Source organism: Euleptes europaea, chromosome 2, assembly GCF_029931775.1.
Source record: "Euleptes europaea isolate rEulEur1 chromosome 2, rEulEur1.hap1, whole genome shotgun sequence".
Lineage (NCBI taxonomy): Eukaryota > Metazoa > Chordata > Lepidosauria > Squamata > Sphaerodactylidae > Euleptes > Euleptes europaea.
This window is the reverse complement of record NC_079313.1, coordinates 141088485-141228582: the sequence shown is the minus strand read 5'-3', so window position 1 is coordinate 141228582 and position 140098 is coordinate 141088485. Positions and strand designations below refer to the sequence as shown.

At 55.6% G+C, this 140098-nt stretch overlaps 1 protein-coding gene across 1 annotated transcript; it reads left to right on the top strand.

The window, feature by feature from the left end:
* Positions 1-39278: 39278 nt before the first annotated feature.
* On the top strand, positions 39279-110956 carry CDH22 (cadherin 22). Its single transcript, XM_056845557.1, has 10 exons — positions 39279-39377; positions 57980-58274; positions 84179-84346; positions 84706-84893; positions 86315-86568; positions 91286-91422; positions 105681-105802; positions 106522-106639; positions 109699-109950; positions 110442-110956. Exons 1-10 carry the CDS (start codon positions 39324-39326, stop codon positions 110954-110956), a joined length of 2103 nt encoding a protein of 700 aa, XP_056701535.1. The 5' UTR covers positions 39279-39323.
* The last annotated feature ends 29142 nt before the right edge of the window (positions 110957-140098 follow it).

Sequence of the window (140098 nt, the reverse complement as noted above, 5' to 3'; positions counted from 1 at the left end):
TGGGAAGATCCAGCCGCTGCGCCAGGCCTTGTCCTTATAAGCTTGGCCTCACAAATCAGGTTCCAGCGCTGCCACCCTACAGACCCCAACAACTGGAGACCCGGACAATGCCTCTGGCCATGTGGAGTTAAGAAACGGGGTTGTCTGGCCCCCTCTTGCCCTGGGGTGTCTCTGGTGAAGGTCCCTCCCAGCTCTGTGGGTGTGGGGGATGGGCTCCGGCCCGCTGCGACTGACCGAATGCCCCCCCCCGCTCCACCCTGTCATAGTTCTGGGGCTCAGCATCAGCCCAGATCAGGGAGGGAGGGAGGGCAGCTCTGATCTGCATCAGCTTGATTCACAGCAGCCCTGGTCACTGGAGCCCAAGGAGAAGAGCTATGCTGGCTCCTACCTGTGGCCCGCCTGGTCCAGCATCCTGTCTCACGCAGCAGCCAGCCAGCTGCGCTGGAGGGGCACCGCGGCCGAGGCCCCCTCCCCTCAGGTGTCCTCCTAGAAGTGGGATTCGTTTCCTCCCATCCCGGATTTCCTCTGTCAAAATTCTCAGTGCCTCCAGTGTTGCAGGGAAGAAGCTTTAGTTCCTTGGTGGTTCTGCTTGCTTGTTTCTGTATTTTGCAAGGAATTTTGGTTTTCTGCATGGGCTTTCATTTTCAAAGAGCTGGGACAGATGTGGACAATCACAGAAGCTGCTTTGTACTGAATCAGACCCCCCCCCGTGGCCCCTCAAGGTCAGCACTGCCTACTCAGACTGCCAGGGGTGCTCCCTTGGCAGGCTTTCACTCTTCCAAAGGGTTGTCCTTTGGGGTCCGGCACACAGCCAATGTGGCAGCTAGCGCTTGCAGGACAGAGAGGTACAGACGGTTGGCTGCCTTCACAGTCTGCTGGTGCTGCCGAGGCAGGTCTGTGGTCTTCCGGGTCAGACGCAAGGCCCTGCTGGTCAGATCAAGGTGGATCCATCCAGACCAGCATCTGTCCCCCCCACACACACACACACTGGCCAGCAGGTGCCCACAAGGAGTCTGTAGGTCAGGCATGGGGAAGCCAGGCCAGGGGGCACCTGCTGGAGGGACTTGAGCTGGGGGCTGATCCCAGGGGAGCTTGACAGATGATCCTGGAGGAGCTGTGCTCACTCAAGTGGCAGCACTCAGTCATAGGATCATAGAGTTGGAAGGGACCACCAGGGTCATCTAGTCCAGCCCCCTGCACAATGCAGGAAACTCATAACAACCTCCCCCCACACCCCCAGTGACCCCCTGCTCCATGCCCAGAAGATGCCCAAGATGCCCTCCCTCTCATGAACTACCTAAGGTCATGGAATCAGCATTGCTGACAGATGGCCATCTCGCCTCTGTTTAAAAACCTCCAGGGAAGGAGAGCTCACCACCTCCTGAGTGCTTGGTGCTGAAGGAAAGTAACTCTGCCTATGCCCAGATGCACTCCTGATTTCAGAACTTCCCAGACTGGCATTGCAAATGCTTCAGAGTCAGGGCCCCCAGGAATGGCACACCTGTGGCACCAAAAAGGAGCCAGGCTTCTGGAGCCCCCTGGCCTGCTCCGATGCTCAGGCACCCCTCGCTTTTGGAGGGGGTCCAGTCAGCTGCCGGACAGTGAGTGGGCAGGATCTGGGGGCAGAATGCCTGTTCTGATCGACTCCCCTCTCTGGTTTCTAATTCTTATTTAATGAATTCCCCTGAAAATAAGAAAATCATTGGAACAATTTTCTTAAGTGTGAAAGATTAGGCTGCAATTGGCATTCCAGGGGCTAATTGCCTTCATTCTTCCGCTTCCCTGACAGTCGCCGGCTTTCCCCGCAACTGCCCACCTGGCTGATGCTTCTGGGCTGCGGCTTTTGGGACTGCAAAAGCTCCCCGCCCACCCGCTCCCTCCACAGGCACAGGCCAAGGGAACAGCGAGGGTCCCTTTGACCCATCCAGAGGCTTCACCACCTACCTAGGCAGCCGATTCCACAACTCTTACTATAATTCCCCCCCAATATTCAGCCAACACCTGTCCTCCTGCAATTGAAACCCATTATTGCAAGTCCTATCCTGTGCTGCCAACAGGAACAGCTCCCTGCCCTCCTCTAAATGACAGCCCTTCAAATACTTAAAGCAATCCTGTCCCCCCTCAACCTCCTCTTCTCCAGACTGAACATTCCCAGCTCCCTCCCTCAGCCTTTCCTCGCGGGGCTGGGTCTACAGGCCCCTGATCATCCTCATGGCTCTCCTCTGCACCCACTCCATTCTGTCCACATCCTTTTCGAAGTGAGGCCTCCAGAACTGCACACAGTACTCCAGGTGCGGCCTGACCAATGCAGTGTACAGCGGGACGATGACATCTTGTGATTTGGATGTTATGCCTCTGTTGATATGCTCCAATACTGCATTAGCCTTTTTTGTCACTGCATCACACTGGCTGCTCATATTTAGCATGTAGTCCACCTGTACCCCAAGATCTTGTTCACACCAACTGCTGCCCAGAAGTGTATCCCCAATCCAGTATGCCTGTCCCTTGTTTTGTTACCCAGATGTAGAACTCGGCACTTATCCTCGTTTAATTGCATCTTGTTCACATCCACCCACTTTTCCAGTGTGCTCAGATCTCGTTTAATTCTATCTCTGTCTTCCAGTGTGTTCGCTGCTCCTCCCAATGTGGTGTCATCTGCAGATTTAATGAGTAGCCGCTCCACCCCCTCAACCAGATCATTTATAAAAATATTGAAAAGTACCGGGCCCAGAACCAAGCCCTGTTGGCAGCACCCCACTGGACACACCTCCCTCCATTTCAGATGAAATGCCATTGACAACTACTCTTTGAGTGCAGTTCTCCAACCAGTTCCCTGTCCACCTAACTATCCTAGGGTCCATTCCACAGTCCTCTAGTTTACCCATCAGAACATCATGGGGAGCCCTGTCAAAAGCCTTACTGAAATCTAGGTAAAAAACATCAACCACGTTCCCTCGATCCAGTAAGTTCATCACTCAATCAAAGAAGGAAACATGTTTAGACTGGCAGGACCTGTTGGGGACAAATGCATGCTGACTTCCCCGGATCACCAAGTTGTCCTTCAGATGATCTCTTCAATATCTGCTCCAGTATCTTCCCTGGGACAGAGGTCAAACTGACTGGCCTGCAGTTTCCTGGGTCATCCCTGCTCCCTTTATTGAAACTTGGGATAACATTCGCTCTCCAATCTTGTGGCCCATCTCCCATCCTCCAAAAGCTCTGGAAGATAATGGACAAAGGCTCTGCAAGTTCAGTGCAGAGTTCTTTGAGCACTCTCAGGTGCATACAGTCTGGCCCGGGGGTGGGGGTTGTACTCGTCCAATGCAACCAGGTGCTTCTCAACTACCTCTCTGTCCATTTCAACCAGCAGCCTGAGTGCTGTGGCCTGCCTACAACCATCTCTAGATGAGCCCGTTCTCTTCTTCACGGAGGCAAAACAGGCCCAGAGCCTTTCTGCTTTCTCTCTGTCCTCTGTCAGAGTTCCTCCATTTTCACCCAACAGTGGGCCTGTGGCCTCTTTTCCCTTGCGTTTGCTTCTCACATATCTAAAGAAACTTTTCTTGTTGTAGCGAGCCTCCCTGGCCAACATCAGCTCCCTGTGAGCTTTTGCCTCTCTGATGGCTGACCTACAGTGCCTGGCAACCCGCAGATACTCTTCTTTAGAGGTATGTCCTTGCTGCCATTTCTTGAACATTTCCTTTTTCTCCCTTAGCTCATCAAGGAGTTCTCCGTTCATCCACACTGGCTTCTTGGATCCTCGACCATGTTTCCTTCTTGTTGGAGTAGTGGGGGCTTGAGCTTGCAGAAGCTCTTGTTTTAGGAGCGGGCTGGGATTTGTTGGCTGCCTCATCCCTTGACCGATGGGTCTATCTTGTGGCCTGCATGTCTCTTATCCCAGGGAGGGGGTGTTCCTTCTGTCTAGGGGATGTTTTCTACCCCCCTCCCATTACTACTTGAAACCCTTGTTTTGACCACCCTGCCCCCAAAATTTGGGTTGCCTGTCATCTTTCTAGAGCAAAGTACCTGTCAGGATCAGGCATCTGTCCCTAGCATCCCATAAGCAAACTCATCCAGGCAGGTAGCTCTGAAGCAGTAATACTTTACTAGGAGCAAAAAGACAGATTAAAGGACTGACTGCCTATAGGCAGGTGAGGCTGGTAATGGTGAAAACAGGCAGGTTACATGTTTAAAAGCACTACAGGCTGTGAAGGTAGACATGGCTAAGCAATCCCAAGATAAGCGATTCCCAGGAAAGGAAGACTAAACATCAGAGCACAGCTGTGGACAACAGGACGAGCGAAACTGTACACAGAGTTTACAGGCATGAGAACCAAGGACTTGACGTGTGGCCAGAAACTGGCCTACTCATGTCAAGAGCCTTTACTCCTGCTACCAGCAAAGGCCTGACATTCTGCTCCCCCCAAAGGCCCCCCTCCCTCCCAGCAACTGGGCGAGGTTTCTGGGGGTAAGCATCGTGAAATTGGTGAACCAGACGGGGGGCAGTTACATGGTGTTCAGCCACCCACTCATCATGACCCAAACTCAAGTGTTTCCAGCGAACCAGATAGTAGAGCACCTTGCTGCGGAACCGAGAATCTAGGATCTTGGAAACTTCGAAATGTTCCTCCCCCCCACACCAACACCGGGGGCTCGGGAGCAGGACCGGGGTGCCATTCTGGTGCGGGCACGTATTTCTTTAGCAAACTGACATGAAACACTGGATGGATGCCCCTCAAGGACTTCGGAAGGCTGAGTTCCACTGTGACTTCATTAATGAGCCGTGAGACCGGGAAAGGCCCCACATATGTCTCACTGAGTTTCTTTACACGGGTGTAGGGAGTGGAGGTTTTTTGTGGACAGATATACCTGGTCCCCGACCTTGATGTTCCACCCCAGAGAGCGGTGTTTGTCCGCTTGTGCTTTGTCTTTGTGCTTGGCCCGCTCTAAATTCTTTTGTCACCAGGACCAAGTGTTTTGTACTACGTTCACCCAGTAGGCCACCTCAGTGTCAGCCCCCTCCCCTGAAAGATCCACATTGCCAAAGGGTCTGAAGTCTTTACCATATACCACCTGCAATGGGCTGAACCTGTGGACTGATGGGAGGCATTATTATAGGCATACTCTGCAAAAGGCAAAAGATCCACCCAATCATCCTGGTGGTAATTTACACAGCAACGCAAACAACATTCTAGTACAGAGTTGACACGTTCAGTTTGACCATCGGTCTGGAGATGATAGGCACTGGACAACCCTTGTTCCACCCCCACCAACTCAAGAAAAGCTTTCCAAAACTTTGCTATGAATTGTGGGCCCCGATCCGAAATTACCTTGCGCAGAAAACTGTGATATTTGAAGACGTGATACAAACATTCGAGCGAGTTTTTGAGCCGTGGGAAGTCCCGTGAAAGGAACCAAATGAACCTGTTTGGAAAAAAGGTCTGTGACCACCCATAGTACCGTCTTCCCCCTGCTGGGAGGAAGATCCGTGACAAAGTCCATGGCAATAACTTCCCAAGGAGCCAAAGGTGTTTCCAAAGGTTTCAAAAGTCCGGCTTCCCCACCACCCTTTTGGCTGTAGCGCAAGTGGGGCAAGTGCGAATAAAAGAATCCAAGTCCGTACTCATCCCTGGCTACCAGAACTGTCTATGTAAAAGATGCAGGGTTTTAACAAAACCAAAATGCCCTGCCACCTTGGAACCATGGCCCCGATCCATCACCTCCCGCCGAAGAGAAACAGGAACATACAGTTTATTTTCTTTAAACCGGAACTCCCCCCGCTGCGTCATTTGTCAGGCAGGCTATTTGCGGCTCCCTCTGCCTGGCAGGCTTGAGTCAAGGCAGTTTTGAATGAGTCCGGCAGCCCTTCCAAGGGAGGGGACTCTCGTGCTTGGGAGCGAGTAAGAACGGCCCGGCTAGGCAAAGTGCCCCGCTGCTCGAGATTAAATAGCGAGTCTGTGGGACAATCCACCTTGCTCTGATACCGGGGGAGTCGAGAAAGTGCATCTGCCAACTGATTCTGCTTGCCGGGCACATGCTTTAGCACAAAATGGAACTTAGAGAAGAATTCGGCCCAACGCACCTGCTTTGCCGTGAGTTTGCGCGCTCCTTTTAAAGCCTCTAAATTTTTATGATCCGTCCACACTTCAAACGGGATGTCAACCCCCTATAGGAAATGTCTCCACAGCGTGAGAGCACATTTGACGGCGGCCACCTCTTTTCCCCAAATGGGCCAGTTCAATTCAGACTACGAAAACCTTTTAGAAAAGTACGCACAGGGTTGAAGCTTCCCCGCTTCCCCCACTTGCGGTAATGCTCCCCCCATCGCTATATCGGAAGCATCCACTTGAACAATGAAAGGATTCTCACAGTCAGGGTGCTTGAGTATAGGCTCTGAAGTGAACAGGTTTTTCAGAGTGTCAAAGGCCCGCTGACACTCTGTCGTCCAATTCAACCGGGAGGAAGGCAGAGTGGCCGAACCCCCCTTCCCCCTCGTCTTTAACAAATCCGTTATGGGTAACGCCATCTGCGTAAAATTGTTGAGAAACCCTCTGTAAAAATTAGCAAACCTGAGGAACTGCTGCAGTTGTTTGTGTGTAGCCAGCGGCTCCCACTCCAACACCGCCCTCACTTTCTCAGGATCCCTGGCCAGACCCTTGTGCGAAATAAGGTACCCCAAAAAGGTCTGGGAAAGAGGAATTTGTGATGAGAGCCAGTGTGGTCTAATGGGTGGAGTAGGCTCTGGGAGACCCAGGTTCGATTCCCCTGCCTGCCATGGAAGCCTGCTGGGTGACCTTGGGCCAGCCATGTTCTCTGCCGAACCTACCTCACAGGGTTGTTGTGAGGATAAAAGGGAGGAGTGGCAAATGGTATAAGTCACTTTTGAGTCTCCACTGGGGAGAAGGATAGGGTATAAATTAAAGAAATAAATAAGTGACGGCTGTATGGCTGCCTGACACTCATGGTCAAGAGAAGACAGTATTTCCTCCTGAGCCAAGAACTGCGGGGCCCAGCAGAGCCTCCGCTCATCCTTCCAGGAGCTCCTTTTTTCTCCCCCTCCCCAGAGTTTGGGGACGTGTAAGGCGGGAAGCTGCGGATGAGGCAGTGGTGAACGTGGTCAATTTTCCATTTAACCAGGCCATATTGAACGATAAATAATTCATCCTTCTGCCAAACATTTGATTAAAAGAAGCCAATTCCCTTTGCATTTGTCAAGGGGCAAGAAATCCATTTCATGTTTTTCTTTTAATCTCTCCTTTTCACTGGGTGAATATTTTAGCTTCCGAGCATCCCGGCTTTGTTCGCTCTGCCCTGGTGCTGCTCCTACAAGAGCTGCCTCCACCGCCGCCGGGGCCTTGGCAGAGTGGGGCTGGATTGAGTTGGGCCGAAGGCCCCGGAGGGCAAGGGGCTTTTACTGTCTGCCCCCCCACCCTCCCACGGGTCACGGTGGCCCACGTGGAGGGGTGGCTATGCTTGGCGGAGGGCGGCAGGAGGAGTCCAGGGGACGGACCTCTCCCTCCAGCTTTGTCTTCGTCACACCGTAGACCAGCAGGGTGATGTTTACCCCCAAGAAGCAATGCTGTGTGGGGCTGGCACGAGTGGGGGAAGCAGCAGTGAGCCCGGGTGGGGGCAGGGCAGGCCTCCATGGGGTGGGCCCCCCAGGTGGTCCTCCGTTTGGCCTGCCCTCTGATTCACTACCGGGAAGCATCCAGGGTGAAGGGGAGGTGCCAGCGAGCAAATGGGCTCCTTGCTTCCTGTGGGGTGTGTATGTGTGTGTGTGGGTTTTGCATTCCTTTGGCTTCTCCCTCTTTGTCTGCCACGGTCACCCCCAGGGCCCTTGCCCAGAGCCCACCTAGGCCCGTTGGGTGAACACAAGCGAGTGAATGGTGTGGGAAGGTTGGGAATGCTCAGGGAGGCCAGGCCTGGGGTGGGGGGCCCTTTGGAGAGAAGGCCAGATTCAGGGGGAGGGGGAGGGGGGAGCACCAGAGTCCCAGCAGCTGCCTCTGGACCCTGTCAGGCCCAGCCCAGGCAGAAGCCACCCCAGCCCCGCCCCAGGGAGCGCGGCCTCCGAGGACCGGAGATGCAGAGTGACTCTCTGCCCTGAGCAGAGCCCCAGGAACCCCCCACATCTTTAGGTTTCAGGCGGCGGATGACCAGTCACCTGGGCAGCGGTCTAGCCCTCAGTCTGCCCTTGGTGGTTGTTTAGTGTGTGTTCTGGCACGCCCACCGGCCGCCTCTGCCCTTCCGAGCACAGTTCAAGGGGCTTGGTGGCTGTGCATGCGCTTGCTAAGGTGCGTACCTGTTGGCACAACAAAGGGACATCAAAGGTACGCAGACCTGATCCCTGTTCTGGGGGCGGGGGGAGGCATCTGCTTGCTATCAGGAGTGGCTTGGAGTCTGATGCTCCTCCTGCGCGGGTGTCCTGGGCCAGCTCTGCATGCCGAAGGGACTGCTCAGAGGGCCAGGCGAGGAGGGACAGACCTCACAGTGGCTCCAGCCCTCAGAAGCTGTACAGTGCTTCTTCCCTCCTGCACCACCGTTTCTGCACTTCGCTTTCCCAGGTTCTGAGTTCAGACAGCAAAAGCCCCACATGAGGAGGCCTGGGCTGTGGAGTGGGTTGGGTGGGCTCCCCGGGCCGGTTCGCTGTGGCGTGGAGGCCGGCCTCCTGCCTGGCCCTCCTTCCTCCCCAGCCGGCCCTGAGCACAGCCGTCATCCTCCTGCCCGTCTGAGCCGTGGCTATGACAAACCCCCCTCCTTCCCTGAAAGTTGCTCACAGGCTCGGTTGGAAGGGGCAGGTGCCAGGAGAGGCCTGCCCTCCGCCCCCTCCTGTCCTGGCGCACGTCGCGAAAGGCCGACGAACACTTTGTGTCTGTGTCGCTGAAGCATGAAAATTCCCTATTTGGAGAGGAATTACTGCGGAGCGAGACCGTTCTGGCTGCAAAAGCACTTTCCCCCGAGGGAGATACTGAGATTTTCTTGGCAATTAAAATTTCCTTGGAACTTGGACCAAAGAAGATTTGAAGAAGAAATATTTTGAGTTTGAAATACTTTCCCCAAACAGCAGTTGAGTGCGAGTTTTAACAAACACCTTTTCCTGCCAATGTGATTGGAAAGTAAAAACCTGACTCCAGAGGAGACCCGGCCGCCCCATCAAGCATCAGGGCAGAGACTCTTGGGGCTCTGCGGGCAGGAAGGGCTGGGGAGAAGAGGGCTCTTTCATCTGGCCTCGGTGGATTCCAGCCCAGCCGCTAAGAAAAGCTGTGGAGAAGGGGACTCCTGCCAGGAGACAGAAAAGAGGAAGCCAGAGATTTACTTCAAGGATGGGGGAGATTGCAGAGCCGGGTTTCGGTCCCTTTGTGATGAAAGCTGGAGGATGGAGGCGATTAGTGTGGGCGAGGGGTGGGGGGCTTTGTTCTTCTCCCTGCCCTGGCCTGTGGAGAAAGGAGGGGGCGACGCTTGGCTCCCGGTGGTGGCCGTGTGGGCACAAAGGGCCGTGCATGGGGCCAGGTGAGAGGCTGGCCCAGGAGCCTCCTTGGGATCAGGCTACGGTTGCCAACTCCAGGTTACAAAAGTCCCAGAGATTTGGGGATGGAGCCGGGGGAGAGAAGAGTTTGGGGAGGGACCTCACAGGGTATGAAGCCATAGAGTCCACCCTCCAAAGCAGCCATTTTCTCCGGGGGGGGGAACTGATCTGTAGAGTCTGGAGCTGGGAGCTCTCCAGGCCCCACCCTGGAGGCTGGTAACCCTAGACAGGGCCCTGGGCTGCGTTTGGGGATGAATGTGGCTGTGCAAAACTCCTGCCGTGTGTCTTGCGTGTGCTACCTTGAGCCCCAGCGAATGGCGGGTTAGAAATGTTTTAATAAATAAAATTAATATTGGGCCTTCCTGTGGGGGAGCAAAATGAAATGCTGGTTTTAAATTCTCTAAGGCCCCTAACTTGTTTCTTTAATTTTATGTTATTTATTTATAGCCCCCCTTTCTCACTGAGGCTCAAGGCAGATCACTTGGTGTAAATGAGCGTAATCAACTAGTTTGCCTCCTCCAATGAACAATCCAATATGACTGGGAGAGCAAGAATTAAAAACACCGCAAGAAGGTATCGGGCGCGAGAGGTACCGTGAACAATGCAGAGAGTGAATTGCAGAATTTGAACACAATGCAGTAGCAGCAGGACGGGATGTGCAATAAACAGATAACGCGTAGTGTACCTCGTGGCTTCGACTGCAGCCCCCAAGCGCCTTTCAGCGCTGCCCCCTTTTCTAACCCCCCCTCTTTTTCACAGTTTGCAGAATGAGAGAGGCGTGGGAGTCCTCCTGAGCTCCTCAGGCAGGCAGTTCCCCAGGGTGGGGGCCACACCAGAGGAGGATGGGCGGCCTGCTGATGGGGGGTGGTGAGGGTGGGTTGGGGGGAAGATGGGATCCAGGATGGGATTGTGCCATTTAAAACCATCTCTGGGAAACTGGGAGGCCCCACAGTCTGTGCCCCCCTTGCCATCCCAGGAATCTGCCTCTTTGGCATGGGGGAGGGATGAAGAGCCCCCTGCCTGCCCCGCGCTGGCCTTGGCCCACCCTTCAGGGCTCTTTGTTATCTGTTTTAAAAAGTCCTGGTGGTGTCCTGTGGGGGCAGGACCCCGTGCCAGTCCCTTTTTGGCCAGGGGGAGGAGGCAGTGCTCAGCTGGTGGGAACAGTAGCCCATCCCCACCCCCCACTGTTATGGGACTTGCTTCCTGTCAGCCCACGAGCCAGATCTGGTCCAAAATGGCCTCTGTCTCTTGCCCCCCCCCATGCCCTTTGACCAGGCAGCAGGCTGAAACCGTGGGGCTTCTGTTTTGCCCACCCCCTTCTGCTTAGCTGGTCCTTGAGGGCTGGAATTGATGCACCAGAAGGGTGTGTGTGAAGCTGATCCCCTCGCCCCCCCCGACCACGACCCACCCCCCGCTCCTCTTGACTTGGAGGGGAACTTCGGTGTCCGTGGCTCCGGCTTTTCTGACAGACAGGAGATAAATTCCGTGAAATAATTTTAATTAGTTAATTAATTTGAATAAAATCAATTAAGTTACTCATCTGCTCTAGAGCCTTTTCAGCCTAGTTCCAGGCCGGCCCACAGGGTGGAGACGGCACTGGGGGCTTGAGGTGATGCCTTCCGTCTGAATGTGGACCAAGCGCCTGCCTCTCGGGGGCTCCGACTGGATGACTGGAGAGCCAGCGTGATGTAGTGGTTAAGATCAGTGGTTTGGAGCAGTGGATTCTGATCTGGAGAACCGGGTTTGATTCCCCTCTCCTCCCCATGAGCGGCAGGCGCTAATCTGGTGAACCAGGTTGGTTTCCCCCCCCCACTCCTCCACATGAAGCCAGCTGGGTGACCTTAAGCTAGTCACAGTTCTCTTAAAGCTCTCTCAGCCCCACCTACCTCACAGGGTGTCTGTTGTGGGGAGGGGGAGGGAAGGTGATTGTAAGCCTGTTTGATTCTTCCTTAAGTAGTGGAGAAAGTTGGCATATAAAAACCATTCTTCTCCTCCTCCTCCTCTTCCTCAGCAGAAGAAGGCAGAAGTGAGTATCAGGGTATTTGCTCTGGATTGAATCATTCCTTACAGACCATTCTCAAAGGGTTGTCATCTATGTGGGGTTTGTCCTGTGGGGTTCCCCAGCGTGCAGTCCTTTCCCCCATGCTAGTCAAGCTCTGGATAAAGGTTTTTGGAGAAACCCTTCCTAGTTTTGAAATTGTCACCAGTAAGCCGAGGGCCCCCATGTGTTTATCCAAATCTCCTGGTGGTGCGGCAGAGGTCCTGAGCCGCTGCCTCTGACTGCTGGGGTTCAATGGCTAAGAATGAACCAACTGAAACTGAGTCCTGACAGCTAATGCTGGCTGGGGAAACTGCGGTCTTGCCGGACACTGTGCTTCCATCTCTCGATGGAGCGCACCGGGTCCTTCCTGAGTTGGTTATGAACCTAGGAGTTATTCTGGACCCAGCGTTACTCTTAGAGAAGCAAGCTAAAGCGGTGGCAAAAAACACTTTCTTCCATCTTCCTTGAGCCTAGAAGGCGGTTCCCTGCCTTGACTTAGCTGATCTTGCAATGTGGATCCGTGTGATGCTTGCCTTGAGGCTAGACTATTGTTCTGCGCTGTAGATGGGTCTGCCCTTGAAGTCCACTCAGAAAGTGCGGTTGGTACAGACGACCTCAGCTCAGTTACTCTTGGGAGCTGGGCAGAGGGAGCGCGCAACACCCGTTTTGCAGTCATTGTGCTGGTTACTTCTCACACGCTGGGCTCAGTTGACTGTACTGGATTAGCACCTAGGAAGCCTTTTGGAGCCTTGAACCCACACATTTGCAGGACCACTTTGCCTGCTATGTTCTACCACGACAGCTTTGCTCATCTGAGCAAAGCCTCCTGAAGGTCCCCTCCCCTTCGTAGCTGCCCATCCGTGCGCATCCTCTGTAGCAGAACGGCCTGTCTGAGGAAACCAGGAAGGCTCCCCCACACGTCTGTCGTTCTGCAGAAGATGCAAAATGGAATTACTGTAGTCGGGGATGTGGTAGAAGGCAGCAGTCCAGGAGGAGGCTTGGAAATGGAACAGGGTTGTCATCTGCTGCGACAATGATTTTCGGTATCGCATCGGCTTTACTGCGTCGTCCTCTGCTTTTGTAACCCACGTTTCGCACCGGTTGTCGTCTGCCCCGCCACTGCCCCTTGGCTGTTTGCCCGGTTTTCTAATTTGCTGATCTGAGTCCTGTTGCATTGTTCGCTGGTTGTGTTGATTGTTTGCGCTGTTTTAATTGTGCTGTCTCCTCCTCCTCTTCCTCAGCAGAAGAAGGCAGAAGTGAGTGTCAGGGTACTGGCATTCCTTAATCCGCCTTGCATCTTTCTGGAGAAAGATGGGCTACAAATAAAGAACATAAAATAAAATGAATTCCCGGCCAGTTAAAGAGACCGACTCCCAGCCCTTTCAGTTGCTTGGGGGCAGCAAAAGATAACACGGCCGTCCCCCCCGTCCCCCCCGCCTTGGTCGGTGCCTTGGTCGCACTCCAGTCTCCTGCACAGCAGATCCCAGGAAATGAATTCCGGCTCCTCCGCTGTCCTCCTCCCACAGGACGGGGAGAGTTAAGTGGGGAGAATTAAGTGGAATTGAATCTTGTTTAAGGAGAGGAGGCCCAGTTACATGGCACTGTAATTTACTGCACTGTTGACAATCTGAAAGAGGAATTTGCTGGAGGAATAAGCACAGGCTTTTTGGCCTATCGCAGGAAGATCGGGCTGTGGCCGCCCCCACCCCCCCCCCCCGCTGTGCTGCCTGGCTGAGATGAGGCACCAGGCAGGTGGTTCTCACCGCGGCATTAAGAGGGACGGAGTGCTCTGATCCCACACTAATGCGCTAGTCCAGAACACGGCCCAGGCAAAGCCACGCTTCCCTGGGAGCTTTCGAGATGCGACGGCTGGCTTGGCCTCGGCGGTGGGGGCCGGGAAGCGGGATGCGCTCCCCCTTGCACACAGCTGCAGCACAAAGGAAGGCATCCTGCCTGGATTTCATGGCTGGGGGGAGGGGGAGGGATGGCTACTGTGGGTGATGCTCGCCCCTCTCCTCTGGCGCCCATGGGGCGGCTTCCCCCTTAAGGCTCACCTGGGGCCTGCCGGACTTTCCTCTAGACGAGTAAAGGCCAAGGCCTTCCCTTTAACCCAGGCCAGCATGGTGTAGTGGTTAAGAGCGGTGGTTTGGAGCGGTGGACTCTGATGTGGAGAACCGGGTTCGATTCCTCACTCCTCCATGTGAGTGGCGGAGGCTAATCTGGTGAACTGGATTTGTTCCCCCACTCCTACACAGGAAGCCGGCTGGGTGACCTTGGGCTAGTCACAGTTCTATTAAGAGCTCTCTCAGCCCCACCTACCTCACAGGGTGTCTGTTGTGGGGGGAAGAGAAGGTGATTGTAAGCTGGTTTGAATCTCCCTTAGGTGGTAGAGAAAGTCAGCATATAAAAACCAACTTCTCCTTCCTCTTCTTCTGCTTGTAGCAGAGGAGGGCTGCTTCTGACCCAGGGATCACCTACATCGCCTTGAGCTGCTCAGTGGGCATTTTGGCTGCCATTGAGCCCTGGCTTGTTTTGATGGGGTGGGCTTATTTTTGCTAGTTTGTCTAATGGCTTTGATTTTATTGGCTGCATTTTAGCAATTTTGTTGTATTGCCTTTGTTGTCAGCTGCCTCGAGTAGGTCTCTGGAGATGGTGGCAAGTTCTCTGCTGGCCCTCAGCCTGTTCTGAGGAGCCGTGAGTGGGCGAGGGAACCTTTCCTCAGCCTGTGTGCCACTGGTGGCCAGTTTGCTCCGTTCAGCCTGGGGGGCAGTGGAGTGACCATAGGCCTTTGGCTGCTGTGGCAGGTGCCTCTGTTGACCACCTCCTGCCCCCCGATAGCGCTCGTTCCCACGTGGACGGGTTGAAATTAAATCAAAAGAGTTTCCGTCTGGACATTAGGAAGAACTTTCTAACAGTTAGAGCTGTTCCTTGGTGGAACAGGCTTCCTCGGGAGGTGGGGAGCTCTCCTTCCCTGGAGGTTTTTAAGCAGAGGCTAGATGGCCATCTGTCAGCAATGCCAATTCTATAACCTTAGGCAGATGATGAGAGGGAGGGCATTTGGCCATCTTCTGGGCATGGAGTAGGGGTCACTGGGTGTGTGTGTGTGTGTGGGAGTTAGTTGTGAATTTCCTGCATTGTGCAGGGGGTTGGACTAGATGACCCTGGTGGTCCCTTCCAACTCTATGATTCCATTCTGTGATTCTATGGACCATCACAAATGGGTATCTGTAGGTTTGATCAGTTTTGGCATTGGTCTGTGATATCTTTACTATTTGCCCCTGGCAAGCCACACACCTCTCGGGCCAAGGTGGGCCAGGCCTGGACAAATGACTCTCTGGACCCCTCAGCGGGGAGTCACCAAGACCAACGCTTTCCTTTTCCTCCCAGTCCCACCTCTTCGTATCCCCCTGCCCTCCTACCCCTGCCTTTCTTGTCTTTGTGGTTTTTTGTCTGCCAGTGTTTCCGTCTCTGTCATCACCACCAGGTCCTGGAATCGATTCCTGAGTTCCAGTGGCCCTGAATGCTGTGTCGCTTGATGCCTTTGGGGTCGTGCTGTATCTCTCACGGGCTCATTGGGGAAGTCAACCGCCGTGTTGTCCCTCTGACGGGTCTCCCCATCCCTGCTCAGGGCCTTATGGCTTCTGTTAATGAAATCCTCCCCTTCCTTGATCTCGTGGAGGGTAGACACCCTCTCCTCCAGGCTCTGACCCTTCTCTTCGAAAGAGCCCTGTCAGCTTACACTTTTGATGAACGAAGTCCACCTTGTCCTCAGGAAGGAAAACAAACATGGCGGCACTCCCGGCAGGTGACCGGAAATGAGCCTTGAGCATTCATCGCGACCTTCCAAGGGGATTCCTTCGCTGTGGAATTTCCTCGGTGTGCTGATGTCACCCTGGAACTTACGGGATGGCCCAGAACCCCGTGCACACGCAGGCTCTGGCGGAACAAATGCAAGTTATTGATCCAGTGGGTGAGAAGGCAATAGAAGGAACTTATTGATGAAAGCATTAAGACAAGGAATAAGAATTTCCTTAAATACACCAGAAGCAGCCGGGGGGTGGGGGGGAGGGTTGAGCTGTTGGATGACAAAGGAACGAAAGGATTCCTTAAAGAAAGATGGGGAGATGGCAGAGAAACCGAATGAATTCTTTGCCTCTGTTTTTGCTCAGGAAAACGTGGGGGGTGAACCCCTCCTGCCGGAGCTGCTGTTTTCAGGAAGGGAGTCAGATGGGCTGAGTCCAATGAAGGCGCGGAGAGGTGCCCTCCTAGGGCTAAGGGCCTGGCCTAGATGGTGTAAACTTGGGGGTTCTTGAAGAACTTGTATGTGAAAAGATTGATCTCCTCACCAGAACATGTAGCATCACCCAAATCAGCCTCCATTCCAGAGGATTTGTAAGTAGCAAAGGTAATGCCGATTTTTTAAAAAAGGAATCCAGAGGAGATCCAGGAAATTACGTATCCGTTAGCCTAATGTCTGTGCTGAGCAAATTGGTAGAAATTGTTAATAAAGGTAGAATTATGAAGACTTAAGTTGGCCTCTTGTAGGGAGGCTGTGCTTGCGAGCAATTGTTTCTGCCTGGTTTGGGGGTGAGAAAGTCTGAGGAGACAGCAGAGAAACCGAGTGGATAGTTTGTGTCTCTTTTTGCTGCGGGAAAACGTGGGGTGTGAACGCACACCCTGGGTGTCCTGCCCAGTGAGGCTTCTCTCCCGCCATCCCTTCATTTGCTCTCTCTCACTCTCTCTGTGGGTACTTCCACCTCCACCAGCTCACCAGTTTTCTTTTTAGGGTTTAAGCTTGCTCATGTGCTGCTTGGCATTACCAACTTCACATTGTGTTGCTGTCCCTCTCTGCCCCCCCTCTCTTTTCGCACTCACTTCCAAGGGGACCAAAGTGCTTGCTTGAGCATGCTGTGTTTAATGTCTGTCCCTCCCCTTTCTGCTCTTGGATACATGTGGATTGAACAAGAACTTTAATGTGGGTCACAGAGATCAGACGGGCAGCACTGAAAATGAAAAGAAGTTTACTGTGACGATAAAAAGCATACATGGCATCTGTAAACCCAACAGACTGAGCAAGGATGAAAAGAAATGTGAACAAAACACAGTCCTCTAAACCCTGACTCCTTCCTACCTTGACAGGTGGTAATAAGAGACGGGCACTCTATTTCTTGGAGTGGCAAGCATTTAGAAATCATCCACTTCCTTGGTCTCAGTGTCTAGAGACCATCTTCCCCCATGCTCTTCCAATGACAGCTTCGCTCATCTGACAGGGCCTTCTATGGGTGCCACTTGACATACGGGCAAAATCAGCCCCTGTACCTGCTTTCTCCATTGTGGCTCCCATGTTACGGAAGGGCCTGCCTGAGGAGGCCGGGAAGGCTCCCACTCTCCTGGCTTTCTGCAAACTGTGCAAAACTGAATTATTCCAGAGGGCTTTTCTGCACAGATAATAAGGTTGCTCTGTACAAAATGGCTCACAAAATTTCTTGGATAAATGATTAAGGACTGTGGTCAGTAGTTCTATACATTGCTTACTGTAAGTAGGATTTACGGGGAGTCCAATGCTGCAGCAGTAGTCTTGCTCGTGAGCCAGTGTGGTGTTGTGGTTAAGAGCGGTGATTTGGAGCAGCGGACTCTGATCTGGAGAACCGGGTTTGATTCCCCACTCCTCCCCATGAGCGGCAGAGGCTAATCTGGTGAACTGGACTTGTTTCCCTGCTCCTACACATGAAGCCAGCTGGGTGACCTTGGGCTAGTCACACTCTCTCAGCCCCACCTACCTCACAGGGTGTCTGTTGTGGGGAGGGGAAGGGAAGGTGATTGTAAGCTGGTTTGATTCTTACTTAAGTGGTAAGAGAAAGTCATCATATAAAACCCAGCTCTTCTCCGTCTCCTTCTCCTCCTCCTTCTCCTTCTCCTCCTCCTTCTCCTTCTCCTTCCTCTTCCCCTTCCCCTTCCCCTTCCCCTTCTCCTTCTTCCTCCTCCTCCTCCTCCTCCTCCTCCTCCTCCTCCTCCTCCTCCTCCTCCTAGAAGCGCCTGTTTGGCCACTGTGGACTTGATGGGTCTGGGGCTGATGCAGCAGGGCTTTGGGCTTATGTTCTTATCCTCTTGGCTAATTTTTGTACCGCTTGATGTCTCGTGTTAATACCTAATGCTATGCTTCACTTCTTTTTGGTTGTTTCCAGACTTCTAAAATCCAATGCATTTTTAATTGAATGTCCCATTTTGTTGATTGTACTGATTCACTGTGTGCAGTCCGCCCTGAATCCCTTTGAGAAAGGTGGACTATTAAAAAAGGTGTAAGAGTGGTCAAGAGCTGGATAAAACTCAAAGTGCCTACAGTGGGCTCAGAGTTTGGATTGTCTGCCTTAGCCCACTCCCCAGCAGACCCTGTTTGCCTTCCTGCCTGCAGGAAAATGTCCACTCTTTCCTTTGGCCTCCCGAAGCTCTATAGCTTCTGTGTGGCCCCCACATAGGTGGGATTCTCGCTGCCCATTTCCCTCCTCTGGCCCAGGGCTATCTCCATGCCCACGGTGGTGTCTGGCTCAGGCAACCCTTCCCGACTGGTTCCCTCCCTCCCATCTTCCTGCTAGTTAGCAGAGAGGCCCTCATAACCTTTGTTCCTGGGCAGAGTGCAAACCCAAGGCTGTCTGGGGTCCCTATGCAGAGGCAGGCTATGGCAAAGCACCTCTGAGTGTCTCTTGCCTTGAAGACCCCATGAGAGGCCCACTGTAAGTCAGCTGCAACTTGACAGCACTTTACACAAATGGCACATGGGGCATTCGGTTGGGGGGGGAGGTTTATTTATTTATTCAAACGTTTGTCCCCTGCCCTTGCTTTCAGTTCAATGCAGCTTACAAAAAACAGTTAAAATATTACAAATTAAAACTAAATAGAATAAAAGGCTCCAAATGCACCCCCCCCAAGATGTTCATAGTGTTTTATTGTTATTTTATGTTTCTGATTATGTACTATACATTTCTTTGGTCCTTTGGGACAGGCAGAGTATAAATGTTTTAACAAAAAAATAAAAATAAATAGGTTAGATTAGATTAGAAGTTGGTTAAATAACAGGAACCAGAAAGGAGGTATCGCCAGGGAAGGGAGGGAGCAGCTGGGATTTCTGGGACCGGTGCTGTTGAGTTGGGTCATAAATGGTTTGGGATCCGGGATGGTGGTGGTCTGTGTTCAAGTTTGCAGGTGACACCAAATCACCCAGAATAAGGAAAGCCCACGCAGGCAGTGCAGAGACCCTGGAGAATTTGGATGAGGGGCCAAGAACTTGCCAAAGGAGGTCCACGGGGAGGGCGCACAAAGTGATGCACCCTGGGAGTGAAGGAGCCGGCATTTACATATGCACTGGGGGTGACCGACCAGGAAAGAGATCCCAGAGTCGTGGAGGGATAGCAAGATGGAAAAGTTGATTTTGTGTGTGGCTCCAGTGGGAGAGGCAGCGTTCAGGCTAGGCATTGTTAGGAAAGCAACCAAAAACACAAAGTCCAGTGTCACAGGTCACTCATGAACTGGTGTTTTGCCCCTGATTGGATACTGTTAGGAAATGGGTCGTCCCCCCACCCCCCGTATCTTCCCCACAGCATTGGGTGCTACTGTGAACCTGGGTTTTCCACATCTGTTCTATGGCCTTTCCCAAACCTGCTTTGCAGTGAGGTTTTGGAAATGATCGCAACTGAACCGGGCTGGCCCCCATGCGATCGGGAAAGTCCGGATCTTCCTGGCCCCGCCCCCAACAGTGGCATTTTCCCACCCCCCCACCCCCCAGAGCAGCGATTTCCCCCACCTCCAGAAGGCTGGTTGGTTTTTTAAAATCATAAAGGGTAATTACTTCATTTCCAATGATAGCTGCATTAAATCCCATGTAACCTGCTGTAAACAAGCTATATGTAATTATTTTGTGATGTTTGTTTTAGTTATACTTCTGTTTGTTGTTGAATTTCAAGGTTACAGTCCAAAGAAGGATATTGAAATGGGATACAAGCTGGCAGTCCCTGTCAATGTTGTGGTTCTGTGTTTTGCATACTGTAAGACATGTCTTGCAATTTATTTGAACCTTTATTGTTACTACTATTCTGTAAAATTTTGGAGTAGCTACAAGTTATTAGATAAGTGTCTTGTAACCTCTGGTGTTTTGCACATTTTTTCCTGTCTTTTTCTATCAGAGGTTTCTCTCCCTTCTTTTTTTCCTGGTTTTTTAAAATCAGCAATTAAACCAAGCCCTTATTTATAGTCTCGGGGAGAGTCAAAACGGACTACACATTGTTGCTTAATGTTATAGCCATCTATCTGTCGCGTTCTCTGAATTCCCAGATTTCTTTTTCTTTTTTTTAAGGAAGTCTCTAGTCCCCTCTGTTGTGGAGAGATGCTTTCCCCCGTTACTTATTAGGAAAATGAAAGCTGGGAATTCAGAGAACCTGAGTGATAAATCGTTATAATGTTATCACACTATAACGATATGCCAGTTACCGATTTAAAAAAGACACCCCCCCAAAAGCTGCTGGTGGCGCAGAGGGCACGGCTGCCCCGAAGGATTGGGGGCGGGGGAAATGCCAGGAAGCCAGCCACGTGGCAACCTCATTGCCGCTGCGCCGTATTGGCAGCCTCCGTAGCAGCAGGGAAACCACACAAGCTCGTCCTGGTGTAGAAAACACACCCTGGCACATGGTTTCGTGGCTTAGCCACATGAGGACTACGGCGGACAGTTCTGGCTGCCGTATCTCAAAAAAGATATTGCAGAGCTAGGAGAAGCTCAGGATGGGGGGGACCCCGTGTTGGAGGGGTTGGAGCACCTTTGCTGTGCTAAGAAAAGGCGCTCAGGAGTTTGGGGCTTTTTAGGTTAGAAAAAGGGGGAATGAGGAAGGGCAAAGCTCTTGCGCACTGGGTGGAAATAGTGGGTGGAGAAGACCCTTCCTTCCTTCTCCATAATACTAGAATTCAGGTGCACCACTTGCCTTGTGGAACTGGGTGGCTCAGCATGTGTGAATGCCCACTTCTTGGCTTCAAAGAGAACGGCTCCCTCCGTGGCTGTTAGTCATGCCCGAAATGGAACCTCCATGCCCAGAGGCAGAAGGCCTCCCAGTACCACTGCTGGACAGCAGCCACCGGGAGGGGGGGTGCTGTTCCCTCTGTGCCTCTTTCCAGGCCTTCTGGGGCTACCCGGTAGGTTGCTGAGTGGAAGGGGGTCTTGCGCCAGAGAGAGCCGGGGTCTGATCCAGTGCGGTGCTCCGACGTTGCCGCCTGGTATGCTGTGTGTGTGTGTGTGGGGGGGTTGTCTGTTGTTGGGGTGTGCGAGAGGGGGGTGAGGATGCCGGAGCTCTCTGCAGCCCCAGCCGATTGCCCCTTCCTGGGAGCAGAGCTCCCGCGCGCCCAGCCTGGGTGCCGTTGTAGCGGCTGGCTGGTGTGCTCTGTGGTGCGCCCGACAGCTCCCCCACTGCATTTGTAAAATGAAATAAATATTGACACGGACGGGATGCTATTCAATTTGTCCTGATCACTGGGCTGCGGTGAGTTCTGACAGGGCAGAGTGTAAAACATAAGCTCGGGATGTAATTTCTACTGTCAACATGATGTACAGTACGGCTCCGCCAAACACACGCCGACAAGCTGGGGGGAGGCCTGCCTGCTGAGGGGGCGGCCGGCTCGCTCCGCACGTGCCGCCAGCTGCAGAAAAGGAGGAGGGGGCCGCGTGGCCGTCTTGGGGGGCGCAAGCATCTCTGCCCCTCTGGGAGGAGCAGCGTGCACCTGGGCCGGGCACTGCTCCGGCTCCCTTGTCGGGAGTGGGCTGCCCCTCTTGGTGGGGGGGACCTGGAAGGGAGGGTGCCCCCCTCATCAGCCTGCAAAGGAGATGGCGTTCAGCGCAACAGGCCGCGGGAGGGGGAGGATTCCCAGGCAGGTTTCTGTTCCCACAGCAACCGTTTCACAGGCCCTGTGCGTGGGGGTGGGGGACACGGTGGGGAGGGGACAGAGGGGGGGTGCGTGCGCGTGTTTGTATGTGTATTTCAGGGAACATAAAGCAGGGAAGAAAGCTGTAGGATGTGAATTGGTGGGGCGTAGGGTACGCACGTGTGCATGTGTGTGTGTGTGGGGCGATGCAGGCCAGGCAGCCTCTGCTACTTGGGGGGTCTGCAGAAAACAGCAATCCCCCACCCCGTCTCCCTCTCGTGTGGGGCACAATCCCCTGGGCCGTTCTCCTCAGCAAGCCTGGGGGAAATCAGCAGGCACAGGACCGCGGGTTAGATCAGATTCTGTCCTACATAGCTGGGATCTGGGAGGGCCAGGTTCAAGTCCCCATGCTGCTGTTGAAGCTCACTGGGTGACCGTGGGCCAGCCACACACTCTCGGCCTCACCTACCTCACAGGGCTGTTGGGAGGATAAACTGGGGAAGAGGAAAGGGAAATGCTGTCAGCCACCTTGTGTTCCCAGTGGGGAGAAAAGAGGAGTGTCAACGAAAGGCATAAAAATCAAGTGATTGATCCGGATTGGAGGTGGCCGCTTTGTCCCGGACACTCTCCATGAGCTCAGGACCCCTCAGCTGGGTGCCAGCGAGGATCCTGGGCAAGGCCTGCCGTTCACTGGCATGGAGGTTGAAGCAAGGAGTTGGGAAGAGTTGCGATGCCAGTTCTGCCCCAAAGAAAGGGGCCTCCAGCCCACGCCAGCCAGGTGGCAGTAGGGCTGTGTGGCATAAGAGGGAGAAGTGGAGAGAGCTCAAAGAACTGAGCCAAGCTGCAGAGCGCAAGGAAAGGGCCTGTGAGGGGCGGGGGAGACATCTGAGTGCCATGGTGGAAAACTCCTCTGCCGCTCCAAATCGGAGTCAGGCTACAAGTCTGCCCAGGAAGGGTGGAGTTGGCAGGGGCAGGAGGCTGCATCGCCCAGCGTCTGCCATCTGCGGGCCCTTTCCCTGCTCAGGCCCTGCATGGAGGTGCCCAAGCGCCCCTTGGTGCCTGATCCTGCTCGGCAGCACCTGCTCTCTGAACCACAGAGGTTTTGGGGTTTGTGGGCTGCCCCAGCTGCCGTTGCCGATGGGAAAGGGCGTGTGCCAAGTAGGCTTGGTGACAGGCCCAGAGGAAGGTGGGGTCCCCGGCTGTGGAGTCCTTCTTCCAGGTCAAGGGCCCACTGAACAGTGTGTGTGTGTGGGGGGGGGGTTCTGGTCTCCTGCCATAATTATCGGCTTATGCTGTTGCTCCCAGAGGCTGCGTGAGCAGAGGCTGCAATGGGATTTCTTCATCGCAAAGTCTGACGGAAGCCCCAGAGCCGAGCATGGGTGCGCTCCCCAAGGCACCCCTAGAAAGCTCGCCTGCACAGGCCTGTCTGCTCCGCATTCCTCCGCAGGCCTTCATAGATCTCTGGCACAGGTATTCCACTGGCCAGGGTGCGAAGGGCCTCTTCCTCAAGTCTATGCACCACGGGTCCCTGAACTTCCCAGGGACAGCCGGCCTGGGTGGTACCCGTCCCTCCACGGGGGCCTGCAAGGAAGTGGATTTGGTTCTGGTGAATCTGCCCGAAGGTCGTGGGCTTCCTGCTCCAGAGCCTCGGCAGGCCAGCAGTGCTGGTGGAACCGGGGAGTCCTGCCACAGGGACTGTCGCCGGGACCGTCGGTATGTCTTTCAAGTGCTGCCTGCTGTTTGTCGGTTTTGGTCCGTCTCATGTTTGTTGCTGTTATCTGTGAGTTGCTCAGAGTTCCCCCTTCTACTGTATTTATAGGCCATTGATGCATAAACAACACTGGGAAATGTGTACTTTGGAGGGAAATGTTTGTCTGAAACAGCAAACGGCATGGAAATAGTCCCAGATTTCTGTCTTACAAAAGGGAAGCAAAACCACACTGGGGATATTTGAACGGAACCAGCGAGCGTGCCAGATCGGATCACGTCCTGACTTGTGAGAGCAGAGAAGTGGTGCAGACTCCTTTGTGGCTGGTCCTGAGAAAGCCCTCCTTCAGCAAAGGCTCTTGAAGGCCGTCGGCCCCCTTGCACCTGAGGCAGATGGATGGGTCTCCCCCCACCCCGTGCCTTGGCCTGTGTTGCTGGGAGGAGGGGATTCATGGCTTGCAGGGAAGGTGAGCATCGCCTGCAGGCCCAGTTGCCCTGAGAGGGCAGAAGACTGGGGGGGGGAGGGGGGGCAAGACCAGATTTCAACCAGAACAATCTCAAGAGGTGTCCGGGATTCCCCCCTTTAGTGCAGGGCAGTGGCTGGCGTCCCAGCCTGGTCAGGAGAGATCCTCCTGAGCTACAAGACCACACGAGGGCTGCCTGGGGGTGGGGTGGGGAGCAGGTGAGTTGGGGTGGAGGGCACCAGCTCTGTGCTTTGCACAGATGGTCCATCTGGATGCCATCTCTGCAGCTTCTGCAAAAGGGGTGTCTCCTCTCGTTTCCAAGTGGAAGCAGCCACTGTGGGCTTTCAAATGTGCTTTTCTTGGCAATCCTGTTTATTCCTCCCACCCTCCGGTGTTTCTTTTCACCCTCCCTGTGGTTCAGAAGGAACATTTGTCCTCCCAGCCACACGTTTGGTAACCCCCTCCCCCAAGAGAGAGGAGGCAGCTTGTGAAGGGGGCTTGGAGCAGAGAAGCGGCAGGTGGCCGGTGGGTGAATCTCGCCCTTCCTGGGGCTGCTTTGCCCTCCAAGATTCCCACCTCCTGAAGCTGCTTTTGTTGCTGGTTCATCAAACATGTAGGGCGGTAGGCAGGCTGGAGGTTTAGAAGATTTCTGGTGGGGGCGGGGGAGAACTTACTCAACGAAATTGGCCCAACTGTTTTGCCAGTCAGACCTAGAATCACAGAATCATAGAGTTGGAAGGGACCACCAGGGTCATCTAGTCCAACCCCCTGCACAATGCAGGAAATTCACAACTACCTCCCCCCCACACCCCCAGTGACCCCTACTCCATGCCCAGAAGATGGCCAAGGTGCCCTCCCTCTCAGCATCTGCCTAAGGTCAGCATTGCTGACAGATGGCCATCTAGCCTCTGCTTAAAAACCTCCAGGGAAGGAGGGCTCACCACCTCCCGAGGAAGCCTGTTCCACTGAGGAACCGCTCTGACTGTTAGAAAATTCTTCCTAAGGTCCAGACGGAAACTCTTTCGATTTAATTTCAACCCGTTGGTTCTGGTCCAACTTTCTGGGGCAACAGAAAACAACTCGGCACCATCCTCTATATGACAGCCTTTCAAGTACTTGAAGATGGTTATCATGCCCCCTCTCAGTCTTCTCCTCTTCAGGCTAAACATACCCAGCTCCTTCAACCTTTCCTCATAGGACTTGGTCTCCAGACCCCTCACCATCTTCGTTGCCCTCCTCCGGACACGTTCCAGCTTGTCTACATCTTTCTTAAATTGCGGTGCCCAAAACTGAACACAGTACTCTAGGTGAGGTCTGACCAGAGCAGAGTAAAGTGATACCATTACTTTGTGTGATCTGGACACTACACTTCTGTGGATGCAGTCCAAGACTGCATTTGCCTTTTTAGCTACCGCATCACACTGCTGACTCATGTTCAGTGTTTGGTCTACTAAGACCCCAAGATCCTTTTCACACACACTACTGCTCAGATAAGTCTCCCCCATCCTATAATTATGCATTTGATTTTTCCTACCTAAGGAAGTGTGCCCCCCCCCAATCTCCCAGAATCCACTGCCCCAAGCAGGTTTGGTGGCTTCTAGCTCTGCTTAAAAGAATTATTAGGCAAATGAAGGAGGGTTAGGTCATCAGTGGCTATGATCCATGGCAGCTAAATAGAAGCCCCATATTCAGAGGCAGTCTACCTCTGAGCCATCACAGGGATGCTCTGCTTGCAAGTGGCCACTGGCAAGTGGCGGGCTGCTTCTGGGCATGTGGCCCCGATCCAGCCAGGCCAACACCAAGGAGCTCATCTCTGCAGCAGCTGCCACTGATGCCAGCCTTGTGCCTTGGGGGCTGTATGCGAATCTCCTCTTTGCTCCTCCCCAGGGAACAAGAGCGGCTCATAGGCACTTCTTGTCACTCTGGCTGGGCAACTGGAGCTGCTGCCCAAAGCCCCCCACAATTTCCTCCCTCCTGCACCTCTCCTAGCAGGGGCTGGACACAGGAAGCTGCCTGTGCACGTGCAGCTGCCTTCTGCCGAATCAGACCGCCGGTCTATCAAGGTCAGCTTTGCCTACTCAGACTGGCAGCAGCTCTCCAGGGTCTCAGAAGAAGAGTTGGTATTTGTATGCTGACTTTCTCTACCCCTTAAGGGAGACTCAAACCAGCTTCCAATCACTTTCCTTTCCCCTCCCCACAACAGATGCCCTGTGAGGTAGGTGGGGCTGAGAGAGGTCTAAGAGAACTGTGACTAGCCCAAGGTCACCCAGCAGGCTTCATGTGGAGGAGTGGGGGAACAAACCCGGTTCACCAGATGAGCCTCCACCGCTCATGTGGAGGAGTGGGGAATCAAACCCGGTTCACCAGATCAGAGTCCACCGCTCCAAACCATCGCTCTTAACCACTACAACACACTGGAGGCCTTTCACATCACCTGCTACCTGATCCTTTTAACCGGAGGTGCCGGGGATTGAACCTGAGACTTTCTGCGTGCCAAGCAGAGGCTCTGCCACTGAGCCACAGCCCTTCCCCAAGCAAGGGCTTGGGCAAGGAGGCTGGTGCGTGTGTTACCTCCAGTGCAGAGGCTCTGGGCGCGCATGCCCTCCTCCTGCCCCTTGGCTGGGGGGGGGGGGGGCCCTTCTGGCAGGCCTCTGGCTGCAGCTGGGAAGCTCGTGGAGGGCTGCCAGGCTGCCGAGGGAGGCTTCTGGGCTAGAGGATCTTGAAGCTGCCCCTGGGGTGCAGGGAAGGGGGGGGGGGCTGCCAGTGCTACTTTCCACCAGCACTGAAGCTGGCTCCTTCCCTGTTCTGCTCTTGCCGGCAGGCTGCTGTGCAGCGTGGGAGCTGGAGGGAGATTTCGACCCGATTGCTATTGCTAATGCGAGGGGGCCGGACTCTGCCCCTCCCTCTCCTCGCCACTCTCTGCAGTCTCTAGTAACTGATCAGGGGAGATTAACGCTGCTAAACCTGTTAAGGTGTGAATATTTCATGAGCTGCCTGGTGTGGTGCAAGGCAGGCATCTGCCTAGGAGCTCTGACGGGGGTGGTGCGGGGTGGCCTGGCCCCCTCACAGCCTTTTGCCCAATTTTCATGTTTAGTGTTGTAGAGAAAGGTCTCTGCAGCCCTTTTACGCACCCAGGTATCAGGAAAACAAGCAAGGAGCCCGGCTCAGAATGAAGCCCTGATACCTGCTGCTGTGGAGCAGTGGCCTTTCTTGGTGGACTTTGGCAGGCCCTTTCCAAGCTGTGGCAGGGAAGTTGGCAAGCTGCTCATTTTGTGGGTCTTTTGTGTCCCTCGGTGTGTGTGTGTGTGCTGATGGCCACAGACATCTCTCTCGACACCACAGTGGCTCTTCTCTTTTCCTCCTTGGGGCTGCGAAGGTGGCCGGACTATAAGAGGTGGGGGAGGCCCAGCAGCGTGGCGTGGAACGGGCGCCTGGCAGCAGGGCAGCCACTGGATTCTGCGTGGTCAAGGGGCCTCTCCTTGGTGCCCCCCCTTTAAGGATTCAAAAGGCAATGCTGGGTGTGTTTTATCACAAGGACTGTGTAGTGTCAGCTGCTCTGCAGCATTTCTGGGTCCATGGATGAAGACTGCCAGGATGAGGAATGGCTGGGAACAGTTTTGAGATGAGCAATTAATGCCTCTGGTGCAGCCGTCTGGAAGCCCTGTCCCAGGAGGGAAAACACAAGGTCGTGATCATAGGGCCAAGTCCTCCAACGGCCAGTTCTGCAACACTGTCAAATACGAGGGAACATCTCTAAATCGTAAATTCTATCACTACACCCTTAACCCTCAGCCAAGTAACAGAATATATTAAATAAAGTAAAAAGGTAAATAAAGGTCGTCCCCTTGTGCCAGTACCGGGTCATTCCTGACCCACGGGGTGTCGTCACATCACGACGTTTACTAGGGAGACTTATGTTTACGGGGTGGTTTGCCAGTGCCTTCCCCAGTCATCTTCCCTTTACCCCCAGCAAGCTGGGGACTCATTTTTCTGACCTCGGAAGGATGGAAGGCTGAGTCGACCTCGAGTTGGCTATCTGGAACTGACTTCTGTCGGGATCAAACTCAAGTCGTGAGCAGAACTTGGACTGCAGTGCTGCAGCTTCCCACTCTGCGCCACGGGGCACTTTTAAAATAAAACAAATCATACTTAAATGACAAAAATGTGTTGTCTGTAGATGACTGAAACTGGAGCCAAAGCCTTCTGGGACCTCTGGGGATCACTCTGGGGTGGCAATTCAATCCCAATACGTACAACACAATACATTCCCAGTGGCCGTTCCCCAATGGTCTCTCTTTTATCCCACATACAAGTGGATTCCTATTTATTTATTTGCTTCCTTGACATGCTGCCTTTCCCGCCAAAGGGAGCCCAAAGGGGGTTACATCTTTCTCTTCTCCATTCTATCCTCACAACAACCCCGTGAGGGGTATTTTAGGCTGAGCGCATGTGACTGGCCCAGGGTCACCCACTGAGCTCCCAATGGTAGAGTGGAGATTCGAACCAGGGCCACCTCGATCTTAGCCTGACACTCGAACCACTATGGCACACAACTCATCACCACTATAAAAAAGCCTTTTTTATTCATCAGATTTTTGGCAGTCTGATCTTCCTACAAGTCCAAGTCTACAGGCCAGACTGAGGAAACTTGGGGTGTGATGGACATCTCAAGTCTTTGGCAAAATGCCTGAATTCTATAGAGGGGAAACTATTGGGTCACTGCCCGTGAAAGCCTCCTTCGGAATACCATGTCACACGAATATCACTTTTCAGACAGGCAGTCACCACTTTGCTGGTGGTACTTGTCAACGTGCATATGCCATCTTGAGTCTGAGGAAATAAGGTGGGTTGGGAATGTTTTACATTCATTAACTCTGACTATAAAGAATAATCTGTGAGTATTAAATAATCTTTGGGATTCCGTGCCAATCACAGCCTACCTTCTGGTATATCTTATGGGGAACGGGATGTGGATTCAGTAGCTCTGGTTGTTGGTGTAGCTTATAATTTAGGCAGATAAAACAGCTGTGGAGAAGTTTACATCGGGACCACAAAACGCAGCATACAAACAAGGATAAAAGAACATGAAAGATACTGCAGACTTGGCCAACCTGAGAAATCAGCAGTGGCTGAACATGGACTGACACAAACAGGACACAGGGTCTTATTCCAAGACACTGAAAGACTGGACAATTCTACCAACTATTTTGTCAGATTGCACAGAGAAGCCATTGAAATTCACAAACATCAGCACAACTTTAACAGAAAAGAGGAGAGTTTAAGAATGAATAAGGCTTGGCTTCCTGCCCTGAAAAACCTCCAGACAAAGACAACATTCAACAATAGCCATACAGATTAGCTTTGGATTACACACATTAACAGATCACTTCAGGATACAATGGTTCCATATTAACATACCATACCCTCATTAGCACATTATCTTGATACTTACAGGACAATACTTTTGCAGGACAATACTCAGCTCAAACCCAACCCCTTTCTGACTATATATTACTCTTCCTACACCCTTGACACTGAGAGACACTGTCCTTCAGTGTTACTCCTCTGAAGATGCCTGCCACAGTTGCTGGCGAAACGTCAGGAAAGAAAATTCCAAGACCACGGTTACACAGCCCGGATAACCTACAAGAACCAGATAAAACAGCTGTCTGCCATTTTTGCTGGGTCTGGCTAATATTGGGCCAGCTTGGGCCTTCAGGGGCAGGACGACAGCTGGGGGGGGGGCAGTTGGTCCATTGGACGGCAAAGGAACAAAAGGAAGGACGGGGAGACGGCAGAGAAGCTGAATGGATTATTTGAGTCTGTTTGATGGTGGAAAGTGTGGAGCCCCTACCCACACGCCAGAGCTGTTGTTTTTGGGAAGCCTTTCTGTAGAACGGCGTCAAATTGAGGAGATGACTTTCTAGGGCTACTAAGCACACTGGAATAGGTCTCCAGATCCAGAGGGCATGGGCCAAGGGCTCTGAAGAACGGCGAATGTGAAATGGTTGCTCTCACCAGTATATGTAACATTGCTAAAATTGGCCCCTGTGGCAGAGGGTTTTAAAAAGGGGTCCAGAGGGGATATCAGGAATTGTGGGATTCACTGCCAGTGGAGGCAGATTCATGGAGGAGAGGCCAGGCGATGGCTGCTCTTCATAATGAGCACAGGGAACCTCCATATTCAGCAGCAGCCAACCTCTGGAACCAAGTGCTAGGAGGCAACGTCGGAGGAAGTCATGGGCCTCCTCTGTGCCCTGTTTGTCTGGCCCTCCAGGGCAACCGCCCACCCACCATGTGAAACAGGATGCTGGACTAGAGACGGGCGCTCTCACAGGTCAGAGATCCAGCAGGGCTCTGCTCCGTTCTTGAGCTCAGTTTTGCTCTTTTCAATGCCTCGGTGACCCTTATGGATTTTCTGCCACAATTCTTTGCGGAGACTGATAGATATCACCACTTTACCTCCTTCAAAGATCACTCCGTCTGTCACTGCGAGTTCATGTCTACAATCTCTGATTTGCAGTTCAGAAGTATCTTGAGTTTCTGGCCACTGACCCGTCACAAGCAGGATCACAGTGCGCGATGCTGGATCTCTGTCGCTTCCTTCAGTAATACTCTTCATTTTTTATTTCCCATCAGAAGGGAAGTTATTATTACATCCACAGAAGTTTCCATCTCATCTTTAAAATCAATTTGCTAACATGGAGGAGGCAACGGCCCTGGAAACGGGACAAGCGTTCTTGCCTGGTGTTCGGGCCACAGCCTGACCGTATTTCCCAAGCGTTGTCGTCATTCTTTGGATCCATAAAGTACAGTTATTCAGTGATGTAGTAAATGAAGGGCCTTAAGATCTATTTTCACAGCCAGCGTCTCCATAAGTGTATTGAGTCAATCTTTCAGAAGCAAATCAGATACTGAGGAGCCCTTTCTGTGTCTGCGCATATCTGGCTTTTGCATCAGTGGCGGGAGATGTGCCTCTCTTTGCTCAGGCTCATCATGTATTTTAAGAGCACTGCACCAAGCCTGGTTTGTGAGGCAACCACTGAAATTTTGATGGGTCTGTTTGGGGTATAGAACCGTAACACTGGCAGATGCTTCCAGTATTGCTTTCAGACTTTCCAGGATTCCTCCAGTTCTGTGTTCCAGCACCATTAATCTTTCTCTTCAAGAAATCTCTGCAGAGGCGCTGCTGTTGTGGACAAATTAGGGATAAATATTTCCAAGGTAACTTTCCATCCCCCCACAAAGCTGTTGTACATCGTCTGTAGGCAGCACTCGCTGGCTTTTGATCAGGTTTCACCCCTTCAGCCGAAACGTCTTCTAGGTGTTGCAGTGACACCAAAGACACCGTCCTCCCTGTTCATTTTGAAGTCAGCAAAGTCTTGTAGCATTGAGGACTTTCTGAAGTAATCTGTGCTCTTGTTTGAGAGCGTTTTGGATATTGTACACACCAGGAGCCCAGCAGTCATGTGGAGATGTTCCCGATATTCGTTATTTCTGTGTTGTCTGGACAGGGTTACATGTGAAATTTTGCATGTGCATACAGTTACAGTACATGCAAACTGATCAGTGGATTTTCCAGACTTGTGGCCCCACATGCTGCTCCTGTATGCACTGGCAAAATGGGCATGAGCCCCTGGTCAGGCAACATGGTGCAGGCTATTTGTATGAGGAATACTGTGGGTAGCAAATCCTCTCAAAGTGCGCAACTGTTGAACTTCCAGTATGTGTGGGTATAACATCTGCTCCTCAAACTACAACATCATGCATGGATGCTTCCACCCCACTGATGTGCCCGTATAGCATTTCTCTGGTCTTATGAAAGACTTCTGGGGCAGATGTGATCCCAATACTTATCCAACCTACAGATCATTACCCATTTGTGATGGTCCTTGCGGGAACCAACGACACAGCCATGAACACCAACCAAAGCATTAAAGCTGACTATGAAGCTCTCGAGGGGGGAGTGGGGGGCACAGGTGGTGTTCTCTTTGATCCTTCCTGTCAGAGGAAGGGGAATGCGACTGGAACAGAAGAGAATGGAGGTGAACCACTGGCTGCGTTGGTGATGCCGGCAGGAGAGATTTGGATTCTGGGATCATGGGCTAGGTTTTCTGGATGACAACCTACCAGCACGTGATGGAATTCACCTTTCAAGGTTGGGGAAGAATGTTTTTGGAAGAAACCTGGAGAGATTAATCAGGAGGGCTTTAAACTAACACCACAAGGGGAAGGAGACAACCAACTTAGGGATTTAAATGAAGGTGAGCAAACAGCAAAGGCCCACCTGGGAGGGCCAAGTCTAATGGAGCCAAAGGTACAGGGCTTCAGGTGTCTATGTACCAATGCCTGAAGCCTGGGCAACAAGAAGGAAGCGCTTGAGCTTCTAATGCAGTCAGAAGGCTATGATTCAGTAGGCATTACAGAGACTTGGTGGGATGATTCCCATGACTGGAATGGAGTAGTGGATGAATATGAATTGTTCAAGGAAAACTGAAAAGGTCAAAGAGGTGGGGAAGTGGTGCTGATGTGAGGAGAGGGTTTGCTCGTCAGGAAATGCTGGAGGATGCAGGTGGCAGCCCAGTGGAAAGAATCTGGGTGAGGATAAGGGAAGGAAGGACAAAAGAGTATTGTGGTTGGAGTCTTCTCCAGACCTCCTGACCAGGGTGAGGAGGGGGACGCTGCTCTCCTTGAGCAGCTTGACGGTAGCCAAATAACATGACCTGGTAGTTATGGGAGATTTCAACTTCCCTCATGTGTGCTGAGAGACCAACACTGCAAAGCCACCCACAGTCACGCACAAGTTCCTCACCTGCCTGGCCGACAACTTCCTTCATCAAATGGTGGAGGAAGCTACAAGGGGCTCAGCCATTCTCGACTTAATATTGACCAACAGGCAAGTGATGGTAGATGGGGTGAAGGTGGTGGGGACCTTAGGGGGAAGCAACCATGTCCTCCTAGAATTCCTTTTTCTGTGGGGGACCAAGGAAGTTCGTAGCTAGGCATGTATGTTAGATTTTAGTAGGGCAGATTTTAGTAAACTCAGAGGCCTGATGAGAATCATTCCATGGGCAAGACTGCTGGAAGGGAAAGGAGCAAGTGGAGGGTGGGGCTCTCCTAAAACAAGAGCTCTTCCAAGCTCAAGCCATTGCTACTCCAGCAAGAAGGAATCATGGTAGAGGATCCAAGAAGCCAATGTGGATGAACAGAGAACTCCTTGATGAGCTAAAGGAGAAAAAGGAAATGTTCAAGAAATGGAGGCAAGGATGTACCTCTAAAGGTACATTGCCAGGCACTGTAGGTCAGCCATCAGAGAGGTCAAAGCTCACAGTGAGCTGACGCTGGCCAGGAGGGCTCGCTACAACAAGAAAAGCTTCTTCAGATATGTGAAGAGCAAACACAAGGGGAAAGATGCCACAGGCCCACTGTGGGGTGAAAATGGAGGAACTCTGACAGAAGACAGAGAGAAAGCAGAAAGGCTCAATGCCTGTTTTGCCTCTGTTTTCCCCCCGAAGAAGAGAATGGGCTCATCTAGAGATGATAGTAGGCATAACTGCTGGTTGACATGAACAGTAAGGTAGTTGAGAAGCACCTGGCTGCATTGGATGAGTACAAATCCCCCGGGCCAGATGGTATGCACCCAAGAGTGCTCAAAGAACTTAACGTAAGAACATAAGAAAAGCCATGCTGGATCAGACGGAGGCCCATCAAGTCCAGCAGTCTGTTCACACAGTGGCCAACCAGGTGCCTCCAGGAAGCCCACAAACAAGACGACTGCAGCAGCATTTATCCTGCCTGTGTTCCAAAGCACCTAATATAATAGGCATGCTCCTCTGATCCTGGAGAGAAGAGGTATGCATCATGAGTCATGACTAGTATCCATTTTTACTAGTAGCCATGAATACCCCTCTCCTCCATGAACATGTCCACTCCCCTTTTAAAGCATTCCAAATTGGCAGCCATCACCACATCCTGGCGCAGGGAGTTCCACAAGTTATGCATTGTGTGAAGAAATACTTCCTTTTCTCTGTTTTGAATCTCTCATCCTCCAGCTTCAGCAGATGACCCTGCATTCTAGTATTATGAGAGAGGGAGAAAAGCTTCTCCCTGTCCACTCTTTTCATACCATACATATTTTTATAGACTTCTTGTCTCCCCTTAACCGCCTTCTTTCCAAGCTAAACAGCCCTTAGCGTTTTAACTGCTCCTAATAGGGCAGTTGCTGTAGACCCCTGATAATTTTAATTGCTCTTTTCTGCACCTTCTCAAGCTCTGCAATATCCTTTTTTAGGTGTGGTGACCAGAACTGTACACAGTATTCCAAGTGAGATCTCACCATAGATTTGTACAAGGGCAGTATGATAGCAGCAGATTTATTCTCTATTCCTTGTCTCATTATGGCCATCATGGAATTTGCCTTTTTCATAGCAGCCGCACACTGGGTTGACATCTTCATCGAGCTATCCACTACCACCCCGAGATCCTTTTCTTGGTCTGTCACTGCCAGCACAGAGAGGGAGGGCATCTTGGCCATCTTCTGGTCACTAGGGGTGTGGTGGGGGGAGGTAGTTGTGAATTTCCTGCATTGTGCAGGGGGTTGGACTTGATGGCCCTGGTGGTCCCTTCCAACTCTATGATTCTATGATCCCATTTGTTCAACATCTTTATAAGTGATTTGGATGAAGGAATAGGGGATGCTTATTAAATTTGCATATGATACTAAATTGGGAGGAGCAGCAAATACAGTAGAAGATAGAGCCAGGATATAGGATGATCTTGACAGGCTGGATAAAGCTAATAAAATGCATTTCAAAAGAGATCAGTGTAAAGTTCTGCATTTAGGTAGGAGAAATCAAATGCATAATTATAGGATGGGGGAGACTTGTCTTAGCCATAGTGTGTTTGAAAAGGATCTTGGGGTCTTATTAGACCAAACACTGAACATTAATCAGCAGTGTGATGTAGCTAAAAAGGGAAATATGATCTTGGGCTGCATCAACGGAAGTATAGTGTCCAGAGCACACAAAGTAATGGTATTGCTTTACTCTGCTCTGATTAGACCTCACCTAGAGTACTGTGTACAGTTCTGGGCATCACAATTTAAGAAGGATGTAGAGACAAGCTGCAACGTGTCCAGAGGAGGGCAAGAAAGATGGTGAGGGGTCTGGAGACCAAGTCCTATGAGGAAAGATTGAAGGAGCTGGGTATGTTTAGCCTGCAGAGGAGAAGACTGAGAGGTGATATGATAACCATCTTCAAGAACTTGAAGGGCGGTTCCTCAGCGGAACAGGCTTCCTCCAGTTTGAAGAGATCCTTTTGGAGCTCTTCACACAGTCCAATTTTGTTTTAACCACCCTAAATAATTTGGTGTCATTTGCAAACCTGGACACCTTGCTGTTCAATCCCAACTCCAGGTCATTGATGAACAGGTTGAAAAGCACCGGTCCCAGCACAGATCCCTGAGGCACCCCATTGCTCACATCCCTCCATTGGGAGAACTGACCACTGATTCCTACTCTCTGCTTCCTATTTTTCAGCCAGCTCTCAATCCATAAGAGGACTTGTCCTCTTATCCCGTGACTATGAAGTTTTCTTAGCAGTCTTTGGTGGGGGACTTTGTCAAAAGCCTTTTGGAAATCCAAATACACAATGTCCACAGGCTCATTTCTAGAGAGCTTGCAGAGCCTTTGTCCAGCATCTTCCAGACTTCTTGGAGGACGGGAGACATGCCACAAGATGGGAAGAGGGTGAATGTTATCCCAATTTTCAAAATGGGAGGAGGGATGACCCAGGAAACTACAGATCAGTCAATCTGACCTCTGTCCCAGGGAAGATACTGGAGCAGATATTAAAGAGCTCAATCTGCCAGCATCTAAAAGACAACCTGATGATTCAGGGAAGTCAGAGTGGATTTGTCCCCAACAGGTCCTGCCAGACCAACCTTGTTTCCTTCTTTGATTGAGTGACGAGCTTACTGGATCGAAGGAATGAAGTCAATGTTTACCTGGATTTCAGTAAGGCTTTTGACAGGGTACCCCATGATGTTCTGATGGGTAAACTGGAAGACTGTGGACTGGACCCTCGGATAGTTTGGTGGACAGGGAACTGGTTGGAGAACCACACTCCAAGAGTAGTTGTCAGTGGCATTTCATCTGAATGGAGGGAGGTGTCCAGTGGGGTGCCACAGGGCTCGGTTCTGGGCCCGGTACTTTTCAATATGTTTATAAATGATCTGGTTGAGGGGGTGGAGGGGCTACTCATTAAATCTGCAGAATACCCCAGAAGATAGAGATAAGAATCAATGAGATCTGAACACACTGGAAAAGTGGGCGGATGTGAACAAGATGCAATTCAACTGAGTTCTACATCTGGGTAACAAAAATGAGAAACACACATACTGGATGGGGGATACATTTCTGGGCAGCAGTGTGTGTGAACAAGATCTTTGGATATGTGCAGACCATAAGTTAAATATGAGCAGCCAGTGTGATGCAGTGACAAAAAAAGCTAATGCAATCTTGGGGTGTATCAACAGAGGCATAACATCCAGATTGCAAGACGTCATAGTCCCGCTGTACACCACATTGGTCAGGCCTCACCGAGAGAATTATGTGCAGTTCTGGAGGCCTCACTTCAACAAGGACGTGGACAGAATCGAGTGGGTGCAGAGGAGAGTGACAGGGGCCTAGATACCGAGCCCTACGAGGAAAGGCTGAGGGACTTGGGAACGTTTCGTCTGGAGGAGGTTGAGGGGGGACATGATTGCTCTCTTTAAGTATTTGAAGGGCTGTCACTTAGAGGAAGGCAGGGAGCTTTTCCTGTTGACAGTAGAGAATAGGACTCGCAATAATTGGTTTAAATTGCTGCCGGAAAGTTGCCGACTGGATATTAGGGGGGAAAAATTACAGTAAGAGTAGTTCAACAGTGGAATGAGCTACCTAGGGAGGTGGTGAGCTCCCCCTCATTGGCAGTCTTCAAGCAAAGGCTGGATGAAGACTTGTCAGGGATGCCCTAGGCTGATCCTGCGTTGAGCAGGGGGTTGGACTAGATGGCCTTTATGGCCCCTCCCAACTCTATGATTCTATAATCTGTGATCTCCTCTCTAGTTGTTATTTTGTAGTTTTTCTCTTTTGATTATCTTATTGAGGCCTCTTGGATCCAAATGTTTGCTTAGCTGGCCATTCCGCCTCTCCACAACCCCTAAAGAGCTCACCCAGTCGTTTGGCTCTTCAGTTTCTTTATTAAACTATATACAAGTGTACCGTTGTTTTGAGTTCAGATTTTATCCCAAAGAGTCAGTGGTACTTTCCGGTGGGGTGGGGGTGAGGGATCACAGGAGTCACAGCCCTATTGATCTGAGTGGAGGGCTGCCCTAGAGCTCAGTCCTGTAAACAAATCCTAGCATTCCTGTAGGAGAGCCTCATGCCTTTGATCCATGTGGTCCTGCAAAGCAAATATATGGTTAATCAGGTTTGGTTTTTCACAAGCTGCTTCTGCCAGGATGGGTACAACATCACATTCTTGGGTACAGCAATCCACAAGAGCGTATGCACAGCATTTTTATGCATGCCACTAGCAACGCAACTCACCAATACTGGGATATTTATTCTAGAGGAAACAGCAACTTTGGTTTTTGTTGATCCCAGTTCTGGCGTTACTGGAAAACTTTTATAATCCTGTTCAGATAGGTTGTCAACTTCAGCCCCAGGATACAGTTTAAATGAGATAACTGTTTCATTCAGCTGCACTGACAAAAATCCAGTCCCTGTTCCCAGTTTTTCTTGGCTCTACTAAATCAGCCTAGAATCCTGACCCAGAGTATCTTCAGGTTTTTTTGCACTGGGGGTTTTTGTGCTCTGATCTGGCAGCATCTCTCCAAGTGATTATGCTGCCTGTAGATAAAACAGAGTTTTCCAGATGCCTCACTTTGCTTAGGACCACACACATGGCCCAGTGCTTCCACGTGTGTTTCTTAACCCATTTGCCCCCAGCAAATGATTATGGCGAAAGTATTTCTCGTGTTGCACAAGCACTGAATTCAGACCTTTTGCCGTTGCCTTCACAAACCTCAAGACCTTTGTCTGGGGATAAATCTCCTTCACATAGCAGCTGTCCTCTGAGGTCAGTCTCTCTAGCACCACAGGCATGCATTCTGTAACATACTGATCCAGTGTTTGCTTTTTGCATGCAGGTGGAAAACGTATTCCCCCCCAAAAAAGTTTCTTCTTAGGCATACATATGTGTTCAAATGTGTCCATTATTACCTTTACTTTCACATTCTCATCTTTTGCAAACCCAACATTGCTATAAATGTCCAGTGATTTGTCTCCATTCCCTACAGCTTCCAGATCAAGTCCAAACTGCTGTTTAATCCCTCCCCAGTTGTCTGCAGTTTCCCCCGACAGCTGCAGGCTTGATGGGGGTTGTAACATCTCCGTGTTTCCAAAGGTCCCTGCTGGTCAGAATATTTGCACAGGGTTCCCTGCTCTTCTGATTCCGACTGTACCGCAAGGAAATGATCCGGCGCACTTCCCGTTCTCTGCTTCTGACTCCATGTCATTTTTCTGATAGCAGTAAAGGCTACCAGAATGAGGAATGGCTTAAAACAGCTTTCATATGAAGAGCAATTAAAGCATCTTGTTCAGCAGCCTCTAAACCTGATTCTAGAACAGAGCAAATGTGTGAGATCTGAGGGCAAGTCCACCAATTAACAATCCTTTAACACTGTAAAAAGCATCTCTAAGTTGTAAATTCCCATCCCTACAGACTTGAGAAGTGATTCCAGGGTAACTGAGGCATGCATCTGGTTTGACTGCCGCTGTCCTGAGCTCCGGCCCTACTCAGGATGGAAAGCTACTTTGAATGGGGAGGGGGGGCAGTAGTCCTCTAACGTCTCTGTTTTTCCTAGGCCTCCAGATGCCGCTGCCCTGTGCCGGCCACTCTGACCAGGCAGAAGATGGAGGTGGTCCGCACCTGCTTGGGACCCACCCTGGCAGCCCAAGTTGGATCCTGGAAGGCCCCGCGGAAACGGAGCTCACAGGCCTCTTCCTCCTGAGCTCCTGCCCTCCAGCCGCCATCTGACCGGGCGCTGCAGCCTCACCTGTGGCACGGAGCAAGTGGCGCCCACAAGGACGTTCCAGTGACTTTTGTCTCTCGGCGGACTGAGCCCCCAGGCGCGTGTGGAGCGGAGAGAGCCCTCTCTGGGACCGGGCGGCAGGCAGGAGAGCGGGAGCAGCCAGCTGGCCGATGCTTGGAGCGCAAGTCCAGAGGCCGGCTCCCCTGACCCAGGTGCAGCACGCGGAGCCGGGGCAGGCCTGACTCTGCCCTAGTTGACGTCTGGGGGCAGGTCCCCCCGGACGCTTCCTCGTGCCGCCAGAAGGAAGAGCTCCCACCGGGGTCCTCGGAGAAGGCATGTGATTCCTCCCCTGATGCAGTCGCGGCTGCCTGTAGGCGGCTGACCCCCCACCCACCCTTGTGCTGGCCTCTTCCCTCCCTGGCCAAAGGATGCCCGTGTCGTCTCTGCCAGCTGCCCGGGCGCCACAGTGATGGCTTGTGACTGCTTCTCCTGGATCCTGCTGCTTCTCTGGGCCCTGGGCCGTCCTGTGGTCCTCTCAATGCACGTGGAGCCCTGGGGGGCCGGCCTGGAGCTGTCTGGGGACGGGGGGCTGCCAGGCGGCGGGCGTGTGAAGCGCGGATGGGTCTGGAACCAGTTCTTTGTGGTGGAGGAGTACACGGGCACGGAACCACTGTACGTTGGGAAGGTAAAGTCAGCTGGGCCTTGTGGGGATGTAGCAGCGGCCGGTCGTGGGCTGGGGCAGCTCCTTTCTCCTGGCGGGGGGCAGGGGGTCTCTCTGGTCCCAGTGGTCCCAGGCCTCCCCCAAGCCCCGCCTGACCACAGGCTCCAGAGCAGCTCTGTGCCGACCAGCGGTCCCAACACTGGCCAGGAAGGGCCTGAGCCCCACCCTGGAAATCCGTCCTCAGCCTGGGCAAAACCCCATTGCCAGCCACCACTTTGGCAGCAGTCTGGCCTCTGCCGCGCCCCCCTCCTTCCGCTGCTGTGTGCCACGCAGCGTTCCTGAGCCGGGTCTGGAGTGGGTGGCTGGCAGCAAGGGGGCATCGGTGGGTGTTCAGCAGCTGGGCGTTTTGTGTTGGGAAGGATGGGGAGGGCGCACGTGGTCCCAGGGTTTGCCACCCCCTCCCCTCCAGCTGAAGAGGTGGCTTTGGGAAGGGGCTTGTTGGTGCTGGCCTCTGGTTCAGTTGCGCAGCCAATGGACACTGAGCAGCTGGCACAGGCTGTTGCCGCAAACAATGGGTCGATGTCTGGTGGAGGGGGCAGAGCAGGGGGGTCGTGAACAGCAGGGGTGGGGTGTTTGGAGGCAGAGACCCTCGGCGCATGTGCTGGGAGAGGCAGGGCTGCCTTCTGCTTGAACAGCCACTAGAAGGGCCAGGCGCGCCTCACGGGGTGGAGGCCGGGGCGTGGGGTGGGCGGAGGGGCTCCCCTGCCGGCAATCAGCAGCGAGGGGAGGGGGAGGGGCAGGGCGTGGCCCCTCCTCTGGAGTCGCCCTGGAGGCTTCGCCCAGGCTGATGGGTGCGGGTTGGCAGGAAGAGCAGGTGGCAGCGGACACCGAACGCTTGCCGGCTCCCAGATGTTTACCCCCTGCGTTTCTCCCCAGTGGGGACCCAAGGGCAACTGGCAACACTCTCCTCCTCCCTGCCCCCCTTTCATTTCCACAGCAGCCCTATGAGGTAGGCTATTACACGGCTGGCCCAAAGTCACCAATTGAGCTTCCATGGTAGAGTGGGGATTTGAACCCGGGCCTCCCAGATCCCAGTCTGGCGCTCCAGCTGCTGCACCAGGCATCCCCAGTGTGGTGCCCGTGGGTGCCATGGCGCCCACCAGCACCTTTCCTGGCACCTGTCAAGTGTTTTTAGGAAGAGGGTGGGGCCAGGTGGGGCTCTTGGCCAGCAGGGCTTCTGGTTGGTGAATGGAGGTCCGATGGGCTGCGCCTGTCTCTGAAAACGTGGCTTCTGCAGCCGGTGCCCCCCCAGCAGGAGGGCGTCTGGGTGGTTGCTGCAGGGAAGTGCTTTTCAACGGAGCTGGTGCCTGAAATGCTGAAGAGCGACTCTTGGAATTAGGCATAACTTGACTCCCTGGCATTTCGTGGCTGGCGCCACCTCCTGTGGCAGCCATTTTCTGGCTGCGCCCACCACCCTCGGTCAGAAGTCCATGCTGGCTGCCAAAGAGAGAGGGTGTGGCGGAGGGCCTGCTCCACAAGGGAGTCGGCTCCACGATCGGCCTAGTGAAGGGAGGGGCTGTGGCTCAGTGGCAGAGCATCTGCTTGGCATGCAGAAGGCCCCAGGTTCAATCCCCAGTGGCATCTCCAATTAAAGGGACCAGGCAAGTAGGTGATGGGAAAGACCCTTTTCTGCCTGAGACCCTGGAGAGCCGCTGCCGGTCTGAGTAGGCAAGACTGACTTTGATGGACCAAAGGTCTGATTCAGGATAAGGCAGCTTCATGTGTTCATGTGAATTAGGGGTGTTCAGAGTCACAGTGGCTACGTGGGTTTTCCTCTGGTGTGCTGGCAGGAGGAATGGCCGGTGGAGCTAGCTTTGGACCCTGGAATGGCCCCGAAAGGCCCGTCTGGGGGGACGAGGAGCCCTTGGGAGCAGGGAGGCGTCAGTGGGGTGACCGGCTGTGGGTGGATGAATGGGTGGGGATTTCCTCAGGGCTCCAGAGCCTTCCCAGCCCTGCAGTCCCATGACCGTGGGAGACAGGCCCCTAACAAATCTCTTCCCCCCCCTGCACTGCAGTCAGGGGCCACGGCATGCTCCTAAAGAGGCCCTGCTGAAGTGACCAGCCTGCTCCTGGCAAGGCGCCAGGGAGGCACAGAGAAAGGGCCCGGCGGCTCTGTGGGGGCCCCAGGTCCTTGGGCGCAGGTACTCCCTGGGTGGGAGGTACAGACGGTGGCGACGCGTGAGAGCGCCGCTTGGCTTTTCCGCATCCTCTCCTGGGGATCTCCTGCCCCCCTCTTCCCGGCAGCTGTGCGCTGCGGTTCCAGTTAATTCACAGCTCCCCTGGGGAGAGCCTGGAGGCATCGGGCCGTGGCAGGTTCCAGAGGTAGCCTAGCAACAGCCTCCTTTCCAAAATGATCCCAGGCACCTCCAACGAACCCCTTCCACGGCCCCTTCCCATCCCGCCCAAGAGAGCTGCCAAGCCGCACAGCAGCACCCCGAGGAAGCCTCGGAGCCCCGCCAGCCGCCAGCCCTCTCTGCCCCCTGCTGACCGGGCCCTGTTGGCAGCGCCCCTTCTGCTGGTGGGCCAAGAGCCCCTGGAGGGCCGGCCGGGTCACCTCCCGCCCTGCTGCACCCCCCGCCGGCTCCTCCTCCCCTGGCACCCACCTACGGACCATCCTGGGAGGGCCAAGAACATTTTCATAAAATCTTGGTACTTGAGTTAATCCTTTTTCTGAAGTGTAATTTCCCCGGAGGCCCCTTGTCAGTTTGATGTGGATTTTCGTGGTTTTTTTTTTAAAAAAAAACCCAGAATTATGGGGTCAGCCGGAGTTACCAACTTGTGCATGTGGACAGATCTATTTTAGATAGACGCGGGGATTAAAGGGGAAAAAACAGATTTAATTAAGTTGCTAATATTTAAAGGAAATTGATGAACTTGGGGCTTTATGAGTTGGAGCAAACACCAAAAGCTCCTTCATTAAGGGCGAGTTTTTATTTGATTTCCTTTCTCCCTCCATCCCCGTGTCGTTTTTTATTTGCGTATCTGTGCCTTCTGTTTAATCGTTTTAATAAGGAAAATGCACCTCTGCTCACATTTAATTTTGATTTAATTAGTGGGAGGTAATTAATGGCCTCGTAAAATCCCAGATTTCTAGCCCTTTAGGGCAAGGAAACAATTTCCTTTTTTTAACAAATGGAGCAGATGAAAGTCTTTAGTCGGTTTCCCCAAACCTTCCTTTCCCTTCAGCGTGATGCCCGGATCCTCTGTCCACTGGAATGCTGGCGGCTGCGGGGTGGCAGGGGTGGTGGTGGTGGTGGTGGGGGTGCAGTATTTTCTCCGGTCTTTGCAGTGGGCATCTGCCCGTACCTGTCATGGGGCTTCATTTGCTCCCCCGGGAGAGGTGTTTCATGCCCACACAGCAGGTATTTGCAGGAGTAGGGGTTTGTGCTCCAGTGGTGCCCAGGGCAGATGTGCCAGGACAGGGTCTTTAGCCTTGCCAGATATGGGGCCACGCGAGCTGCAAGCGCATGAGAGGGAGCCCTTTGAGAGCAGAGTCATGGGACAGAGGGAGAGCCAGAGTTAGGACCTCACCAGCCTCCAGGCCAGACCACGGGCAGCTGACCAAAGGGACTGGGGGCCGGAAGCCCGAGCTGAGCGCCTGCTTAGGAGCAGGCTGCTCTTAGCAGGGCGGGCGTGCAAAGCGAGGCAGGAGCGGTGGCCCCCGGGGCCCCTGTGCAGCAAGAAAGGCGGCTCTGCAGGAGCCCTGTGACGGGCCCACCGGGTGGTGGTCCTGAGCAACCCCTGCACGGGAGACGGCCAGGCCAGGAGAGGCTGGCAGCAGGCGGGGCCCCGGGCCTGACGGGGTCTGCTTTTCCAGCAATGGGGCCAGAGCCCTGGAGGAGACCTTGTGGCAGGATCCGGCCCAAGGGTGGTGGGGAGTCCTGTGGTGGGAGCGCACCAAAGAGGCCCGAGGCTTCTGCCTTGGGCGGCTGTGCGGTTCCTGGATTTCCATGTATGAGAACCTGTGGAGGAGCTGGGTCTCTTCTACGAGGAGACTGTGTGTGTGGGGGGGGCAGTCGACAGGAAACCCCTCCTGTACTGAAGTTGTCACCGAGCTGAGTGGGGGTGGGGGTGGGGGTGGGGGCTGGGCCGGAGCGTGTGTTGTGTGGTGCTTGGTGTTGGTGTTGGCGTTGGCCATGCCCAGAGATGGTGGCTGGCTGGCCGGCTGGCAGGGACTCTGTCCTCAAGCCAGGGCTGGCAGGAATGTTGCATGCGCAGCCTGTGCTCGACGCAGGTCTTGCGCTGCTGCTGCATCCGGTGGATCCATGTTGCTGCTCTGTCTGGAGCCCTCATGCCAACCTGCAGGCGATGACTTCCGCTGTCAGCTGAATGGTGTGTGTGTGTGTGTGTGTGAGTGAGAGAGAGAGAGAGAGAGAGACTCTTTCCCCTTCCCCGCCGTGGGGAGAAGGCATGGAACAGCCCTTTGGCTTCAAGGAGGACCGGCCTGGCCAGGGTGCAGACCGGGGTGGGGGGGGGACGATGTGGGGGCAGCAGAGGTTTGTTCTCTGCAGGTTGCAGTGATGACCAAGAGCAGTTTGTGGTGAGCCCCCCCCCCCACATCCTTGGGGCACTGCAGCCTTGCGCTAGAGGAAAGTAAGAGGGTCAGTTATGGGGGGAGGGGCTGAGGAAACAGGTTGGCCTTGGGGGTACCTGTCTTCCCCACGCTTGAGGAGCGAGTGGGGGGCTTCCCCAGGGGAGCCCCGTGATGGGCAAGGAGGGGCGTTTCCAGTCTGGCTGTGGGTGACTTAATTTGTCGGGCGAGGGTCACAGGTTTGTGTCCGGGGGGGGGGGGTTAGCTCCTGGGCACCAGGGTGGTCTTCACCTTCCTTGTTGGGGAAGCGGGTCTCTGCTCGAGCGTTTGGATCCCAGGGGAGGGTGTGTGTGTGTGGGGGGGGTCCGGGCAGAGGTGCGTTTCCCCTCCCCGAGGAGGTAAATAGAAACATAAACTTCCTCTAACAAGACAAATCTAACGAGGGCCTCGTAAAAAGTGGCAGCAGCGGTATAAATTCTGGCCGCCGAAGCCTCCGCCTGCGTCTGGAGGTGGAGAGCGGGGCTGCCGTTGGGAAGATTGAGTGGCCCATAAACATTTTCATATTTCATTAGCCGATTAATGGACGGCTCCCTTTTTTGGCAACTTTGCTGATTCTCAGCAAAAATTGCGGGGAGTAAGTGCCGGCCTCTGACGGAGCCTTTCCGGGGGCCCGTCCCATTATGGATCGTCCCAATTAATGCCTGCGCCACTGGCCGTGGCCCGCTGTGCTGCCGGTCCAGTTACTGTTAATAGATTTCTCATAAGTGGCTGGATTGTAAAAACCTCATAACTCAGTTTAATGCCACCAATAAAATTATCTCCGGACGTCTGGCCCAGATTCCAGGCACGCCGGGGCCGAGGGGAGCTGCCGTTTACCCTTTCGCTCCCTGGCCGGAGAGTGGACGCGGCCAGCCCTCGGCTGGTGGATGCCGTGGTCAGCCGGCCTCCGGGTTATTTCGGGCAGGGCTCCGGTCCTCTCCCCCAGACTGGCCAGGGCAGGCAGTCAGTTCTTCCAAAACGTGAGAGCAGAATCTGGGGCTTATATTCAAGGGCAAATGGTAGGACCCCCCACCTTTTGGAGGGCCAGAAACCCCTGAGAACCTCGGTGGCTGAGCCCAGACCGCAGGGAGCGGCTCAGTGCCCAGACTTCATCCCCTCCACACTTATCTCCCACTTTTAAAACAGCTGTTTTTGCAAACGGTTCACAAATTTCAAAAACATCTAATATAATTGATAGTACATTGAAACCACAATGTAAGAATTGTAAAACCAGCTCTTCCCCTAACAATGCAGATAGTGCAGAAGCGGCAGGGTCAGACACAAAACTTGGGTTTTTTCTGCACAGGTGGTTCTTGTCGGTTCTGACCCCATACTGCTGTGGGTGGTTGGCTGATTTCCACATGTGTTTTGGGGCCTGTAGGGTTTGCTTTGTTTTTTTCTGTGGCTTTTCGGAACTACTTTTACTCCAATGTTTGTTTCACACCGATGGGAAGTCGCCTTAACTCCTCTTGCACTTAATGCTTCAGTTTTTGTTGTTCTGCCCATTGATGCACATCACTGCCCACCTCCCGTGTCAAACCAGGGCCCCCCCTCCTGTCCCCCCTTCCCTTCCCGTCCCTCCCTCCTTGTCCTCCCTCTCCACTGTGATTTCATTTTCTTTTAAAAAAATGTTTTTTTCCAAGCAATATCAACCGGGCGGGCGATAGGAGAACCGGACCGCCTCATCTTGCTGTTGCCTGTCGCCACACCCACTTTCCCACCCAAGAAGGGGGGGGGGCCTTGTTTTTAACAAGAGGTCATTAATACCCATTTGCAAACTGAGACAAATGCTTCCTGGTTTTTGTGGTTTTTGTGGTTAACATTCAAGGCTTATATCGATATAAGAAGGAAGACATGTCCTTCAAAACCACCTTCCCGCCCCAGCAATTGAATTTTCTTCCTGAAAATAGACAGAAAGGGGGGTTCTCTTCAGGGGACACACCTTTTACCGGACATGCTGACCTGTAGCCCAGTGGACTCCTTTGTCCTTGTTACAGTGCCCTGTCTCCCCATTGCTACAAATTGCATGGAACTACTGGAGGGGGGGGGGTTACAAGCAGCTTCCCTCCAAGGGCTTGTTGGGTTAATTGATGTTATTTGGAATTCAGTGTTGTCTAATGGCAATTCTCACACATGCGCTAGGCGCTATTTTGTTTTCAGAATCTTTCTATCGCTCTGTTTTTCTATGGAGGAAAATGGCGATTCTTGCAGATGCACGTAGAGGAGAAACCTGAGAGGGGACACGATAACCATCTTCAAGCACTTGAAGGGCTGTCATATGGAGGAGGGTGCCGAGTTGTTTTCTGTTGCCCCAGAAGGTCGGACCAGAACCAACGGGTTGACATTAAATCCAAAGAGTTTCCATCTAGACAGGAAGAACTTTCTAACAGTTGGAGCGGTCCCTCAGTGGAACAACAAGCTTCCTCGGGAGGTGGTGGGGACTCCTTCTCTGGAGGTTTTCAAGAAGAGGCTAGATGGCCATCTGTCAGCAATGCTGATCTTATGGCCTTAGGCAGATCAAGAGAGGGGGGGCACCTTGGCCATCTTCTGGGCGTGGAGTAGGGTGTCACTGGGGGTGTGTGTGTGGGCGGTAGTTGTTAAATTCCTGCATTGTGCAGGGGGTTGGACTAGATGACCCTGGTGGTCCATTCCAACTCTATGATTCTATAAGATCAACCTGCCACCAAAGGAAGGGCATTTCACAACATCGGGGCAGCCACTAGGAAGGCCCTGATCCCTGGGGGTGCTAACCTTTGCCCCCAAATTATTCCAGGCACATATTAAAGCACAGGAGGAGGAGAGTCTGGTCAGAGAGGAGACAGCCATGGCTTGTGGCTCAGTGGCAAAAAGCACAGTCTGGGTGCTGTTGGTCCCGGATTCAATTCCTGGCGTCTCCCTTAGCAGATGATGAGCAAGGCCTTTCTCTGCACGACACCCTGTCAAGCTGCTACCAGTCAGGGGAGGCCGCACTGGGCTAGAGGCTGTCTGAAATCATGTGAACACGTGAAGCTGCCTTATACTGAATCAGACCCTTGGTCCATCGAAGTCAGTATTGTCTACTCAGACCGGCAGCGGCTCTCCAGGGTTTGGGAGCAGGCCGCTTGGTTTAAAACTGCCCACCTTTCTTTACCCACCCCAGGGTGGCTCACAATTAGTTCACAAAGCATCAAACATTGATCGACTGCATGATGGTATGCCAATAAAGGTATTGAAATTTGAAATTTGCATCTAACATCACAGCAAAACAACGAAAAACACCAGTTATGAACAACTCACCCTCAGTCACCAAAGATCACCCGTAAATTCTGCTGCAAAGAACAGAACCGGCGTAATGAGGTCATTTTGGGTCAAAGGCAGCCCCGTCCACTATGCCAGGCAGGTTGTGCAGCTAGTAGTGGGGGGGGGGGGCTAGTGCTGGCCCATCCTGCTGAACAGCCGCGCTGTGAATAAGGTGAGATTGCCTGCCCATCTTCCAGCACAACAGATTTGCGTAATCTCACCTGGGCGTTACCATGGCATGGATGATGGCCATTGTGGGAGGTGTCTCTGCCCCTGCAGCAGGCTTAGCTAGAAAGTCTGCAGCATCCAGCCAGGTCTTCTTGGAGATACGAGCCAGGTTGGCTCCCTTAGCCCCGGGGAGGGCTGGCTTCTGAGTGACCAGCCAGCATTACCAGGACCAGTGGCAAGAAGGGAGGGAGGGCAGCTACACTAGCCATACTGCCGCCACCCCTGGGTGTCTGGGAAGAGCCACAAGGAGGGGGCTTTGACTCTTGGAAACTCATTCCTGGAAATCTTGTTGGTCTCTAAGGACTCCTCTGCTCCTGGAGTCAACTTAGCAGGGATGGACCAGTAGGAGAAAGAGCTGAAGGAGCCCTGGTTCTCCAGCTTTGCATGGGGGGTGGGGGAGGGGGCTCCTAGCAGTGTATCTCCTCCCCCCCCAAGCAGTCAGTCCCAGCAGCCCCCTTCCTCCAAAGACTCAGCTCAGGGGCTGGCATTAGACGGGACGTTTCTAGGCATTGTCAAGCCATGGAAGAAAAGCATTTTTTCAGGGTTTTTAAAATCTTTGTGGGGGAGTGGGTTGGAATTTTTTTTTTAGAGAAGTAGCAATTTATGCAATACTATTCTTGTGTCCCAGCTAAGCATAAAGAATTTAAAAATGCACTGTGTATAACTTAATTAACTCATACAATCATACTCTTTGGTATATTTGTGAATTTTAAAAGTATAAATGCTTCATTTTTATTCGAGCAATAATTACAACTAGTCCAGTGTGAGAAAAGGGGGAGTTATACCCCATTCCACCAAGACATCTCTCAGTTTGTGCCTTTTGGGAAATGGGGGGGGGGGAGTTAAAAAACAGAAACCGTCAACATTGTAGTAAACAGAAGGAAGCTTTTGTTATCTGTATGGGAAGCAATCTCCTCTGCGTAGGCTCAGCATTTTCCAGAAACAATAGAAAACCAGGCAGCAGCTGTTTTCCAGAAGCCTTCACGGCACAGCGGTCCCTCTTTCCCGCGGCTTCTAAGGGCCTAACTGCACATTACATTTCCTCACATCTTCCATGGTCGGCCCTGAGGACTTTTGATCAGACACGCCTGGTGAGTTCCCTGCTTGGGAATGTCTGATGCAGGCAGGTTAGACTCTTGAAAACTCCTATCCTGGCAATCCTGTTGTTCTCTAAAGTGCTCCTGGAGTAGAATCTCTCTCTTCCGCCACAAACCAACACAGCTACCAGCGTGGGGTAGTGGTTAAGAGCGGTGGTTTGGAGTGGTGGACTGTAATCTGGAGAACTGGGTTTGATTCCCCACTCCTCCACATGAGTGGCAGAGGCTAATCTGGTCAACTGAGTTGGTTTCCCCTCTCTTCCACATGAACCCACCTTGGGCTAGTCACAGTTCTCTTAGAGCTCTCTCAGCCCCACCTACCTCACAGGGTGTCTGTTGTGGGGAAGGGAAGGTGATTGTAAGCCGGTTTGAGTCTCCCTTAAGTAGAGAAAAAGTCGGCATATAAAAACCAACTCTTTTTCTTCTACCCTCTGAGACTGCTTGGAATTGAATGTGTGGGGTGCTCACAGACCCAATTCAGATCAGGGCTGCAGCAAGTGGAGAAAGGGGGCTTCAGCCGAACTCCACTGCAATGTTTTCCCCACCTGTTTTCCTGTTGGGAAAACTTCCTCATGCCAGATCTGGCCACGTGTTCAGAACCTTACTGTACCTGTGTTATTATTCAGGAGCATTTCAATCTATTGTCTGCACTGCTCTCTTTAAGACAAGTCACAGAGAGGGTCTCAAAGAAGGACAGGCTTCCTTGGGAGGAGGTGAGCTCTCCTTCCCTGGATGTTTTAAAGCAGAGGCTAGATGGCCATCTGTCAGCCATGCTGATTCTATGACCTTAGGCAGATCATGAGAGGGAGGGCATCTTGGCCATCTTCTGGCCATGGAGGAGGGGTCACTGGGGGTGTGGGGGGGAGTGAGTTGTAAATTTCCTGCATCGTGCAGGGGTTGGTCTAGATGACCCTGGTAGTCCCTTCTAACTCTATGATTCTATAAGAAAACCTTTAACCCCATAAGAAGATACAAAGCAAGAAGAATGAAGTGCCAGCAAAAGCCAGCCATCAAACCACGTTGCAAGACAGCAACACGGTCCTAGCAATGCTGCCCTTGATGGTTGCCTAATTGGGAGGGGGGTGGGGAGTCCCAGGGGGAATAAAGGGAGGAAGGAGAATCGCCCGGGGCCTGTCCTGAGAGAAGAGTCTGGGGTCCAGGGCAGGAGAAAGAGAAGCTGGCCTGAGAAGGGAAATGTCCGGGAGCAAAAGGTGTGTGTGGGGGGAGGGGATTTCAGTGATTCAGCAAGGAGGGTGAAGGGTCTGGGCCCAGAGGACCAGCCACAAGGAGTTGTGGGTCCAGAGACAAAAGGAGGTCAGGGGAAGAGTGGGGGGGGGGGTGTCCAGCGGCCCAAGGTTTGGAACCGAGACCTACCACAGCATGGGAAGCCTGGAGGTGCCGTTTGTATGGATCTGGGGTGGGGAATTCAATTATTGGCTCAGTTCTGGGCAGAGTTTAGGAGCCACGGCGAGAATAGATCCAGGGAGCAGGGGCTGGTTTCCCATTGGTCTGTTTATATTGTGGGACTTGAACGCAGGAGGATGTGTGGAGGTCCAGAGATGGGCAGGGTGGGTGAGGCGAAAGGGGGCCGCAGAGTGATCTGGGTGGGCAGACTGAGCTACCTGAGCGGCGGACGGGGCCAGTCCAGGCCGAGGCCAGAGGGCTTCCCCTGGACTAGTGATGGGATGGCTGGGGAAGCCTGCATTGCGAAGAGAAGAAGAAGAGTTGGTTTTTATACCCTGCTTTTCTCTACCTTTTAAGGAGTCTCAAAGCGGCTCACAATCACAATCCTTTCCCCTCCCCATAACCTTGTGAGGTAGGTGGGGCCGAGGGAGTTCTGAGTAGGTTTGCCAGGTCCCTCTTCGCCACTGGCAGGAGGTTTTTGTGGTGGAGCCAGAGGAGGGTGGGGTTTGAAGAGGGGAGGGGCTTCTATGCCATAGAGTCCAATAGCCAAAGTGGCCATTTTCCCCAGGGGAACTGATCTCTATTGGCAGGAGATCAGTTGTAATAGCAGGAGATATCTCCAGTTAGTACCTGGAAGTTGGCAACCTTAGTTCTGAGAGAACTGTGACTGTCCCAAGGTTACCCAGCAGGCTTCATGTGGAGGAGTAGTGGGGAGTCGAACCCGGTCCTCCAGATTAGAGTCTGCCGCTCCTAACCACGACACCACTCAGTCTCCGGCTGTGGTCTAGCTCAGCAGACCCTTTGCTTAAGGCCAGGGGTGTGAGGGAGCTCTGGAGGCTTTTAGACAAAAGGGCTTTCATGGCTGCCCGCTCTCTGGAGCATCCCGGCAGGCCAGCCACCCCATGGCAGAGCATCCAAGGAAACTGCTGCTGGTTCAGGGCCCCCTGCTGGGATGGTTTATTCAGAGGCCTCTGGCAGTCAAGGCACAGAGGGGTCTCTTTGGGGTGAGCAGACGCAGGGGGACCCTGGGGGTGGAGCTTGGCCTCGAATTCAACAACAGGTAACTGCCCCTAGCAGGGCAATAACAGCTCTCTGGGGCCATTTCAAGTTGGGAAAACAGCATGTGGAGAGGGGAGGATGAAGCCCCCCCCCCATTCTTGTGTGCTATAGTTCTGCCAGATCTGAATTGGAACCCTGCCCTTCTGGGAATTGAGTTCTGTGCACGGAACAGACCTGGGGAGAACATGAGGATGACGTCAGGTATCACCGCCCCTTTGAAGAAGAAGAAGAGTTGGTTTTTATATGCCGACTTTCTCTACCACTTAAGGGAGAATCAAACCGGCTTACAATCACCTTCCCTTCCCCTCCCCACAACAGACACCTACCTGGTGAGGTAGGTGGGGCTGAGAGAGCTGTGACTAGCCCAAGGTCACCCAGATGGCTTCGTGTGTAGGAGTGGGGAAACAAACCCAGTTCACCAGATGAGCCTCCGCCGCTCATGTGGAGGAGTGGGGAATCAAATCTGGTTCTCCAGATCAGAGTCCACCGCTCCAAACTACCGCTCTTGTCCACTACACCACCCTGGCTTTTACTGCAACATCTTCTCCCTTTGTAATGCCTTTCTGCATCATGGAGATGGATCATGACGGGTAGCCGCGTTAGTCTGTTTGTAGCAGTAGAAAAGAGCAAAGAGTCCAGCAGCACCTTAAAGACTAACAAAATTTCTGGCTGAGTAGGAGCTTTTGTAAGTCACAGCGCACTTGGCACCTGAAGAGGTGAGCTGTGACTCACTAAAGCTGCTACCCTTCCAGAAATTTTTTTTATATATTTTTTTAATTTTCATAATAAACACACAAAAAAGAAAAAATATAAAATACATAAACATAAAAAGAAAAACAAAAATTACATGTTCAGCGCACTATTTATCCACTAATACAATATTCAAATCACTATATAAAGCACATCATGCCCTGAATCCAAATCCCAGAAATTTTGTTAGTCTTTAAAGTGCTCTTGGGCTCTTGCTCTTCCTTTTTTCTGCGTCATGCGCCCTGTCCTCTGGTGGTCTCTGCCTCGCTTCCAAGTTCCGTCGTCGTCCTGCTGCCTGGTTTATGGGAGGTCTTTGCTGCCTGGTTGAGCTGCTGTTCACCTTTTGTCATCCACCTTTGGTCTCAGTGGAAAAGGTGGTGGTGGCGGCGGCGGCAGTCATAGTTTAGGAGTGACGACAACGATGATGATCACACTTGTTCAGCCGGAGCTGCCGAGGTCTGCCTCCAGCCCGATGGATCACAACAGTTGGGGCTGACCATAAATCTGGATACTGAATTGAGCTTTGTAATAACTCTGGATTCTTTGGTGTGCCATTGCACGGTCAGGGTCGCAGTAACCAGACAAAAGTAGCCACACGACACCCATCTCCTGGTGTTTAAACAATAAGCAGTGTGGCCTGGCGAACACAGCCTCCACACGTTTCTGCTTCTGAACGGGGAATCTGCTTCATTAAGATCCACAGCGTCGCTCACAATGCGGAGATCTCCCTGTGAGCCTGGGGAGCTTCTGAGAACTGCCTGAGAGCCACAGACAGTCCACTCGGGCGTTGCTGAGCCAGATGGGGCCCATTGCGGGAAGCTTCTGGTGCCCATAGTTGCTTGGCATCATGCCCCCCTCCACCCCCACCCCCAGGCCTGCCACCTCCAGCTGGAAAGGCTCTCAGCCGCCAGGGGAGAGGAAATGCCCTTCTCTGCCCCAAACCCTGGAAGAGGCACTGCCAGCCAGAGGGACAACATTGGACTGGAAGAGCCAGCAATAAAGGATGAGGGAGGTTCCTACCATGCACCTCTGTCCAGGTTCGACCCACGGCACCTCGCGTTCAAAACATCCCAGTCTGGGTGTGCAGCAGAAGGTCCTTCTCTCTCGCAGACCCTGCTGAGCTGCTGCCGGACGGGTGAGACGGCGAAGGCCAGAGGGGCCAAGGGCTCGACTCTGCCCAGGGAGACTTCATATGCCTCTCTTGGGGAGCTCAGGGAGGCTCTCAAGATGCTGAATGGGGGGTAGCAAAATGGCCCCCACTCAGCTTCCAGGCATTCTGGTCTGTTGCTGTCTGCGTGCGGGCCCAGGGGAGCGTGAGCCCCTTGAGGGTCGCCAGTTTTGTCCCCATTTCACACTCGCATAGCCTGGGTGTTAAGGAAGAACACCTTCTGCCCTCTGCCCTTCCCTCCTGGGAGCTGCTGACTTGGATTTGGCACTTGACTGGAAAGACGGACCCCAAAGGTGGGCAAAGACCCACAGAAGCAGCATGTGGGGAAATCTGGCGCAAGTCTGGAAGAACAGCTGAGCCGTGGAGGGGGCAGAATCAGAGGCAGCTTTGCGGATGGGAATAATTAACGCACTCCGCCAGTCACGACGCCCGCAGGCACGCAGCAAGAGTACCAAGTACTAGAATGCCCACGCTGAGACTCAAATATTCCACAGGTGTCATCCAAAAAGAGGAGGGTGTGTGAGCAAAGTGGCAGAGCAAGAGGCAAAGAAGAGGCTTAGAGCGATTTACCAGCACAGGTTCCAGGTAGCTCTTCAGAAGGGCCCTGCTGGATTGGCCCCCAAATTCTCTTGGTCAACTCTTGCTGCCCACACATAATTTTATAAGCCCTTTATCATGCTCCCCCTTAGCCGCTCCACCCCCAAACCAAAAGGCCCCAGACTCTCCAGCCTTTGCGCACAGGAAACGGACACTCCCAACGAGAGACACACCAGGCACAGTGAGCCATTTCTTGGACTTCGGGCAAGGATTCGGGTAGCCCAAGACGCCTTTAGCAGTTTAAAATGGCCACTAAAACTTCGAGGACATTTTTGTTTAACAGTGCAGGAGTATCTAATGAGATGGTTTGAAAGGGAATGTTTGGATATGAAAAGGCAGCAGAGGTGAGCCGTTCAGCTCCATGAATGGACCCCATCCAAGTGCTGAATGGGGTCCTCTTTTTTTTTTAGCTCCATAATAAATAGGTAAGTAAAATTTATTGTGTGAGGCCAAACAAAGGCAACTGCCCAGACAATGATAAATAGAACAATAAAAGAAAACACAGCAGAATTAAAAACAATGTTAAAATGGTTGGAACCGGGGGAACCTCGCAGCACGTTAAACACCAGGACGGGCGTTTAGCAGAAACCTTCTTGGCTGCCAGTGCATATATGCAGTGACATCATATAGCTGGTGTCGTGATCCTCACCAGATAAAAAAGATAAGTGATTTTGTCTGCCCCTGGATGCTGGGCTAGCCGAGCCGGAATGGCTGCGAGAAACTTGGCCCAGAGAATCACGTAGAAGTCAGGACAGGACGTGGTGGGGAGAAGGGCCCTCCCCTTCCAGGGCTCCACAGACCCATCCTCATTGGGCAACTGGGGCCTGCTGATAACAGCCCGCTAACACGGCCGTTGACTTTGCTTGAAACCTGAGGGCTCTAAAGGCTTCTCTACGTTAGTGGCAGGTGATGCCTTCTGGACAAATAAGAAGCCTTAGTGTGATCCCATTCCAGCAGTTTAAACCATAGGGAGAATCTGGAGTGATACCTGATATATTATACATCTGACCCCGAGTTTTAAGCCCATCCGGTGGAAAGCCCTGGGCGTCAACAGGTATTGGCAGGTAAGAGCAAGTGATAACTGGCACCCAAAGGGAGTCTTTCTGGAGCTGTATAAAGCACTACCTGGAAAGATGACAAGAAGGAGCATTTGTCAACTTCCCCCCCTTTTTTGCTCCATTGTTCTTGTCCTTGGAAGAGCTGCCCCCCCCCCCCGCTGGGCAGGGAGGCTTTGCAGGTCCCCAAAGGAAACACCCAGGAAGGATGACGCGGGTCAGGCGCACATGCAAAGGGAGAAGTGGGCAAAGAAGCAGCACACAAAAAGAGCCTGGCAACTGCAAGGGGCACGCCCAGCCCAGCCTGCCTGAGCCCCCGGCCGCCCAGCCCAGCCCACCTGGGTGCTGTGTCTCCAGCTGCTTGTAGCTGGGCATGTGGGTGCTGGCCAGTTTCTTGACCAGAAAAGAGCACAGCATAATAAACATCAATGGTTCTGTTGGGGGGAAAGCTGGCCTCCATAAAAATGTGGCAAGGACTAGCTTTGGCTTCATCACAGAAGGATATGGCAAAGTTTTGGCGTCTGGATGCCTCGGAAAGGTCATCTTGGTTGCCCTCTTCTGTACTTTTCTCAGCTCTTCAATGTCCTTTTTAAGAAATAGTGAGCAGAATGCATACCGTCTTTGAAATGAGGCCACACCATGGATCTATACAGGGGCATTATAATATTAGCCATTTGGTTTTCGGTCCCTTTCCTAGTAATCCCTAGCATAGAGTTTGCCGTTTCCACCGCTACAGGCACACTAGGCTGACACTTTCATTGAGCTATCCATTCTTACCCCAAGGTCTCTTTCCCTCTCTGCCTTGGCAAGTTCAGATAGCATTAGCATGCACCTGGCGTTGGGATTTTTTGCTTTAGTATGTATCGCCTTATGCAAACTTCACTTGTCATGTGGTTGCCCCCTCACCCAGAGATCCTCCTTAAACCTTTCACAATGCACCTTGGTTTTTGCCATCAGTAATTTTGGGTCATCTGCAAACTAGATGGCAACCCCCCCCCCTTTCTGGATAATGTTGACAGTTGTTTATGAGGCGGATTTAGAATCATAGAGTTGGAAGGGACCATAAGGCTGCCAGGTCCCTCTTCACAACGGTGGGAGGTTTTTGGGGTGGAGCCTGAGGAGGGCGGGGTTTGGGGAGGGGAGGGACTCCAGTGCTATAGAGTCCAATTGCCAAAGTGGCCATTTTCTCCAGGTGAGCTGATCTCTATCGGCTGGAGATCAGTTGTAATAGGAGATCACCAGCTAGTACCTGGAGGTTGGCAGCCCTAAGGGACCACCAGGGTCATCTAGTCCAGCCCCCTGCACAGTCAGGAAATTCACAACTACCTTCTCATAATGAGAAGAGGAGGCCCCGAAAGAGATGCATAAGGCTGGCTCATCCCAGAATATCAAGGCAACGTGTGTCTGCCTCTCAGCTCTTGCTCCCCCCACCCCCTCCATTGGTGTTCCTGCTTTTGTGGAGCTGGCTTCAGCGCAGGCAGAATCTTTGCTGGGGAAATGGGAGCTGCAGCGGCGACTGGAGCCTGGCTGTCAGTGTGTTGAGCAGCTTGCTGACGAGAGCGGCATTTGCCACCTCGTTTTCCCTCTCTCTTAAAGCCCGTTAGCAGCCCCTGTCACGCCAGTGAGGCCAGGCAGGCCAGTTATGCTCAGGCAGCCCAGCGCCTCGGGAGCCGGCAAGAGGCCTTCCTCCCTCTGACAGAGGACTCACAGGCCGTGCCTTTGGGAGAAGGGCTGTGCGCCCACCGTCCCACCCCCCCACCCCCGTGCAAGAAACGCTGCCGCCGTCGGGCACATGCCCACCGGTTCTTACTCATTAGTGGACTATGGGAAGATGGGGGCCTTTCTAGGCATGGGGACGGCTGTTGGGCAGACATGCGCTTTCTGCCTTGGAAGTACAACATGTGCCAGAACCCCCGCCCCCCCCCCTTCATCGTGCTGCTGGCTAAAACACCTAAGAGGCCTTCCAACGCGGGAACTGGAGACCTTGAGCTCTCTGGCAGATCTGGCTCCTTGGGGGGTGGGGGTGAACCAGGTGGCTTGGCAGGGGGGCGGGGAGAATGGCGCTTTGATGCTGTGGAGCCCACGTCTGTGACTGGGTGGGGCTGGCCGCAGCCTGCAGGAGCCTTCAGGAGGGGGAATGGACTGGCTATCAGTTAGAAGAGGAAGGAAGCCCTTGGTTGGTTCGCAGGGTTGGGAAACAGATTGGCCAGACAGTTTCCTTGGGGTGTCGGCATTGGTCCGGCCTTGGGATGCTGTTGGCCTGGCAGATGTTGACCATTTGGGCCAGCAGAGAAACCTCCATTTTCCAGAGAAGGTTTTAGCCCTGCAGTGGGGACTGGCCAAGGTGGGGCTCAGGCAGGACTTCCAGCTCCTCCTCTTGGCTCATGTGGGGCGCAACGGCTGTTCCTCTCGCCGGATCCTGGCCAGCTGTTGGCCTCTTGCCCTTGGATCTGGCCTTCAAAGCTTATGCAGCCTCTGCCGCGGCTGCCCAGTTTGCAGCAAGTTCTGCCAGGAGCCAGCAGACAGCTGGACTCTTCAGGAAAGGAAAGCTGCTTCCAAGGTGTGGGAAATCAGATTCTGCACCTTGGAAAGGTTTGGGTAGAAAGCCTCCCCAGCATCCCGGCTGGGAAAGGCCCAATCCTTAGGGAAGGAATGAGGCATCTGCTAGAATGGCAGGGCTGCTGCCAGCTGGATCTCTGGAGGGATGGCATCGGCTTCTCCTAAACAAATAAAAAGAGTTGCCAGGCCCTTCATGCCCACCGGCACGCTCCAGGCTGCGCTCTGTGTTCTGGCACTGGTGGTGTGGGAGGCGCCTTAACTGATGGATTAAAGGCTTCTCCCTCCACCTTTCCCTTGTGCATCAAGGCAGCCAAGATTCCGAAATTACAAACAGACAAAATAAACCAGTTATGTTATTGTTTTATTTGATTAGATTTTTATCCTGCCATATCCCTACCGAAGTATGGCTCAGGGCAGCTAAACCCCATTAACCCCCCTGCCCTGAGGAAATGTGTGCAACTTAAACCCATAACCTCCCCCTTCAAATCAAAGGGACTTTAGGCAGCTCCTAAAAATGGCACCCCACACCTCTTGCGCCACAAGGTGGGGGCCACTACTGAAAAGAACGGGCTGTCGTGGGTGCCAAGGGGGAGCAGCCAGAAGGCTGCCGTTGGCACATGGGGACCCACGGGGAGAGGCAGTCCTTTGGCTGCTCCTTTGTGACCCAGCCCCCCCCCCGAGGCCCCTGCCACCGACCCCTGGTCCTGAGGCCGCTGCCTGCCCCCACCCCGCCTCGCCCGGCCATCCCTGCCCTGTCTGGCCCCAACTTCTCCTGTGTCCTCTCCAGATCCACTCGGACTCGGACGAAGGGGACGGCTCCATCAAGTACACCATCTCTGGGGAAGGGGCTGGCACCATCTTCCTGATCGATGAGTTGACGGGGGACATCCACGCCACGGAGCGCCTCGACCGGGAGCAGAAGACCTTCTACACACTCCGGGCCCAGGCGCGAGACCGCCAGACCAACCAGCTGCTGGAGCCCGAGTCAGAGTTTGTCATCAAGGTCCAGGACGTCAACGACAGCGAGCCCCGCTTCCTGGGGGGGCCCTACATTGGCAGCGTGGCGGAACTCTCCCCTATCGGTGAGTCCCCGAGCATGGCGCAGTATCGCCCAAATTAACTGTGGGTTAAATGCAACGTGCAGGTTATTGCTTCCCATCTCCAATTCTCATGTGCAGCAGTTACCACGGGCAGGTGTGTATGACGTCCCAGACCCAGTTCACACGTGCAGGGGAATGAGGCGGTCCTAGGATGGACGCTGCACCTCTCCAGGCTGCAGGTGGTAGGTTCTGGCTCTGGGAGGAAATTCCATGCAAAAAGAAAATTAGCTCTTCAAGGAGAAAGGTCCCACTCCCTCTTTCTGCTTGCTCGCTTTCTATTTGCAGGGAGCATTCCCAACTGATCCTCCGCCCGCAAACTGGAGTGCTGCAGACGATCACCTCAGGGCTCCATCCCCTCATTAGTCCATGAGAGATGCTGTGCCGGATCAGACCAGCGGTCCATCTCGTCCAGCATCCTTGTTGATGCAGCAGCTAACCATGCTGGCATCCTTTTTGACCTGGTGGGCCGTCTCCTGGCCAGAGGGGGGGGGGGGAGCGTTCTCTCCGGGCTTCAGTTAAGGAGGCTGGAAAGGGCCGCCAAGCACCTGGAGGGATGAGACTCTCTCGCGTCTCCTTCTGACTGGTCCCCTCTTTCAAAGTCAAAGCAGCTTCTTTGGGACTTCTGGGCCACATCCCTCCCCCCCCCGCACCGCAGAAGAGTCCCTCGGGGGTGGGGTGGGCAAGGAGCAGCCCTGCGACTTCCACCTGCTGTTCTGAAAAGGAGCGCCTGAGCCGGAGTCTCCAGGCCAGCAGCCCTGTCCTTGCCTGGATGGCCCCACGGCCTCACTCCTGCCCAAGCCCCGCTGCTCAGGGCCCCCATCCCGGGCTCTTTCAGCTTCTGCTTGACCCTGAGCTGTGATCCAGGCAGGGCAGTTTTCTCCCAGCCGCCCTCACCCCCAGGCCCGGCTCTTCCCATTTGGGCCTAGGAGAGCGGATGCCCCACAACTCTGCAGCAGCAAACCCCATCTGTGGGTGCAGGCAAAGGGACTGGGCTCCTCAAACAACACTGCTGGGGGGTTGTGCCCACGGAGGAGGAGGAGGGGAAGAGGAAGGCTGTCTGGTGGGTCAGGCCTGTGGGGGGCTCCATATTCCCTTCCCAGACAGGAGGGAGGGAAGCAGAATAGCTGGGGTGTGTGTATGTGTGTGTGTGTGTCAGAAAATCTGGCTGTTGGAGCTGTGGTTTGAAGGGGGAGTCCGGGCAAGGAGAGGGAGGAGAGGAGCCGCTGTCTCTTCCCCCTTGCCCAATTTCCCCGCTAATAGCCCTCCCAGGCAACGTTTGCCTCTGCCGGGGATCACTTTCCACCAGGTGTATTTTTTCCCCAGTGGGGCTGGGGGTGGGAGGGGAGTATGGGGCAAGAGTGAGCTGCCCCCTGACCAAGGTCAGGCATGGGGAAGGGCTGCTTGCAGAGTGGGTGGTTGCTTGGATCATGGCCTTGTAGACAGCAGGCTGGAGTTCTTGCCGCCGGCTCTCTCCCACCCCGGAAGCTGCTTCTGCTGGGCCAGACCACGGGGTCGTCTCTCCCAGCACTGCCTGGACTGGCAGGGGCTCCTCCTCCCCGCCCTGCTTCCTGAGATGCCAGCTGAGGACTGAAACTGGGGCTGCCCACTCCCACGGACTGGGCTGGAGCCCCCCTGCCATAAGTTCCACCCCATAACCCTCCAAGCCGTGGCTGAAGCAGGATGTGAAACAGCTTCCATTGCATTAGAGGGCAGGAAGGAGGTGCCAATGTGCCCCCAACGCTGGGAGTGTGTGTCGCCAAACAGTGGCCCAAGGAAGGGCCGAGAAGTTGCCGGTGGATTTGATTGGAAATACTCTGCCCTGCTTTTCAGCATAAAACATCCCAGGCAGCTGTGAGCTGCCGGGCGCCCTCTGCTCCTTCGTCAGCAGAAGAGCCTCGAGCAGAAACGGCTTTGGTCGTTGGCAGCCAAGTGGGATCCCTTGCGGGGGACGGAGGGTCTCCCTGCAGCTCAGCATCCTCGGCTGAGAGAGCTTCAGGTTGGGGCTGCCTTGCAAACCGGCCCCTGGTCTTGGGGGGAAATGAACCCCAATTCAGCCAGCATTCAGGGCAGGAACTGCTGTGTGGTTCGCTAGGGGGGGGCCCCCAGGCCTGGGCCAGCCCCACTGGGCCCCCAAGGTGACAAGAGGAACTCTTTCCCCTCTCTCTGGGCCATCTGCAGATGTGCTTCTCTCCTTGACACGGTGGCCAAGTACAGAATGGCGTCCATCGGCCGGGGAGCAGCTGGGACTCTCTGCCGGGGACAGGAAAGGGCCAGAGGCCGCGTCTCCACGTCGGTTGGCATGGCACGGTCGCAGGGATGCCAGCTGCATTGGGCTTTGGAGGAGGAGTGGAGAGTTCAGGGGGCCGCAGCAGCCCCCGGCTTTGCCTTGTCAAACACGATCCAGGTTTCCACTGGGGGACAAAGGCCTTGTTGTAGCCGGTCCGTCCACAGAATCATAGAGTTGGAAGGGACCGCCAGGGTCATCTAGTCCAGCCCCCTGCACAATACAGGAAATTCACAACTATCTCCCCCCCCCCCAGTGACTCCTACTCCATGCCACGAAGATGCCCAAGATGCCCTCCCTCTCATCATCTGCTGAAGGGGTGTCCCTGGATCTCCCCTCCCCATGTTATCTTACAAACAACCTTGCAATGTAGGACAGGCAGAGAAAGGGGAACTGGCACAAGGTCACTCAACAAGCTTCAGGGCAGGGTGGGGGATATCCACTGGGATCGCCCAGGGCAGCCTCCAGGGCTGAAACCGCTTCCGTATCCAGGCTCTTCAGTGGTCAGCCACGGGTCAGATTTCCCCTCGGGCTGCAAGTGGAACGTGAAGCTCCTCCCAGCCACCAGGAATAGTCATAGTGGCACAGCTGGGGTTGGGGTTTGCTTTCTAGGCAGGCTCACAGCAGCACCCGGAGGCTCCAGTCGGTTGCTTTTGCCTCGGTGGTGAGCAGGGCTGCCTTCGAGCCCTTGGACAGGGGGGCAGATTAGTGAGGATTGTGTGTGTGTGTGTGGGGGGGGCTCAGCTGCTCTGGCCCCTCGGTTGGCTCTGGGTTGACTCGTGCCCTTCTTTCTCGATCACTGGCCTTTGGCGGCACAGCGGGGGTCCCCTGCTGCTCTGGAGGGGTGCACGTGCAATTTGTGTAGACAGGGAACCGGTGGCTCTGGAAGGAAGGTGCCCATCTTGCTGGCCAGGGGGTCACAGTCTGGGGCTGGATAGAGGAGGATATGTGAGAGGGGTAGGAGGCCGCTGGGAGTCTGGGAGACTCACAAAAGCAATCCCCTTTTCAGCCTAGGGATGATGGGAGCACAAATTGGATCAAAATTGTAGGAGTGTGTGTGTGTGTGTGTGTGTGTAGGACAAGACCACAGTAACCATCAGCTGTGGGAGCCAAATACGTAATGTTCGTGTTTAGAGAGGCAGGAGAGAGTCTTTGGCTGCTGAACCACTCACAGCTCCAATAGACAGAGATGGCAGGAGAGGGTGCGCATGCGTGCGCGTATGTGCGGGGAGGGAGCTGTTTACCTGTATTTATTTTTTTAGCCAGAGCTGAATGCTGAACTCAGTGGATTCGGGATAAGGTGTTTTTACTGTCCTGGGTGGGATGCAGAACTCCATCCCTGGTGGCCGTGTGCGCGTGGGCATACCACTAGCAAAATGAAGAGCTGTTGTTTCAGTTTCCACAGGGCAAGGCCAGATCCAGGTTTCGAGCAGCCCCGGGCAGAGAGCTTCCAGGGAGCCCTCCCCTCTTTTACCCACCACTAGGCCTCCCTTCCCCTCCCCTCCCCCTGCCCACATGCCTCCTACCTGTCTGTGTGACCTTCCCCTGCCCACTTGTGAGCCCCTCCCCGCTGCCTGCACTCCCCGCTGCCGGCAGCCCTTTCCCAGTGGGCAGGGGGCAGCGAGTGTGGCCAGGGGCAGGGTGGAGCCCGAGCAAATGCGTGAGTGGGGGAGGTCAAGGGCAGGGGCCCCTGCCGGAAGCCCCGGGCCCTGGCAGCTGCCCCCCACCTCAGGGTATGCTGACGCCGGCATTTGCCTCAGCCTGCTCGGAAGCTTTGGGCTTTTCCACAGCGGAGTGGGCTTGTGTGGTTTCCTCCCTTGTTGTGGTGCAGCCCCGGGGCTCCCCCCACACTGCAGGTCCTCCCGCATGTTCTCTGGAGCAGCCAGCCTCTCCTCCCCCCCCCCCACATGCCACGAGGACTTTTCCAGGTTTTTCCCCCTTCAAATCAGCAGTTGTCATATTTTATAGCATTATAAGGTTTTAATGACCTGTGTACTTATAGCTCTGAATGCTCAGCTTTTAAAAAAATAAGACTCTAGCCCCTTTTGTTATGGAGGTACAAGAGGAAAGGCATATCTTTGCAACGAAAAGGCCGAGCGCCTTACTCTTTGGGGGGGGGGGAACCAGAGGAACGAGCAGCCAGATTGCCATAGCATTCTGTGGTGGGGGGGGGGAGTGGCCACGGTGCATGTGCATGTGTGGGTGGGTGGCTGCTGTGGGGGATTGGGGGCAGCAAAAATGGCACCAATGTGGGCAGGGCTGGGAAGATTGAGACTTTCCCACCTGCATGGGCACCACCCCAGATTTGTTGTGTTCCTTCCCAAAAAAACGTCACAGCGAAGCAGATTGCAGGAAAGACAGGCAAACCCGGGAGGTGCTGGAAGCCCCACGGCCCTGTGGGGAGGTGGGAGAAAACCATTTCCCAGCGGCGGCCAGGCCAGGCCAGGGCAAATAGCCCGCGTGTGAATGACCTCTGTCAGTGCTTCGTTTGTGTAGGGGCTCACCAGAGCGCTTCTGCCCCATAGTGTCTCTTCTACTCCCTAGTTAGGCTGAGCCATAGCGTAAAGGGAAGCACCGCTTGAGCATGTGCAGAGTGCCTTTGGGTCTCTCTTGAATCACGGTGAGCTGTCCCCACTTGCCTCATTTATTTATTTTATTTCTGCCCTCCCCTTTCCCCCTAAGCGAGCCCTCCCAGTGTTCTGGGGAGAGAGGCAGCCGCGCGTCCCTCTTGGCGGGGGGCTCGGAAGAGCGGGATTCTCCGAGCGGCGCCTCAGCCGAGGCTCTGATTATTTGAAAATCGCTCACAATTATTGAGGAGCCAGATCACGGGCGGATGGAAACAAGGCATATCAAAGGCGGCCGCGTCTGTGCCAAATTGGAGATCACAGGCGGGCGGGGGGGGCGCTTTCCCGACATGAAAGGAGGCGCTTCCTGCAAATTAAAAGCAAAGCGGAGCCTCGGGAGCCACAGCGACGTGCCTGCGCGGATTGATTGGGGTCCGGCCCAGAGCGGTGCTGCGCCCCCCCTCAGCCCAGGGCGGTGGTCCAGAGAGGCCGGGCCTCCCCCCAGACAAGAGTGGGTGCCGAGAGGGGATGCCCCCGAGGTGTCTTTGCAGCTCCTCACGAGATGCCCCAAGGAAGCGCCAAGGGGCCAAGGAGGCCCTCGTGATTCTGGGCCCTGGGCAAAACTCGAGGGAAGGGCCCCCACTCTCTGGGGCAGCGGAGGGAGGGCAGGGGGATCAGGCAGGGTGGGAATCCATAGTGAGTTGACAGTGGCGGGGGGGGGGTCCAGGGGCAGGTGGGGGCAGTTCGTTGCAGGGTGGCGGGGGCCCCCTGTGTGGCTTCCCCCAAGGCGGGGCCTGGGCCAGCTGCGCCAGATGCCTGGTGGCTAAGAGCAGTGCTCTGAATCGGGGCTGGAGCCCTTCGCAGGCCAGGAGCGAAAGCCCTGGGTTCCAGACCTGCAAAATCTCCTCCCTCATGGATGGGCAGAGTGGGAACCGCAGGCTGGCTGTGCCTGGCACAACTTAAGGCAGGCGCTGGCGAAGGGGCTGCTGGGCAGAGGGAAGGGAGCAGTCAGACTTTGAGGGGCACAGACCCTCCTGGCACACGGCCCTGCCTGTGGGTTTGCCGAGGCTGCTCCTCCCTCTGGCCCAGCGGCTGGTGCGCCACAGTCCCACCGGTGCCTCCCCAGTGGCTCGCTGCAGAGACGGCCTGCGATTGATGGGGAGGCCAGTGTGCAGAGGGGAGGAGAGCCCCCCCCCTGCATGCACCTCCCTCGACTCCCGCACTCGGTAGAGGCCTCCTGCAGAAATGCCAGCCTGCCTCCCTTCCTGCCCGCCTGTCCAGGCTCTGGGGCTGCCAGTGTCCACTGGTCCCCCCGCCTCCCTTGGCTGCTGAAGAGTGGAGGGCTTTACTCCTCTGACTGGGGGCGCATCTTCTGCTCCAGGCTCAGCGGGGCCGTGCCTCTGCCGCTCCCTTCCTGCTGGCCGGGCAGCTGTGAGCCGCCTCATTCCTGATTTGAGAGCGATTTGGCTGCTCGGGGTCAAGGTCTGATTCCAGTGTGAAGCTGCTTATTGCAAAGGGGATTGGTTAAGCCCCCGCAGGAGCTGAAGGAAGAGATTTGTGCCTTGGATGGAGAGCCTTGCGTGCTGCTTCGCCAATATGGGTGGGGAGGAACCATGCGGCTCAGATGCTCGGTCTCTGCGGCAGCCTTCTCCTGAGTCGCCTCCCAGTTTCTCCAGGCCGGGCTGGTCTCCTCAGACAGGCAGCAGCTCTCCAGGGTGCCAGGCAGAGGAGGGACTCTCCCCTCACTGCCTGAGCCTTTTCACTGGAGCTGCTGCCAGGGATTGAACCAGGGACCTCCTGCCTACTGAGCAGAGGCTCTGCCATGGAGCTGCCACTCCCTTGCCCAGGCTCCCAGCCCCCCTTCTCCCTCTTCCCCCAAGGTCAGGCTCTTTCCTGCTGCCCGCCTCTTCTCAAGGGCTCAGGGGTTGGCCTGGCCTGGCCTGGCAGTAAAGCCCTTCTCTGGCTGTGCCCAGTTCTGCTGCATGCGCAGTCTGCTGGGTGGTGCCGGATGGCCGCAGGTGACTTTCTGCTCCTTTCCTGTTTTGCGGTGTTGATTGCGGCCCTGCATGGAGTGGCTCTTCCTTCTGATTTGTCCCCAGTGGCTTCCTCTTCAACAGCCCCTTCTCCTCTGTTAAGAACTCTTTCTGAACCCATCAGGGGCGTGGAGAGGCCCGGCTGTTTTGCTCCATGTGCATCACGGTGCTCATCAGCCGCTTGATAGATCGCTCACCCGCTTCCACTGCCTGTCCCTTCGTAGTCACCTGCCAGTGGGGTCCCTTTTCTGGCCAGGGTCTTGGCTTGGTTGACCAGCAGCAGAGGGAGGCCCTGATAGGCCTCATGTGAGCCAGCTTCCAGTGGAATTCATGTCTGGTGCTGGGAGGGAGATGGCCACCCCACAGAAATCTAGTGCAAGCTTCAGGCTATTTGCAGCTTGATTAAAGCCACAGCAAATTGAACCTCAGAGTGAGTGTGCACTACAGGGTTGGAAAGGAACCTGTAAGCTCTAGTCCTGCGGCCCCATTAAACAGACTTCATCAGACAACCAATCCACGAAAGCAGTTTTATTGGGGTAGAATCGACAGGTTTCAGAAGCCATATTCAAAAGGACACTAGTAAGGGTCAAAGGCAAGGTACACAGCGTATATGGAAGAGCAAAAGGAGATAACCGGTTACCCAGGCACACACCCCCTCCAGGAGGCAGCAAGGAGTACTTGGCGATTCCCACAGTATGGGAATCTATGAAGACTAAACATGGGGCATAGACTGGCCTTGGACAGAATAGCACAACAGCACCTGGAAGCACCACTTAATGTTTTTAAATGCCAGCATGGTTAAACAGCCGAGTCAAGGAAGCTACAAAAAGAAAGACAGATTCCTTTTGAAGAAAGCAGAGGAGCCAAATGGAGGGAGAAAAGGACACAGACTCAGGAACAACAGAGGTCATGATAAGGCAAACACAGAAGGGGCAGAAGGCTCAAAGTATTCGGACAAGCAGCAAGTGTTTCTTTGAGCTCATCAGAAGCCGGAAGTCACCCAGGGAGGCGGAGGGTCCCCTGGACGACAAAGGATGGCTTTTGCGAGGCGGCAGAAAAACTGGACAGATTCCTTGCTGCAGAAGATGATGTCCAGATACGGAGGCCTGGACAGTCCCTGCTTCAGATGATCCTTTGCTAAAGGGGATGGGATGAGGGGATAATCTGAAGAATGAAGTCGGCTTTGGCATGTGGGATGCCAGAGGAACCCACCTCGTTCTCCATCCTGTTTAAGGTCTCTGTGGAGCTGCTTTCCTGAGTCGTCAGTATGTGGATGGACCCCCCTGCGTTGTGTGCTCACCTTTCCCTCAAATTTCAGGAAGGGGGGTTCAGGGGGGGAGAGTTAGCAAGCTGAAATGGTGTATTGGGGCCACTGCTCTCATGGGTTGTTTTGGTTTGTAACTTATTACTGTGGGTTTAATCTTGGACATTTTCATGTTTTCCGAAGCTCTTTCAGTAGCAGCTTCAAGGGCCCTGTTGGGACACCGAATGGTTCTGTGAATAGTGGGGGCACGACCCCCAAGTTCCCTGCTGGTGCCCTCAAGGCCACTTCCGGAGCCTCTGAGGTGTTTGTGGGTGGGCACAGAGCAGCTGCCTCCCACTCTGCAGGACTTCCGCTGGGTCCTGATTCATTGGCAAGCCGAATCGAGGGTGCTGCCGCTGCTCCAGCCTGCCCCCCCCCCCCCGGCTCCAAAAGGCTTCTCGGCCACGCTGGCTGTATGGCTTTCATTCTGGGTTGGAAAATGGCATTTTCAGAGAGCACCTGGTCTAGGTTTACGAGTGTGTGTGCGTGTTCATTTTGTGTTTGCAGCTTGGGTCCGATGGGGCATGACACAGGCTGCTTAGGTGGAGGCTTTCAGGTGTCAGGTGTCGGCCCCCTCCTCTCTGTCGCCTCTGCTCTGTGCTGCTGCCACAGCACCACTGGCCCATCCCTGTCCCGGACGAGAGAGGGGATGCCTTTGGGGTGGGGGTTTGCCAGCTCCAGGTTGGGAATTACCTGGAGATTTTTGGGGTGGAGGCTGAGGAGGGCGGGATTTGGAGAGGGGAGGGACTTCAAGGGCATAGAGTCCAATTGCCGAAGCAGCCATCTTCTCCAGGGGAACTGATCTGTGTCGCCTGGAGATCAGTTGTAATAGCGGGAGATTGTCAACCTCCAGCTAGCGATTCCAGCTAGTACCTGGAGGTTGGCAACCCTGCTTTGGGGTCTGCTGCCACCTGACTCTCTATGAAGAGCAGAGCGCTCTCAGAAGGCTCCGGTATTTGACAGAGACAGAGCGAGCTCACCCCCCGCCTCCGGCTCTGTGGCTGGGCTCCGTGGGGGGCAGCTGCTGCCCGCCTGCCTTGGGCGCCTCCAGATCCCCCTATTGATTGAGATAAAGGCACAGGAGGACGTGCATTAGCAGGCAGCGAAGAAAAGGGGATAGCGGGAACAAGAGCGGGAGCAAGAGAGCCGCCATGCAGAGACCAAATCCCCTTTCGCAGGGCCAGCTAAAGAGTCCCTGGGATGACCGATTAGGCCAGCCGTGCACGAAGCAGAACGATGCCCACAGTTTAGAGCCAGCGGCTGCCCTTGGCATTCACCAGGGGCACGGGAGATAGGCATGGAAGCTCGGGAGCCAGGAGGCCGAGGACTGGAAGGGGAAGGGGGGCTGGTGGGGCTGAGCAGTGAACAAAGAGCAGCTGCTGCTGCCGGGCAACTGAGGATCAAGGAAGAGGCCAGGACTTCCAGGCTGCCCCGTGGTCCTCTGGGGGAGGAGGGAGGCCTGGCTGTCTTGGGAATGGCTGGGCAGAAAGGCAGGAGAGCAACGCTTTAAATATTTTCTGGGGGGGGGGAAGGGCTCTTTTCCTTGGGCAGGAGCCCCCCCCCAGGCCTGGCGCTGGCCACCTGGTATCCAGAGGTGATGGAGACCTAAAATGACCCTTCCCAGACTCTGTCCCAAGTCAGTTGCATGGGGGGTGGGGTGGCAGGTTACTAATGGACTCTTATGTGCCATCTGAGGAATCCTGGGGGTGGGGCTTGTTTTAATCCCCAGGCTTCCTCACAGAAGGGCTGGAGGTACATTTGTGGTCCCCTTTCAGTAAGGGGAGGGAGAGAGATTCTTGCTGACTCCTGATATCTCCTGCTGTGCGGCTAGTTTTTTTTTGGGGGGGGGGCAGCAAGATTTGGGGGGGCAGCAGCCTCGTCCATTTTACCTGCCTAATGATCTCTCTGGTTGGACCAAGGGAGGGGGGCAGCTGGCTGCAGATTACAGAGGAGTCGCACTGATTTTGTGGGGGGGGGGGGAGCTTTGTCGGGCACAGGCAGAGAGAGAGACCCACAAGGCGAGGAGGGGGCAAAGGCTGGCCGACTCCTCCCTCCCCATGGACAGAGCCACCAGGGGGGAAGAAGCAGGCTCAGAGCCCACAGCCTGGGAGGGAAAGAGGGGAAGAGAGTTTTTTTTGAGGGGGGGGGGACTATACTGGTGAAATAAGCAGGTCCACATGGGCAGGTTTGGGACTCCCTTAGCATCATTTCGTGCCCCACACAAGCACTTTGGGGCAGAGGTGGGGTCCTTCAGATCCTCAAGCCAAACAGTACCCATACACCAGCCTTTTGGCACTCATGCGGGGTAGGGGTGGGCAGCCAGCTCCACCACGGAGAATCTTGCCCAGCAGGCCCAGCGAGGCATGGCAGATGGAAGAGTCTCCTGGCACGTTTTGAAGGATTAAGCAGCTGTGTAAAGCTGCAAATTTGGGCAGAGGAACCGGATGCTCAGGCCTTATCCCTTCCTGGTGTTTTCCCACTGGGAAACCTGTAAAACCACCCACCCACCCCGCCACGGGCAGAGAAAATCTGGGGGAACAGTTTGGAAAGAAAAGCAACCGAAGAGGAGCAGCTTCAGCGCCGCTTCTCTTCCTCGGGCCTTTCCATTTGAGCCAGGGGGACGCGGGCACCAGCTGCCATCCCTCCCTCTGTGGCCTGCTGCTGCCAGCCTGGGCCAAGGTTGTGTGGTGAGCCGGAGCAGCTTTTGGTCGGGGGGGGGGGGGAGATTCAACCCGGGTATGGTGTGAGGTGGGTTGCCGTCTCTCTGAGCAAGGCTCTTTTGGAGTCGATGGCCAGGTGTGTCCCCCTGGGCTCCTGTCTTTGGGAGCCAGCTGTTGTGTCAACGAGATCCTGCGGGTGCTGGTTTTTGGGGTTGGCTAAGCAGGAATGTGTGTGTGTGTGTGTGTGTGTGTGTGTGTGTGTGTGTGTGTGCTGTGGAGATGGGGGGGGTCCTGCTCAGAGGCCGGGGAAGTCGGGCCCGTCCTCGCTGGAGCTGCATAACCCCCTGGGAGTGACGCCACACCTGCTGCTCTCGCCATTCACCACTGCTCACTTGATAACTGGGCAGGTGGACATATGAAGCTGCCTTCAGCTGAGCTGGGAGTCTTCTCTGCCTGGCAGGGACTCAGGCAGAGAAGTGCCGTTTCCAAGCCCTGCACCCTGAGACCCCTCGACTGGAGAGGCCAGGTGTTGGATTGGGGGGGGGGCTTTTGCAAGCATGGTAGTAGCTTGAGGCCCTGACTCCTGGTCTTGGAGGGCTCACTGCCTGCTATGCCTGGGATGAACACCCTCCCCCCCCCCCCGTGCACCCCCTTGAGGGCGATGCTGGCAGCAGGGCGAAGAGGCGAAGAGGGGAGCTGAAGGGGACAGTGGGGGGGGGCTGGCTGTGGGGGTGGGGGATTGCATGCTTCCTTCTCTTCGCCTTCTGGGTCCCTGGATGCCCTGCTGCTGAGTCGGGGGGGGGGGGAAAGCACCTGGGGCTGCCTCCTGCCTGGCCGGGACCCTCCTCCCTCTCCTTAGCAGCTCCATTCTCCCCCCCCCCCCCGTGTAGTTTTTCACGTCCCGGCCCCCCTTTTGTCAAATTGAACATGATGTCAAATTAGACCCATCCCTGGGACACTCTGAGTGGAGCCCCCCCCCCTTTAATGAGGCAGCCTGGAAAATCGATCCCTTAATTGCAGCCCGCTGGAGGGACTCTTCCATCCCATTTATCCTCCTGCTGCCGGCTACGTGTGCTGCATGAGGGGGCTCTGGCCGGTGTCTGGGGATGAGGGGGAGGGCCCCGTGGTGCCCCCTTGGCGGGCCCTCTGAGAGCTCTCTGGGAGGGTAGAATTGAGCTGTGCCCCGGGCGGAGCTGGTAGGAGCCTGCCATGGGCGTGTGCCGGTGGGGGGCTTGGCGGGGCTGCTCACGCTCTCTCCCCGCCCTCTCCAGGCACGTCCGTCATGCAGGTGATGGCCTCTGATGCCGACGACCCCACCTAATGGGAGCAGCGCCAGGGTTGGTCTACAGCGTGCTGGACGGAGAGCTGCACTTCACCGTGGACAGCAAGACGGGTGAGCGAGCGCCCCCTCCCTGGCCCCGCACGGCAGGGAGCCTCTCTGTGTGTGCGTATGTGTAAGCGTCTGTATGGGTACGTGTGACAGCTGGCCTTTGGCCGCCTGATGCTGTCTCTGGACTGGACCACACCAAGAAGCGCTGGAAACTGGAGCTCTGTGATGTGACCCGTAGGGCACAGCTGACCCTAAAAAGCAGGCAAGGCGGGACTGAGCCCCGGATCAGGGCCACAAAACCGGGGCGGGGCAGGGGGAGATTTCCCTCTGGGCTCTTTCCCCAATTGAAAATCCTCCCCAGTGGGTTTAAGGCAGGGTTTTGTCTTCTGATGGGGCTTCACACAACGGCGTCAGGGAGGAGAAGAATGATTTATTTACTTATCTGAAGTCACCTTGAGTCAAGAAAGGCGGAGTGTAAATGCAGCAAGTTGTGAATAACGTTTTACCTGCAGGCCTCTCACTAGAGATGCGCCTCTCAGGCATCAGCGACATGGCCCGGAATGCGCAGCGGTGACGGACCCTCCCATCACTGGCAGCTTCTGGGCTGGAGGGATGGATGGCTTCATGCCTCTTAGCCACGACCCCCTCTGGCAAGCCATTCCCCAGGGTTGGGGGTCATGACTGAAAAGTCCCTTCCTTCCTTCGGTCAGGGAAGCTGGCGGTATACGGCAGAGCAGAAACCCCCAAGAGGGCCCGATGGCCCCTTTGCAGGGTGAATTCTGCTGTAGGGACTGCAGCATCTGGTACACCCCCCCTGCTCTTCATTCAAGCCCCCCCCCCCACTCCCCGCACACCTCCCCAGGCTGCCCGTGTGGCTGAGCCTTTGCTGCCCCCTGCTCCCATTCCCGCTTTGTGTGGGTGCTTGGCATGGACTGGCTGTTGAAGACCTGCTGTGTGATGCCCGAGCTCGGTGGGCTCAGTGCACAGGGGAAAGGGCTGCTCCTTCCTTGGGGTGGCGATGCCCCCCCCCCAAAGCCAGCCTACCGCTCGGAAGGAGGGCAGCAGCCCTGCAGGGCTCTGCGGGCGCAGGATGGTTAGTGCCGGGCTTTTGATTAAAGGTAACACTTTAAATTAAGGATGGCTTTCTAAATGCTCTATTAATATTTAATGGGTGCGCAGCGGAAGGCCCTCCTGCCTTTAATAACTTCTAATAAAGACGGCCGTAAAAGGGGCCTGTGATAAATCCCGAGCAGATGATGCCCTGACACCTGGCCCCTGAGGAGGGAGGGAATAACGAGGGGGGGAGCGGAGGGGGCGGTCGTTCGCTGCCCCCTCTCCTGCCTAGTCTTGGGGCTCCTTCTCCTCTTTAATAGGGCCTGGGGGTGGAGGAGAAATGCCAGGAGGGTGGCTTGGGGGGGGGCCCTGCCTCTCGCTCCATCTTTCTGTCTGTGGCGCACCCTCCCTGCCAGGAGTTCAGGCAGCCTGCAGGCTTCCCCGGGCGACAACCCCACGAGATCTCCCGGAATTACAGCTGATGTCCAGACTACAGGGATCAGTTCCCCTGGAGGAATTGATTGCTGTGGAGGGTGGCCTCCGTGGCCTGACACCCCTCCCCAATGCCTGCCCTCCCTAGGCCAGCCCCACCCCCAAATGTCCACTCCGGCCCCTGGGCGCTCCCTGAGCTTCCGGGCTTTGTGGGGCTTGAACCCTAGTGCCCTCCTCGGGCTCTCCCTGCGTGTCTCCTGGGCCTGTGGAAAGCCCGTGCGTCCACCTGCCTTGAGCCCTGCAGGCTCACTTATCGAGAAGATGCAGCTCCAACATAACAATCCACACAACAGAATGGAAACACAATAGGATGGAATAAAAAGGCATAAAAATGATCAATATTAAGACTCGCAATAAAATAAGCAAAGACCCGGGTAGGGGACATAAGAAGAAATCCAAGTGCCAAACAGGGGTTCGAGCGGGGAGACTTCGCCCAGCAAGGGGGGGTCTGATTTCCGTCCCTTTGTTTAAAAAAAAAGAGGGGGGGGTCAAAACATCCCGTGAAATCTCAAAGGAGAAGCCGAGCCCAATAAGACACAGCCAGAGCCCCACCTCCCTCCTGCACTCCACCCCCCCAGCCCCCAGCCCCACTTCTGACTGACGCCTGGGCTTCGGGGATTCTTCAGCAGGTGGGGGGGGGTTTGGGGGGGTTTGCCAGTGAGGGGGAGCCGGGATCCCTCTGGGTCACAGCCAGGGCATAGGACGCCTCCTAGTGCAGAGCTTCTCTTTGTCTGTACTAGGGGAGGGGCAGCGGCTCAGTGGGGGAGCATCTGCCTCGTGTCCCCATGCCCCCCCCCCCAGGATCAGTCCCCAGCAGGTTCGTGTGACAGTCCAGGAGGGAGGAGGGGGGCCTCGGCCTTGTTGTCTCTCCAGCCTTGGTCTTGGAGTGGTCTACCTGAATGCCGGATTCCCTTCTCCCCGAAGGGAGATATGCCAGCCAAGAGCCCCATAGCCTGGCCCGGTGATGATGGGGTGGGGTCCGGGCATTCGGGAGCTCTGGGGCAGGAAGCAGCAGGTGGTCGAGCAATGGACTGTGGGTCTGAGTCTGCTCAGCAGCTGAGTGGAGGCTTTGGCAGCACCCAGCTGGGGGCAAAGGCCAAGGAGACCTTGCCAGGGCCCGTCATGCACCTGGCATGCTGCTCGGCGTGACCGCTCCTTCCTGGGCCGGAGCAGAAGGTTTAATTGCCCATCTCAGCAGCTTAACTCACAGAGGCCTCCTGATCATTAAGGCCATAAAAGGAGCCATAAAATCCGGCACATTCGTTTTTTGTAATATATGGCCTGCAGCGGAGCCGCTGGCTTTCCCTTTTTGACTTTGACCTGCTTTTCTCCTGCCTCACGCACACTGGCCGGGCCCAGTGGATGGGCTGTCTCCGGGGAACCTTCTCTGGGCTGGGCGAGGCTCTTGGACTTCTGCTGACCACACACACACCCGGTCTTCCCAGCCATCCCTCTGCAGAAGACTCGGAGGTGCTGGGTCAGGCGCGGCCAGAGACGGGCAGAGGAGTGGAGGGCTCTCTTGGGGTGGGGTGGGGTGGGGTGTGGAGTTTTGTGGGAGACAAGGGGAAAGGGACCCTGGGCCATGGCGTCCTCCTTTGTGGAGGGCAATCGGCCTGCCTGGGAAAAGAGGGTTTATTTACCGACCTAAAGGGGAAATGAATATTTAATGACCAGAGGGCTTTGGGATTCAGTTTCCTTTTCTGCAGGCGTTGCCTGCCCTTCCCCCACCAAGTCCTCTGGTCCCGTTGTTAAGATTAGGGTGATAGCATTTTACACGCAGGCAGAGCTCCAGGTTGGAAAATACCTGGAGATTTTGGGGGTGGAGCCTGAGGAAGGCATGGTTTGGGGAGGGGAGGGACTTCAGCAGGGCATAATGCCAGAGAGTCCACCCTCCAAAACAGACTAGTAGGTACCGGCTTGTCCCTACCCATCCGTCTGGACTCTTCGGGGGTGGGGGGTATTTCAGCACATGCTTTGGCCAAGAAGTCCCTCTGCCCCTCTTTGGTTCTACCCATAAGAGATCCCTCCCTGCTGGCCGTTGTTCAGACGAATGCGCACGAGTGGTGACGCGAGTCCCTCTCTGTGGCGCTCATGTGCGACCGGTCAGGGCTCATGTGCGACTGGTCAGAGTGCCTGAGACTCTGTCCAGATGGGGGCCCCAGGGGGGCCTTGGTTGCTGGGCCTTGCTCTTCCTGGCTCCGCCTCTGCTCTGCCCTTCCAGCTGTGGAAATGTGGTACATAAGAACATAAGAACGGCCCTGCTGGATCAGACCCAGGCCCATCAAGTCCAGCAGTCTGTTCACACAGTGGCCAACCAGGTGCCTCGAGGAAGCCACTAACAAGACGAGTGCAGCAGCACCATCCTGCCTGTGTTCCACCGCACCCAAAATAATAGGCATGCTCCTCTGATACTAGAGAGAATAGGTATGCAGCATGACCAGTATCCATTCTACCTAATAGCCATGAATACCCCTCTCCTCCATGAATATGTCCACTCCCCTCTTAAAGCCCTCCAAGCTGGCAGCCATCACATCCTGGGGCAGGGAGTTCCACAATTTAACTATGCGTTGTGTGAAAAAATACTTCCTTTTATCTGTTTTGAATCTCTCGCCCTCCAGCTTTAGCAGATGACCCCGTGTTCTAGTATTATGGGAGAGGGAGAAAAATGTCTCCCTGTCCACTCTCTCCAAACCATGCATTACTTTATAGACCTCTATCATGTCTCCCCTCAGCCGCCTTCTTTCCAAGCTAAACAGCCCTAAGCGTCTTAACCGCTCCCCATAGGACAGTTGCTCTAGTCCCCTGATCATTTTGGTTGCTCTTTTCTGCACCTTCTCAAGCTCCGTAATATCCTTTTTTAGGTGTGGTGACCAGAAACTGTACACAGTATTCCAAGTGTGGTCTCACCATAGATTTGAACAAGGGCAGTAGGATATCAGCAGTTTTATTCTCTATTCCTCGTCTAATTATGGCCAGCATGGAATTTGCCTTTTTTACAGCAGCCGCACACTGGGTTGAGGGGGGGGGGGATTCTGATGAACAGTGATGCTCTGCGTGACCGGGTTGCTTTGCATGCAGGCCCACAGGGAAGGCGGGCTGTTATGGGCCTGCACAGTTCTGCCAGGAGAGGTGTAAGGCTGGAAGATAGGTGGGGGTTAGGGTTGCCAACCTCCAGGTACTAGCTGGAGATCTTCTGCTATTACAACTGATCTCCAGCCAGTATAGATCAGTTCACCTGGAGAAAATGGCTGCTTTGGCCATTGGACTCTATGGCATTGAAGTCCCTCCCCTCCCCAAACTCCGCCCTTCTCAGGCTCCACCCCAAAAACCTCTCTCTGGTGCCGAAGAGGGACTTGGCAACCCTAGGGGGCAGTCAGAGAGGGCCTGGACCAAGAGAGGCGGGGTGGGGGTGGCATGGGTCTCATTCTTTCTGGGCTTGGAAAAAGTTAGGCTCCTCCAAGGGACATTTGTGGGAGCAGCCCCAGGACGTCTCCCTTAGAGGAGCCTAACTTTTCCCAAGCCCAGAAAGAGGGGGCGGGCGTGTCTTGTCCTGGCTCTGGGCAGGGGGGCTTGTGCCACCCACGGCCTCCTGCCACTGGCCTGTATCAGAGCTGGGATATTCCGGGCCTGCAGCCTGCTTGGATCCCTGCCGCGGCCGGCGTCCAGCTCCTCATGGCGGCAGCGACAAGCGTCGTTTTCATTATAAAATGCTTCAGACCCCTTTAATTAATGGCGCTGTTTCCGTTCCCCTGAGACGGCGGTTGGCTGTGGCAGACCGGCTGGAAGGTACGGCTCTCTGCTAAGTGCTCCGGGGCTGGGGAGGTGGGGGGGGGGAGGGCGCTGCTGCCTTGGCCTGACTCTTCCCTGGCACTCCGAAAGGAAGGTGCTGCCAATCAAGTCTGACCCGGAGTTCATCTTTCTCCATGTTGGCCTCTCTGACAGGCAGGGCTCTCCGGGGTCTTTCCCGGACCACTGCAGCTGGAGGTGGAGGTCAAACCCGGGGCCCTCCGCACGGACCCGCGCGTGCCATTTGCGCATGCGCCATCGCGCTCTCCTCCGACCCAGCTGGGTCTGGACGAGACTTTGTGTTTGGATTGTTCTTTGGCTCTCCGTGGTCTTCTGTTGTCTTGCCAGCTGGGTGGAGGGATGTGTGTGTGGGGGGGACGGGGGACAGGAGGGGGCGATGGTGCCACAATTAGTAGTGTGTGCTCGCATGTGTGTGTGTGTGTGTGGAGGGAGATAAGGTGGGGAAGAGAACAGGCCAGGAAGGGGGATATTTACAGCCGGATGCCCTTTTCTTGTTGTTTTCTGCCAGGATGATGCTGGTGATCGTACCAAGAGCTTCCAGGGTTGTAAAATCTTGCTGTGAAATGCCCGGTCAGCAGCAAGAAAATCAGCCGCTACTCAGGATGGATTCCTGGATGAGAGGGCTGACCCGGCATGTATCACCCAGAGGGGGGAGGGTGTTCCATGGTGCTCCAACATAGGCCAGCTGGGGTGTGTGCGTGTTACGTCACCGAGGTCTGCAGGGATTCTGTCCCCATACCTCGGTGCCCACCTCCAGGAGAATTCCAGTTTTGAGTTTGCGTGCCTCGCGTTAGGCCTGCTGAGATGGTTGGCATTCTGTGGGAGTTGTGCCCACTCTGCTGCCAAACCATCTCCCAGCCTGAGCTGATGGAGTTGGTCTCGGGGGCAATGTTGAAGCCCCCAAGGCTGGTTGTCCTGGGGGCCTTCAACATTCATGCTGAGGCTGTCTCATCAGGCGTGGGTCAGGATTCCCTGGCCTCCATGACATCCATAGAGGGGCCATGGCTCAGTGGTGGAACAGCTGTTTGGCGTGAAGAAGGTCCCAGGTTCAATTCCCGGCATCTCCTGTTAAAGGGATCAGGTGATGTAAAGACCTCAGCCTGAGACCCTGGAGAGCTGCTGCCAGTCTGAGTAGACAATACTGACCTTATTGTCGAAGGCTTTCACGGTCAGAGTTCATTGGTTCTTGTAGGTTATCCGGGCTGTGTAACCGTGGTCTTGGAATTTTCTTTCCTGACGTTTCGCCAGCAACTGTGGCAGGCATCTTCAGAGTAGTAACACTGAAGGACAGTGTCTCTCAGTGTCAAGGGTGTAGGAAGAGTAATATATAGTCAGAAAGGGGTTGGGTTTGAGCTGAGTATTGTCCTGCAAAAGTATTGTCCTGTAAGTATCAAGATAATGTGCTAATGAGGGTATGGTATGTTAATATGGAACCATTGTATCCTGAAGTGATCTGTTAATGTGTGTAATCCAAAACTAATCTGTATGGCTATTGTTGAATGTTGTCTTTGTCTGGAGGTTTTTCAGGGCAGGAAGCCAAGCCTTATTCATTCTTAAACTCTCCTCTTTTCTGTTAAAGTTGTGCTGATGTTTGTGAATTTCAATGGCTTCTCTGTGCAATCTGACAAAATAGTTGGTAGAATTGTCCAGTCTTTCAGTGTCTTGGAATAAGACCCTGTGTCCTGTTTGTGTCAGTCCATGTTCAGCCACTGCTGATTTCTCAGGTTGGCCAAGTCTGCAGTATCTTTCATGTTCTTTTATCCTTGTTTGTATGCTGCGTTTTGTGGTCCCGATGTAAACTTCTCCACAGCTGCAAGGTATACGATATACTCCTGCAGAGGTGAGGGGGTCTCTTTTGTCTTTTGCTGATCGTAGCATTTGTTGTATTTTCTTGGTGGGTTTAAACACTGTTTGTAGGTTATGTTTTTTCAAAAGTTTCTCCATCCTATCAGTGACTCCTTTAATAAATGGCAAGAATACCTTTCCTATGGGAGACTGTTTTTCTTGAGTTTTCTGATTTTTGTTTGGTTTAATGGCCCTTCTGATTTCATTCTTGGAGTAGCCGTTTGCTAGCAGTGCGTGATTTAGATGATTAGTTTCTTCCTTGAGAAACTGTGGTTCACAGATCCGTCTTGCACGGTCCATTAATGTTTTGATTATTCCTCTTTTCTGTCGGGGGTGGTGGTTGGAGTTTTTGTGTAAGTAGCGATCTGTGTGAGTTGGTTTCCGGTAGACCTTGTGACCTAACTGAAGGTTTGATTTACGGATGACAAGGGTATCAAGAAATGGGAGTTTACCCTCAATTTCACAAACATCAGCACAACTTTAACAGAAAAGAGGAGAGTTTAAGAATGAATAAGGCTTGGCTTCCTGCCCTGAAAAACCTCCAGACAAAGACAACATTCAACAATAGCCATACAGATTAGTTTTGGATTACACACATTAACAGATCACTTCAGGATACAATGGTTCCATATTAACATACCATACCCTCATTAGCACATTATCTTGATACTTACAGGACAATACTTTTGCAGGACAATACTCAGCTCAAACCCAACCCCTTTCTGACTATATATTACTCTTCCTACACCCTTGACACGGAGAGACACTGTCCTTCAGTGTTACTACTCTGAAGATGCCTGCCACAGTTGCTGGCGAAACGTCAGGAAAGAAAATTCCAAGACCACGGTTACACAGCCCGGATAACCTACAAGAACCAATACTGACCTTGATGTACCAATGATCTGATTCAGTAGAAGGCAGCTTCATGTGTCCAGGTTCATGGGAAAAGGTTGTGGCTCAGTGGCAGAGCATCTTGTCATGCAGAAGGTCCCAAGTTCAATCCCTGGCATCTTCGTTTAAAAGTTGGGCAATACGTGATGGGAAAGACACGTGAAGCTGCCTTATACTGAATCAGACCCTTGGTCCATCAAAGTCAGTACTGTTTACTCAGACTGCCAGGGTCTCAGGCAGAGGTCTTTCCCATCACCTACTTGCCTAGGACGTGGACAGGATCCTTGGAGGGTTGAGGCCTCCCACCTGCTTGCGTGCCCCTTGCCCTGCCCTGCTGCTTAAATGTCTGGGTCCAGAGTCGGAGATGGAAGGGTCACTCAGAGAGGGTCACTGAAGCCTTGAAAACGGATGTGGTGTGTTCACTACTGATGAGATCTGCCCTTGACCCAGGAGATTCGCACCAACTCTCCAGCATTCGCCAGCAAAGTGACTGAATGGGTGGAGGCTGGACGACTCCAGGGTTGCCTGGCTGACGCAAACTCTCTGGATCCTTCCCAGTCTCGCTTCAGGCCTGGTCATGGGACTGAAGCAGCCTTGGCCACCCTGGCAGATGGCCAGTGCCAGGAGACAGACGGGCCCCCGCACACGAATGACTCTCCTGGACCCCCCAGAGTCTTTCTGTACCATTGCTCCTGGTATCCTTCTGGGCCACCTTTTGGAGTTGGGACTTGGAGGGGTGGCTTTGCGGGGCTTTTGGTCCTACCTGGAAAGTGGGTGTCAGAAGGGGGTGCTGGGTGGGGGGTGCAGCTGTGCTCCTTGGCCTCCGCAGTCCCACAGGGTTCCGTCTTGTCCCCCCATCCTCTGTAACATCTACATAAAACCTACTGGGTGAGGCCATCTGGAGATTTGGGCCGTTCGGTCACCAGTGTGCGGGCGACACTTATCGGTATCTCGGTCCAGCTGGTTGCAGGGAGCCTGAGGAACCCTGAACCCCGGAGGCAGGCTTGGCCTGGATGAGGGCTTGACGAAGCTCAGTCCCTACAAGATGGAAGTGCCAGTGGTGGGTGGAAGGGCCGGCCTGGAGTTTGAGAAATCTCCTGCTCTGGGTGGGGCTGTGTTGCCACTGAAGGGGCAGGCCCAGAGCTTGGGGGCTGCTGCTGCTGGACGGGGCCACCCTGCTGGCTGGCGGCTCCAGAGTCTGTGTTGGGCTCTAGCCAGGAGCCCACACAAGTGATTCTCAGAGCCACTGTGGGGCCGTGTGCAGCCAGCCTGGCACCGTGCCTGCTTTGCGTGCGTGACCTGCTGCCGCTGGTCCTGCAGAGTTGCAGCAGGTCTTGGGAGTGGGGGTGGGGTGGGCTTCAGGCCTGGCTTGGCATCCTGCCTGGCGAAGGCCTGGTGGTTATTTAGGGAGCTGCTGGCAAGGGTCTCCCTTGCAGGCTTAGGTGGGGGGGAGGGGTCTCTGGTGCTTCTGGAGCATCGGTAGCCTGTGCCTCTGCAGCGCCGGCCCTCCCCGGCCTCTCTGGTCCTCCTGGGCTGCTGAGCCGGGCTCCTTGGGCTCTTCCCCTGAACCCCTGATACATGTGGGCTGGGGGGGAGGGGAGCCCCCTGCATCAGCTCCAGGATCAGCTCCCCATCTGCAGGTGGATCAAGACCCGGCAGTCCGGCCTCGAGCCGCCTCTGCTCTGGGCAGCCATGTGTGAGACAGGCTTGGAGGCCTGGTCAGTTTGCCACAGAAGGGCTCAGTGTGGGGGGGTTGCTTTTTGGAGGTCAGCATTTGCTCAGTGGTGGGTGTCTTGCCTCTGTGCTGCTTTGCAGGATCAGCCCCACCACCCAGAAGGTGATGCCAAGCCATAGAGCGTCTTCTCTGCATTGCTCAAGTCAGCTCCGCTCTGCCTGTTCTCTTCCTTTTGTGGCCAGGCTGTCAGCGGGAGCTTGAGTGGGGAGGCATGAAGTTCTCTGCCTGATCCTGCCCTTTTCAGGGGCCCCCCCGGCACTCAGTGGATCGGTGCAGGGAGAATTTCAACCGCTCCTCTGGATGGGAAGACCGCAGCAGGATGCCCCTCTGCACCTCTTTGCCTCCTGGGCAGCCCTCCCCACTGCCCCTCGGGCTGTCTCCTGTGCCCCCCCCCCCCTGTCAGGCTGCTGCTTTCTTCAGGTATGTAGTGGCAGGTATGAATTTGGCCTCACCTGCTTGAACATTCAGGGCAGGTGTTGTGAAATGCTTTGCAGGAGGCATTCTTCATTGGCGGCATTGACTACCACACGGGGGGGGGGTGAATGGTCAGTGACAGGGCTTTTAAAATGATGGAACTGTTTCGAAAGTGGCCACCAGTGCAGCCTCATCTCTGTGTGTCTGACGAAGGGAGCTCTGACTCTCAAAAACTCAAGACCCCGGAAATCTTGTGGGTCTCTCAGGTGCTGTGTGTGTGTGTGTGTGTTAAGCGCCGTCAAGTCGCTTCTGACTCATGGTGACCCTATGAATCAATGTCTTCCAAAATGTCCTATCTTTGATAGCCTTGCTCAGGTCTTGCAAGCTGAGGGTCGTGGCTTCCTTTATAGAGCCAATCCATCTCTGGTTGGGTCTTCCTCTTTTCCTGCTGCCCTCAACTTTTCCTAGCATGACTGTCTTTTCCAGTGAGTCTTGTTGTCTCATAGTGGGACCAAACTACGACAGCCTCAGTTTAGTCATTAGCCTCAGGTGCTACTGGACTTGAATCTGGCTCCTACTGCAGACCAAGGTGCCCCCAACGCACCTGAAACGGTCATATCTGTTCTGGTTTGTTAGTTCCCTAGTATCCTGTGGGGTAGGCGCGGCTCAGTTACAGTGCCTTGCCTGAAGCCACCCAGAGAACTAACCCCGGGGGAGGGGGGGTTCATGCCTAACTTTTCTTGCCCAAGACCAGCCCCTCCCCATCCCTGCGAGGAGCAGCTTAAAGGAAGGTCTGCCCCACAGGCTGGCCCCACCGCCAGGTCTGGCAGCCCCCCTCCCAGGGGCCTGGGACTTCTTTGCTGCCTGCTGGGGGTTGAAAGACGTGTGTGTGTGAAACTCCTGGTGGGCTCTGGGGCTCTGGGGCTGAACAGCTGCTTTGCAGGCTGAAGGCCCTGGTCCCAACCTCCTCTGCTTTCCAGCCACTGGGGACTGTTTGCATTTGGGGGGGAGGGACTGACTTGGAAGTGTCAATGTCAAGGGTTGAGCTAAACGTACAGAATGCCAAAAAATGGAGCAAAGGGAACCTTGGATGAACCATGAGGGAGGGAGCAAAATCAGAAAGGCCGGGGGAGAGAAACCCTTTGTGAATGTCATTGGCATTTGTGCCACTGAGAAGGGAAGGCGGCAGGTGAGGGGGGTGGGCTCGGTTAAGACTGAAGATGGCATTGCAAAGGGCATGTCGGGGGGGGGGGGTTGCCAGCAGGTGGGACAGAAGCAGAACACTGGGGAGGAAGGATGTATCTGGCCAGGGGGCCATATCAGAGCATCTCAGCGGGGAGAGGCCCCACCCCCCACCCCCCTCCCCATGACGGCCTTGCTGGCACTTGGCCTGCCTGCCTCCTTGGCGCGTGCCCCCCCCCCACTCTCCCGTTTCCTCAGGGGGCGTCTGCTATTTATAGAGCCTCAGACGGAGCTCATCCGAGAAATCTGATCGGCTAACAAGCAGCTTGTGCTTCTCTTTGCTGGTAAAACAAACAGCGAGGAAAAATCCTCCGGGTGTCGGGTAGCGCAGCCAAAGGGGAGTTGGCAGGGGAGGGCACCACAGCCCCCCTCCCTCCCTCCCTCTCTGCTTGGCGCTCCCAGGGATTCCCCCCTGGCGTCTCCCCCTTCCCAGCCAGTCAAGGCTCACCGCCCTTACAGCTTTTGGCCCCTGGGAGCGCCACGCGGACCCTGCTCCAGTCGGCCCCTTCCCTGCACGATGCCACTGCCGTGGGGCTGCTGCCCACCTGCGTCCAGCAAAGCCCCCTGGGGAAGGAGGCATGCCAACCATAGGCCTGATGGCCAGCCCCAGCTGAAGGGCAGGGAGGGCAGTCAGTGTGGAAGGGTATGATGGCGAAGCCTTCCCTGACCAGGAAGAGTGGGGGCCGTGGGGGGTGGAGCTGCCCGCTGCTTTCCTTGGCATTTGCTCCTCTGCTGAGGCCTCTGCCCGGCCGCAGGCTGCCCCTCTTTGGCTGCGGCTGTCAGAAGGGTCTGTCTGGGTCTCCCTTTCCCTGGCGCGCACTCTTGTTTAGAAAAGGGCTTCCCCTGGCCTGTTTTGGCGCTTTGAGCAGTGGCGGGCAAGGGGGTATGAGGGAGGGGGCATGAGGCTCAGCCCTGCTTGGTGGAGGGAAGGGGGCCACTTCAAGATCAGCCCAGGACTGGCCGATCCACATGGGCCCGAGTCAGCCTCTTTTCCAAGCCTGGCAAGAAAAACCTTCTTCCGCACGTTGCATACTCAGGGAGTGTGCCATGGTGGAGTCCACGCTAGGGTTGCCAATCTCCAGGTACTAGCTGGAGTTCTCCTGCTATTACAACTGATCTCCAGCCGATAGAGTTCAGTTCACCTGGAGAAAATGGCCACTTTGGCAATTGGACTCTATGGCATCAAAGCCCCTCCCCTCCCAAAACCCTGCCCTCCTCAGGCTCCGCCCTAAATACCTCCTGCCGGTGGCGAAGAGGGACCTGGTAACCCTAGTCCGCACCCACATTCAGCACCCAGGCAGGGCCTTGGCTGCTGGGCCCCGGCCCCCTCGGGGTGCGCCTCGGGCCGGCTTCTGGCTCTGGGAGCTCCTCCTGGGGCTGCTCTCTTGCCAGAGTTGGCTGGAGTGATGGGCGAGGCGCCTGCCCCCTTCCCCCTGCCCTTGGTGTGGGTTGATCAGGCTTTTTTTGGGGGGGGGGTCGTACCACCCATTGGGCCTGTCCTGCTCCATTCCTTACAAGAAACATGATGCTGAGGGGTCTGGAAACCAAGTCCTATGAGGAAAGGTTGAAGGAGCTGGGTATGTTTAGCCTGAAGAGGAGAAGGCTGAGAGGGGATAGTTTAACCATCTTCAAGTACTCGAAGGGCTGTCATACAGAGGAGGGTGCCGAGTTGTTTTCTGTTGCTCAAGAAGGTCGGACCAGAACCAATGGGTTGAAATTAAATCAGAAGAGTTTCCGTCTAGACATTAGGAAGAATTTTCTAACAGTGAGAGCAGTTCCTCAGTGGAACAGGCTTCCTCGGGAGGTGGGGAGCTCTCCTTCCCTGGAGGTTTTTAAGAAGAGGTTAGATGGCCAACTGTCAGCAATGCTGATTCTGTGACCTTAGGCAGATGATGAGAGGGAGGGCATCTTGGCCATCTTCTGGGCATGGAGTAGTGGTCACTGGGTGTGTATAGGGGAGGTAGTTGTGAATATCCTGCATTGTGCAGGGGGTTGGACTAGATGACCCTGGTGGTCCCTTCCAACTCTTATGATTCTATGATGGGGGGAGGGCTCACCTGGCCCTGCCTGCATTCGGAGTGCGTGAGAGCCAGAGGGATTCAGGGAGGGAAGTCAAGGCAGAGGCAGCCTTGCTGGGCATGATGGAAACATCCATTGTGTGTGTGTGGGGGGGGTCTGCCGTAAGGTGCCCCCTCCACTTCGTGCTATAATGGTCTCCCGTGGCCTCTTGCAGGTGTGATCCGGACTGCCGTGGCCAACCTGGACCGGGAGACCCAGGACCGGTACGAGGTGGTCATCCGAGCCACGGATATGGCTGGGCAGCTGGGGGGTCTCTCTGGCTCCACCACAGTGACCATCGTCATCACGGACGTCAACGACAACCCTCCCCGCTTCCCACAGAGTGAGTCTCGGCCTCTGGCCTGGATCGGTGCACTGACTGACCCTCCGGGGGCCTTGGGAAGGGCCCAAGGGATGGCTTGCCCAGGCCAGCGGGGGGGGGGCACGGCTGGCTGCGCCACGGTGCCAAGGAGAGATGCCAGCGGGCGTCCCGTGCCTTGGAAACGAAAGAGAATGGGTCTCTGCAGCCTGTGGAGGGAGGGGGTCCCAGGACCACCACCTCCCTCTGCGTCAGTCCCTTGCCCACCTGCCTCTGCTGGGCAGGAGCACCCTGGAGGGGCACCCACTGCTTACAGTCACTGCCCTCCCCCAGTGCAGATTTCATGCCAGCTCTCCCCGCTCTCTCCCCCATCCCTCGGCCAGAGATGTACCAGTTCAGCATTGCGGAGACGGCCCCTGTGGGCACGCTGGTTGGCAGGGTGAAGGCGGAAGACTCCGACGTGGGGGAGAACACGGACATGACCTACCAGGCCAAGGACGAGGAGGGGCTGGGGACCTTCCGGGTGACCACCGACAGCCACTCCCAGGAAGCTCTGCTCTCCGTGCAAAAGGTGAGCATCTGGGTGGAGCTCTGAATGGGGTCTCCATGAACCCCCCCCCCCAACAGCGAAGGCTGAGAATGCCCGGCTGGGTGCATGGGGGGGGGGGCTTTGATGGACATCTGTATGGCATGTCCCAAAAGGCCCCGGGGCCATTTGCACGTGGCTCATTCCCAAGCACGGCCCTAGCATAAGAACATAAGAAAGGCCCTGCTGGATCAGACCAAGGCCCATCAAGTCCAGCAGTCTGTTCACACAGTGGCCAACCAGGTGCCTCTAGGAAGCCACAAACAAGACAACTGCAGCAGCACCATCCTGTCCCCTGGCCTCTCCCTCTCCACCCCTCCCATCTGTCGGGTTTCCCTTTTATTCGTAGACGGGCAGCCCAGCCAGGAGAAAGCCTGCATGGCAGCCCTCGGCTCTGCAGAAGGGCCATCTTTGGCGAGGGGCCGGCTTCCTCTCCCGGCAGGAGCGCGAGGGCTGTGCAGCCCCTGTGAAAGGGCAGCAGTGCCAATAATCCCAGCGCTGGTCCCTTGCGGAAAATCACTCCTTCCCCCCCCCCCAGGCCTCCACATGCATCCTCCTTTCCTGCTTGGGGACACGGATGCCTGGCAGGGAGGGGGCGCCTACAGGAGGCCCACTGGGCAGCTGTTGGGGTGGGGCATTACAATGCTGCAGCCAAGCAGGTGGGCAGGAGCTAGCACACCGCCGGCCCAGCTTCTCTTGGGCAGCGGGAGACTGCCGTGGGGCGGCTGGGAGTTTGGCTGGAGGCTGGGGCTTTCCTAGTCCACCCCACCCCCTCTTCACAGCCTCAGGAGCGTTCCTCTGAGCCCTGCGGTTTCCTGTTGTAGTAGAACGCACATTTGATGCGTATTCCCTTCCCCAACTCAACTTGTTTCCACAACCAGATCTCAGTTTTTTGAAATCCAGAGAGGATCAGCAACAAAACTGAATTTTGAGCCACTGATTACCTGAGCGTTTGCGGAGGCGAGGGCCCCCTGCCCAAGGAAGGGCCCCAAAATGTCTTCAGCTCTGGGACCTGTGAGGTGGTTTTTTTTGTTGGGTGCAGAGCGCACTGTCTCCGTTGGCGTTCTGAGTCAATCTTGCCTTCCAGGGCTGGCCCCGATGGCCAAGGCAGGACACGATCCCCGAGGGGCCCTGCTGCAGCCTCTGCAGCCCCCCAGGCAGATTTGTAAAGGCTGCTGCTGCCCACCACGATCGGCTGGTCTGCCCCCTGCCCGCCTCCCAGGGGGCCTCTCTGGCTGCAGAGATGCTCTTTGGGCTGCCCTGAGGACACGGAGGCCTCCTTCTGTGCTGGCTCCCTCCCTGGGAGTGGTCTGCTGGGGTGAGGGGTGGGGGGTGGGGGGGTTGGCGGAAGCCTGGGGGCTTGGGAAGCATCTCACCCCCTCACCCCTCCTCTCTGGCCTTTCCAGCCTCTGGACTTTGAAGGCCAGCCAGTGCACACGGTGGTGGTGGAGGCCTTGAACAAGTTCGCGGACCCCCGCTTTGCAGACTTGGGCACTTTCCGGGACCAGGCTATGGTGCGGGTGACAGTGCTGAACGTGGACGAGCCACCCGAGTTCCAGCCCCCCCACGGCCTGATGGAGGTGCCGGAAGACGCGCTGGTCGGCTCCATGGTGGGCGTCGTCACCGCCCGGGACCCCGATGCGGCCAACAGCCCCGTCCGGTAAAGCTGACTTTCCTCGACTCTCTGGGGCACTGGTGGGAGGTGTGGGGGGAGGAGAGGAGAGGGGGTGCTCAGGCATGTCCCTGGCAGCTGCAGGAGAATAAGAAGAGCTGGTTTTTATACCCCACTTTTCTCTACCGTAAGGAATCTCAAAGTGGCTTACAATTGCCTTCCCTTCGCCCCCAAACATAACAGGCACCTTGGCTTTTTGCATTAAATTTTGTTGCTTTTATAAACCAACAAACGTAACATAACAACATACAAACATACACAGTCATCATACTATAGTTTACATTTGTTGAAATTTGTTGAAATTACATCTTAATAATCAGCCTCTTTAAATTACAATGCTCTGTATTTTCATAAGTAAATCCATGCAAAACCTTAACCATTTTTATTCCATTTTTACTTTAATTCTATTCTTAATTCTTTGATATATAATTAAAGAAGATATTCCATTTTTCTTGAAATTCTGGCATTGGTCTATTATGTATCAAAGAAGTTAATTTGGCTACGGTGGCATATTTGTTTAGCTTATTCTTCCATTCAGTTTTTGTGTGTGTGTGTGTGTGTGTTAAGTGCCGTCAAGTCGTCTCTGACTCATGGCGACCCTATGAATCGATGTCCTCCAAAGTGCCCTATTCTTAACAGCCTTGCTCAGATCTTGCAAATTGAAGGCTGTGGCTTCCTTTATTGAGTCCATCCATCTCTTGTTGGGTCTTCCTCTTTTCCTGCTGCCCTCAACTTTTCCTAGCATGATTGTCTTTTCCAGTGTCTCTTGTCGTCTCATAATGTGACCAAAATACGATAGCCTCAGTTTAGTCATTTTAGCCTCTAGGGTCAGTTCAAAAAAACAAATCAGTGGGTTATAGATCAAATCAAGCCTGACCTCCTCAGGCAGGCTGTTCCACAAGGCGGTACCCACCGCAGAGAAGGCACGGGAATGGGCTCTTGCCGGTCTGACCCATTCGGAGGGTGGACCCTTTGGGAGATTTTGCTCAGAAGATCAAAGCTGATGTGGTGGAGCATAGCAGGAAAGAGGGTCCTGCAGACAGGGGCCCCCAAGGCCATTCAGGGCTTTGCAGCTGATAGCCAGAACCTTGCCCTGAACCCCGTAGCTGATTGGCAACCAGTGGGGTGTCTGCAGAACGGGTGTGGCGTGCATGTTCTACTTTGTGCCCGATAGCAGCTGGGCTTGTAGTGTTGCAGAACAGCTGGAGTTCCCATGTTCTCTTTAAGGGCAGTCTCATGTAGAGTGCATTACAATAGGCTAGCCTCGGGGTATCCATCGCAGGGATCCATGTGGCCAGGCCAGTCGAGTCAAGGCAGGGGGTCATCTTCTGGGCTAAATGGAGCTAGCAGAATGGCTTTTTTGCCGCTGCATTAACTTACTTCTCCACTGGATCCAGAATAACCCCCGGCTCTTAACGGAGTCAGCGAGGGTCGGCTGAATGTCCTTTGACAGCATGACCGCCATCTTGTCCAGGTTCCCTTTTGACTGATTCACTCTCAGCTCTTTAACCACAGCGACCACACAGCTGTGCAGGACCTCCATAAGCATCCCCAGGCTATTTGGACAGAGAAACGGGGAGCAGGGTGTCATCGGCATATCGATGCCAGCCTATGCCAAGCCCCAAATAATTTCTCTGAAGGGTTTCACATCAAGGCCAGACAGCATGAGGGATAAGACTGAGCCTAGTGGAATCCTGCAATACAAGTCCCACACCAAGGAAGCCCGCAAACAAGACAACTGCAGCAGCATTATCCTGCCTGTGTTCCACAGCACCTAATATATTAGGCATACTTCTCTGATCCTGGAGAGAAGAGGTATGCCTCATGACTAGTGTCCATTTTGACTAGTAGACAAGGGTAGCCCTCTCCTCCATGAACATGACCTCTCCCCTCTTAAAGCCCTCCAAGTTGGCAGCCATCACCCCATCCTGGGGCAGGGAGTTCCACCATTTAACTATGCATTGTATGTTGCAAGGTTTGGTCCCTGGGTTTGTGTCTCTGTTGGGTGGTCCAGGGTTGTTGGTGAGAGAAGCAATTTTCAGTGTGTGTGGGGGTGTTTCTCTGTAAGCGAGGAAAGGCCTGCTCCCCCCCCCCCCCCCCCAGGCCTGTGAAAGAGAAGAGAACCTTCTTCTCGCGGAGAGGTCATTCATGATGCCTGGAGCCGTTTCAGCCGTGAGCTGCAAGTGACAACCAGTTGTGCCTGTCCAATAGCAGGCTGGCTCTGGGTACCATTCAATGGTGTGTTTGGTGGCTGGACCTTGTGCGGAGCTGCTTCAGCCCCCAGCCCCACCCCAGAGCTCTCTCCTCTGTTCCTTGGGGGGGGGGTCTGCAAGTGCTCCCCACTGAGCAAAGGCACCAGGTCTGGGCAGGGCTTTGCGGGGGACACCTGGGGTTGTTCTGGGGCTGGTATTGGCCCTCCTCTGCCTGGGATCCTCCTTCCCTGGCCTTTCCCCTTGGATTCTGATGATCTCTCAAGGGCATCCTGAATTTGGATCCTGTCCAGGGTGTGATTTGCTGCTCCTTCTGCTAGGTCTTTTCTGTGAATTGGATCCGCCCACCCAGCTCCTTTGTAGGAATAATTAACTTTATTGGACCAGCTCTTTGGTGAAAGATGGAGGGGGGAGCAGGAGGGCTGATCGCTGCATGCAGTATGTTTGTGAGAGAGTGGGACAAAATGGGTTTCCCCCCATGTTGGCTCTTCAGCTGGGGCAGGGGGTGCACCAAGGATGGCCATCTGTCAGCAATGCTGATTCTATGATCTTAGGCAGATGATGAGAGGGAGGGCATCTTGGCCATCTTCTGGACATGGAGTCGGGATCACTGGGGGCATAGGGGAGATAGTTCTGACAGGGGATTGGACTAGATGACCCTGGTGGTCCCTTCCAACTCAACGATTCTATGATTGGTTGGGACAAGCAGAAGTCTGAAGAGAAGTTGGGTGTTTACCCAGTGGGGGAAAGAACAGCTTCTTCCGTGGGGTCATTTCAAGCAGGTTGGATTTGATTTGAATCACAATTTAAATCACTAGTCAGTAAGACTAGATTTAAATCATGGTTTTCTACATAAAAACTGCTGGAGTATCCTACTCAAAAGGTTTCACTTTCATTTTTATCGCTTGCCCCTCCCTCCTCACACTTAGCTCCTTGTGCAGATCTATGCCACTCCAAGCAATCTTCTATTCATTGAATTTCTTGAAATTTAGCCCTTAAGATGAAAGGGGTGGATTCTGTGTACATAGATTTACAAAGAAACAACGGGATTAAGGCCTTTTTGTATGTTTATTTTATAACATTTTTGTTGTGATGAAGAGGCATGTTATCTCTGCAGACACCAATTCACAGTTTTGAGAACTGCAAAACCAGGCATCTGTGATAATATCTTCCAGATAGAAAAAATGCCCAAAATAATTTTACAGAAACCTCTGCAAGAATGTGACATTGTGGACGGATTAATGGAATTAATTTACCAAAAAATGTAAACATTGCATGACTATACAGCCTCGTGCTACATAATTAAAAATTAATCCTTATTTTGGTGGGGAGCACAACAATTTCATGATGAATAACCTTTGGACTATAATGTATATTAAATAGAAAACTATATTTAGATAGATTTTTTCTCAAAAAGCATTTTATTTTGAAAATATCTAATTTACATTAAAAATCTGATTTAAATCAAAACAGCCAATTAAAATGTTTAAAAATCCAATTTAAATTTAATTTTTTTTAAAAAAATCATTGATTTTTATCCACCCTGATTTCAAGTGTGTGTGTGTGGGGGGGGGGAGGTTGGTCCCCTTCTTGCTCCGCTCTGAGTCTCTGGGTGCCCGCTGGTCGTGGGTCTCTTTCCTGGCCTTTGTGATGCTACAGTTGCTGTAGACCGAGGCACAATCCCTCGGGCGCTGTACCTGCACACACCTTGGCTTGTCTGCCACAGGGGAAGAGGGGGAGCTGCTTGTGGGCATCCCTGGCATGATGCCTCACCTCGCGACACGGACGTAAATGGCAGCCGGCCGTCTGCAAGTGCGACCGGAGCGTGGCCTGTCAGATTAGCATGGCTGGCACCAAACCAGCACTGACAAGCTGCAGGGCTGGCCAAAGAGTGCCCTGGGTGAGGCAGCCCAAGGGCATCCGTGTGTGCCAGGCCCCTGGGCAGACTCGGCATCTAACACTTTGTGCCAAGTGCAGTGCCCCCGAGGAGGCCTTGCCCGTGATTTCTTCCTTCTTCCAGAGGAGCCGGTCTCTCCCTCCTCAAGGCTGTGCCTGCTGGGAATGGGTGCGCTGTACGCTGTGAGTCTGCGCATGCTCAGCAAGCCAGTGGGGTGGGGGTCTGGTACCGCCACAGTGGCTGGTTTGTTCTGTATGCTGCCCCCCCCAAGCACCAGACTTCCCCTTTATCTCTGTGCACTCACCTAATATTCACCAAAAGAATATTCAAGGCATATTTTGGAAGCAAGATACATTATGCAAGCCAGGGAGAAGATTCACATTCATGACTGATTTGCATCAGTTTGATGATGGAAATTTGCCACGTTTTAGATTGAGTTATGCGGGGGGGGGGGATGATGATGGGCATAGCCCTGACCCAGCCCTGGGGGTAGCTCATCCCCCGGGTTGCTGTGCTAGGACCCCTCCCCCCCAAGTACCCCACTGCTAGCCCCACCCCGGCAGCCTCTTCACGGCTCTGTTGTTCTTCTGGGACCCAGGTATGCCATCGACCGGAGCTCTGACCTGGAGCACATCTTTGACATCGACCCTGAGATGGGCACCATCGTGACGGGCAAGCTGTTGGACCGGGAGACAGCAGGCTGGCACAACATCACTATCTTGGCCATGGAGGCAGGTGAGACACGGGTAGGGCGGGCAGAGAAGGCCGGGCAGCGCATGGCAGGGGAGACCCACGTCCACTCACTGCATTCCTGAGGAAGGGGCAGGCTGTTGCTGCCTTTGCCGAATGTGAGTCAGGGCTGTGGTGTGTACGTGAGCACTGTGGCTGCCGCCCCAGACGGGCTGTCCAGGAGCTGCGTGTACCTGCTGCACCTGCCTCCTCCATTCAAGGTGCTTGCCTGGCCAGAGAGCGCCGGCCACTCGGCTCCTCCTGCCGCTGCTCTGTGTGCATAAGTGTGTGTGTTCATGTGTGTGGTGTTTGTGTGTGTCTCCCCTGCAAGACGTTCAGCCCCCCACCCCTGCCCTTGTTCGGGGCTAGTTGAGGCACGAAGCGGCAGCATTGGCTTAATCGCTTCTTCCATTGGTGTGAAATGCAGCAGTGGCGGCCTGCAGGCAGGCGGAAAGTGTTAGGAGCGCCTCTCACCTGTGCTGCTAGATCCGGGCCGGCTGCCAGGGAACTGCTGAGCTTCAAGGCGCTGACGAAACCGCTGGTGGGGGTGACTCCCGCGCTCGTTTTTTGGCTCCAGTTTGGGCTCCTGACCACGGAGGATTATTTCCAGGCTTCTACACAGCATCCCCGCCCCTCCTTTCTCTCTGTGCTTTCTCAAGCCACCTTTGATCCTGTGTTACCTGCCAGTGTGCAGCCAAAGCCCGCTTGCTTTCCATCCCGAGAGAGCCCACGTGGTGTAGTGGTTAAGAGTGGTGGTTTGGAGCGGTGGACTCTGATCCGGAGAACCGACTTTGATTCCCCCTCCTCCGCATAAGCAGCAGAGGCTAACCTGATGAACTGGATTTGTTTCCCCACTCCTACACACGAAGCCAGCTGGGTGACCTTGGGCAAGTCACACTCTCTCAGCCCCACCTACCTCACAGGGTGTCTGTTGTGGGAAGGGGAAGGGAAGGTGGCTGTAAGCTGGCATATAAAAAACCAACTCTTCTTCTTCTTCATGCGGAAGGTCAGCTGCGCTTCAAAAGGTGCCGTCCACATCTGTGCCATTTCCCCAGCCACGGTTCCCCCATGGCTGCCATTTCCTCCCCTGTGCCACCAGAGCGGGGGTGGGCTTTTAGAAAAGTCAGTAGCTTGATTGCTATTGTGGTGTAATGTTATAACGATTTATCTGTTGGGTCTCCAAATTCCCAGCTTTCCCTTTTTAAAAAAAGGAATCCTCTAGGCCTTTTCATTACTGAGCTATGCCTTTCCTTTCTACCTCTGCAATGAAAGGGGAGGTGGCTGGGAATTCAGTGACTGAATAGATGGGGCGTTATAACATTACAACTCTATAGCAATTAGCTGTTGCTGATTTTTTTAAACCCCAAAAGGGCCCCCAGTGGCAACTTGCTGAGGAATGGGGCAGGGGAAGGGTGGGGAAACCCACTGTCTGGAAGCCCCATCATTGCTGTGAATTGGCAGCTGCAGAGACATCAGGGCTAGTCTACGGGATCCTTGCTGTGCCCCCCCCCCCCAGTGAAGGTCTTTGGCAGCAGCATGAGGTGGCGGGGGTGGGGGGAGGCAGTGTGTGTGTGGGGGGGCCTTGCTGGAGCTCTCTTCCCACACCTGTTCACATCTGGGAGGGCCCCGCCCACTCGGCCTTGTGGCGGACTTGGTGGAGTTGGGTTTTCTGCTCACAGCCGTTAGATTCTCATTTTGTCGGGAGATGCACCGAAGCGCTTTGACGCTGGCAGAGGGCCGCTTTATTTCATTAACTACCTTGCAAACTTCAGTGCAGAAGTGGCAAGGGGAGGTTGTTGCCATATTCTTAATAAACCAGCTCCTGGAGCTCAGAGGAGAGGCTTTGCCCCCCCCCCACATTCCACAGTGTTTCAGGCGTGGTTCCCGACATGCCTTTCTGCCCTTGGGTTGTGGGGGTGCCTCTGGCTAGGCTGCCCTGCTCGTCCCCCCCCCCAGCTGCCAAAGGGACATTGGGGGTGCATCTGCTACGCTTCACTGTCCTGTTGTGACCCACAACCTGTGCAGACCGGCTGCGTGGGAGGAATGGGGAGAGGGTCAGCCGGTGTTTGGCAGCTCCTGTGTTCGGAGAAGGGGGCCGGGGCTCTGCGTGCCCCAGGTGCCCCTTGGCCCCTGGGCCCTGTTTCTGCCCAGGCCCTGCGAGCGCCACCGTGCTGCCCGGCCCTCCCCCCTATCCCCATCTTGCAGACTCTCCCCGAAGAGGAAAGCCGACAGCTGCCCAGCTGTTCTGCCACACTTCAAACAACGGCGGCGGGAGGAGGCAAGGGGGGGCTGCCCGGTCCCGCTGGCGGCAGCCTTTGATGTCTGCCTCCCTCCCTCCCTCGGCTGGGTCTCTGGGGCAGGCAGACGAGCGGATTTCGGAAAGGGGCCCAAGACGTTTCCTCCCCCGCCTTCCAAGAAAGGAGGGGAGGGGGGAGGACGGAGTGAGCAGAATAAATATTCCCCACAAGAGCAGGTAGAAGTGGGGGGGGGGACCCGGGAGAGCGGGCAGCAGCGTGACGGAGAGTGGAAGGGAAGGGGGGGGATGACACTGGCCAGAGCGGAGGGATCAGGCCCTGGGAGGAGGCAGCAGCCCCCTACCACGTTGGGGCTTGTGGGAGCTCTGCTTGGGCCTGGGGATGGGGGGTGGGTGGGGTGGGCGGGCAGCGGTGCTAGTATGGAGCTGGTGAAAGGGCAGGCCGAGAAGGGGCCGGCCGGCCGGCTGCCTTGGGTGTGCGTGTGCCCATGTGCTGCTCCTGCCCTTCAGAGCCAGGGCCTCCCTTGGGGGCACGCCTGCATGCAGGGGGCCCAGGCCACCAAGTGGGGCGGAAGGGCCGCCACCGCCGCCAGAGCCGTGCTGGCAAATTGGAGGCGACAGGAATCAGAGGGCGCATCTCTCCCCCCAGCAGCTCCCATTTGCAGCCGGGCAGCGGAGAGGCTGTCAGGCGGCATTAGCACGGGCGCGGGCCGGGCCTTGGCATGCCGATGTCTCCCTGTCAGGAAACTCTGACTCATCCATTTCAACTGTCCAGACACTCCTGCCAGTGACATTATCCGGAGCGCTTTGTAATCATGAAATATTAATGGGTGATATTGAATTTAAAGTACCGCTTATGTCTGATTCCTCTACTGGAAAGGGCAATTGTAAAGGTAAGGGCCTCCAACAGTGGCAGCCAGGGAGGGGTCAGCAGCAGCCCCCCCCCCGAGCTCAGGCTGCAAGGAGGCAGGTGGGGGGGGAAGAGCAGAGTCCCTGGCAGTGGGGCGACTCCACCCCCACCCCACATGGCAGTGTTTGGGTCTGCAGGGACCTCCTGCTGGGTGTCTGGCCCGGCAGAACAAGACTCTCCCCACCTGCTTTGCCAAGACTGGGCAGGAGGATCCCAGTCTCACAATGGCACTTCTCCCCCAGCCTGATTTCATCTCTCCCCCCCCCCCCGCTTCAAATCTTCCTGGAGCTGTTGGCATTCACCAGGCACCACAGCTGGGGGGTGGGTGGGAATCCTGCTGCAGAGCTCCCCCAGCTATTCCCGTACCCCACGCCTCCCCGGCAGGGCCCTACCCCTTGTTCTGGGCAGGACCCCGTGGGGCAGCAGCTTCCACTCGCTGGGACCAGCGGTTGTGGAGCAGCTGAGAGTGGTGGAGGGGAGTCACATAGACTGCTGGAGGGGAGGGTGGCACAGAACCACCTCAGGAGCCCTGCCTGGCCAGGGGTGGAGGCAAGATAAATTTTCCTCTTGCCAGCCAGCTGTTTACCTTCCTTGGGCTAATATTAGTGATTCTCTTCCTGTTTTCTTCGGTGCTCATGCAAAATGATGGGCCCTCGACTGCTGTGTCCACTGCCGGTAATGGAGAAGATAAATCTTCCTGGCGCGAGGACGGAGCCGGCTTGAATCAGCCTGGTGCCAGAGCGCTGCTTAATTACCCTTCTGCCACTGAGTTGGCGGGGGGGGGGGGCTGGGCTGGCTGCCCGCTGCTCAAAGCTGGGGTCGCCTCCACCCCCACCCCCTCAGGGGCTTGGAGTGGCCGGACTCCTCCTGCAGAGGACTGCGTTGGGGGACTGGGCTGCACCGAACACTGGCCCGGCTGGGGGGTTTCAGCAGTCCCCCCTTCCACAGGGGTTCTTTGCTGTTGCTGGTTTTCCTTTCCTGCGTCCCCACAGCCCCCACCCGTGGTTTCCCCGGCTCACCTGGATCCTTCCCAAATCTGCTGTGCTGCGAAGATCACCTTGTGGGTGGGAATTTTGGATTCTTCCATCCCGCCCACACTCCCGCCATTTTCTCTGCACCTGCTGCAGTCGTTTCCCCACCACCAACAACAACCAGGGGACTTTTTAGAGGATTTGATCCTGGTGAGGATATACTGATAGTATCGCCAGGTCAATTCCCGGGGAGGGGCAAGGATCATTGAAAAAGACCCCTGGTGGCGTGGGGACAGGGAAATGTGGAGCAATGGGCTGTGGTCGTCTAGAGGAAAGTTTTGCCATGTAGGAAGCCCCTCTCAGTCTCCTCCCCCTCTTGCCCATGAGTCGCTTGGTTGTGGTTCGAGGCCTCTGCCCCCTCCACCTGAGCATCCCTGGTCTCCCAAGGAAAGGTGGGGGGGGGAGATCCAGAGCCTGCTCGTTTCCGGTGCCCTCAAGTCTGGATGCTTTGCCTGGTTGGGGGGGGGGGAGACGCCTGAGGATTGGGGGGGCATGTGGGCGCTGGCCACCCACTGTCTGAATCCTGCAAGGGTTTCCACCCCCCCCATCCGTGTCCTGGGAGTTCTGTGCTGTGGGATCACATGGGGTGCAGCCAGCAGCCAGGAATACCAGGGGGCTGCTTTGAATCCCACCCCATGCACCCTCACCGGCCATTGTGGAAGCCCTCCTTCCAGCCTGGCCTGCCTCTCTTCTAGTGCCTCTTGCATTGCCAAACGCAGCATCTCTTCAGTGTGGTGTAGTGGTTAAGAGCAGTGGTTTGGAGCTGAGGCATCTGATATGGAGCACCGGGTTTGATTCCCCACTCCTCCACATGAGCAGCGGAGGCTAATCTGGAGAACTGGGTTGGTTTCCCCACTCCAGCTGAGTGACCTTGGGCAAGTCACAGCTCTCTTAGAGCTCTCTCAGCCCCACCTACCTCACAGGGTGTCTGCTGTGGGGAGGGGAAGGGAAGGTGATTGTAAGCTGGTTTGAGTCTTCCTTAACTGGTAGAAAAAGTATATAAAAACCAACTCTTCCTCTTCGCAGAATTTTTGGAAGTGCTCCTCTGGCACTCGCCTCCCCCCCCCCCCATGGAACAACTTTCTCACTCAGCGGATCCAGATCTGGAGGCCGTTCCTGTTGCCGGATCTCCCTCAGCAGGGAGCTGCGTGGGGTGGGGGCTTCTGGATTGGACCAGCAGGTGCCAGGCGCAGCCGGGTGCCCCCGCCTTCCCACCTCGCTCTGTGTGTTCCTCCCCCCACCCCTGCAACATGAGCACACACACCCCCTCCCCGCATGGCCTTCTCAGATTAACGGCATCCCAACTCCTGGAGGAAATGCAGAAAAACGGCATGTTTAATTTTAATTTAGGAAAGCGTTTAGGTAGCGGGCTCACTTCCTCGCCGCTGTCAATCACGTTTTCTCAAGGCTGACATCAATTAGCTTAAAAATATTGAATGTAATTTTGCCTGACACAACATATTGCAGCCACTGCAAAATATAATTTATTTTAGAAGAAGAAATAATTAAACTAATTTGCATGTCAGTCAGCCGAGCTGGGATGCGCGGGGCGGGGGGGAGGGAGCTGCCGAGGGAGGTGGCGCTTCCTCTCTGGAAGCCCCCCCCTCAATCCTGCCCACCTGGGCTGGCTCCCAAGTGCCCTTTGGTGATGTCACATTCCTGCCTCTCTTCCCCACAGTGCCGGGCTGTGCACGCCCGTGCGGCTTGTCTCCTGCGGCTGCCCCTCCTCTCCGTGGCAGCAGCCCCAGAGCCAGCCCTGCCCAGGGGTTGAGGTTCCAAAGGGGTCAGACCCTAGAAGAACCCTGCTGGCACTGGACTGTATCTGGGCTCACACAGAGGGCAACCACATGCCCTGGAGGGCCAACTGGCAGGACACAGAGGCCGAGGCCCCTTCCCCTGATGCTGCCTCCCACCACTGGGATTCAGAGGTTGGCTGCCTCTGAACATGGAGGCTCCCTTTAGCCACCCTGGCTGGGGCCCATTGACGGACCTCTCCTCCAGGAATCTCTGCTCGTGGGCATCACTCCCCTGGCAGTGAAAGCCCCCGTTGAATTACCTGTTGAAGAAGAAGGGTTGGTTTTTATAGGCCGACTTTCTCTACCTCTTAAGGAAGAATCAAACTGGCAGACAATCACCTTCCCTTCCCCTCCACACAACAGACTCCCTGTGAGGTAGGTGGGGCTGAGAGAGTATGACTAGCCCAAGGTCACCCAGCTGGCTTCGTGTGGAGGAGTGGGGAAACAAATCCAGTTCACCAGATTAGCTTCCGCCGCTCATGTGGAGGAGTGGGGAATAAAACCCGGTTCTCCAGATCACCACTCCAAACCACTGCTCTTAACCACTACACCACACTGGCTGAGTGAAGGAGCCTTTTTTTTGTCTGCCCTGAATCTATTCACTGGATGCCCACGAGTTCTAGTACTGTGGGAGAGGGAGAGGGAGCCTCTCTGGCCGCTTTCTTCGCTACAGGCATAGTCATATAAACCTGTGTCAGGCCCCTGCTGCCCCCCATTGAGAGGCCTTTCCTCTGAAGGGAACAGCCCCAGGCTCCTCAGCCTTACAGGGAAGCTCCCCCCACCTCTGGCCTCTGGATCATGGCTGGTTGCCTCTTGGGCACTTTTTCCAGCTCTGCAAATGGAGACAGCTGCCAGAGCTCCCCTCCTCCAGCCCCCCCCCCCCTCAGAATGGCTGAACGTGGCCGGAGATAGCCACGACCTTGGGTGCTGCACGGAGCTTTCCTCTGCCATTTGAACCTCAACCCAGCTCTCAACTACCCTGACCCGTGGAGGTTCTGTTTTAAACTATGGGCCATCACCGTATCTTAGGACAGCGAATTTCCGAAACTAGCCTTGAGTCATGTAATGGAAGACGGTTATCTCTGCCCTGGCTCATTCCCATTGGGTGGCCCTTTAGGGAGAAGGGGAGCTCCCAGTTGGTCCAGATGCTTCTCACCAGTCCTAATTCGTCAGCTACTAACCCTTGGAGGGAGGTAGTGGATCGTGCCTGGTACCTGAGTTCCCAGCACAGCATTCCATCTGCGGGACTCATCCTGCCAGGACCCAAGGAGGACACATGAAAGCATCCTCTTAAGGGGGGGTCTCCCCCCCTCCCGCTTGATCTGAGGCTCTAGCCCAGGGGTCCTCAAACTTTTTAAGCAGGGGGCCAGTCCACTGTCCCTCAAACACTGTTGGGGGCCGGACTATAGTTTGAAAAAAATATGAACAAATTCCTATTCACACTGCACATATTTTATTTGTAGTGCACAAAAAATAAGAGAAACAATGCAATATTTAAAATGAAGAACCATTTTAATCAACTTAAACATATAATATTTCAATGGGAAGTATAGGCCTGCTTTTGGCTAATGAGATGGTCAATATCCGGTTCCATATTTGTCACTGCTAGTCATAGCAAGTGATGCAAGTCCATTCTAACTAATAGCCATGAATACCCCTCTCCTCCATGAATATGTCCACTCCCCTCTTAAAGCCCTCCAAGCTGGCAGCCATCATCACATCCTGGGGCAGGGAGTTCCACAATTTAACTATGCGTTGTGTGAAAAAATACTTCCTTTTATCTGTTTTGAATCTTTGAATGTGGAATCTTTGAATGTGTTTTGAATCTTTGATGCGGAAGACCTCTGCCCAAGACCCTGGAGAGCCGCCGCCAGCCTGAGTAGGCAGTACTGAGGGGGACCAGGGGTGCCACCCTGAAATCTCTGTAGCCCTATAAAAGAGCAAAAGTCCAGCAGTACCTGAGAGACCAACAGAATTTCTGGCAGGGAATGAGCTTTCGTGAGTCACAGCTCCCTTCTTCAGATACCAATCTCTGAAATCTCCGCAGAGTCTTAGCGGAGGAGTTTCGGCTGGGCGTGCTGAGGGTCCCAGGGCCAACCCCTGGCAGCATCTTTGGCTAAAATGGCAGGGAGGAGGTGACGAGAAAGACCTCTGAGGCCTGAGACCCCAGAGAGCAGCTGCCAGTCTGAGTGGATGAGGCTGACTCTGACGGACCATCCCAGAGAAGGCGGCGTAACGCGGCCCTCCGGCTTGCTCTACCCCTGCCCCAGGAGGGCAACCCCCAGGCCCAGCATGGCGGCCAGAGCGGTTATCCAAGGGGTCAGTCCAAGAGACCAGCTGCCCCCCCCCATCCTGCTGAAGGGGTGCTTTCCCAGCAAGAAGGCAGGGAGTTCCTGAGGACCGCGAGAAGTCAGCTAACAACAAGCTGCTCATGGCGGCCCCTTTGCCCTGGCACCGATCCTGGAGTAGGAGGAGGGGGCGAGGTCGCTCTTTCTGGCGCAAGGGGCCTGGGGCAGGACTGGCACAGAAAGGAGTTCCTTCAGATGCCTCTCCCATGGCATGGCATGGCATGGGACAAGCAGGAAGTGGGCACACAGGCTGCCCTCTGAGGTTCGCATCTGAAGATGGGTGTGAACTCAGACCAAGGGGAGGGGGTGAATTCCACCTCAGGATTCTGGCCAAGTCGCTCTCCCCCTGCAACTTCAGCTCCCTTTTCAGAAACCATATAACCAACCCTGCAAGGCAGTTGTGAAGGCACGCCAGGAAGAATCGTCAAAACACCGTCCGCATGCATGCGCACGAACACAACTCTCCCTCCTTCCCTCTCCTCAAAGATACGAATGCTCCAGCCCACCCCACCCCCTCGCAAAACCGCTCCCCAGGCACGTTGAGTGCTGGAAACGGGAGTCTGAAAAGTGTTTCCCCCCCCAACAGGCCAAGAGGGGGAAAGCTCCGCAGGGCGAGGCCTTTCCTGACCTGAAAAGTGTTTCCCCCCTGGGGGGGCGTTCGGCGGGCTTCGCGGGGCTCAGCAAGGACGAAGGCCTTGGACAAGGTGCGCTCCTGGCGCTGGAGCCGGCCGGCCAGCAGTCGCTGCGGGCCTGGCGTCCGGGCCATCGGGCAGAGCAGGTCGCGCTTGCTGGGGAAGGCATGCAGGCAGGCGGCAGCAGCAGCGGCTCCCGAGCCCGAGCGTGGCAGCTCCCGGCGCAGGCGGAAGCTGAAGCTCTTGCGCAGCGTGCCCCAGCCTGCCCGGCCCTCTGCCGCCGCGCTCGCCCACGCCGAGCAGCAGCCGCCACCGGCGGCATGCCCCAACCTGGCACCGCAGCACCTGGCAAGCGCCCACCTGCATTCCGCCCACTGGGAGCGTCGGCCCAGCAGCCCCGGGGCTGCACGGAGCAGGGGGGCGGCTGGACCTGCATCTTCGTGTCTTGTCTCTCTTCCCTCTTCCCTCCCATGTGTAGGGAGCTGGGAGAAAGTGACCGGTGGTCATTACCTTGTGGCTGCATTTTTTTAAAGGGGCCGGGTTCAGGACCCTGGCGGGCCGGATCCGGCCCGCGGGCCGTAGTTTGAGGACCCCTGCTCTAGCCAGTCCCTTCCACTGGTTAAAGATGGTCCCTGAGCATAGACAGGGGAGGCTCAGCCCTTGCCCGGGAGGCCTAGACTTCAGCCAGCCTAGAATCATAGGTTTGGAAGGGGCCATACCGGCTATCTAGTCCAACCCCCTGCCCAATGCAGGATCAGCCTAGAGCAGGGGTGGGGAACCTTTTTACTGCCAAGGGCCATTTGCATATTTATCACATCGTTGGGGGCCATACCAGGCGTAGATCTCGGGGGGGGGAGGGGAGAGGCTAGGGTTGCCAGGTCCCTCTTTGCCATCGGCTGGAGGTTTTGGGGTGGAGCCTGAGGAGGGCGGGGTTTGGGGAGGGGAGGTGCTTCAATGCCATAGAGCCCAATGGCCAAAGTGGCACTTTTCTCCAGGGGAACTGATCTCTATTGGCTGGAGATCAGTTGTAATAGCAGGAGGTCTCCAGCCACCACCTGGAGGTTGGCAACCGTAGGAGAAGCTATACAGAGAACTCTTGGAGGTTGCCTCTGCTCCCACCATCCTCCCCCTCCTCCCAGGTGGGAGGGCAGCCAGCAGTGGGCCCGGGCAAGGAAGGGAAGGGAAAGAAAGAAAGAGGAGGGAAAGAAAAAGAGAAAGGGAGAAAGAAAAGGACAGAGAGAGAGAAAGAGACAGAAAATGAGGGAGAGAGAGGAGAGAGAGTGACAGAAAAAGAGGAAGAGAGAAAATGCTCCTACCCACCCACCCCACACACGGTGGTGCGTGCAGCCCCCCACCCTGTTATCCGGACCCCCGAGCCTAACTGAGGCAGCCCCCTCCTCCGGCAGGGCCAGATCTAGGCGGCTGCTGGGCAGAGCAGCTGTCACAGCGCAGAAAGTGGGGCAGCACAGGCCACGGCAGGAAGCTGTCTGGGCGCCCCGGCGCTGCTGGCAGGAAAGGTGCCAGCTGTGCTGGGGTCACCCTCTGGCCCCCTCGCTTCCTCCCTCCTTCCCTTCACGGGGGCTCCTTTCCTGGAAAGGGAAAGAGGAGTCTCCCGGCACCTTCGCTCTCCGCCTCGTGCCGCCTTCCTTCCAGTGCACTGGCTGGCTGCGAGAGGGAAGGCGTGCATGTGCGTACTGCCGTTTTGAGAGCCTCAAGTGTGCGCCAAGCCAGCCTTCTCCCCTTGCGCGCCCCACTGCATCTCCCTCTGGCTCCCTCTGCTTCAAAGTCTCAGCCAGGATCTAGGGCTGGGGGGGGGGCGAAAGAAAGCCCCTGTCCCACCCCTGGGAGCACCAGATGGGGCAGCCACGCGCCTGGGGCCTGAACACAGAGAGCCCCGTAGGCGGCCCAACGGATGCTCACAGCACCAGCCCAATCTCCGAGCCCTTCTGTCCTCTCTCCTGTCCTGGCCCTCCTCTCTCCTTCGGTCCTTTCCCAGCCCTCCTGGCGGAGAGCGGGGGCCGTGCCGAGCTGCCGAAGACCACTGAGCCCTGTACTAGCGGAGCAGCACCATTTGAACTGCCGCTGAAGCCCGCGTGCCATGGTGCCCTTGGCACCCGCGCCCACTGGGCAACAGTGGTGCTGCAGCTCTTGCTTGCGGCAGTGGCGGTGGAGGAGAGTGCCGTGCCTGAGCACAGCAAGTCGCAGTAACCTGGCTTCAGCCTTCTCGCCTCCGCCCACACACAGTGGCGCACGCGGTTCTGCGCAACCGGGCGTCAGCCTTCTCGCCTCCCCACACACACACACACGGCCGCGCACGCGGTTCTGCGCAACCGGGCTTCAGCCTTCCCACCACCCAGAGTCCACCAAAGGCCTTCCCAAGCCTCTGCCTAATCGGCTCCCCTGCGCCGCCGCAGGGAGCAGCTGGCTTCTTCTTCTGCCCCCGAGGGGGGGTGGGAAGGCTAAAGCCCGGTTGCGCAGAACCCTGTGCGCTGCTGTGTGTGCAGGAACCCCACAGCACACTTTAAAACCCCCTCTCAACAGCTGACAGGCGGCGAGAGGGGTTTTTAAAGTTGCAGCAGCGTTTCTGCAAGCTGCAGCTTCAAGAACAGTTTTGGGAGGGCTGTGCTGCACGTTTCTATGGAAGGGCCCTGGGGCTCTCGAGGGCCACAGAAAATGTCCTCGCGGGCCGGAGGTTCCCCATCCCCGGCCTAGAGCATCCCTGACAAGTCTTCATCCAGCCTCTGTATAAAGACTGCCAGTGAGGGGGAGCTCACCACCTCCCTAGGCAGCCCATTCCACTGCTGAACTCTTACTGTAAAAAATTTCTCCCTAATGTCCAACCCGTACCTTTCCACCTGCAATTTATATCCATTATTGCGAGTCCTATAATCCTCTGCTGCCAACTGGAACAGCTCCCTGTCCTCCTCAAAGTGACAGCCCTTCCAATACGTAAAGAGAGCAATCCTGTCCCCCCATAACCTCCAGACTGAACATTCCCAAGTCCCTCAGCCTTTCCTCGCAGGGCTTGGTCTCCAGGCCCCTGATCATCCTCGTCACTCTCCTCTGCGCACGCGCCATTCTGTCCACATCCTTTCTGAAATGGGGCCTCCAGAACTGCACACAGGACTCCAGGTGCGGCGTGACCAATGCAGTGTACAGCGGAACTATGACATCGGTTCTTGTAGGTTATCCGGGCTGTGTGACTGTGGTTTTGGTATTTTCTTTCCTGACGTTCCGCCAGCAGCTGTGGCAGGCATCTTCAGAGGAGTAACATCTTCAGAGGAGAGACACTGTCCTTCAGTGTTCATCCTCTAAAGATGCTGGCCACAGCTGCTGGTGAAACGTCAGGAAAGAAAATACCAAAACCACGGTCACACAGCCTGGATAACCTACAAGAACCAATGAACTCTGACCGTGAAAGCCTTCGACAATATTCGGAGCTATGACATCTTGCGATTTGGATGATTTGCCCCTGATGATACACTCCAAGACTACATTAGCCTTTTTTGCTGCTGCATCACACTGACTCCTCATATTCAGCTTTCTTGTTCCCATCTGCCCACTTTTCCAGTGTGTTCAGACCTCTTTGAAGTCTCTTTCTTATCTTCTGGTGTGTTCGCTGCTCCTCCCAATCTAGTGCTGGAAGCCCTGCTCCTGGTGCTTTCCCCTGGGCGCTGCCTGTGGCTTACTCTGCCCCACAGAACACCAGGAGCTGCCCCGGCCCTCGCTGCCGGCCCTGGCCCCAGCAGAAGAGGGCTGCGGGCGACTGGCCGAGAGCTGCCCAGCGTGAAGGGCCGGGCCCGGGCCCGCTACAAGAGGGACCATAGCCGCTGGCTGGGCCCGGCTGTGCGGAGCCAGGCGGGCGGGCAAGGGGCCCAAGGCTGGCTGCGCGCCCTCCTCCAGCCCCCCAGCCCGCCCCATGCCCCGCTGGGGAAGGCAAAGCCCGGGCACGGCTGGCGCTGCCTCCCCCAGCCTCCCCGCCCCCCCTGCTCATCAGCCCCGCAGCAGGCAGGCGGCTGGCCACTTCTGCCCTCCCGTTGTCCCGGGCAGTGCCTGGCGCCAGGCTGCCCAAGAGGCAGCTGCTGGGACGCCGCCGAGCCCGGCCCCGCTGGCAGACCTTTGCCTCGGGACCGGGCGGGCCCATTCCGCCCCAGAAGCGGCGTGGCTCTGGATCTTCATGCCAAGGACCGCTGAAGAGCCCCGCTGGGTAGGGCCGGAGGTTGTCGTCCCCCCCCCCCTCCAGCAGCTCCCTTCGCCCAGCGGAGGTCCAGGCGCGGGGCCCGGAGACCGAGGGCGCCTCCTCCGGCACTGGCATTGGGAGGCGCATCGACTGCGAAGTGGCCGGACTGCACCCAGGAGACGCCACCAAGGTGACCTCGTACCAGTTATTCCCACCCTCGCCTCCTTCGCAGGGTTGTTGTGAGGATAACATGGGGGATGGGAAAGCGAGAGAAGCAGCTTTGCCTCAATTGCAGCACCAAGACACTGGAAGGCGCCTCACTTTCATGGTTGCGCACCCAGTTTTTCATGCCAACGAGGAGGACCCAGAGTGGCTTACAGCAACCTTCTGCGCTCCCCTGTTCTGCCCTCACAGCAATCCTGTGAGGGAGGTGAGGCTGAGAGTGGCTCGCCCAAAGCCATGGCAAAGTGGGGCTGTGAACCTGGGGCTGCCGGATCCTCATGGGCATGGCGCCGCGTTCCCTGCCAGGGTGGTCCACCTCCCTCCTCCCAGCTTTGCCCTTGGGGGGGGGGGCACGCTGGCCAGTGCCAGTTGCTCTCAGTCGGTGCTGGTGGAGCGGAGGAGGAGGAGTTCTGCAGATGGATGGGATTGGGCCGATGCATTGAGTTCTTGATGGTTGTGCTGAGACGGGTGGTGGTGTTTCGTTCACACTCAGCTTAATTCCTTCTATAATGTTGCATCTGTGGTTTTAGTTGGGAAGGCACAGTGGCATGGACTTTTGTGGGTCAAAAAGTGGGTGCAAATGTCCCCTTGCTCTGCTGCCCACAGGGCTTTGGGAGGGTGGGGGCCCCTGGAGACAAAGCCTGGGTTTTGCTAGATGCTGCCTTGGCTCTTTTGCGTCTCAGGCTTGGCATGGGCCGGTTGCCCCCACGTTTCTGTCACCTTCTGAGGGCCCTGGACCTGTGGGATGAAGGGGGGCAGAAGGAGTCCTGGTCCGGGTGGAGGGGCAGGTGGCTCTGGACAGTGCTGGGCCAGGCTGGGAGGAAGGCCAGCCTCAGGGCAGCTGCTGCTGCAGACGTTTCAAGTCGCCTGTGGTACCTTTATGTGTTCCAGACAATCCCGGGAAAGTGTCCAGAATGTCCCTCCGGATCCGCATCCTGGATGTGAACGACAACCCGCCTGAACTTGCAACTCCTTACGAGGCTGCCGTGTGCGAGGATGTCAAGCCAGGAGAGGTGGGGGGGGGGCCTGGGGACAGAGGGAAGGAGAGGGGCAAGCAGGCGGGAGGGGTTCCGCTTGCTGCTGCGACCGCAGGCAGCGGCTGTCATAGCGGGGCATCCACACGGCTTTTCCCCTGCACTGGCCTTGCCTCAGAACCCTGTGGCCTCCAATCCCTGGGAGATAATTTTGCAGGAAATGATTGGGAATTGCTAGATGGTGATGTATCGCCCTGACCTGGATGGCCCAGGCTAGCCTGACCTTGTCGGATCTGGGAAGCTAAGCAGAGTCAGCCCTGGTGAGTGGTTGGATGGGAGACCACTAAGGAAGTCCAGGGTTGCTGAGGCCGAGGCAGGCGATGGCCAAGCGCCTCTGGTCGTCTCTTGCCTTGGAAACCCCATAATGGATCGCCATAAGTTGGCTGCAACTTGACAGCAGTTTCCACCACCACCAGCTCGCTGTAGCATTATATTATAACGGCCGGTTGCTGCAATCAGTTGGTTCCCATCTTTTAAAAAATGTAAGTCTCTAGCTGTTTTCATTGTAGAGTTATAAGGGGAGGAAAATGCAGGCTGCTCTTTTTTCTTTATAACTTTCGTCAAAAGGGCTAGGGGCTTTATTCTGAGGAGATTTGGGGGGGGTCTGGTCCTGTTGGCGCGGGGTCCCTGTGGGGAGGGCGCAGGGCTGTCTGCGCCTTCCGTTCTGGCTCTGAGTTCCACTCCGCTTCCTCCCACAGCTCATCCACACCATCAGCGTGGTGGATCGGGACGAGCCCCAGAGCGGGCACCGCTTTGACTTCACGCTGGCCCCGGAGACCTCTGGCAGCCGCCACTTCTCCCTGCTGGACATCACGGGTGAGTCCCCGGCCTGATGGCCCCTCCCCATAGGGGGGCATCTGAAGGGCACATTGTTTGCCCCCCACCCCCGGCTCTGCTGCTCCCCAGCTTCACAATCTCCCTCCTTCCAGCTCGGGATGGGGGGAGACGGTCTGCGCCCGGCAGAGGCCCTGCCTCCAGCCATCGGGGCCAGCGGCCTCTTTCTCCCTGAAGCCCCCCCCCCCCCCAGCCACCTTGCCCTCCCCTTCCGGTGACCTCCTCTGCCCTGCCGCAGCCTCTCTTCTCCCCCCCCCCCACTTTCTCAGACGCCGTAGACATTTCGGTGGTGACAAACGGCCGCCAACGGCCCATCTGTTTCTTTGTACAAATTTGTAGCCAGTTTTGAGATGTGATTTATAAATATTGCCGTTGGAGCCAAGATGAGCCGCTGATGGATGCCAGCCCAGATGGAGACACAGAGCGGGCGCTTAAATCTTGTCCTTTTACATCCTGCGTGACAGCAGAAGCGGCACCGGGCGTGGAGCTCGGCGCGGCCTGGCCTGGCGCCCGCCCCTCCGGGCTGGCACTCCCTGGGCTTCCTTGGGGGGAGGTGGAGGTGGGGGCACGTACCTATGCCCTGGAGGGAGCTCCAGGGTCTGGTTTCGCCATGGAGCAGCCCCCAGAGTCTCCCGTCCAAGGGCAGCTGGGCTGGAAAGGCCCCCCCCTTTGCTGCCTGCGGGAATGCAGAATGGGGCTGGACCATGGGTGCCTGGCTTGGGGTGACACCCCCCCCCCCAGAGAAGGGAGACCCAGGACGCCATGGTCACATCCTAGCCAAAGTACTGTCTCGAGGAAGTGAGCTCCATCCAAGCACGTGTGGAGGAGACCGGCTGGAGGCCTGCTCAAGAGCCCCCCTCTCTGTTCCTGACAGGGAAGCAGCAAGCCCCGGAGGAGGGTCCGGAGACCCTCGTGGTTCCAAAAGACCCTTTCTCAGCAACCACACCTTGGCTGCTGCTTCCACGCAGGAAGGTGAAAAGCCACACACTCCTTGCTGTAGGAGCAGGAGCAAGAGGGGCACTTGGGGCCAGCAACCCCCTGCCTCTATGCCACCCACAGCTCAGCAGCTCCCCCTTCCGCCCCACGCTTAAAGGGGAGGGAGATGTGGACCTTGAGGGTGGAGCTGAGTCACTCTCTCAGCCTAGCCTACCCCACAGGGTTGTTGTGGGGATAAAACGAGAGTGGGAGGGCTGCATGTGTTCCCCTGAGCCCTGTGGAGGAGAAGGGCAGGAGAGAAATGGAGCAGACAGGCAGGAGGGGCCAAATAGGCTGCTCCACATCAGGCTGCAGGCAGGGTGCTACCCCAAGTGCCGATGGTGAGGGGTGTGTGGCATCAGAGGCCCCTGTTCCCTTTCGTGATCGCCCAGCCAATTGCAGAGGCAGCCATATGCCCAGTCCCCCTTCCCCAAGCAGGGCTGCCCTTCTTTGCACATGGCGGGGGTGGGGGTGGGGCTTCCTTGGCAGATTGGGAGTGACCCAGGAAGGCTATCCAGGTGAGGCGGCAGCAGGTGGGGAGCTCCCCAAAGGGCTCATTAGCAGGTCCCAAACCAGGGGGAGGGGGGAGGAGGCATCCTGACCAGATGCCAGGACAGGGGAGAGCAGGGACCTCTGGTTGCCACCTGCTGCGCTGTGGCCGAGCCGACGGGGCCAGCTGGGCACAGTGAGCGGGCAGGCTGCAGGCAGCACCAGGGGTACTGGCAGTTTGCCCCGGGATTTCAGCTGGTTCCCCCCCACCCACCCCTGATCACGTTGTCATCAAGCAACCTGGTTGCTGAGCAAACTCCCCAGCGGCAGCCCCGGCTTCTCCACCGGCAGCCATTGGCCATGTGGGGGGAGGGGCTTGGGGGCAGCGTCTCAGCTCGAATTGCTGCCCGTTGAGACAGGAGATTGGTGGCTTATGTGGTGCCCCCACCCGAGGCAAGGCAGGCGGCAGAGGACCCTTCTTGGCCAGGGCATCACAGCTCTGGAACTCCCCCACCCCACCCCCAGGGGAGATGGGTCTGTCCCCATCCTCCTCCGCCAGCGGATGAAGAGGGTTTTTTTTTGTTTCGTTTAGCATCCCCTCAACAGCCCCCCTCCTCCCTGAACAATGTTTATGTGTTTTGTATGTATTTTAATTCTGTTTTATCTATTTGACCCTGCTTTTTAACTGTTTTATAATTGTCGAAGGCTTTCACTGTCAGAGTTCATCGATTCTTGTAGGTTATCCGGGCTGTGTGACCATGGTCTTGGTATTTTCTTTCCTGACGTTTCGCCAGCAGCTGTGGCAGGCATCTGTCAGAGGAGTAACATTGAAGGACAGGGTCTCTCAGTGTCAAGTGTGTAGGAAGTGTGTTGTCAGTGTCAAGTGTGTTCCTACACTGTCCTTCAGTGTTCCTCCTCTGAAGATGCCTGCCACAGCTGCTGGCGAAACGTCAGGAAAGAAAATACCAAGACCACGGTCACACAGCCCGGATAACCTACAAGAACCAATGTTTTATAATTGTTTTAATTGCATGTGTTTGGGAGGGGGGCTGGTTTTAATAGTTTTCAAATGGGAGAGCCAACGTGGCGTAGTGGTTAAGAGCGGTGGTTTGGAGCGGTGGACTCATCTGGGGAACAGGGTTTGATTCCTCACTCCTCCACATGAGGGGCTGGACGCTAATCTGGTGAACCGGGTTGGTTTCCCCACTCCTACACACGAAGCCAGTTGGGTGACCCTGGGCTAGTCACAGCTCTCTCAGCCCTACCTACCTCACAGGGTGTCTGTTGTGGGGAGGGGGAAGGAAAGGCGATTGTGAGCCAGTTTGAGTCTCCCTTAAGTGGTAGAGAAAGTTGGCAGATAAACACCAACTCTCCTTCTTTTAAATGTTAGCTGCCTCAGTGGCCCTTTGTCAGGTCAGAAAGGCGGGATACAAATGTTGTCAACGATAGATATGAATAGGCAGATGCCTGGGGGAGGGGGGGGCGGCCTGGCCGAGTGGAGGTGGTGGGGGATGCCCTCGCGGCTCCTGGCAGCCCTTCATCCCGGCTCCCTGCTTGCTTCCTCCTCCTCTCCCCAGACAACACCGCTGCGGTTCGGACCCAGCGCCTGGCCTTCAACCGGCAGGAGCAGGACCTCTTCCTGCTGCCCATCTTGGTGGTGGACAGCGGCCCCCCCACCCTGAGCAGCACCGGGACCCTCACCATCCGCGTCTGCGGCTGCGACAGCTCCGGGGCCATCCAGTCCTGCAATGCCACGGCCTACGGCACGGCCGCCTCCCTCAGCCCCGGCGCCCTCATCGCCCTGCTGGTCTGTGTGCTCATCCTGGTGGGTAAGGATCTCTCTCTCCGCCCTTTCCAGACGACCCAGCCTTGTCCTGATTGCAGAAGACACCCCCCTCCCTGCAGGCTGCTGGTAGCTCAGGCCCTCCTGCCTCAAGGAAAGCACCGCAGCAGAGTTCCTTGGGCAGCCCTTCCCACCCTTATCAGTAGAAAGGCCACAAGAGTTCAGTGGAGCCTCTCATTTCAGGGGCAGTGTAGCTTGACGTAGGGGGGATGAGGCTTTCTGCCTTTGTGTACGACTTGTGGACTTCCAGTGGGAAGAGGCTCCTAGGCTCAGATGGCTGATTAGCGCCTGACCCAATGATGGCGCCCTATAGCCTGGGTCTCTCCCGCCTTGCCTCCTCCGACCGGCCTGAGGCAGGGAAGGGCCCCTCCCTCGCCGAAACCCTCCTGCTGGCTCAGAGCTAAGCCGCAGGCCCTGGGTGCTGCCCCCGAGGGGCTGCCGCCTGCCCCCTTCACTGCCTCCCCTCTCTCCCCGCAGTGCTGGTGCTCCTGATCCTGACGCTGAAGCGCCACCAGAAAGGGCATTTGGCCTCCGAGGAGGACGAGGACATGCGGGACAACGTCATCAAGTACAACGACGAGGGGGGCGGCGAGCAGGACACGGAAGCCTACGACATGTCGGCCCTGCGGAGCCTCTACGACTTCGGCGAGACGAAAGGGGGCGGGGAGGGGGGCCCCGGGCTGCCCTCGGAACTGCGCTCCCTGCCGCAGTGGGGCCAGGCCCCCGACCTGGACTTCTCCCTTTTCAGAGACTACATCAGCAGGAAGGTGGGGCTGGCGGACGAGGACCCCTCCGTGCCCCCCTACGACTCCTTCCAGACCTATGCTTTCGAGGGGGCCGACTCCCCCCTCACCTCCTTCAGCTCCATCAACTCCCGCTCCACGGCCTCCGAGCAGGACTTCTCCTACCTCCACAGCTGGGGCCCCCGCTTCCGGCAGCTCGCCGCCCTGTACGCCGGGCGCCGCGGCGAGGAGGAGGCCACCGAGTCCTGATCCCCGGGCAGCCAAGAGCCCGGCAGGCCCTTGGGTGCAGCGCCGGGAGGAGGGCGGCTTCTGCGGGGCCACTGCGAGGGTGTGCCGATGGGCACCTTCACGGCCCAGGCGAGAGCCAGGGGTCTTGGCCAGGAGGGCAGGCAGAGGGTGTGGAGCTGGATGGACTCTGTGGGGGTAATCCCCTCCGTGCCTCTCTCCACCACTAAAACACACCAGGCTGCTTGAAGAGAGAGAGAGAGAGAGAGAGAGAGAGAGAGAGACTCTAGCGATGGCAAATCAAATAATCATTTAAACAGATCTGCTGGAGGAGGAGGGGGCCTGCCTCGCAGCGGGGAGGGGAGGCTTTTGTGGCTTCCGATGGTGTCACTTTTGACAAGCCCTGATTCATCAAGCGAGGTCTCGACCAAGAGCTTGGGCTCCTTCGGTGGGGGGGCTCCATCTCCCTCCGGACACCATAGAGGGCATTTCTCTTCTCCCCTCCCCGTTGCCCATTTGAAGGTGGGGGGGGGTCCTCAGGAGCAAGAGGTGGAGAGGCTCTTGCATCGCCCCCTCGCCAGCAAGGAGGGCGTTCCCTCCGGCACTTCGCATTGAACCTTCCACCCTGCTGGTCGCTCAGGGTCTTCTCGCTTGGAAGGACTGGCAGGCCCCACTCCTCCCTGCACGCCACGAGGCGCTCTCTGCCCACTGCTTGCTTGGGATTCCCCCCCACCTCCAGTGCCCCCTTTGGTGTAGTTCCGGCCTCCCTGTGTGCCCGGCTCCCCCTCCTGAGCACACGCTGGTGGGTCTGGCCCAGCAGGAAGCCTGCCCCACCGCAGCCTTGGAGGGCTTTTCTTGCAGGGACCCAGCCCCTGCCTGCCAGGATCTGGCCTTCCTGCAAAGCTCCCCCCACCTTGAGCAGCCGTTGCCATAGCCCCCCCTCCTGTCCTGGCCGGCCCCTCCCGGCCTCTGCTCGGCCCCAGGGCAGTTGCCCCTTCTCAGGATTTCTCCAGGTTTCTCTTGGCTGCTGAGGCCTGGGAGGAGCTGGTGGGCGGGGGGGGTGTGCGTTGGAGATCCGCTTCCTCTGGCCGTCACTGTGACTTCCCCTCCGGTTCCAGAGAAGCGACTGGGCTGCCCCGTCCCCAGGCGGGGGTCAAAGGCCGGAGCAGAGAAGACGGGTGAGCGCTCTTCCTCAGGAACCTTTCGGTCCATTCCTTAGCCCCCTGTGGGGGACGAGTCCTCCTGCCCGGTCCCGCTGGGGCAGCCGAGCTCACAAGCAACGGGCCAAACAGGGTATGTACCTGACCCCCCCCTTACACACACACACACACACACGGTTTCCGCACACTGCCCCACATGGAGCAGCCATCTTGATTACCCCTGCCCACCACACAACTGCCACGGGCACCTTCTCCTGCTCTGTGGCTCCCCCCCACCCTGGGGCAGAGGCCGTGCCCTGGAATGCCCTGCAGGGAGGAGCGGGCAGCCCCCGGGAGTGGTGGGTGGTGCCAGATTTGCTTTGTTTTCTAAGCCAGTCGACTTCCACATCCTTGTTATTTTCACAAGGTCCTGGACCCGGAAATAAATTATTTCCTTGTCATCTTCCAAGGGTCGTTTCTGCTTCTTTCCTCTGGGGCCTGTCGGAGGGTGGGCGAGAGGGCAGGAAGAGCCCCAGGCAGTGGCCGAGGAAGCCTGGTCTGCCCTGGCAGCTCTGCCACCCTGGCTGCCGCTCTGGCCTGCCTCTGCTGCTGTGTGGCAACCCAGACCGAGGGTGGCGCTGCCACTCTCCTGGAGGGTTTCCATTTGTCATCAGGCGCCAAGTCAAGGCAGGCTCAAGGTCCCCTTTTGGGTCAAGATTTGAACATGCTGGTGGGAGACTGGGTGTCTGCCTTGTGCCAGTCAGGGAAGCTGGAACATGGGGGCCAAGCAGCGAAGAGCTGGGGTGCCGACAGGCCTCGGGGGAAAAAAAGTCCCATTACCTAGGATGTTATTGATCTCCATGTCATGAAATCTTCAGCTGCCCCTTCCCACACATTACGTGTGGGCATTAAGTGCCATCCAGCCTCTTCTGACTTCTGGTGACCCCATGAATGAATGACCTCCGAAACCTCCTGTCCTTGACAGCATCGCTCAGCTCTTGTGAAATGAGGGCCGTGGCTTCCTTGATTGAGTCAACCCATCTCATGTTGGGTCTCCCTCTTTTCCTGCTGCCTTCATCTTTTCCTAGCATTATTGCCTTTTCCAGTTAATCTTGCCTTCTCTTGGGCTAGTTACACACTCTCAGCCCCACCTACCTCACACGGTGCCTGTTGTGGAGAGGGGAAGGGAAAGGGTAAGCCAGTTTTATTTTTCCTCAAGTGGTAGAGAAAGTCAGCATATAAAAACCAACTCTTCTTCGTAACGTGACCAAAGTACGACAGCCTCAGTTTGGTCATATTAGCTGGAGTTCAGGGTTGATTTCACGTATAACCCACTTAGTGATCTTTTTGCGGTCCACAGTAATGGGGAATACTGTTGTATGAATTATCTTGATGTTGGTCGCCAGCAACACATCCTTGCCCTGAAGGATCTTTTCTAGCTCCTTCATGGCCGCCCTTCCCAGTCTCAACTTCCTTCTGAGCTCTTGGCTGCGGACTCCCTTTTGGTTGATGATGGAGCTGAAGAGCAGGAACGTTTTCAGCCCGTTAAAGGGGCAGGGCCTTTTCCTCCAGGCCTGCTGGCACCCCTGAAAGTGGGGGGAGATCTCTTGGTGCCTTCTTCACAGCCTGTGTGCTAGCAATGGGTAGGCAGCCTGCAAGGGAAGGAGTCCATGCTGTGCCTGGATGGCCTGTGCAGAGAGGGCTTTGGTGGGGGGGGGGCATCTGGTGCAGAGGAGCCCCCAGGCTGGCCCTTGAGCTGGGGCTCCAAAGCCACACACTGGGGAGCCCCACACTGGGTCTCCATCCTCCCCAGTCTGAGGGCAGCTGCCATCCGCTGATGTCTCCTCCCAAAGCTGGAATGGCGCAGGCCAGTTGGGGGTCGTGAAGGGAAGGCACAGCTCCACGACCTTGCAGGACAAGCCAAGGGGTCTTTCTCTACCTGGGAGGGGGTCCTTTGAATCATGACAAGTCACACAGATGACCTATGAGTATGGGGGGGTGGGAGACAGGCGAAGTCAAACCCGACCAGCCAGCTCCGGGCAGGAGTGAATCTTCCCTTGCCGAGCGCTGGCCGGGGCGACTGGATGTGCGTGTCAGAGCAGGCAGAGATCAGAGCTATGTGGTTTTACCGGGGAATGTTTGAATTAGCATGTTGACCTCAGGAGATGTTGAATACTTCACAATTCACATATTTTTGTAATGCTTACAATTTATAATTTACGATTCATAATTTGTAATTTATGAGTTCGTACTTTGCAATTCCCATTGACTTGAATGGGTTTGCAGTCACCAGAGGATCCTGGCTAGTCCACGAATGGCACAGCTCACCCCAGCAGCCTCTCTGGGGTCTGCCAAAGCCCCATAAATCTGTGATGCCTCTGGAGCTGAGGGTTGCCCCTGAGCACTTGCGTCAGAGCAAAAACTGGCTCCCCCCATCATTCCCAGAGGGCCCTGCCGCTGAAGCCAGGGAAGGGCGGGAGGCTGTGTCATCTCCACAGCCTCATTTGCGGTGGGCTCCTAGTGCAAATCCCTGACCCAGACGGCCCAGACTAGCCAGATCTTGTCAGCCCTCAGAAGCTAAGCAGGGTCCACCCCCACCCCCCCACCCCGTTAGTACAGGAAGACCAGAGTCAGTCCGCAGAGCCAGGCAATGGCAAACGGGCAGTAGCTGGTGATGAGAATTACCTTCCTCTGCAAGAGACCCTGGCGGGCAGCTGTTGGCGACCGAATGCAGGGCGGACCCTGGGAGACCCGTGGGGTGGGGGGTCTGACTTAGGAGGAGGCTTTAAGTGTTCTCACTTGGACCACCGATCAATATCCAAAGGAGAGTAGCTTCCTGCAGGAGCAGAAGGATTCCAGCCATTGTTCTAGTCCTTCATTTATTTATAGCCCACCTTTCTTACTGAGACTCAAGGCAGATTCCAGAACATAAAGCAATGCAGAGTCACGCACCACAAGACGCTCGATGAACAGTGCAAGAGGACCAGGATGACAGAATTGGGAAACCAGCAGAGAGGGCCCTGAGGGGACATGCAGGAGGGGAGTCTAATGTCTCCCTCCCCCCCACACACTACGTCCTCTTTCCCTTCCCTGGCAGTCCCCACAGTCTCTCCTCTTTTCCGGCTTCCTCCTCTCCCCCCCACCAACTAGTCACCCTACCTTTCTTTATCTGCCCCCCATGCCGTCTTCAGCTTTCCCTCCTCCCTGGGAAAGCTGGGTGTGGTTCTCCTTGCCAGTCTGGGCCTAGGGCCTGCTGTGCAGTAGGGGACCCCCACCCAACCTTTTATCTGCTCCCCATCTTCAGCTATATTTATTGATTTGCTTCTCAATTTATCCTCCCCAAAACCCCGTGAGGAAGGTTAGGCTGAGAGGGTGTGGCTAGCCCAAACTCACCAGGTGAAATGCCACGTGGAGTTGCCCACCTGGAGTGGGGCCTGGAGAGCTCCTGGAGTTACAACTTATCTCCAGGTTACAACGATCAGTTCCCCTGAAGAAAATGACTTCTGTAGGAGAGGAGTCCTGTGTGGGGAGAGGAGTCCTGTGTGGCAATGTGTCTTGTACGGCAATGTGCCACGCCAAGGCCTTTCCTCTCCCCAAATGCTACCCTCCCTGGCTCCATCCCCAAATCTCCAGGAATTCCCCATCCTGGAGTCGGCAGTCCTACTTCCACGGAACAGCAGGGTTGGAACCTCGGTCTCCCAGAACTCAGTCTGAAATGCTAGCCACTGCACCACGCTGGCTTTTGTGGGGCGGCTGCTGTGGAACGGTGGCAAGCAGCCAGTCCTGGCTGAGTCCTGCAAATCATGTGGTAGCAAGTTGCCCTGTGGTACTGCCAGGACTGGCCCCAATTATTCCTCCAAACTGCCCTGCCCCCCCTCTCCCTGCCTTATCCTGACAGAAACCAAGGCTTGAAGGCTGGCAATACTGTTACTCCTAAGGGGATATTCATTTGATAAAGATATCAGTGCTGCTTCTGTTATTTGTGTGGGGGGGTATTATTATGGGACTCCTCAGAAGCCATCCACCTACCATCTGAAAGTGAGAGACTCAGAATCAAGCCTCAGCTGAAGTTTGGGGCAAAACAACAGCCTCAGCCAGGATCCAGCACCCCTTCCCTCCTCCTGGGTCTTGTCTCGCTGGGCGTTTCTTCCGGAGTGGCCTCACTGTGGCCTTCTTTGACTGATTGAGAGGACTGGAATATTGCCTTTCCTGTTGTCAAGGTGGTCAGCATGTGAATCAATCAATGCCAGTCCAGTCCCCAGCAACTGTCCTCTTCTCTGGCCCGCCTTTCTCTCACCATCAGGTGTGAGACAAGAGGCCACCATAGGCAGGACCATTTTGGTGGCAGCCCCAGCTGGGGCAGCCCCTTGCCTTCTCCCTGTATCTGGTGCCAGCACTGCCCATTTTGCAGCACCAGACGGAGACTTTCCCCAGATTTCAGTTGGCTTTTAAGGGCACGGCTTTTGTCACACACACACACACACACCCCAGTCAGTTTTTGTTTGGCTGCGTTGTCGACTTGAGTCCTGAGTTCAATGGTCGCTCTCACCCCTTGGCTCCTTTAAGATTCATTTTAAGGTTTGTTAACATACCCAGTAGACTTTTAGTTATGTATTTATATACTCCGTTTATCACCCACTTTCCTCTCTAGAACTCAAGGCCAATTTCAAAGAATGAAACGCAGCTCAATCAGACGGCATAAGACATCTGGCTAAGCGATGTGACAGGAGTAGGAACCCAGAAATTAGGCAACAAACAGAAAACTATCAAAGGCAAGACATCCCCACAAACAATGCGGAGAGCCGAAGGCAAAGGTAGAAGAGGGCGCCCTTAAGGCAGGATGATATATACAAGAATCAACTGCAAGAGACCACAATACTATTCCCTTATAAAAAATACCCTCCTGGACTGTTCCAGTCTGTTGCAGTTCTCCTCCCTTTCTAGTATGGGTTCTTTTTTTTTACTACTGTTTCCAAAAATGCAAAGCTTGAAACACCTTAGAAAGGGAGACGCGAGGTGCAAAGATAAACAAATAAACAAATATTAACAAATGAAAGGGAAGCAACTTAAAACTATTTGATAATAGCTCATACCAAGCACCAGCGAATCATTGAGTTGGGAGGTCGCCCCCTTCTCCACCTGGGCAGCCCAGTCCCAGGAGGAAAAAGGGGGCCGGGGCCGTGCCCTCGGCGGGGGGAGCGGAGCGCTCTCGGGAAAGGCCCGCCGGCCCCTCCCCGCCCCAGTTAATCTGCTCTAAGCGGCTGGCGCTATTCCGGGGCCGCAATCAATGGGGCCGCCCGCCTCCCACGCGTAATGCGCCCTAATTGCCGGAGCCGCTCGGGAGCGGATGGCAGCAGCGCCGCCGCCGCGGCGGGCGGGCGGGCGGGCGGACGGAGGGAGGGAGGGAAGGAGGGAGGGAAGGAGGGAGGGGAGCGGCCGGTAGGCAGGCAGGCAGGCAGGCCGGCGGGGAGGGGGCCGCGGAGCCCGGCATCAATGAGCTGGAAGGGCCGGGCCGGCGGGCGGGGAGCACCTGGGCGGGAGCTGTCCGGCGGCGGCCTCTCTCGGGCCTGCCTGCTCACCTGTCCCGTCCCGGTGAGACGTCCGTGGTCTTCAGCGGCACCGCCTGTTTCAGCGGGAAACCCTCCGCCCCGCAGCCCCGATCCTGCTGGCGGGAGGGTCTCGGGCGGCCTCCGCCACGCGGTGGTTTTGGGGTGGCGGGAGGTTCCGGAAGGCCGCCAGCCGGAACCTCTGCTCGGCCCTGGAAGCTGGCAGGGGGACCTTGGGCCAGTCACGCCCGCCCAGCCCGACCTACCTCACAGGGCTGTTGTGAGGGCGAAACAGAAGAGGTGAGAGTGTTGTAGGTAACTGCTTTGGGTCCTATTGCGGAGAACAGCGGGGTAATAAAGGAAGTCAATAAACAGGAGCGAGCCCTCCTCGCCCGAGGGAGCCACCCTGCCCAATTTTGGCCAGACGAGAGAAAGCCTGTGGCCGGGTGGCGGAAAGAGGCCTCCGGGCACAACTGCCTTGGGCTGACCCCTCGCGGGGCTTCCAAGGCAGGAGACGCTCACAGGTGGCTTGCCCTCGCCAGCCGAGCGCTAGCCAGGGCCCACCCTGCTGAGCTTCCAAGAGCCGGCCGCATGGAGACGGGGCTGGCCCGGACCATTCAGGGGAGGGGAGGGGAGGGGAGGGGCCCCACTCTCACGCGCATTACAAATGCTGTTTGCAGGACACGCGAGAAGCGGGCTGTGTGCGCCGCTCACGTGCCTGTATCCGCGTGCGGGTCCTGCTGCAGGAGTGTCCGCCCATTCACAGCGGGAGGGGGAAGGGTAGGAGGGATGAACGTTAAATAAAAGCGGGGGGGGGCGGGGGCAGGCCTGGGCATCTAAACCGTGACCCTCACTTGCTGATCTCCGGGGCTTGAAGTATTTCTCTCCTGCCCCCGCTGCAAGTGAGCCAGACTGCAGGAAAACGCTGAAGAGAAATCTAGAGTTGCAAGTTGGGAGGAGCAGCTGCCCGTCTCCAGGTTTGTTTCAAAACAGCCCCCCCACACACACACACACACCAGCACACACACACTGCTCTGTTTTCTGCAGGACTGAGAGGCTGCCTGTCTTTTTTCTTTATTGGTGCTAATCACAATTGGTTGGTACTAAGGAAATGGTGATGGGGGAGCTCTACCCCCCCATCTCCTCCCTGTGACTTATACTGTAAGGACCATGAAGGCTTGGGAGAGCATTCAGTCCTTCCTCTCTTCCCTGGCCTCAGGGTGGGAGGGGGCATTTCCCTTCATCCTCCCCTCCAGCCTGCCTGCCTGTGTATGCAAGCAAATGGCTTGCCTCTGTGGCTAGCAAGGGGGCCGCAGGGGAGAGATAGCAGAGGGATAGCAGAGGTACAGCTTATGCTCCCCCCACAGTTTGTGTAGAATCAAACCGAAGTGTCCCCCCCCCCCAGGGAACCAGCAACGTGACCAGTGCAGACCCCACTTGGAACAGCCTTCACACAAGGCTTCTTGCATGCCCAGATCTGTGTATGGCTCTGCTGATTGGACAGCGCCCTTGTCATTTAACAGCCGAGTCACTCTCCTCATTCTCCCAACCCCTCACCTTGAACTCTCAATGGGGCCAGAGTAGTGGGCAGCCCTGCATGTCTCAGGATTTTACCAGCCGGTGTTAGTTGCTCCATTTGCCTTTGTTCATGTTCTATTCACTTCCAGGTAGCACCTGCAGCTCCCTTGGAAACTATTCCCCACCCCCCGCCATAACCACCAGGGAATTGTGCAGGGGGCTATAAAACAAATTAGAAATTGCTAGAGCGCTAGAGAGCTACGACGTTATATTGATCTAGCGTCACAAGCTACTGGTATCTGGTTTTCATTTTCAAAAAGTATTTTTGCCCTTTTTATTACAAAATAAAAGGGGAGAATTGCAGGCTGCACATTTCTCCTTATAACTCAGCAGAAAAAAGGGCATGAGACTAACTTTTTAAAAAATGAAAAGCTGGAAACCACTCAATTTTGGCAACAAGTTGTTGTAACATTACTGTGCTTTGTGCATAGCGAGCTGTTAAATAGCAGTTTGTTTGTTTTTTAAAGAGTTCTGGAGAAATGGTGGCCATGGGAGGCTGATGCCAGGAAAGTGTGGGGGGAAACGCCATGTAGATGCTCTGTGGCAAATAAAAATGCCTCTGCATTTGCAGTGGCAATGACAGCTCCACAGAGAATTGCAGCCATGTGGAAGGAGCCTTTCCCTGGAGGCCTGTGGTGACCCCCAGTAGTGTGGGAGGGGCTGTGGCTTGGTGCTCAAGCATCTACTTGGCAGGCAGAAGGTCTCATGTTCAATCCCTGGTGTGAGGGTCTCTGTCTTTGTGTCTCTGCTTTCCATCACCTGCTGTGTTATCAGTGAACTCGTAAAAGCAGTTCACACCTTCTGGTCTCAGGCGCCAGGCCTGATGGCCCATGTATCTTCCCCCCCCCCGCTGTTCTTCCTGCCAGTACTCCCTCAGGCCGATGCGGCCTTGGAAGTGTGATAGCCGCCCAGACTTCCTGGGATCTGTCTGATGTTTTGTATTATGCCAAGCTTGTAACTTCCCATAACAATAAGTGTGAACCCCAGTGCCCCAGTGCCCTGGAGTCAATATATTCTGTAAACCCGTATAGCCCCTCACTTGCAACTTTCTACCTGTGCCTGTCTCATCTCCTGAAGGCTTCAATAAATCGATTGTTTCTGTATCAACGTCTGAGCAACTGATTTGGAGAAGCAAACTCAGAGAGGGGGATCTCTCACATTAAGTTGCAAGTCCTTGCCTCTCGGACTGCAGCTGTACCGCTTTGGACAGAATGTCAGCCGACGAGGACACCACCCCTAACCCCGATGCCCCCAAGGAACCGGACGAGCCGGAGAAGCCGGACCCTAAAGAGGAGGGAGCCAAGCCAAAGAAACCGAAGGGTTGCGCCCCCGACCAAGATCGGGACGGACGTCCCCGGGGGCTCACTTATTGGCTGGACTCTCCCAAGGGCTGGTCGCTCTCGCGGACTGCGGCGAAGGATCGCCGGTTGGCCTTCCCCAGCACGGGACTCGAAGGGGACCCGGCCCGCAAAGAGGCCCTCATGGAGGAAGAACGAAAGCAGTGGCAGGAAGACCGCCGGGCTATGCAGGAACAGATGGAGATCATGCAACGCGTAATGGGTGAGATGGCCACGACCCTAGATGCGCTGAAATTGCAACCTCCAGCCGGTGCTTCCCCAGACGGGGCGCCAGTAGTTCCGCCCGCAACCCCTGCCCCCCCGGCCCGTCGGGACCTGAAAGTCACGTATGACGGGTCGGGAGACCAGTTGACCTTTTTTATGGTCCAAGTAGACATTTTTATGCGGGAACAAGGCCGAACCTTCGTTTCTGAGGAGTCCCGGGTGCAGTACGTGGCTTCCTTACTGCAAGGGGAGGCGGCTGCCTGGATGGTGTTGCAGTATGAACTCCGCTCGCCGGTGCTGCGAACCCTGGACGAGTTCATGGTAGCACTCCGAAACCGTTTTGAGGACCCGACTCTAGGTGAGCGGGCTAAAGCCTCCCTGATGCAACTGCGCCAAGGGACTAAGTCGGTGGCGCAGTATGCAAGTGAGTTCCAGTCACTGGCTAGCCGAATTCTGGACTGGAGTGAGGCTACCTTGGTACAATGTTTCAGGGAGGGTCTCAACCCAGACCTCCAACATTGGGCCTTCATGCAAGGGAACCCCCCGGATGTGGAAGGTTGGGTTCGCCATGCTGCTGACATCGAGAATCGCAAACAACTCCTGAACTTGTCCAAGCAACGGATTGGGCGAGACCCCAGGCCCCGGGGTGACCGTGGCCGGGAACTCCGGCAAGGGGGTGGCGGGGTCCTCTCGGCCGCGGAACGCCGCAAGCGGTTCGAGGCCGGCGTCTGCCTGATCTGCGGGGGAAAGGGTCACTTTGCATCGCAATGCCCCTCTCGCTCAGGCCGTCCGACCCCTCCCCGCCAAACCCAGGCCGAGCCGACGAAACCGGCCGCCGACAGCCAGCCTCGCCGCAGAAGTGGACCACTGAGCCGGCGCTCCGGCGCACCCTCCGCTCTCCACGCACGTCCCCAGGATGGGGCATCCGACTCTACGGTCCCATCGGGGTCCCGGATTACAAATACCGTCTTTGATTCGGACGGCTCCCCGGAGGCCACTACCCCGTCCCCCTCTTCCAGCGAGGAGGAAGAGTGGGAACAGCCGGCAAAAAACGCCGTCGGTCTGCTGTAGAGGGGGCTCCGCAGCAGACCGTCCCTATCGTTGTGCAAGGAGCTCCACCGATGGTAAGCGCCCAAGAGGACAATGTATTTGTGCGTGTCCATCTGTCCCTACCCAAAGGGGGTCCCCCGTTAGAGGTCCCCGCGTTGGTCGACTCGGGGTGTGCCCGCACCATGATAAATGAGGAAACTGCCAAGAAGTTGGGTGTCCGGCGCAAGCGGCTTCCGGGACCCCTCCGTTTTTCCCAAATGGACGGGAGTGACTTTAAACGGGGCCCGGTGACCCACAGAACTGCAGCCGTGATTATGTCCGTGGGGGAACATTGGGAACGGTTGTATTTCACTATCGCCCCTATTGTAACCCCTGTGGTGTTAGGGATGAACTGGTTAAGGGGGCACAATCCCTCCATTGATTGGGTTAAACGGGTGCTTTCCTTCCCCGAAAACCCCTGTGGGTTGCATGACAAGGAACGGGTACTCAGGACTCCAGCCGCCGCACTGGTAGGGTCCCCCGCCCCAGTCTCTCCTCAATTACCCTCTGAGTACTCGCAATTTACTGATGTTTTTGATGTTAGAGAGTGCGACGAACTGCCTCCCCACAGAGAAACGGACTGTGCCATCGAGATTGTAGGGGAAGGCAAACTGTCTAAGGGAAAGGTTTACCCCATGAGCCCTAGTGAAAAGACAGTGTTGCGAGACTATCTGGATGTCAATCTGGCGAGGGGTTTCATACGCCCCTCCAAGGCTCCTTATTCAGCCCCAGCTTTCTTTGTAAAGAAAAAGACGGGAGATTTAAGACTGTGTATTGACTTTCGCAGACTGAACGCAGTCACCCAGTCTAATGCTTACCCCCTCCCTCTTATTCCTGACCTTCTAGCACAATTAAAGGAGGGCCGAATCTTCACCAAACTGGACTTGGTAGAAGCCTACCACCGCATTCGCATCAAAGAAGGAGACGAACCCAAAACGGCCTTTTCCAGTTGTTTTGGGATGTTTGAGTACCTAGTCATGCCGTTCGGACTTTCGGGGGCTCCGAGTGTCTTTATGCAATTAATTAATGAGGTTTTGCATGATTTGCTGTTTCGGGGGGTGGTGGTATTTCTCGATGACATCCTTATTTACTCTGAAACCATGGAAGACCATGTGCGCCTAGTGCGAGAGGTGCTCCAGCGGCTGCGGGAGCACAAACTGTATGCTAAGGTGTCCAAATGTGAATTCCACCAACCCTCCATTACATTTCTGGGGTATGTGATCTCCCACCAAGGGTTGGAAATGGACCCCGCCAAGGTCCAGGCAGTGCGGGACTGGGAACCCCCCACTACCCGCCGCCAACTTCAGCAGTTTTTGGGGTTTGCCAATTTTTACCGGAACTTCATTCCTAACTTTGCCCAAGTTGCGCTTCCCCTCACTGCCCTGTTGCGTACCAAGGACAAGGGGGCTAGCGCCGCGCTTCCCTCAGCCCGTTTGCAATGGTCCCCCCAGTGCCAGCTAGCTTTTGAACGTTTGAAGCTACTTTTTTCATCCGAACCCGTTTTGGCTCACCCAGATTGCACCAAGCCTTTTGTGGTGCAAGTGGATGCCTCGGATGTAGCCATGGGCGGGGCCCTATTGCAGAGGGATGAGGGGGGACGGTTGAGACCATGCGCCTACTTCTCCAAGAAGTTTTCCCAGTCTGAAATCAACTGGGCCATTTGGGAGAAGGAGGCAGCAGCGGTCAAACATGCCCTTACCATATGGCGACACTTCTTGGAAGGGGCCGAACTGCCATTCGAAGTGTGTACCGATCACAAGAATCTTGAGGCCCTCAAGGGGGCTAGAAAACTCAATGCCAAACAGGTTCGGTGGGCCCAATTCTTCGCTAAGTTCCGGTTCACTCTCAGACATGTCCCTGGCAAAGAAAATGCCCTAGCCGACGCTTTGTCACGACTTCCCCAGTATCGCAACGATTTCGATCGCCCAGTCGACTCCCTGTTCACTCCCGAGCAGCGAGGGGAAGTTCCTAGCTTAGCCGTCACCACCCGGTCCCAGGCCCGACCACCGGAGACCCCCCCTACACTCAAAGGCATCCCGGAAGCCTTCCAACAGCGACTCCGGGACGCCTCCTTGCAGGAGGAGGAGCATCATCTCCTCCCCACTGGTCTGGAACGTACCAACACTTGGTGGGTGCAAGGGGGGAAACTGTACGTCCCCTCCTCTCTTCGCAAGGAGGTATTGGGACTTGTACATGGTGCCAGGCTAGCGGGTCATTTTGGTTTCATAAAAACGCTTCACCTGGTTCGAAGACAATTCTGGTGGCCCGGTATGCGATCTGATGTAGAGTTGTATGTGCGCAGCTGCCCCACCTGCGCCACAGCCAAGAAACGGATGGGAAAACCCCCAGGGCTTCTCAAACCGCTTGAGAGCCCCTCCCGTCCCTGGGAAGTCATCGCCATGGATTTTATCACCGACCTACCTCCGAGTCGGGGAAAAACGGTTCTTTGGGTTATCACAGACCTCTTTTCCAAACAGGTTCACTTCGTTCCATGTGCAGGCCTTCCTTCAGCCCAGGGCTTAGCTAAACTGTTCATCACACACGTCCTCAGGCTACACTCGATCCCGAGGAAGGTCCTCTCCGACCGGGGGGTCCAGTTTGTTGCCAAATTCTGGCGGGCCTTCCTAAAGTTAATGGGAGTGGAAGAGCAGGGCCTTTCTTCCGCCTATCACCCCCAAACGGATGGTCAAACAGAACGAGTAAATGCGGTGGTAGAATGTTATTTGCGTTGCTATGTAAATTTCCACCAGGACGACTGGGTCGACCTGCTGCCATTTGCCGAATATGCGTATAACAATGCGCCTCATTCCTCTACCGGCTTTAGTCCCTTCCAAGTTATATACGGGACGGATTTCGGCCCTTTCGGTTCTGCCCCCGTCTCGCCCGAGCTCCAGTCTACCCCTGACCTTCAGGAGTGGATTCAGGTGGTTAAATCCACCTGGCCATGGTTGCTCAAAAATCTGGAAAGGGCAAAAAGCAAGTACAAGGAACAAGCAGACAAACACCGGTCTCCGGGATGGGAACTCAAGGTGGGGGAGCAAGTCTATCTGTCCACCAAAAACCTCCGCTCTCTTCGCCCCTGCAAAAAACTGAGCGACCGTTATGTGGGACCTTTCCCCATTACCAGAGTAATCAACGAGGTTACTGTGGAACTGGACCTCCCAAAAACTCTGAAAGGAGTCCATCCAGTCTTTCATATAAGCCTCCTCAAACCCTATGTGGCAGCCCCCCAGTTCCACCCCCCTCCCGCACGCGAGATTCCTACCGTAGTAGGAGGGGACACCCATTTGGAAATATCCAAGGTTTTAGACTCCAAATGGAAGAAAGGGAAACTGTTTTACTTTGTTCGCTGGAAAAACCTTGGCTCCGCTCATGACGAATGGGTGGCCGCACCCCACATGGCGGCTCCTCGCTTGGTCCGAGAATTCCACCTTGCTTATCCCGATAAGCCTCGTCCTCTCGGGGACCCCGGGGGGGGGCCTTAAGGGGGGCAGAATGTGAGGGTCTCTGTCTTTGTGTCTCTGCTTTCCATCACCTGCTGTGTTATCAGTGAACTCGTAAAAGCAGTTCACACCTTCTGGTCTCAGGCGCCAGGCCTGATGGCCCATGTATCTTCCCCCCCCCCGCTGTTCTTCCTGCCAGTACTCCCTCAGGCCGATGCGGCCTTGGAAGTGTGATAGCCGCCCAGACTTCCTGGGATCTGTCTGATGTTTTGTATTATGCCAAGCTTGTAACTTCCCATAACAATAAGTGTGAACCCCAGTGCCCCAGTGCCCTGGAGTCAATATATTCTGTAAACCCGTATAGCCCCTCACTTGCAACTTTCTACCTGTGCCTGTCTCATCTCCTGAAGGCTTCAATAAATCGATTGTTTCTGTATCAACGTCTGAGCAACTGATTTGGAGAAGCAAACTCAGAGAGGGGGATCTCTCACACCTGGCCTCTCCCGTTAAAAGGACCAAGCAGTAAGTGAAGGGAAAGATGTCTAACTGTGGCCCTACCTGGGAGTTGCTGCCAGGCTGAATGGACAATATTGACTTTGATGGACCGAGGTGGGTCGATTCAGTATTGGGTGGCTTCATGTCTTTGTGCGACGGCAGCACTTTCTCCTGGTGCCCCATGGCTCATTCATGGCCAAGGGGCCAGAAGACCCCCCACTTCTCCACCCTTGGCTGGATGCCACTTGGCTTGCTCCCAGGTCGAGGCCACAGGCGCCCCGTGATGGAGAGTGGGGGGGGGGCAGCCTCCCCAGCAGTCCCATGGCCCTTTGGTCCAATCTGTTTGAGTGGTGCTGGGGCAAGGGGGCTGCTGCAGCACCTCCCTCTCCACCGAGACTTCTTCTTCTTCTTTTTTTTGCAGGGGAGTGTGACCCCCAGTTCTTTCTGGAGCTGAGCCCTGGGTGGGGGGCAGAGCAGCTCTCTTCTGCTGGCAGAGGGCCCGCTCCCTCCCCCACCTCTGCTGCCAGGGAGGGGAGGGGGCTGCCCGGGGAGAGGGATTCCTTTGCCTTTCCATCAACCATTGTTCAGCCAGACTGTAATTTTCCAGGATGTCATTCTAATTCCGGTGGGAAAGCTTATTACTTGTGATCTCCCCATAAAGAAGCGGGATGACTTATGAGTGGATGTCAGTGGCCGGCCTTTCAATCCATCATGCTGGGGCCGCAGGCCGTCTCTCTGGAGGGTCGGGGGCGCCAAGGAATGAGGGGGGAGTGATTGACATGGGGGGGGGAAGGCGCCGGCAGCAAAGCTCAGCTGCTGAGTGCTGGCCCAGAGGCCAGTCGGGCTGACAGGAAGGGCCGTGCTGAGTCCGATGCAGGGCTGCCCGATGGGTGCTCAGGCCTGGCTGGATGGGCCCCCCTGGACCTCTGGTCCCTCCTGGGCTCTTCCCCCTTTGGGCAGTTGTTTCCCCCCCACCCCAACAGGCCTGCACTGGTCCTCTAATTGGTCCACAGGATCTTTCTGGCCTCTGCCCACCTGCGGAAGCTGCAGAGACCTGGGCAGTGCCCGCCACCCACCCAACGAGCTCACTCTGCTTAGTGCCTGGTGGCCTGGCCTCCCACGCTTGCCAGCTGGCCCTCTGGCACCAGGGGCACAAAGTCATCAGGAGGGCACTCTGGGCCCTGCAGCTGTTGGCTAATGTGGGGATCCCCCCCCTCCTCCTCTCCAAGGCTTTGCCTCCACTTCTTGCCCGTCAGTCCCTGGGAGGGACAGAAGAAATGGTGGCAGCCTCCCCCGCCTGCCCAAAGGAGACCTCCCCCCCCATCGTAGCCCTGTGGAGGCCCCATCATGCCAACCCACTATGGAGTTCTTTGTGGGGCCCATCTCTGCTGCCATCCTTCTTCTCCCTCCCCCCCAACTGGCATGAGCAGTCCTGGATGCTGCTCAAGAGAGGATGCTGGACAGGGGGCAGTAAACAACACCCCCCCCATTCATTGCACCCACTACAAGCAGCAGGTGGAAGCCACTGAAGGGCCCTTCATGCTTTTCTGATTTGGCACTGGAGACTGCTTGATGCCAAGCGAAGCATGCCCCCCCCCATTAAAAGAAGGGCAGGGCAAGCTGTGGTGCCCAGTAGACAGTCCCTGCCCCCTGCTTCTGAGAAATGTCTCTGGGCACTCAGCAGGCCGGAAGGAGGGCAAGTGCCTGCCTGGCGAGAGGAGGTGGGGGGACAGGGTGGGTTGGGGGCTAAAGCCCTGCTGCAGGGGGGGCAGGCAGGCAGGCCAGTGGGAACCGTGGGGCGTGTTTGCACCCAAGGTTTATGACACCCACACCCAAAACCAATGTGGTGCTTGGGGGTGGGATTCATCACAGGAACCAAAGGAGGCCCAGAACTCCCCCGAGGCCCCAGAGCACAAGGGAAAGCCCAGCCCCAAGGCATGGCCGGGCCAGTCTTTGCAGGGGTTTGGCAAGGGGCATCTTTCCAAGTGGCGGGGGGCAAGGGCCCTCCCCCCCAAGTCCTCAACCACACATTCATCCTCCCGGTTCCGTATTGCCAGCTGTGGGTGTGGCTGGCAGGACCCTGCAGCTTTTGCGCACCAAGATGGGCTCCCTCGCCTGGGAAGAAGCCCCCTCCCCGCCCCGCATCCGAGGAGGAAGGGCACACGGGCACATTTGCTTAATAAAAGAATCATGGCTGCTCAAAGGCCGATAATTAATGGCCCAGCACACCTCCTCCTCCTCCCCCCCCCGGGACTTTTCTTGCTTACTCAGCGCCCCCCTCCCCCTCCCGGCCGAGCAATAGAGATGCGCTCGTTAAGGCTGCGCGGCAGGACGCGGACGGGCCCCGGGGCGGCGGGCCCGCAGGAAGGCAACTGGAGGGCCGGGCGGCTTCTGCCGGCATGAAGGAGCCCCCCCCCCCGGACTGGCCGGACGTGGGGGGGGGGCGAGCAGCCAGGGCCCAGGGCAGACTCGGCGGGGGGTGGGCGACTGTTTGGGCGCTCAGCGCTTGGGAGCGGGCTGCCCCGCTGCACTGGACGGCCAGGGTGCGCTCGACAAAGAAGGGGGTGGGGGCCTCCCTTACGCCCCCCGCCCCCCGCTGGGGACCACCCGCCATCACCCCGCTGCCCCAGCGGCTGAAGCCTCCCCTCCTTCGCCCCCCGCCCCGCCCCGCCCCTCCAGGTGGCCGGCCCGCGGGAAGAAGCCCCCAAGCCGGGAAGGCGGCCCTGCTCGGCGGCCAGGTCGGCAGCTTCTTCCGTGGGGGGGGGGGAGGGGGGCACAGGCCGCCCCAGAGTGGCCGACTCCAGGCCTGGGAGTCCAGGCAGCCCCTCCCGGCCCCGCCGCGCGCCAACCCCCGCCGCTGCCCGTCCGTGCTGGGGGCCCCGGGAGACCCAAGAGGTCGGTGCCCAGGGCGTCAAGGGAAGCGGGGGGGGGGCGGGCACCGCAGAAAACCCCCGTTGCCGGTTCCCCCAGGGACCGCATGGTGCAAAGCTGCAAACGGTGCAGCTCGAGCCGCAGAGCCGGGAGGGACCACCAGGGTCCACCTGCTGACTCAGGGCCCCCCAAAAATGGGCCCCCACAATACATGGCAACATTACAGACATTCGGTGACTCCAGAAAACCCCACGGAACACCACCATTTTTACTCTTATCCTTTTAAAAAAACATAAGGACGGAGAAAACAAGTGGGAGCTGAGAATCATCACACTAACCACACTAGGGTCAAGACATTATATTTTATTTTTGAACTTTTTGTAATTTTTTGAATTTTTTTTGTAATATTTTTGAATTTGTGTGTGTGTGTGTGTGTGTGTGTGTGTGTATATATATATATATATATATATATATATATATATATATATATATATATATATATATATATAGGCACCAAAACCTTTTAAGTGCTTAGGGCCTCCTCTAAAGGTCTTAATCTGGCCCTGCTGGCAGGGGAGCGGGCACACCCTGAGTGAGACCCTCCATCCGTAGTTTGGAGCAGTGGACTCTGATCTGGAGAACCGGGTTTGATTCCCCACTCCTCCACGTGAGCAGCAGACTCTAATCTGGTGAGCTGGATTTGTTTCTCCACTCCTACACACGAAGCCAGCTGGGTGACCTTGGGCTAGTCACAGCTCTCCCAGCCCCACCTACCTCCCAGGGGAGGGGAAGGGGAGGTGATTGTAAGCAGGTTTGAGTCTCCCTTAAGTGGTAGAGGTTGCCCTTTCAAGTTGAAAGAAGGCAGGCAGGTAAAGAGGCAGGAGTAGGGCATGTGCCAAGGAGAAGGAGTCTGAATGCCTCAGGTGTCACCAGGAATGCCCCCCTCCACTGATACCCGCCCCCCCGGAGCTTGTGTCTCCATGTGGCCAACCTGGACGTCTTAGTGGTGGGAAGGAGACGTGCCAAGGAGGCTGCGTCTTAACGGGGGGGGGGGGGGGGCTCCACAATGACTTCTGCAGAGTCAGCAGCCGGGAGTGACAGTGAGCTGACTGGGAGCCCAGCCCAGCCCTCCTTTGCAGGGGGGGGCGGGCTTTAATTGGAACGGATGATTGGCGCCTGGCTTCCTTTGGCAGCCAGGTCAGAGGGGCAGGAGGGGCTTGCAGAGAGGGGCCGGGGCTGCTGCCTTGGCTCTGCTCTACTGTTCTTGCAAAGTTTTAATTTTGTCAAGCCAGGAAGACCCTTCCCCAGGCCTTTGTGGGAAGGGATCCCTTGAACACCCCTCCCCACCTCTCCTGGGGCAAAGTGCCTGGTCCTGAGCCAGCCTCCGGGTATGGGCATCTCTGGCCCGCTTTGGGTAGCTTGGCTTTTGGAGGGTCCCAGGGGGGCGCTCCTTCCCCAGGGACACAGGTGCCTCCCCCCGCAGACACCCAAGGGGGCTGCAGCTGGGCTTGGTTCTGCGGAAGGAGAGCTCTTGTCCCTCCCGTTTGCAACTGTCTCCGTTGACCGGTGGTGGCCCAAACCGCTCCTGGCCCTGATGGCGCTTGGGTTCCTTTTCCTTGGAACTCACACCAGCTGCTGCGACTGCAAGGGCCTCCCACCAGGTTTGGGGCCAGCCAAGTGACCCCCCCCCACACACACACACAGTGCCAGCCCTGGATTGTGGGCATCAAGCGATGTCCCATTGAAGAGACATCCCTCCAATCTATAGTGATTCGATTGCATCAGAGGCCTCGCTCCATTGGAGGTCCTTAGCCGCAGCTGGTGCCTGAGTCCAGGGCTCTCCCAGGGCTCTGGGGAAAGGCTCTGGGGGCTCAAAGAGAGCTCCGTGGTCAGACATGGCCTCTGACGCTCCTGTGGAAAAGTGCAGCCAGCAGCTGAGGCGGGAGGACCAGGACGCCTGAACTAGACCACACACACACATACACATACAGTGAGGGAAAAAAGTATTTGATCCCCTGCTGAATTTGCCCATTTGCCCTCTGACGAAGAAATGACCAGTCCATAATTTTAATGGTAGGTTTATTGTAGCTGTGAGAGGCAGAATAACAACCGGAAACCCCCCAGAAACCCAGAAGACAAAAGTCAGAGATTGATGTGCATTATAATGAGTGAAATAAGTATTTGATCCCTTTGCAAAAGATGACTTAGTACTTGGTGGCAAAACCCTTGTTGGCAATTACAGAGGTCAGATGTTTCTTGTAGGTGGCCACCAGGTTTGCACACATCTCAGGAGGTATTTTGTCCCACTCCTCTTTGCAGATCCTCTCCAAGTCAGTAAGATTTCGAGGCTGAGGTGTAGCTACTCGAACCTTCAGCTCCCTCCACAGATTTTCGATGGGATTAAGGTCTGGAGACTGGCTAGGCCACTCCAGGACCTTAATGTGCTTCTTCTTGAGCCACTCCTTTGTTGCCTTGGCCGTGTGTTTTGGGTCATTGTCATGCTGGAATACCCATCCTCGACCCCTTCTCAATGCCCTGGCTGAGGGAAGGAGGTGCTCACCCAAGATTTGACGATACATGGCCCCGTCCATCGTCCCTTCGATGCGGTGAAGGTGTCCTGTCCCCTTAGCAGAAAAACACCCCCAAAGCATAATATGTCCCCCTCCATGTTGGACGGTGGGGATGGTGTTCTTGGGGTCGTAGGCGGCATTTCTCCTCCTCCAAACACGGCGAGTTGAGTTGATGCCAAAGAGCTCGATTTTGGTCTCATCTGACCACAACACTTTCACCCAGTTCTCTGGGTCATTCAGATGTGCACTGGCAAACTGCAGATCAGTCCTGCCACAGCGTAGTGTGTTACCAGCTGTTTTCATGGTGACTATGGTCCCAGCTGCCCTGAGATCATTGACAAGTTCCCCACCGTGTAGTTCTGGGCTGCTTCATCACCGTTCTCATGATCATTGCAACTCCACGAGATGAGATCTTGCATGGAGCCCCAGACTGAGGGAGGTTGACAGGGTTAGGGTTAGGGTTGTCACCTTCTCACCAAGCTGCTTGGCAATAGTCTTGTAGCCTAGTCCAGCCTTGTGCAGGTCTACAGTCTTGTCCCTGACATCCTTGGACAGCTCTTTGGTCTTGGTCATGGTGGCTAGTTTGGAATCTGATTGCTTCTGTCGACAGCAGAACCCTAATCCTAACCCTAACCTGGCTGGTTGATAGGGGATCAAATACTTATTTCACTCATTATAATGCACATCAATCTCTGACTTTTGTCTTCTGGCTTTCTGGGGTTTTTCCTGTTGTTATTCTGCCTCTCACAGCTACAATAAACCTACCATTAAAATTAAGGACTGGTCATTTCTTCGTCAGAGGGTAAATGGGCAAATTTAGCAGGGGATCAAATACTTTTCCCCCTCACTGTACACCGGAGTTCCCCAGTCCCTCCTGCGTGTCCAAACGAGGCCTCCGCCCTCTTTGTTCCAGGTGTTTGGCTGGTCGGAGGGCAGGGGAAAGGAGGCCTCTCCAGCCCAGCCTGTTGTGCTTGCAGAGGTGCTGAAAGGAAGGGGCTCCTCTGGGAAGCCCTTCTGAGCACCAACTGGCAACCAGGAGGAGCTCCTGCTGCCAGGGATGAGCTGCTGACCAACTTGGCTTGAGACCAGGAGGAGAGGAAGGAGCACAATTCGTATCTTCGGGACCGCCTCTCCTGGTATACCCCCTGAAGAGCATTACGCTCTTCTGACAATCTGTTGGTGGTCCCCGGCCCGAGAAATGTGCGGGTGTCCTCGACCAGGGCCAGGGCCTTTTCAGTCCTGGCCCCGGCCTGGTGGAATGCTCTGCCGAATAACGTCAGGGCCCTGTGGGACCTGAGGGAGTTCCTGTAAGACAGAGCTATTCCGCCAGGCCTATGGTTGAGGACAGCCGCAGGTGAGATTAAGTAAGATCTGCGCTGGCCTCCCTACTCCCCACCCTCAGTTTATGACCTATTTGAGGGTGGATAGCCGAACCGATTATATACTATGGTTGGCCTTACCTGCTACAGTATGCACTTATATACGGCGACCATCTTTTAAGTTAATCGGGTTCTGTGGTTTTATATATTTTATTGTTATTGTTATATTGGAAATTTTGGTGTTGTAACCCACCCTGAGCCCGGCCTCGCCGGGGGAGGGCGGGCTAGAAACATAAAAATAAATAAAATAAAATTGGGGTTACCTAGCAACCATAAGGGCACTCTTCCCTGCCCTGGGATGGCAAGAATGGGGTCCACCGAGGTGCTGTTTGGGCAGCAGCCAGGAATGCCAGAGCCAAATGGCAGGAAGTCTGGAAACGGAGGTGCCCACCGTGACTCCAGAGGATGACCCACCAGGAGGGGCCTGAAAGAGGTACCCAAGTGGCATCTGGGGGTTGCAGGCAGCGCCCTACCTGGGGGTGGCTGGAAGAGTGCAGCCCCTAATCCTTTATCCATTCTGTACAGTGGAACCCTATTGCCTGTGCAGAAAAGCCCTCTTGGAACACGTCAGTTTTGCATAGTTTGCGGAAGGCCCAGAGAGCGGGAACCTCCCTGGCCTCCTCAGGCAGGCCATGCCACACAAGCGGAGCCACAGTGGAGAAGGAAGCGCGTGGACGGGCAGTTGTTGGCTTTGCCCATTTGCAGGTTGACCCCTGCAGAAGCCCCTGCTGACATGAACAAAGCTGTGGTGGCAGAGCAGAGGGGGAGAGGTGGTCCCGGGCTTAAGGGGGGGGGCAAGGCCATGAAGGACTTTGGTTCTCGTAGGTTATCCGGGCTGTGTAACCGTGGTCTTGGTATTTTCTTTCCTGACGTTTCGCCAGCAGCTGTGGCCGGCATCTTCAGAGGAGTAACACATGTTACTCAGTGTTACTCCTCTGAAGATGCCGGCCACAGCTGCTGGTGAAACGTCAGGAAAGAAAATACCAAGACCACGGTTACGCAGCCCGGATAACCTACGAGAACCAATGAACTCTGACCGTGAAAGCCTTCGACAATACCATGAAGGACTTTTTGTATGTGATAGCCAACTCCTTAAACTGAGCCTGGTAGCAAACTGATGAGCAGCCAACGGAGCGTCTGCAGAGTGGGAGGAACACGCACGCTCCGTCCAGCTCCTGTTAACAGCTGAGCCGCGGCATTCTGGACCAGTTGGGAGTTTCCGAGTTGCTTTTGAGGGGAGACCAATGTTCAGTGCACTGTAGTAGTCTAGCCTTGATGTTACTGTGGCGTGGATCCGGGTGGCCAAGGCAGCCATGTCAAGGTGAGGGGCCATCCCACGTCTTTGATCAGGGCTGCCACTCCTTGCCCAAAACTCTGGGTGTCCTGCACCTAGCACTCTGTACTTGTGTGGCTGCTTAAAGGCCCCACTTAGTCATTGTGCCTCCAAATGCAGGGGCAATCTATCCCAATGTGACACCACTTCACAGCTCTCGTGCTCCAGGGATGGGGAGCTTCTCTGCTGCCTCTCCCCAGTAGCTCTCGTGCCATGGAAGCTTGCTGAGTGACCTTGGGGGCCAGTCACACACGCTCAGCCTAACTTACCTCACAAGATTGTTGTGAGGATAAAACGGAAGAGAGGAGAACGATGTACGCCGCTTTGGGTCCAGACTGGGGAGAAAGGTGGGGTACCAATGAAGTCAATTACAGCAAATTGAATAGGTGTGGTGAGTTTCCAGAGATTAGACTTGAGAGTTCAAAATATAAGAAAGTTTAATAAATGAAAAATAATAATACATGTTCTAGTCAGGATTTGGGGCTGAACAAGGGAGCAAAGAAAAGGCGAAAATATGCTGTCAACTTTCCCTACATGAAGCACTTTCTGAATGAAGTTTCATTAGGATGGGCCAGCCTTTCCGAAAATGGCAGAACTGCAAAGTTCACCGTGGCCTTAGGGTCTCCTTGATGCCACTTCCTCTCCCCCCCACTGTCCGTGCCACGTGGACAAGATGGGAGTCCCTCCGTCCAAGCTTAGTCCTGTGTGGTGGGTGGGCTCTCTGGCACAAAGTGATAAAAGAAACACTGAAACAGAGAGCTGCTTTAAATTGTTAGTTGCCTTCGTGCCCCTTGTGAGAGCAGAAAGGCGGGATATAAATGAAGTGTGTGTGTGATGTGCACCATGCCCACTGGCCAGGGCATCTGCTGGCAGAGCCTCCTCGCCAGTTTAAGTATCCCCTTTGAGTTGGTGCCCAGCCAGCCCAAGAGGAGGAGGAGGAGGCAGGAGACGGCCATCCTGGGCAAGAGAAGGCAGCCTCTTCCACCCCGCTGAGGAAGAGACAGCTGCGGTGGCGCTTCTGTCGCCCTGGGCCACGAAGAAGGCCATGTCGAGTGGCTCCATTGCTCGAGAGTAGGAGGGGGAAAGGGGAGCTGGCAGCTGGAGCCCCCTGAAGGGGCAGGAGGGCTGGGGCCTCTCCCCTGAGAGTCTGCCAAGAGCTCTGGTTGGGGGTTGCTGACTGCCGGGGCCTCCTCTGCTCCTCTATTGTGGGTCACTGGAGGAGAGCCAGGCTCACCAAGTCCCCCTCTCCAGCCTGCATGCTTCCCCTGGCGAGGGTGTGTGTGGGGGCTCTGGAAGGGCTGCTTAGAGATGCCGGAGCACATTCTTTCATCCGGGAGCCGCTGGCTCCTGTCAGGTCAGAGCTGGAAATGTCAGGCACCGCTGCGGACTGGCAGTGCAGAGTGGCAGATGGTCAATGACGGGTTTGTCACTCTGGATTGTGAGAGTTTTTAAATATTCAGCAGAAGTGGAAGTGACCGCTCGTGGCAGCCAGCAGGAGCCTGTGCGTGGGGCAGGACGGTGGAGGGGCGGGGGCTGCCAGTGGGGTGTGTGTGTGGAAGCCTTCCTTTGCTCTGTCCAGTGACCTCTCTGCACTCCAGCCTGCCAGGGCACCCCTGTGGGTACAGTCACCCCCCAACCATGCCCATCCCTGGCCGTGGGCGAGTTTCCCCTCCCAGCAGGGTGCTTCTTCCCCCTTCTCTGGCCTGAACCGTGCCAGAGCCATGCCGAAGCCCTTGGATTTCTCTGCCTGTTGCTGCCACTCTGAGGCAGGGGGCGGGGGCTTTGTAACAGCAGGAGCTGCAGCGGACGGCCAAGCAGTGCCTACCCGGCCCCACAGCCTGTGCCGTCGCTGGTCACAATCGTACGCTGGTTGGATTTGTTCCCCTGCCCCCCCTCCCCAGGGAGGAAACTGCAGTCACCTACAGGTGGAGAAGGAGAAGACCAGTGCCCCTGTCTGGGAGAAGACTGAGAGGGGATATGATAACCATCTTCAAGTGCTTGAAGGGCTGTCATGTAGAGGAGGGTCCCGAGTTGTTTTCTGTTGCCCCAGAAGGTCGGACCAGAACCAACGGGTTGAAATTAAATCAAAAGAGTTTCCATCTAGACATTAGGAAGCATTTTCTAACAGTTGGGACGGTTCCTCAGTGGAACAGGCTTCCTCTGGAGTTAGTGAGCTCTCCTTCCCTGGAGGTTTTTGGGCAGAGGCTAGATGGCCATCTGTCAGCAATGCTGATTCTATGACCTTAGGCAGATGATGAGAGGGGGCTGGACTGGATGACCCTGGTGGTCCCTTCCAACTCTATGATTCTATGTCCAGCCTGAGAAGGGAGGGGTGAGGCAGGGCAAGGCAGTAGGTGGGCAGCCTGCCAGGGGGAAGAAGCAGTTGGGCCCTTCTTGCTCAGCCCTCTCCCACAGAACCCAAAGGCAATTTGTCTTGCTGAGGGAAGTCAGCCAAAAACACCCCCAGCCTGAGGCACGGATCTCTGGCACCACTTGGAGGGGCTCCAGAGTGAGGCAGGGAAGGGACCCAGAGCCATGTGATGTAGGGACCCAGAGCCATGCGCCATTCAGGGTGGGTCCCTTCTGCCTGCCCCCCTTGCGGGCCCAGCCCCCTCCTCCACAGCAGCCTTGGATTGGCTCCCGCGTCTCCATGTCACTCTTTGTCAGCTGCACAGACTGTGGCGGCTGCTGCCGGGCATTGATGCTCACACACATTTCTGTCAAACTTTGTTAGTGGCGCAAGCTGAGCTGGTGGGCTAGCTGGGAGCCCACCCCGAAAGACTCAGACAATCACTGCTGACAGGAGATCCGCCTGCTGGAGAGTCCGGCTGGGGGCTTCAGCTGGTAGCAGGGCATGGAGAGAGCTGTGGCCATCTTGGCATGGGAGGCCCAGGGAGAAGCGATGCCCGGACCTCCCAGGGGCTCCACAGGGCCACAACTCTCATTGCTGGTGTCACTCACCTTGGCAATAGAAGCGCTGCAGGGGAGGGTTCACGACACGCTTTCCTCTGCCTTTTCTAGCGCCCTCTTCACATGTTACAGTGAGCACACGTACATCACACATGGGAGCACATGTATATGTGTGTATAAAAGAGCCAACATGCAATTGAAGAAGAGTTGGTTTTTATATGCTGACTTTCTCTACCACTTAAAGGAGAATCAAACCGGCTTACAACCGCCTTCCCCTCCCCACAACAGACACCTACCTGCTGAGGTAGGTGGGGCTGAGAGAGCTGTGACTAGCCCAAGGACACCCAGATGGCTTCATGTGGAGGAGTGGGAAAACCAACCCGGTTCACCAGATGAGACTCCGCCGCTCATGTGGAGGAATGGGGAATCAAACCCGGTCCTCCAGATCAGCCTCCGCCCCTCCAAATCACTGGTGTTAACCACCACACCACACTGGCTTTACAAAGGGAACCAGGGACCACCAGCATCTGGGTGAGTGGGGGGCTTCAATTGCACACTGAGCTATACATGCACTGAATGTAACATGAGAACGTGTGTTTAGAGAAATATCTCCTGCACAGAGATGGCTGACTGTGTGCTGACTGTAACTTGCGAACAGGGCTTCTGCCTTCCCCTGTCACTCCCACTCTGCAGCAGGTAGGTGTGGGGGGAGGGGATATCCATATGACGTGTGTGGCCCTTCCCCTTCCTGGTTGAGGGGGCCTGGGGGAGACTGTGGCTGGGGTGGGGCTGGGGCTGGTGGGCACACCTATTCTTTGAGGTGGGACAGTGTGAATGGGGTGCCCCATCATCCCCTGGTTTCCTCCTCCGTCCAGCACTGCAGGATTGCTGCGATCTGCCAAGACTGAAGCCCACAGCAGGGCCTGACCCCTGGCCTTGGGGCCTGAGTCTGCCCTTGAGGCCTGCCCCCAGGAGGCCAGCTGGGGCACCACATTGGCCACTGGAGGGCAGGTGGCAAAGCTGTACCCAGAGAAGAGTCTCCAGGCTGCCTCTGGGCAGGAGCCAGCTGCTCCTCCCAGCCTGCCGGAAGCCCTTCTTGGTGTTCCCTGGTTCCTAGGCGTTCCCTGGCCTTTGCAGTCCCACAAGGACATTAGGAAGAATTTTCTAACAGTTAGAGCAGTTCCTCAGTGGAACAGGTTTCCTTGGGAGGTGGTAAGAACTCTTTCCCTGGAGGTTTATTAGCAGAGGCTAGATGGCCATCTGTCAGCAATGCTGATTCTATGACCTTAAGCAGATGATGAGAGGGAGGGCACCTTGCCCATCTTCTGGGCATGGAGTAGGGGTCACTGGGGTTGTGGGAGGGGGGAGGTAGTTGTGAAATTCCTGCATTGTGCAGGGGGTTGGACTAGATGACCCTGGTGGTCCCTTCCAACTCTATGATTCTAGGGACAGAGGTGAGCCTGGACCATCCCTAGAGCCATGGCGATGGGTGGCTGGAACGCGCGCTTCTTTTTCTTCCATTTTGTACCCGTTTCTCTGCAGCATGGACGCTTTGTTCTGCGGTCATCCCCGGTCTGTCCTTCTGTTTGATGCCTCATGGAACTATTTACGCCTGTGGCAAATGCCCTTAGTGGGCTTCCGCAGAGACAATGGGGGCTCCTTATGAGCAGGCAGATTCTCAAATGCTTTGCTTCCCTTTGTTCCCTGGCACAGCTTTGACGGCGGCGCACCCTTCAAGGACCAGCTTCCTCCTCCCTCACATAACCACTTGTCTGTTGCATAACCTCTGAAATCCACAATAAGCCCTTTGGACAGCGGAAGCCAGAACTCCCAGTCACCAAGGACAAACTGAAGGACTGTGGTTGAGTAGCAAGCGGCACAGGCAGCCCCGAAGCCCCGGGGAAGGCCCAAGAGGTCTGGTGACAGTCCTGGGGGCTCACAGTACTCTCCCCCCCGCCACCCTCTGTTCTTGAAAGGCCTGCCATTGGCGGAGGCTCTGGGAATCTGTACATGCAGAGTGACTCAGGGAAACGGTGCAACTCCTGGGGCTGGCTGTCCAAGCGATTGCAAAGTCCCTCAAGAGAGCCCTTTCCTCCCTGCTCTCACTGTCTTTCATGCACGAATCACAGTAATTATCTGCCCACTGATATGGCCAAGATGGTGGCTGGAATCGGAAACACTCCTCTGGCAAAGATGATCAGGACTCAAAAGAACCTAAGAAAGGCCCTGCTGAATCAGACCAAGGCTCATCAAGTCCAGCAGTCTGTTCACACTGTGGCCAACCAGGGGCCTCTAAGGAAGCCCCCAAACAAGATGACGGCAGCAGCATTATTCGGCCTGTGTTCCACAGCACCTAAGATAACGGGCATGCTCCTCTGATACTGGAGAAAATAGGTATGCATCAAGACTAGTATCCATTTGGACTAGTAGCCATGAATATCCTCTCCTCTATGAACATGCCCACTCCCCTCTTAAAGCCTTCCAAGCTGGCAGCCATCACCACATTTTGGGGCAGGGAGTTTCACAATTTAACTATGCGTTGTGTGAAAAAATACTTCCTTTTATCTGTTTTGAACCTCTCCCGCTCCAGCTTCAGCAGATGACCTCGCATTCTGGTATTATGAGAGAGAGAAAAAAGCTTCTCCCTGTCCACTCTCTCCAAACCATGCATAATTTTATAGACCTCTCTCATGTCTCCCCTTAGCCGCCTTCTTTCCAGGCTAAACAGACTCCTAGCAAAGTACAGCAAGTCAGAAAGGCCTTCCGCTTGCTGCTTTTGCCTTTTGGAGAGTCTGTTTACAGGCACGTGGGGGTGGTGTTTCTCGGGGAGGGGTCTGTCCAGGAGCTGACCTCGGCCAGATGTGCCGGCTCCTACAGCCTTCAGATGCTGCCCTGGGAGCGTGGTGGCTGACCCCACTGAAATGCTGGCTGTAGGGCAGCCCAGAGGGGGCGCCTGAAGCTCTTTCAGGCTTCCCTGAAGAAGGAGGTGGAGCCGCCTGGCAGAGGGAGAAGGAGACAGCCTGGCACAGGGCACGGAGGCGGGAGTGGCAGACCCAATGCGACGGTCGCATTTTTATCCTAGTCTTTTTTCAAAATGCTCCAGGGGACCTACATGCACCCCCCCCCCCGGCCAACTCTGTCCTCACAACCACCTTGTGGAGTTGAATGAGTGCCCCATCCAGTGAGTTTCCTGTCCGAGAGGGGATTCGAATCTGGAGCAGCGCAGTCCCAGCACTCGAACCACAACACCC

Excerpts from the sequence above, each read along its gene's own strand:
- CDH22 (XM_056845557.1), top strand. The coding sequence starts at position 39,324 with ATGGGTCTGGAACCAGTTCTTTGTGGTGGAGGAGTACACGGGCACGGA. Across the intron at positions 39,378-57,979 it reads TACACGGGCACGGAACCACT|ATCCACTCGGACTCGGACGA; the intron begins GTACGTTGGGAA and ends TGTCCTCTCCAG. Across the intron at positions 106,640-109,698 it reads CTCCCTGCTGGACATCACGG|ACAACACCGCTGCGGTTCGG; the intron begins GTGAGTCCCCGG and ends TCCTCTCCCCAG.